Source organism: Pristiophorus japonicus, chromosome 17 (genome assembly GCF_044704955.1).
Source record: "Pristiophorus japonicus isolate sPriJap1 chromosome 17, sPriJap1.hap1, whole genome shotgun sequence".
Taxonomy (NCBI): Eukaryota; Metazoa; Chordata; class Chondrichthyes; family Pristiophoridae; genus Pristiophorus; species Pristiophorus japonicus.
Window position 1 is genome coordinate 89,491,785 of NC_091993.1, and position 144,179 is coordinate 89,635,963.

At 43.2% G+C, this 144,179-nt stretch overlaps 2 protein-coding genes across 4 annotated transcripts; both read right to left on the minus strand.

The window, feature by feature from the left end:
- Positions 1-6,550: 6,550 nt before the first annotated feature.
- On the minus strand, positions 6,551-27,162 carry LOC139228226 (uncharacterized). Its single transcript, XM_070859403.1, has 5 exons — positions 26,856-27,162; positions 24,162-24,787; positions 23,797-23,950; positions 12,309-12,426; positions 6,551-11,549 (listed from the first exon to the last, which is right to left on the minus strand). The coding sequence occupies exons 1-5, from the start codon at positions 27,129-27,131 to the stop codon at positions 11,290-11,292; spliced, it is 1,434 nt and encodes a 477-aa protein (XP_070715504.1). The 5' UTR covers positions 27,132-27,162; the 3' UTR covers positions 6,551-11,289.
- A 5,373-nt stretch (positions 27,163-32,535) lies between these two features.
- igfn1.1 (immunoglobulin like and fibronectin type III domain containing 1, tandem duplicate 1) lies at positions 32,536-107,351 on the minus strand. 3 transcript variants are annotated; one of them, XM_070858927.1, is made up of 25 exons: positions 107,249-107,351; positions 101,381-101,474; positions 99,383-99,475; positions 93,663-93,785; positions 92,418-92,557; positions 89,573-89,672; positions 87,505-87,546; positions 86,627-86,672; positions 78,054-78,231; positions 76,350-76,463; positions 74,772-74,940; positions 74,403-74,672; positions 66,058-67,950; positions 62,781-62,905; positions 58,683-58,824; positions 57,008-57,301; positions 52,511-52,810; positions 52,200-52,373; positions 51,167-51,295; positions 49,797-50,099; positions 46,201-46,289; positions 45,921-46,113; positions 43,946-44,245; positions 38,286-38,612; positions 32,536-34,843 (listed from the first exon to the last, which is right to left on the minus strand). In XM_070858927.1, the coding sequence occupies exons 3-25, from the start codon at positions 99,426-99,428 to the stop codon at positions 34,839-34,841; spliced, it is 5,502 nt and encodes a 1,833-aa protein (XP_070715028.1). In that variant the 5' UTR covers positions 99,429-99,475; positions 101,381-101,474; positions 107,249-107,351; the 3' UTR covers positions 32,536-34,838. The 3 variants fall into 3 exon arrangements, with proteins under 3 accessions (XP_070715028.1, XP_070715029.1, XP_070715030.1); XM_070858928.1 differs by lacking the exon at positions 107,249-107,351 and adding an exon at positions 107,166-107,232; XM_070858929.1 differs by lacking the exons at positions 101,381-101,474; positions 107,249-107,351 and adding an exon at positions 100,353-100,423.
- Positions 107,352-144,179: the final 36,828 nt, after the last annotated feature.

A 144,179-nucleotide genomic window follows, 5' to 3' on the forward strand; every position in this document is an offset into this window, starting at 1 on the left:
ACTTTCTGAACTCCAGTGAATACAAGCCCAGTTGATCCAGTCTTTCTTGATAGGTCAGTCCCACCATCCCGGGAATCAGTCTGGTGAATCTTCGCTGCACTCCCTCAAAAGCAAGAATGTCCTTCCTCAAGTTAGGAGACCAAAACTGTACACAATACTCCAGGTGTGGCCTCACCAAGGCCCTGTACAACTGTAGCAACACCTCCCTGCCTCTGTACTCAAATCCCCTCGCTATGAAGGCCAACATGCCTGCTGTACCTGCATGCCAACCTTCAATGACTGATGTACCATGACACCCAAGTCTCGTTGCACCTTCCCTTTTCCTAATCTGTCACCATTCAGATAATAGTCTGTCTCTCTGTTTTTACCACCAAATTGGATAACCTCACATTTATCCACATCATACTTCATCTGCCACTCATTTGCCCACTCACCTAACCTATCCAAGTCACTCTGCAGCCTCATAGCATCCTCCTCGCAGCTCACACAGCCACCCAACTTAGTGTCATCCGCAAATTTGGAGATACTACATTTAATCCCCTCATCTAAATCATTAATGTACAATGTAAACAGCTGGGGCCCCAGCACGGAACCTTGCGGTACCCCACTAGTCACTGCCTGCCATTCTGAAAAGTACCCATTTACTCCTACTCTTTGCTTCCTGTCTGACAACCAGTTCTCAATCCACGTCAGCACACTACCCCCAATCCCATGTGCTTTTAACTTTGCACATTAATCTCCTGTGTGGGACCTTGTCGAAAGCCTTCTGAAAGTCCAAATATACCACATCAACTGGTTCTCCTTTGTCCACTTTACTGGAAACATCCTCAAAAAATTCCAGAAGATTTGTCAAGCATGATCTCCCTTTCACAAATCCATGCTGACTTGGACCTATCATGTCACCATTTTCCAAATGCGCTGCTATGACATCCTTAATAATTGATTCCATCATTTTACCCACTACTGAGGTCAGGCTGACCGGTCTATAATTCCCTGCTTTCTCTCTCCCTCCCTTTTTAAAAAGTGGGGTTACATTGGCTACCCTCCACTCGATAGGAACTGATCCAGAGTCAATGGAATGTTGGAAAATGACTGTCAATGCATCCGCTATTTCCAAGGCCACCTCCTTAAGTACTCTGGGATGCAGTCCATCAGGCCCTGGGGATTTATCGGCCTTCAATCCCATCAATTTCCCCAACACAATTTCCCGACTAATAAAGATTTCCCTCAGTTCCTCCTCCTTACTAGACCCTCTGACCCCTTTTATATCCGGAAGGTTGTTTGTGTCCTCCTTAGTGAATACTGAACCAAAGTACTTGTTCAATTGGTCTGCCATTTCTTTGTTCCCCGTTATGACTTCCCCTGATTCTGACTGCAGAGGACCTACGTTTGTCTTTACTAACCTTTTTCTCTTTACATACCTATAGAAACTTTTGCAATCCGCCTTAATGTTCCCTGCAAGCTTCTTCTCGTACTTCATTTTCCCTGCCCTAATCAAACCCTTTGTCCTCCTCTGCTGAGTTCTAAATTTCTCCCAGTCCCCAGGTTCGCTGCTATTTCTGGCCAATTTGTATGCCACTTCCTTGGCTTTAATACTATCCCTGATTTCCCTAGATAGCCACGGTTGAGCCACCTTCCCTTTTTTATTTTTACGCCAGACAGGAATGTACAATTGTTCTAATTCATCCATGCAGTCTCTAAATGTCTGCCATTGCCCATCCACAGTCAACCCCTTAAGTATCATTCGCCAATCTATCTTAGCCAATTCACGCCTCATACCTTCAAAGTTACCCTTCTTTAAGTTCTGGACCATGGTCTCTGAATTAACTGTTTCATTCTCCATCCTAATGCAGAATTCCACCATATTATGGTCACTCTTCCCCAAGGGGCCTCGCACAATGAGATTGTTAATTAATCGTCTCTCATTACACAGCACCCAGTCTAAGCTGGCCTCCCCCCAAGTTGGTTCCTCGACATATTGGTCTAGAAAACCATCCCTTATGCACTCCAGGAAATCCTCCTCCACCGTATTGCTTCCAGTTTGGCTAGCCCAATCTATGTGCATATTAAAGTCACCCATTATAACTGCTGCACCTTTATTGCATGCACTCCTAATTTCCTGTTTGATGCCCTCCCCAACATCACTACTACTGTTTGGAGGTCTGTACACAACTCCCACTAACGTTTTTTGCCCTTTAGTGTTCTGCAGCTCTACCCATATAGATTCCACATCATCCAAGCTAATGTCTTTCCTAACTATTGCATTAATCTCCTCTTTAACCAGCAATACTACCCCACCTCCTTTTCCTTTTATTCTATCCTTCCTGAATGTTGAATACCCCTGGATGTTGAGTTCCCAGCCCTGATCATCCTGGAGCCACGTCTCCGTAATCCCAATCACATCATATTTGTTAACATCTATTTGCACAGTTAATTCATCCACCTTATTGCGGATACTCCTTGCATTAAGACACAAAGCCTTCAGGCTTGCTTTTTTAACACCCTTTGTCCTTTTAGAATTTTGCTGTACAGTGGCCCTTTTTGTTCTTTGCCTTGGGATTCTCTGCCCTCCACTTTTCCTCATCTCCTTTCTGTCTTTTGCTTTTGCCTCATTTTTGTCTCCCTCTGTCTCCTTGCATAGGTTCCCATCCCCCTGCAATATTAGTTCAACTCCTCCCCAACAGCACTAGCAAACACTCCCCCTAGGACATTGGTTCCGGTCCTGCCCAGGTGCAGACCGTCCGGTTTGTACTGGTCCCACCTCCCCCAGAACCGGTTCCAAGGCCCCAGGAATTTGAATCCCTCCCTGCTGCACCACTGCTCAAGCCACGTATTCATCTGCGCTATCCTGCGATTCCTACTCTGACTAGCACGTGGCACTGGTAGCAATCCCGAGATTACTACTTTTGAGGTCCTACTTTTTAATTTAGCTCCTAGCTCCTTAAATTCTTTTCGTAGGACCTCATCCCTTTTTTTACCTATGTCGTTGGTACCAATGTGCACCATGACAACTGGCTGTTCTCCCTCCCATTTCAGAATGTCCTGGACCCGCTCCGAGACATCCTTGACCCTTGCACCAGGGAGGCAACATACCATCCTGGAGTCTCGGTTGCGGCCGCAGAAACGCCTATCTATTCCCATCACCATCGAATCCTCTATCACTATCGCGCTCCCAATCTTTTTCCTGCCCTCCTGTGCAGCAGAGCCAGCCACGGTGCCATGAACTTGGCTGCTGCTGCCCTCCCCTGATGAGTCATCCCCCCCAACAGTACTCAAAGCAGTGTATCTGTTTTGCAGGGGGATGACCACAGGGGACCCCTGCACTATCTTTCTTGCACTGCTCTTCCTGCTGGTCTTCCATTCCCTATCTGGCTGTGGACCCTTCTCCTGCGGTAAGACCAACTCACTACACATGATACTCACGTCATTCTCAGCATCGTGGATGCTCCAGAGTGAATCCACCCTCAGCTCCAATTCCGCAACGCGGACCATCAAGAGCTCGAGGCGGATACACCTCCCACACACGTAGTGCCCAGGGACACCGGAAGTGTTCCCGGGTTCCCACATGGTACAGGAGGAGCATATCATGTGACCGAGCTCTCCTGCCATGTCTTAACCCTTAGATACCCTTAAATTGGTAGTAACAATGCTAAAGTTCACTTACTGATATAAAAACGAAAAAGAAAAGCTACTCACCAATCACCAGCCAATCACTTACCCCATTGGCTGTGACGTCACCTTTTGATTCCTTTCTACTTCTATTTTGCTTTCTCTCCCGCTGTAGCTGCACCGGTACGCCTTTTATCGGCCGCTCCCCTCTCACCAACTGCCACTGGCTCTCGATCTCCCGCTGGGCTTTTGATAGGTCGCTCCCCTCTCACCAACTGCCACTGGCTCTCGATCTCCCGCTGGGCTTGCAAACCAACAAACTGGCTTACTTTACATAGAATGCATGAAAGAACAGTATACTATTTGCTGGTGAGATGTATCTCTAGTTCCATAACAAGTAAAAAAATAAGCAACCTTGCCACCATTTTAGGCAAAAATTCGCTTACAAATTAACTGTCACTGAGCTGGTTGTAGATTGGGCAAGGGATGGTGGCGAGTGGTGTAGAATTTTCTCAATGTGCTCTAGGGACTTAGGGGCAGAGAATCTCCTTCTGGTCTGTTGCTAGCATTTGCTAGTTTTTGTGAAAACACAAAAAGCCAACTAAATACGATCAGTTGGCTTTTTGTGTTTTCAATTTTTCCCTGAATTCTCACCTTTTCCTCGGGTGTGCCTATCAGTGTTTCATTAATATTCATTCTCAGGATGTGGGCCTCACGGGAAAGGTCAGCGTTTATTGGCCATCCTTACATGCCCTTGAAGGTGGTGGTGAGCCTTCCTTTTGAACCGCTGCATCCGCGTGGTGATGGGGCTCCCACAATGCTATTGGGTAGGCACTTCCAGGATTTTGACTCAGCGCCAATAAAGGAACAGCAGCTTATGTCCAAGGCAGGATGGTATGGGAGTTGGAGGGACATTTGGAGGTGATGGCATTCCCATGCACCTACTGCCCTTGTCCTTCTAGATGGTGGAGGTCACGGGTTTTGGAGCCGCTGCTGAAAAAACCTTGGTGAGTTGTTGCAGTGCATCCTATAGTTAGGACACAGTGCAGCCACGGTATGCTGGCGGTGGAGGGAGTGGATGTTTAAACCAGTGGATGGGGTGCTGATCAAGCAGACTGCTTTTTCCTGGATAGTGTCAAGCTTCTTGAATGTTACTGAAGCTGCACTCATCCAAACAAGTGGAAAATATTCCATCATACTCCTGATCTGTGCCCTGTGGGTGGTCGAGAGGCTTTGGCAGTGACCAGACGAGCCACTGGCCACAGAATATCCAGCCTCTGACCTGCTCTAGTACCCATGGCATTTCGTGCTTTAGATATTTACATGTTTTTTATTTCTCTGTCTTTCATTTCTTTATTGCTGCTTTCCATTGCTTGACTGAGACGATTATTCACATCATTGAATAATCAGTCCCCCAATACCTCCTCTCTGAGTTTATTAGTTTTCCCTTTATTTCCTGATTCTATTAAAATGGTTATTTATCAGTTCTGCAGAAGGGCCCAAGCCAACATGCTGATCTGTGTTCTCTCCACAGATGTTGACTGATGCTACCTGCCCTGCTGTGTCTTATTAGAATTTTTTATTTTTGTTTCAGATTTCCAGCATTTGCAGGTTTTTACTTTCTGATCCAAGTTTCCCAATCATAATGCCAATGGTAACCCATTCATTTTAAATTGGTAACTGTCGACATTACAATGAGTAAACCTAGGCCATGATGTCCACATGCTCATCGATCTTCCATCTTATTTCTGGCACCTTACTTACTTGGAAGCACAAGAGATCGCAACCTCAAATTAGTCTCCCCAATCTTAATGTTTTGCTAAAAAAAATAGGAACAATATCTAATTTCTCCCCCAGTGGGTGATAGGATGCGGTATGTCCGGGAAAGGAGCTACCAATAGCTGAGGCCACATTTGGGCTGAATTTTGAAGAGAAAATATCAACTCCCTGAAAGAAACTCCCTTCTCGTCCCATCCTCTAATCTCACTTCCCATTACATTGTCCTGTTCCTACCATTACCTCACTCTCAACACTACCCCTACTTTAACCTCTTTAAACTACCCACTCAACCGTTTTATCTTCTCTTCTTACTCAACTTTCCCACACCAAATCACCATCTACTTTCCACCATTTCCACTGGTTTCCTCAAGGGTAGGCTTCGAAAGCCAGAGTACCACTCACCCTCAAGCTGTCTGCTTCTCCCCTCCCATTTTCTAAACTGTTTCTCTCAAAGGAGGTTTTGTTTGCTTTTGAAGTTCAATGTGTGTTTTTTTTAATTTAAAAAAAAATCAAATTAGAATGAGGAAAGACATTGGTCGGAATTTTCACAGGAAAGAACGGGTGAGGGTGGGGGGGGAAGTGAAAGTCTATAACCCGATCCCAACCCGCTCACTTTCACCTTTCACACAGGTGGGATGGTGGGGGATGGGGAGGCAGCTAACAACCTGCTGCTGGCAGGAGGCAGGTTGGCGATTTAAATATTATAACGAGATCTGAAGCCTCTACTTTAACCTGCTTTGCAGGTGTTACTGCAGGTGGCCGGGTATCCTGGGGCTCGGGATTCCCGGTAGCTTCACAAGGTGGCCTCAGCCTTGGGGTGAAATCCTTGTGGACCAGAGGAGCAGGAGTGCTTCCTCTGTGGATTTCTAAACTTCGGGGTTTACCGCCATTTTCCGGGCGGGTGGGAAACTGGAAAATCCAACCCATTGCCATCGTCTCTCTGGCACATGGATGCTAACAATTAGACTTGTTGTCTCACAGCATAAACAATTAGCACTTACCTTTCTTAACTGTCACCAAAATACAGATGGGAGAGGTATTTCATGAGTTTTGAATGAAACGCATGCCTGCATACCGAGTTTAATGTATAATGGAGAATATAATCATGAAATCACCAATGGTAGTTTGATTTGGAACTCAGGACTTTATTTCATTATCCAGTTCATACGCCCTCCTACCCCCATTACCTTCAAATAGTTATTACCAACTTTAAAACATACAAAAAAGCTGCAAACAATATATAATTTGTAAAGTGGATCTAAGACACACATCTCAACATTAGTTAAAACATTTTTCTACAACTGAATGCAGACCTGTCTGGCAAATTAACAAGCAAAGACGCAATACTCAGGCTTTCTACCCAATACTGTTACACCCAAGAGCAACACTCTAATACATAAAAACCACGTACTCAGTCCAACTGTGCACAGCAGCACACACTTATCCTTCGATCGGATATTGCAGCATTCTTAATAAAGCATGCAGCACTTACTTTGAGAAGCCTTGTAGCACCAGGCTCTTTGGCAGATTTATTTTTCTCACCTGCCTTCCTCTCACAGATGTCGTAAAACATAGGACAGTGCAATAATCTTTCCAAGGAGAGCACATACCCCTTCAAGTTGACTTCAATTATGGAAAATGTCGTGTTCCTTCCACTTAAAACTAAAAGTAGGCAAGCGAAGGCCACTCATTTGTATTTGAAGAACTGTTTAGTAAACTAAAAAAAAAGTTTTCCTTGATATTTCAGGGTTGTAAGATAATCTAAGCCCCGGCGAGCAGAGCGGCAAGTTCCAGCCACTGAATACTGGGTACCCAGCGGGGTACTCACGTCCAATTGGATTGGATTGATGACTCACATTGTATTCAGTTAGTCCCATCTGCGCAATTACCTGCCACATAAAGAGCGGTCTTTGTTATGGAAACAATCCAGAGCTGGATATGAAAGCAGTGAAAGAAATGGGTTGCCTCATGTGCCATTAGGCACGGAAGAGGAGAAAATCTTAAATATTCGATCCATTTTGTGTTTCGTAGAATGGTCAACATTTAAAATTCTGCAATTCTTTCATCGCCATTTTATTTCAAGAATGTAAACTGTATGGTCATAATTAACCAATATCCCCATTAATCTAAATAAATGGTGCAATTTCGATGTAATTCTAAGCTACTTATTCAGTGCTCAATTGTTTGTCCTACCTTGATGAATAACTCAGACATGTGGGTGATACAACTTTTAAGATACTGATACCTCTAAAGTTATAATGTATATTCTTCAACGTTGAATATATATTCCAGCGAGTAAAGGACACAATTTAGGGAAGTAAACCAACTTTGTATAGAGTCTAAAGCTGAACAGTTTGGTCACTACAGGCAAAAGGCTGATGCATAGGATGGAATTTAAAAAAAATGCTTTTCTCCTAAACAATGGAACTTATGCTAGTTTGTTGGGGCACAGTTGAACCTGGTGATAAAGAATTATTCTCTCTGACTCTGCTGTTCCTGTATCTTTTCTTTTAGCACTGTATTTAACATCACACCCAGAAATATAACTTTGTAATCTTGGACAACGTCCATTTGCATACTTTGTATTATGTGTAACATCCAGAAAAAACGGAGGAAAAGCTAGATCACACTATCATGGAACATTGTGAAAGAATTTGCATTTTACATGTAAATGCACCTTAATTACTGGCCTGAACTATTTTAAAATCCTTTTTGAACAGAAACACATTTGGATGCTGCAATAGGTAGGCAAATTAATTGTGTGCATACAGAACCACACTGAATTAATATTATTCATGACATATTCTAGATGCATGTAGAAAATAATAAAGTATAGTCACACCTTTTTCTCCATTTGTTTTACGTTCATTAACCTGAAGATCAAGTCAATAGACAGCGTACACAAAGTATGCCATGGCCAATCAGAGCTGGTCAACAGGCAACTGATGGGACAGGATCACAGGCACGTGATCATCACAGTATTACACCAACCAATCAAAATAGTACACCATCTAGAAGTATTGATCTAATAGATCAATAAATGAAGTTGCCAAAACAAATATTGCTCATTATTTAATTTTTTTTAAAGTGTAGAAATAATAATTCAGAGTTGATAGAAGAAACTGTCTACATTCGCAAAAATAAGAGCGCACAGCAATGGAGGTAGCCTTTTGACTTGGGTTGGAAATTGGTTGGGAGGTAGCCGACAGAGAGTGGGGATAAAGGGTATGGACTCGGATTTGCAAGATTTGACATGTGGTGTTCCTAGGATATGTTCTGGGGCCTCAACATTTTATCCTATTTATAATGACTTGGATGAAGAAATAAAGAGATGTTTATCCAAGTCTGAAGAAAGGATAGACAGTAAGTAGTGCAGTTGGGAGCAGGAAGTTGCAAAGGGACATAGACAGATTAAGTAAGTGGGCCAAACGGGTTCAATGTGGGCAGGTGTGAGATCATCTTTGCATGCAAGAAAGATACCACTGTATTTTCTAAATGGTGAGAAACTAGGAACTTTAGATGAGCAAAAAGATTTGGGGATCCAAATTCACAAATCATTAAAAGCTAGTAGACAGGTACAAAAAGCAATCAAAAACACTAATGGTGTATAGAGTTGTATAGAGCCCTGGTCAGACCCCATCTGGAGTACTGCTTTCAATTTTGTGCAATGCACCTCAAGAAGGATATATTGGCCTTGGAGGGGTTTCAGCCAGGGCTTAAGAGGGTTCAATTATGAGGACAGGTGGCATAAACTTGGCTTATATTCCCTTGAGTATAGAAGAATAAGGGGTGATCTGATTGAGGTGTTTAAAATGTAAAGGTGATTTAATAGTTTCTCGGAATCTACCCTATTTCCTCTGGTAGGAGAAACAAGAACAAACTGACATGATCATAAAATTAGAGTTAGGCCAATCAGGAGTAAAATTATGGAGCATTTTTTCAAAAGAAGGGTAGCAGAAATCTACAATTCCATTCTTCTAAAAAGCTGTGAACGTTGGGACAACTGGGGTGGGGTTGAGAAATTTGGGTCATTTGCCCTTCCCATTGGGCGCAAACGACTTTGCGACCGGGCACGGCACCACTAATGACTCCCGCTAAATTTGGTGGGAATGGCGGCGCTACGGTGTGGCGCTCCAATCTCCTGCGCCCGAAGATTTTGATGTCATTGCCGTGCACAGCATTCTAAACTGGGTGTTGCCCCCTGAAGCTGTATCGGGTGATGACAGCGACTGCTTCAGGGCACATGTACCGGGCAGCCGGCCGCTATAGGAGCGAAAGTTAAAGGGGAGGTGGCCGGTTGTTCCTAAAAAAAAGGTCCGATTTTCTTGTGCGCCCCTTTGCCACCTTGGACGCATAGTCCGTGCCACGATCGGTCAGCCCGGCACGCTGCTCGAGTGCCGGGCTGTTTGCACGCCACCCCCGCTCCCCGGTGGTCCTTTTTTTCCTGCAGCGTATGCAGCTTGGGCCCTTCCCTTTAATTCAGGGAAGAGCCCCTCCTAAGCGGCAGCGCTATGCGGCTCAGTGCCTAGCCCTGCTGAGCCTTGCACTCCGCTCCCGAGGTGACCGCCTCGCTACCGCCCCAGAAAGGAAGTGGAGCACTTGATTTAGCGCTCCACTTCCTTCTGGGAGCGGTAACCCCAAATTTTCACGAGAGGCAAGACTTCAGTGCCTGGTGAAAAGTCTCACGCCTCACGAGTGTCACCGCCCCCAAACCCAAATTTGTAGCCCTTGGTGCTTTCAAGACTGAGATCAATAGATTTTTGTTAGGTAAGGGATATGGAGCAACGGTGAGTAAATAAGAGTTGACGTATAGATAAGCCGTAATCTAATTGAATGACTCGAGGGCTGAAGACCTGTCCATAATATTCCCATGTTCTTCATGAAAATGTGTTCATTACAGTGGTGTTCATTTATGAGCCCCCACACCGCAACCTGAAATTTCAGCATCAACACTGAAGAAATTTGGATAAGTTTTCTTACTTTGTGTTATAATTTCATAGAAACATAGAAAATAGGTGCAGGAGTAGGCCATTCGGCCCTTCGAGCCTACACCACCATTCAATAAGATCATGGCTGATCATTCACCTCAGTACCCCTTTCCTGCTTTCTCTCCATACCCCTTGATCCCTTTAGCCGTAAAGGCCACATCTAACTCCCTCTTGAATATATCCAATGAACTGGCATCAACAACTCTCTGCGGTAGGGAATTCCACAGGTTAACAACTCTCTGAGTGAAGTTTCTCCTCATCTCAGTCCTAAATGGCTTACCACTTATCCTTAGACTATGTCCCCTGGTGCTGGACTTCCCCAACATCGGGAACATTCTTCCTGCATCTAACCTGTCCAGTCCCATCAGAATTTTACTTCAGCTCCCAAAGAACAAGAGTAGAATAAGAATATACATTGGAGATCACTCAGCGCAAACAGCTCCTTTGTGAATAGGAGCCTCTGCTTTTATCTATGGAGCAATTTATTGGCTTGTAAACTCAAATATGAATCACTTAAGTAATCCATAGCATGGTGTAGTTATTCTATTATTTCTGTACTGTCTAATTGTGTGTACTTTTTAAATTTCCATTTTGTAAAGTGTGCATTTGTTCCTCTCAAATGTAGCACTTATCAAATATTCTGATGAAAAATATATCAACATTTGGTCCATTTGCATTAGTAGAATGTCGTAACAGTTATGGCAATAATTCAGTCAAAACAAGTGAATTGTTTCAGAGTTGCATTAGCTCAGTAAGTTTTGAAAAGCTGAGCCTTACTATCTCACTTTAATTATTAGACTCTGAAAGCAGCGGTTGTTCCAAGGGTTTTCTTCTTAATTCTTTTCTTGGAACAGTTGGTGAGTCAAATGGATTCTACTCCTGAAACAACTTGCAGATTTCCAAGCCACTTTAACTATGCACATAGCATCCAGTTTACTCTCACAGTTGACAGATTATAATTACCAATATTATTAATTTGGATCTTAAAACCAGAGTCCGTAACATCAATAGTTTTTACTGTTACTCCGACTGAATCAACGGAGCTGATTTCAGCCAAACTCAGCACAATCACTGGATCCTTCAATATGCGATGAGGAAAGTTCACTTCCCGAATGTGTGGCCAAGCACAGTTCTCTGAAGTTTCACAGAAAGTTCTTACTTCTCCTGAGAGACCTATTCAAAAGAGAAGCAACATTGCTCAGAATTATTTTCAGCCACATAAGTGGCTCCCCACGTGAAAGTGCTAACTCACATTTTTTACCAAAATTTCTCAAATTAAATCTACTTCAAGTTATGCAACATGTTTTTTTGAACAAATTTTCATTACAATTAAAATTAATAATTCCCATTTTAAGTTAGTGGTAAGGATGGAAAGACTACAAAATATTGCTTTATTTTGATCCAAGCTCCCCCTAGCGACTGAAGGGTATAGCCGGTAAGGAGCCAAGCAATACACATCAAGAAGGTCCTAGATCTGTGTGGTGTTAGCTGATCTTGGGCAGGGTAATGGTTGGATTGCTATAATTGGCTTCAGCACCTTGGAGTTGTGTTGGGGGAAAAAAAAAGGAAAAAAAATTGGATTTTCATTCTTGATCACTATCCAACAACCCCTGTGGTTATTATGTGCATAGATGTTGGGTTCAACAAAAGGTTGGACTATCAAGCCTATTATGGTGAATAGCTAATCAATAATCAGCATAAAGGGCCAATCAATAGTCAGCGTAAAGGGCCACACATGAATACTGGGCATCTAGGTAAGGTACCAGAGGGAGAACGGATCCACAAACAACCCCTGAATGTACCTTTAGCAGAAGAGGAGAAAATTAGCAAAAATAATTTTTTTTTAAACTAACAAGACATCTTGAGACAAGTGTCACTGGATTATTTATGACCAGTAACACTCCCTTTACTTTCTGATGTGGCAATACTTACACTGCTCTACGGTGCTCTTGAGATTTGTTTCAATTTTTCCCAAGCTTTTTTGGAGAGTATGAAATGCTTGATCCAAGGCTATTAGCTGTTTACTTTGATTGGTCACATTACTTTCAACCTGAATTTCAAAACAAAAAAACACAATGTTAATGGTGCAATATTTATTCCAAACTTACATGCCATGATCAATATATGCATCTCATGCCAGTTTGTTCTTCTGACTCTCAGTTCAACTGTCCTTTTCAGTGGATGTGCTAATACATATTACATAGGCCATGACATTATATGTGTGGACCTACACAACTGAACAGAGAATATGTGGTAGGAAGGAGGGAAATTAATTAAGATTACAATCTCTCTACAGTTACAAATATTCAGCTCTTAAATCACATCTTATCCCCACTTGGACAAGTGTAAAGTCAGCTGGAAAAGCTGGTTGAAGAATGGAAATCCTAAAGAAAGCTTGGCCAACAGGTCACAGAGATGACAGGCACCATTTAACCCACTGCATTACCCAATTTGTCAACGTATTTACTGAGGCGTATGAAAGCATGGGCCTTATGCTAAACATCCGTAAGACAAATGTCCTCCACCAAGCTGTCCTCGCCGGACAGCACTGCCCCCCAGTCATCAAGATCCACAGCGCGGCCCTGGACACCGTGGACCATTTCCCATACCTCGGGAGCCTCTTATCAACAAGAGCAGACATTGACAACGAGACTTAACACCTCCTCCAGTGCGCCAGTGCAGCCTTTGGCTGCCTGAGGAAAAAGTGTTTGAAGACGAGGCCCTCAAATCTGCCAGCAAGCTCATGGTCTACAGGGCTGTAGTAATACCCGCCCTCCTGTATGGCTCAGAGACATGGGGAGGGGTTAAACTAATATGGCAGGGGGATGGAAACCTATGCAGGGAGATAGAGGGAAGTAGAATGGGGGCAGAAGCAAAAGATAGAAAGAAGAAAAGTAAAAGTGGAGGGCAGAGAAACCCAAGGCAAAAAGCAAAAAGGGCCACATTGCAGCAAAATCCTAAAGGGGCAAAGGGTGTTAAAAAGACAAGCCTGAAGGCTCTGTGTCTCAATGCGAGGACTATTTGGAATAAGGTGGACGAATTAATTGCGCAGATAGCAGTTAACGGATATGATGTAATTGGCATCACGGAGACATGGCTCCAGGGTGACCAAGGCTGGGAACTCAACATCCAGGGGCATTCAACATTTAGGAAGGATAGACAGAAAGGAAAAGGAGGTGGGGTGGCGTTGCTGGTTAAAGAGGAAATTAATGCAATAGTAAGGAAGGACATTAGCTTGGATGATGTGGAATCTGTATGGGTGGAGTTACGGAATACTAAAGGGCTGAAAACGCTAGTGGGAGTTGTGTACAGACCACCAAACAATAGTAATGAGGATGGGGACAGCATCAAACAAGAAATTAGGGATGCATGCAATAAGTTATCATGGGCGACTTTAATCTACATATTGACTGGGCTAACCAAACTGGCAGCAATGTGGTGGAGGAGGATTTCCTGGAGTGTATTAGGGATGGTTTTCTAGACCAATATGTCGAGGAACCAACTAGAGGGCTGGCCATCCTAGATTGGGTGATGTGTAATGAGAAAGGACTAATTAACAATCTTGTTGTGCGAGGCCCCTTGGGGAAGAGTGACCATAATTTGGTAGAATTCTTTATTAAGATGGAGAGTGACACAGTTAATTCAGAGACTAGGCTCCTGAACTTGGGGAAAGGTAACTTCGATGGTATGAGACGTGAATTGGCGAGAATAGACTGGCGAGCGATACTTAAAGGGTTGACGGTGGATAGGCAACGGCAAACATTTAAAGATCACATGGATGAACTTCAACAATTGTACATCCCTGTCTGGAGTAAAAATAAAACGGGGAAGGTGGCTCAACCATGGCTAACAAGGGAAATTAAGGATAGTGTTAAATTCAAGGAAGAGACATATAAATTGGCCAGAAAAAGCAGCAAACCTGAGGATTGGGAGAATTTTGTAGAGTAGGACAAAGGCTTTAATTAGGAGGGGGAAAATAGAGTATGAGAGGAAGCTTGCTGAGAACATAAAAACTGAAGAGAAAAAGATTAGTGAAAACAAACAAATTTATAATGGGGAACAAAGAAATGGCGGACCAGATAAAAAAATACTTTGGTTCTGTTTTCACGAAGGAAGATACAAATAACCTTCCAGAAATATTAGGGGACCGAGGGTCTAGTGAGAAAGAGGAATTGAAGGATATCCTTATAAGGCGGGAAATTGTGTTAGGGAAATTGATGGGATTAAAGGCCGATAAATCCCCAGGGCCTGATAGTCTGCATCCCAAAGTACTTAAGGAAGTGGCCATAGAAATAGTGGATGCATAGCTAATCATTTTCCAACAGTCTATCGACTCTGGATCAGTTCCTATGGACTGGAGGGTAGCTAATGTAACACAACTGTTTAAAAAAGGAAGGAGAGAGAAAATGAGTAATTATAGACCAGTTAGCCTGGCATCAGTAGTGGGGAAAATGTTGGAATCAACTATTAAAGATGAAATAGCAGCGCATTTGGAAAGCAGTGACAGGATCGGTCCAAGTCAGCATGGATTTATGAAAGGCTTGACAAATCTTCTAGAATTTTTTGAGGATCCAACTGGTAGAGTAGACAAGGGAGAACCAGTGGATGTGGTGTATTTGGACTTTCAAAAGGCTTTTGACAAGGTCCCACACAAGAGATTGGTGTGCAAAATCAAAACACGTGGTATTGGGGGTAATGTACTGACGTGGACAGAGAACTGGTTGGCAGACAGGAAGCAGAGAATCGGGATAAACGGGTCCTTTTCAGAATGGCAGGCAGTGACTAGTGGAATGCCGCAGGGCTCAGTGCTGGGACCCCAGCTCTTTACAATACAAATTAATGATTTGGATGAAGGAATTGAGTGTAATATCTCCAAGTTTGCAAATGACACTAAACTGGGTGGCAGTGTGAGCTGTGAGGAGGACACTAAAAGGCTGCAGGGTGACTTGGACAAGTTAGGGGAGTGGGCCAATGCATGGCAGATGCAGTCTAATGTGGATAAATGTGAGGTTATCCACTTTGGGGGCAAAAACACGAAGACAGAATATTATTTGAATGGTGGCAGATTAGGAAAGGGGGAGGTGCAATGAGACCTGGGTGTCATGGTTCATCAGTCATTAAAAGTTGGCATGCAGGTACAGCAGGCGGTGAAGAAGGCAAATGGTATGTTGGCCTTCATAGCTTTGAGTATAGGAGCAGGGAGGTCTTACTGCAGTTGTAAAGGGCCTTGGTGAGGCCTCACCTGGAATATTGTGTTCAGTTTTGGTCTCCTAATCTGAGGAAGGACGTTCTTGCTATTGAGGGAGTGCAGCGAAGGTTCACCAGACTTGATTCCCGGGATGGCGGGACTGACATATGAGGAGAGACTGCATCAACTGGGCCTTTATACACTGGAGTTTAGAAGGATGAGAGGGGATCTCATAGAAACTTATAAGATTAAGATGGGACTGGACAGGTTGGATGCGGGAAGAATGTTCCCGATGATGGGGAAGTCCAGAACCAGGGGACACAGTCTTTGGATAAGGAGTAGGCCATTTAGGACTGAGATGAGGAGAAACTTCTTCACTCAGTTGTTAACCTGTGGAACTCCCTACCACAGAGAGTTGTTGATGCCAGTTCATTGGATATATTCAAGAGGGAGTTAGATATGGCCCTTACAGCTAAAGGTATCAAGGCGTATGGAGAGAAAGTAGGAAAGGGGTACTGAGGGAATGATCAGCCAGGATCCTATTGAATGGTGGTGCAGGCTCGACGGGCCGAATAGCCTACTCCTGCACCTATTTTCTATGTTTCTATGTTACCATGTACAGGAGACACCTCAAATCGCTGGAGAAATACCATCAGCTCCGCAAGATCCTGCAAATCCCCTCGGAGGACAGACGCACCAACGTTAGTGTCCTTGACCAGGCCAACATCCCCAGCATTGAAGCACTGACCACACTTGATCAGCTCCGCTGGACAGGCCACATTGTTCACATGCCAGACACAAGACTCCCAAAGCAAGCGCTCTACGCGGAACTCCTTCATGGCAAACGAGCCAAAGGTGCGCAGAGGAAACGTTACAAGGACACCCTCAAAGCCTCCCTGATAAAGTGCAACATCCCCACTGACACCTGGGAGTCCCTGGCCAAAGACCGCCCTAAGTGGAGGAAATGAGTCTCATCGCCAAAAATCAAGCGCAGGCAGCGGAAATATCGTGCGTCAAACCTGTCCCACCCACCCTTTCCCTCAATGACTATCTGTCCCACCTGTGACAGGGACTGTGGTTCTTGTATTGGACTGTTCAGCCATCCAAGGACTCATTTTTAAGAGTGGAAGAAAGTCTTCCTCGATTCCGAGGGACTGCCTATGATGATGATGACCCACTTTGTTACTTGCCCATTGATACAGTCTTTATGCCCCCAATAGTGTACATGATCGCATTTGAGAGATATTTCAGTTACCTACAGCCATATAATAAGAATCAACAAGAGTATGAGCTGATGAAGGCTGTGTTACGTTTTGACTTGATCATCATCAGTAACATCAGAGTGTGTTGGACGTGTACAGTATTCAGGTATATTATGGAACATGTACAACATTTCAGGCAGTTCTCAGTTTGTCCTTTATGTTTTGCCATTCAGGTTTTAATGTTTGAACTTACTTTCTGCTACTGCTATTTAATTTTGGAGGGCAGGTTTTTAATATTCCACGGTCACTACCGAGATATTTCCATTTGGGTGATATTTTCCACTGCTCCTTCTACTTCTAAGTCTTCCCATTATCCCCATTGAGGTTAACATCAGAGTGCAGAAAATAAGTGCTACAAAAGTTTAAGCAAAATTACTTCAAACTTTTACTCACGAGAATGACACCTAGAGGGTTTTAGTACCCATGTACAATGAGCAAAGATCGCAAGTGTCCGAACATCCCGAGAGATCTTGTACCAGACTCATCTCATTTTGATGCCAAGTGAAGCCAACCATGGTTTAACTTGTACTATTCTTTGAAAGCTAAAGGAAAATGACAGCCAAGATTGTGGTTGGCTTGGGCCTGGATGGAAAACGTTCCACATGCCTGCACAAACATATTTGAATGCAATCATTAGTATAGTCAGTGGAGGAGCTTCAATACTGGCATGGAATCACTGAAATGTGCATGCAAAAGCCAAGATGTTTGTAGCATGATTTTTTTTATAGTCTGTACAAGACAGCAAAAATCCTCAAAAAGATTTTCAGTGAATTGTAAATGGGCAATTTGCGAACACAAATAAATAGTTTATTGTAATGTTTATATTATTTGGAGACAAAAAGCATCAGCTTTGCTTTGAAGTTATGCTCTTAAATTGCCCATCGTTTAACAATGTGCACTGCAGTCAATCATACTATTCGAACATTTACCAAACCCATATAATGCCAGATGATATTAACCAACTGATTTCATTCCAAGCACACTGCAGAGTGCCAGGTTTTACGGAATAGCAGATATTATAGTGAATGAAGAGGAACTTGGTCAAAGCTTCTAGTCTCATTTTAGTATTCACAGAACTCAATTACAACATCAAGAACATTTACAGTGCACGTTTTAAAAAACAAACACAGAATTCAGATCCTTAGATCAAGGACATCACTAAGCTTCCAATTGTCCATTCCTACCTGCTCATATCTTTTTTCGAAGTGAATAAAATATTTTGTATTTACAGGGATTTGCTGTGGACCCTGCTCTCTAACCATTTGGTGCGGCAGCAACATAGCAAAAAAGAATCCACCCCCGTCCCCACTTCCCTGACTCCAGCACATTTCTTCCCCAATATGCAGGTACATTGTACTTCTCTATTGTCTGTTAGCTTTCAGTTTGGGCAAAGATGCACTCTGACCTTGATGGAAAATACTCCACACATTCACACAGAAAATACTGCAAGTAGACCCTTGGATGAAGTATCTGCTCCATTAGCAAAGTTCTGAAACGTTCAAATGTCTTTATTTCAATATTTGCTAACTTGAGCTGATTTCACTCTTCAGAAAACATATGGCACATTTTAATTGTAATTTTATTCGTTCATGAGATGTGGGCGTCGCTGGCAAGGCCGGCATTTATTGCCCATCCCTAATTGCCCCCGAGAAGGTGGTGGTGGTAAGACACCTGAGTGGTTTGCTCGGCCATTTCAGAGGGCAGTTAAGAGTCAACCACATTGCTGTGGGTCTGGAGTCACGTATAGGCAAGACCAGGTAAGGACGGCAGGTTTCCTTCCCTAAAAGGACATTAGTGACCCAGATGAGTTTTTACGAGAATCCGATAGTTTCATGGTCACCATTTGGGACACTAACCTTTTATTCGAGTTTTAATTAATTAACATGAATATACATTTTTGAAAAATAAAAGCTGCAGTTCTTAAAAAGGCCATTGTATTTCGAAAAGGGAGTGACTTCCAAAGAGAATGAATATATCAATGCCACTAACAAGTAGCATGGCAAATCGCTTTTCCCTTTATCAGCCTGAATTCTTCACTGCAGTCTCCACAATACCAAAATTGGCTAAATACAGAAGTTATGTGAATTATAGTTAAAATGTCTTTTTTTTTTAAACTTTAAATGCTGAGGAAGACCTGCCATTGGTTAAGCATTTCTTATTGATACAATCCTCTTTTAAGTAAAATAAATTGTAAGACTCAATTCATCACAGCTTCAGGCACTTCCACAGAAGTGTTTTTGTAGGTTATTTACTATGTTATGTCAAAGGAGACTTAAACAGTTACTTCAAAAAAGGTTTAGTCCCTCCTAAGAAATCACTGAAATGGAAAAGCTGTCGGCACAGGTTATGGCAGTGTGTATATGGAAAAAATTATTTAATTTTATTAATTCTTTCTGGAGCTCCCTCGGTCATGTGATCATTTACAGAACTCCCCTCAGTTGAAACACCAGACTAAAAACTTCAAACACAAACCTAAATCCAGGAGCCATTTTGCTCAAAGCTACACATCGCTTTATTACAAGGAAACAACACGACAGGTCTGCAAATTTGACAAGCTAGTTTAAAAAAAGGAAGCAAAACCTCAATAAACTAGAATGGTGCAAAGTTCCGTCACGCAGAATGCGATATAATTGCCTCTAATATCAGCAAGTGCAGAGTGCTGCCTGCCCTTGAGGCACATTAGCCACTGACGTGGGAAGAACTCAGGAAGTGAATTTCCATTCCAGTGAGTTTCAAAACAGAAGAATGATCTTTTTAATCATGTTGATTAACCAAACCAGGAATTTCTCACGGCTAACACTTTTTGGAGATCAATGTGTATGTTATCCAAAAGTGACACATAATTAATTTGCAGTTTCATATGGTAGACTCCAAATAGATTTCAATTTAAAACAATATAATCAGAACCTTTATGGATTAACAACAAAAGAGATTAAGTATTCCCTAATTATTCTTTCAAATATTTCAGTTTTGTAAATTTTGAATAGATACAAGCTGAACATCCCAGATTAGTGGAATTGGCACAGAAACAATTCCAGAAAATAATTTTAAAAATAATTTCAAGAGAACTTGTGAAAAGATAATGGGCACGAAATTGGGCTCAATACTTCCAGGCGCGACGTGCGCTTTTCGGGGACCAAAATAACATCGGCTGCACCCGCACACACTTCTGCCGTGAAACGCAGCAGCCGCCATATTGGCGAATGCGTTTGCGCGCTCACAGCTAACGTCCCGCCGGAAGTTTGCAGAGCAGGCAGATTGGCGCCAGCGCTGTCATTTCAGAGCTCCATGCTTCAGCCGAAGCCCATAGCTGAATGCGCGTTATGCAGCATGAAGGACCCCCCACCTCCCACCCACCAGCACTATTTAAAGGGATCGACTACTTACAGGTTAGTTTCTGGTTGATTTCTTCTGCTTGTTGGTACAATTCTACAAGTGGTTGGTGCTTTCCACAGTTGTTTCAAGTTGCAAAAGTCTACAGGGAGTGGTCCGGCAGGTGCTAAAGTACTTTTTGCTGACTTCAAGGCTTCTGCACAAACCAGTTGCTCCCAAACATGGGTGGCAGAGTAGGGCTTCCTCTTGGCATTGAGCATGACTGGGAGAATGAGCAGAAGCCACGCAGAGCAGGACAAGCTGCTAATGGAATGAGGAGGAGGAGGAGGAGAAGGGCTCTCAGCAGGAGGCCATATCTGCAGAGGTTCTTTAGGGAGCAGATCTGTTGGGGAACAGACTGCAGGAGTGCTGCGATACCCTTGGAGCCCCTTTCCACACTGGTATCCAGAGCCATGATGGCAGCAGTCTGAGCTTCCACTACTGCACTCAGACATTGAGTGGATGCTGCTTGTGCTGCAATGGAAGGCGAGACATCAGCCATCAGATGCTGCATCTTGGCTGGATCCACAAGAGTGCTCTTGGAGTTGGCCACCACTTCCATGCTGGAAAGGATGGGCTCCAAGCTATGTGCAAAGCCCTGTGGAAAACTCCTCCATGCATCTTGATATTGTGTGCAGGCTTTCTGGCAGGCTTTGCAATGCACCAAGCATTTTGTTGTCTATGCCCATCAGCCTTCTTCTGTAGCCTGCCCCACCAACAAGCTCATCGGAGTCCTGTTCTGCAGAACCCATGTGTGACCTCACCTTCTGTTGAGCTGGCACCTGCGCTATCCTTACCCCCGCCCTGACTGCAGCACATAGGTGTTCTGTATCTCATCATGTGCAGATTCCACCTCTATTCTATCCTCCAAGATACGCGCAGTTTCAGTATCAGAGCTGGTGGCTGCGAGTGTTTAATAGAGTAACAGTGTGTCTTCCTTATCACTGTCTTCTTTGTGTTCCTGCGCTGCCTGGCCAGATTGCAATTTTTGGTTATCTGAAAGGTAAAAGGCACTAGGGCAAGGTTGTGGTGAGCGGAGAGGGTGGGGAAAGCAAGAGGTGCATGCTTACACCATCTGCAGCTTGCAAGTCAGAAAAGATTGTAGAATGAAGTGGGATGGGAATAGGAGGATTGCGTATGGGATACCATCATCTTCAATTGTTTCAGGGTTTCAGCCCTGCTGCTGGCCATAGAGCATGGTAGCATAGTGGTTATGTTACTGGACTAGTGATCCAGAGGCCTGAACTAATAATCCAGTGATATGAGTTCAAATCCCACCATGGCAAATTTAAATTCAGTTAATTAAATAAATCTGGAATTAAAAAGCTAGCATCAGTAATGGTGACCATGTAACTACCGGATTGTCAAACACAACTGGTTCACTAATGTACTTTAGGCAAGGAAATCTGCGTCCTTACCTGGTCTGGCCTATATATGACTCCAGACTCTCAGCAATGTGGTTGCTTCTTAACTGCCCCTCTGAAATGGCTTAGCAAGCCATTCAGTTAAGGGAAATTATGGATGGGTAATAAATGCTGGCCTTGCCAGTGATACCCACATCCCGTTAATGTGAATAAAGAAAAGAAATGGCCATTTCAATAATACACCATCAGCTCCATGGGGGTAAGGGCATGCAAGGGCACCTGTCCCCCTCCGGTTAGTTGCTGCTGCATCCTGTTGTGCGCCACCCTGACCTGCAAAAGAGATGTCAGTGTCGTGGAATCTGTTTGGGTGATTTGGCTGCAGTGGTTGAATAGCTGGTGCAGTGTGTTGAAAGTTGTGAGGCTTGCAGCAGTCTTAAGTTTGTGAGGGTGTGGTGGAGCATATGAATGCTAGGCATGAGTCCTAATTGATAGAGATTGCTGATGTGGGGTGGAGGTGATGAATTGAGCAGTGGTTGAGGCTAGTGGTGCAGTTGGTAGGATATGGCATTTGAAGATGCATTAATTGACCAAGGCCACTGAACCACTTGTGGCCAGCGACGCCCACATCCCGTTAATGTGAATAAAGAAAAGCAATGGTCATTCCAATAATGCACCATTAACCAGGTCCTCCTGGCCTTTACCTCCACGGCCTTTCACCATGTGTCTAGACGGCCTCCTGGCCCCCTGTGGATACAGGACATCTCCCCTTCTTTCCACCACTAAGACCTCCAGTGCAGCATCGGAAAACCTTGTTACTACAATCTTCACTGTTTCCCATGATAGATTCATTTTCTGCCATCTTCCAGCACCTACTCCAGACACAAAGCACCTCTCCTTTAAGAGGTGCAGGCTAGTTTTAAGCAGTTCAGACTAACTTTAAGAAGTGCTAGAGAGTTACTTTGGGTCTTCCTGCTGATGCATGCAGCCAATGAACAGTGTGATTAGCACTGGCTGCATGCAGAAATCATGTAAATGAGCAGACAGTCCGTAGATAGCATGCTGCCTGCATTTCAAACAACGGGTGTGTGTTAATCACACATCATGATCCAGCCGCCTGTTTTCGGGTTCCATTCAAATTAGATTTTAAATTGAAATATTGGGGGCTATCAGCTGGCGGAAAGTATTTGGGGAGTCAAGAGGTGAGTCACTCGCTGCAGAGTACCGAGCTTCTTTCCTGCTCTTGTAGCCACAATATTTATGTAGCTGGTGCAGTTATGCTTGCACAAGGCTGTAATGAGCTGTGGAGCAAAGTTGTCCTGGCGGAACACAAACTGAGTGCCGATGCCCAGGTTATTGGTAAGTGCTGCTTGATGGCATTGTCAATTACCCTTTCCATCATTTTGATGATGCTTATGAGTAGGCTGATGGGGCAGTAATTAGCTGGATTGGATTTGTCCAGCTTTTTGTGGACAGAACATCCAAGGCAATTTTACACTTTGTCGAGTAGATGCCAGTGTTGTAGCTGTATTAGAATAGCTTGGCTAGCAGCACAGCTAATTCTGCAGCACAAGACTTCAGCAATGTAGCCAGGATATTGTCAGTCCCCTTTGCCTTTGCTGTATCCAGTGCGCTCAGCCATTTCTTGATAACACATGAAGTGAATTGAATTGGCTAAAGATGGTAGGGACCTCAGGAGGAGGCTGAGATGTATCATCCACTCAGCTTTTCTGGCTGAAGATGGTTGCAAATGCTTCAGACTTGTCTTTTGCACTCATGTGCTGTGCTCCGCCATCACTGAGGAGGGGGATGTTCATGGGTGTTTGCGTCCTAAAATCAGCCAGGTTTTTGTTACCATGGCAATATGTCGCTTAAAAACAATTCATTAAGTGGTCTACTTAAAAATATTCCAATATCTGTTAAGTGGCTGTACAGACCTGTTTTTCTTGCCTGTTTTGACAATATAGAAGTAGAAATATTTCAAGAAGCAGGCCATGGAAAATCTAGATTACTCACTTTATATGATGCCACTTCGTTTTGGTGCAATACCAAAGTATTCAGCGTGGCTTGGATCAGACAACATTCAACTGGAGGTAAGGCAATCTGACGCAGTACTGAGATGAGCACTTTGACCAACCTGTTACGCGAGTGGCTCCTCAACAGTTTTTATTGTAGCTAACCAAATAAAAAAGGTGATTTATTGAAGCGGAATGATGTGAATGTTTTGAGCATTTTACCTTTGTGATGTGACTCTGCAGATTGGCTACCATTTTATCCATATTACTATTTCTGTTTTGCAGCTCACTGACATCATCAGCTACAGTGCTTCGAATAACATTCTCCAGTTCTTCCACAGAGACCTTCTCTGTTTGTAATCGATAGGCCAGTTCCCTGAAATGGATACAATAGGGAATATGGTATTATCCAGGTATTCTCCTTTTATGCAGAACACAGAAAATCTCAAATGAATCTGAGCTGGGACAAATCAGTAGGAATTTAAAGGCAGCTGTATTCCTTTTTAACATGCTATTTTACTTTTCAGTGAATTCAATCACAATTCCCCAATCCCCTGACAAAAACATGGTTATAAACATGGTTAAACCTGATATTTTCCAGCTTTTCTTTACTGGAGAGGTACTCTGCTTGTTGGGCTGATGCGGTTTCTTTAAGTCCCAGTAGTTCTTTGCCATGCTCCGCTACCTGTGTCTGTATAGCACCAACCATCAGAGTCGTCTGATTTAATTGTTTTGTTAATGTAATCATGCTATTGGAGAGGGAGGGAAGACTATGGTCCATGAACTCTTTGACCATGTTCATGTCCTCAGTACTTTGTTGAAGAGCTTGAAGGTCCTGTCTCTCTACTTCTAGGCTTGTAACTCGACTTGTTAAACTTGACAAAGAAGCAGAGACCGAATTCACACTTTCTTCCAGTTTTGAACTTGCAGACTTCATGTTTGCAACTTGCTGCTCAGTCCTTGCAAATTCAACTTCTCGAAGAACCTCAACCGAATCCTTCACATACTGCAAGTCGTTCTTTGTGAGCAGGTCCTTCTTGAGCTCGCTCAGGCTTTTACTCATCTCTGACTGAAGTGCAGCCAACTTATTATCCAGGTCAGATGACTGAATCTGTGCCACAGCTGCTGTTGCCTTGTTCATTTTAAGTTCAGAATTAGACTGAGCAACCTCGAGATTCAGCAACCTTTGTTCATATTCTTCTGTGATCAACAACTGAAATAAAAGCAAACAAATGTTTTTCAGATGAGGTAAATATTACGTGCTTGTTTTTTGTGTGTATTTATTCTCTATGAAGTTAGGCACAGGTGAGTAGAATTGTTTCTACTTTGCTCCCACCTGCATCTCCACTTCAGATCAACATTATACTGAATATTTCCTCAATTATTTTCTGTGCATTTCTCTAAAAACTCAATAGATCAGCTAAACAATTATAACTATTAATTTCCTGCTCTTTAATCCCTTACTTCATCTCCCCGCCCCCACCAGAGAATTACTTTAAAATTCAGACTCACTTCCAAGGAAGCTGCAGAGAAATAGAGCGGGAAAAGAAGACAACAACAACAACTTGTATTTATATAGCAGCTTTAACGTAGTGAAACATCCCAAGGCTCTTCACAGGAGTATTATGAGACAAAAGATTTGACACCGAGCCACATAAGGAGAAATAAGGGCAGGTGACCAAAAGCTTGATCAAAGAAGTAGGTTTTTAGGAGCATCTTGAAACAGGAAAGAGGTAGAAAGGCGGAGAAGTTTAGGCAGGGAGCTCCAGAGCTTAAGGCCTAGGCAACAGAAGGCACGGCCACCAATGATTGAGTGATTATAATCAGGGATGCTCAAGAGGACAGAATTAGAGGAGCGCAGACATCTCAGGGGGGGTTGTGGGGCTGAAGGAGATTACAGAGATAGGAAGGAGCGAGGCCATGGAGGGATTTGAAAACAAAGATGAGAATTTTGAAATCGAGGCGTTGTTTAACCGGGAGCCAATGTAGGTCAGGGGTGATGGGTGAGTGGGACTTGGTGCGAGTTAGGACATGCGCAGCCGAGTTTTGAATCACCTCTCCTTTACGTAGGGTAGAATGTGGGAGGCCAGCCAGGAGTGCGTTGGAATAGTCAAGTCTAGAGGTAACAAAGGCATGGATGAGGGCTTCAGCAGCGGATGAATTGATGCATGGGTGGAGACGTCCAGTCGGCATGAAAGGCGCTATATAAATGTAAGTTATTTTCTTCTTTAATCACTACCTGATATTACTGTATGTGTGTGTGTTAACTGCACTGGTGACTTCCATGATAGGGTACTCATCACTATTATGGGATGCAAACTACAGAAAAAAAAAATCAAGAAAATGTAACTGCCTGCATTGTTTATTCAAATTATTTCTAAGATGAAAAGATTAAATGTTTGGGCAATGTTCGAGGTATCTCCCATTGTTATCAGTAGAGTGGTTCAGGTACCCTTTTGAGAGGAGGCATCCGTATAGAATGTTTACATCAGACCACAGGGGTGTGTGGTTTGATCCAAATCGACAATGTGAATCAAACTTGTAGCCAAGTTTATGAAGAAAAATTGCAAAGTAAATACTTAAATAGAATAGAATGTTTTACCTCATCTTCAGTGATCCGAAATTTAAATCAGCTTTAAACTTATGTTTACCTCAACACTTGGCAAGATAAAGTTTTTAATAAATCTTCATGGGAGGAGGGGGGCATGGAGGAAAGAGAAACTAATATTTTTTGGGAGTTTGGCGATCAATTCAACCTGGAAGTTTGTTACACCACTAATACTGAAATGGTACTGTGAATTGAAGCCACTTTATGTATATATGACACAGGCTGGGTGAAAGTCACAGGTGTGAATTTTCCTCAAACTTTAAACCAATGAATGAAAGTCACACCATGTATAGCACTCAAGGGACACCAAGCTGGAACCGTTAGCATGTCTTACATGGATGGTTACATAAAAACACATGTTTTACAGTAATCAGATAAATCCAGCATGTTTTGGAAACGATTATTCGATATGAAAACTTGAAAAACTCAAAGTTTCAAAATCTGGACATCTTGGGACCAACGTCCGGGAAATTACAAATTTCTATGAAAATTGTGGTTATGATAAACGCACACTCCAGATTATAATCTCTTGTCACCCCTCCTCCCTCCCCAGTTGTAATCGGATTGTGTTGATGCTGCTGCGGATCGCAATGTGTTAAACTCCCGACCAGCCCAACATTGACAATGAATTGTAAAATGAAGGAGGGGACTATCTCCTGAGCTAGGTGCATACCTTCTGGTTCAGACCGTTCACTTGAGCCTGGATCGTTTCGAGCTGAGACAGTTTCTGCTGCAGGATTTGGATGGTTTCATCCAGGCTGCCGATGGTTTGGAGCTGCTGCTGAACGTACCAGCCGCCAAACCCGCAGCCGGCGGCAACCAGCAGGAGGAAAGTCCACAGGAGGGACACACTGGCTGGGGCTGGGGCAGATTCGGACGCTTCCTTGCTGTCAGCTCGGCTAGAGTTGTCCTCGCCCCGCTGACCGCCTTTTCCCTTCCGACTTCTCATTGTTGCAAACTTCTCCCCAAACTTTCCTCCCAACTTGCACCCTGGATCTGAAATTGACGTGATTGACAGGCGGCTCCAAGTCCCTGATAGGCTGCCCCCACAAGGAACGTCCAATCAAAGCCCAGACACCGTTTGATAGCTGACGGAGCCAATCACACGAGGACACCCGGCTTTAGAACAACATTGCTGCACCAATCACACGCCTGGACTGCAATTCTGCTGATCGCAAATGTCAGGGCGTCCTCCACATGGATTTTAACTTTTTATGAACTAATCTGAGCCCTGCTTGAAAACACAGTAGAAATCAACGGCTGTAGGTAAAATAAAATTTTGCCTGCTGAGGTTCACAACTTGTCGACAAAACAGCAATGACTATATTTCAAAAGTAATTAATTGCCTATAAAGTTCTTTCCGATCTCCAGAGGACGTGGCAGGCACTACAAAAACGCAAGCTTTTTGTTGCAACTTGATGTGCTTGCCAGGTATTGCTCATGAAAGGCAGTATTTTGATCCTTCATGCCTCTGTGAAGTGCCTGCGGATGTTTTTTTCTATGTTAAAGGTGTTACATAAATACTCAATTGTTAACTCGCTCTAGTTACCCCTCTCTGACATTATAATCTTGCTCTCGCTCTTCCTCTTCTGCCAGCCTTCTTCCTCTTCAGCTCCTTTCTCCTTTTATTCTCTTCTGTTTTTCTATCTTTCCTCCTCTGCTCTCTAATTTGTTTTTGCTCCTCTCTTCTTTGCCAGTTTTTGCTTCTTGAATATTTAACCATCAGAACCTTCAACAAGCAGCTGTCCCGCAGTGACACAATGGAGTGTCAGTCTAGATTATCATCTCAAGTCTTGTTTTGGGAGCTTCAATCCACGATCTCCTGATCCAAAGCCAAGCGTGCTGTCAATATGGCAGTCCCACCATCTACTTTAAATGGGTTGTCAATGCCCAGCCAATGTTAAAGAAACACCACTCATGGCACTGTTTCCCAGTGATTCCATAGCAGCAGTGTTAACATGGCTTCATACAGCACCTTCCTCACAAGTACACCAGGCAGACACTTCTGCTCAATAAACATAATCTTACTAATCTAGCTCTTTAACAAAACTTTGCTATTTTCTATCCAGAAAGACCAGGATTATTTGACTATTGTTTATTTTGTTCTTAATTTAAATTAGTAGACCATCCATGGCATTACTCACTAGTAGTTAGGACTTGGAGTACACTTTCTAATGTTTACTGTGACCTCATTGAAACCTAACCATGATAGTAGTTTATCCATTACTGTAATACAAATTTATCAAATCAACACATCACTTGACTGACTGAGATAAAACTATTATGCACCCTCCTGATACTGTAAGACATAGAAACATAGAAACATGGAAAATAGGTGCAGGAGTTGGCCATTCAGCCCTTCGAGCCTGCAACACCATTCAATAAGATCATGGCTGATCATTCACCTCAGTTCCCCTTTCCTGCTTTCTCTACATACCCCTTGATCCCTCTAGCCGTAAGGGCCATATCTAACTCCCTCTTGAAAATATCCAATGAACTGGCAGCAACAACTCTCTGCGGTAGGGAATTCCACAGGTTAACAGCTCTCTGAGTGAAGAAGTTTCTCCTCATCTCAGTCCTAAATGGCTTACCCCTTATCCTTAGACTGTGTCCTCTGGTTTTGGAGTTCCCCAACATCAGGAACATTCTTCCTGCATCTAACCTGTCCAAACCTGTCAGAATTTTATATGTTTCTATGAGATCCCCTCTCATCCTTCTGAACTCCAGTGAATACATGCCCAGTCGATCCAGTCTCTCCTCATATGTCAGTGCCGCCATCCCGGGAATCAGTCTGGTGAATCTTCGCTGCACTCCCTCAATAGCAAGAACATCCTTCCTCAGATTAGGAGACCAAAACTGAACACAATATTCCAGGTGAGGCCTCACCAAGGTCCTGTACAACTGCAGTAAGACCTCCCCGCTCCTATACTCAAATCCCCTAGCTATGAAAGCCAACATACCATTTGTCTTCTTCACCGCCTGCTGTACCTACATGCCAACTTTCAATGACTGATGTACCATGACACCCAGGTCTCGTTGCACCTCCCCTTTTCCTAATCTGCCACCATTCAGATAATATTCTGTCTTTGTGTTTTTGACACCAAAGTGAATAACCTCACATTTTCCACATTATACTGCATCTGCCATGCATTTGCCCACTCACCTAACCTGTCCAAGTCACCCTGAAGCCTCTTAGCATCCTCCTCACAGCTCACACTACCAGCCAGCTTAGTGTCATCTGCAAACTTGGATATATTACACTCAATTCCTTCATCTAAATCATTAATGTATATTGTAAAGAGCTGGGGTCCCAGCACTGAGCACTGCAGCACCCCACTAGTAACTGCCTGCCATTCTGAAAAGGACCCGTTTATCCTGACTTTCTGCTTCCTGTCTGTCAATCAGTTCTCTATCCAGGTCAATACATTAACCCCAGTACCATGCGCTTTAATTTTGCACACCAATCTTTTGTGTGTGACCTTGTCAAAACCTTTTGAAAGTCCAAAGAAACCACATCCACTGGTTTTCCCTTGTCCACTCTACTAGTTACATCCTCAAAAAATTACAGAAGGTTTGTCAAACATGATTTCTTTTTCATAAATCCATGCTGACTTGGACCGATCCTGTCACTGCTTTCCAAATGCGCTGCTATATCATCTTTAATAATTGATTCCAACATTTTCCCCACTACTGATATCAGGCTAACCATTCTATAATTCCCTGTTTTCTCTCTCGCTCCGTTTTTAAAAATTGGTGTTACATTAGCTACCCTCCAGTCCATAGGAACTGATCCAGAGTCGATAGACTGGTGGAAAATGATCACCAATGCATCCACTATTTCTAGGGCCACTTCCTTAAGTATTCTGGGATGCAGACTATCAGGCCCCAGGGATCTATCGGCCTTCAATCCCATCAATTTCCCTAACACAATTTCCCGCCTAATAAGGATTTCCTTCAGTTCCTCCTTCTGACTAGACCTTCGGTCCCCGAGCATTTCCAGAAGGTTATTTGTGTCTTCCTTCGTGAAGATAGAACCAAAGTATTTCTTCAACAGGTCTGCCATTTCTTTCTTCCCATTATAAATTCACCCGAATCTGACTGAAAGGGACCTATGTTTGTCTTCACTAATCTTTTTCTCTTCACATTTCTATAGAAGCTTTTACAGTCAGTTTTTATGTTCCGGCAAGCTTCCTCTCATATTCTATTTTCCCCCTCGTAATTAAACCCTTTGTCCTCCTCTGCTGAATTCTAAATTTCTCCTAGTCCTCAGGTTTGCTGCTTTTTCTGGCCAATTTATATGCCTCTTCCTTGGATTTAACACTATCCTTAATTTGCCTTGTTAGCTACGGTTGAGCCACCTTCCCCGTTTTATTTTTACTCCATACAGGGATGTACAATTGTTGAAGTTCACCCATGTGATCTTTAAATGTTTTCCATTGCCTATCCACCATCAACCCTTTAAGTATCATTTGCCAGTCTATTCCAGCCAACTCACGTCTCATACCATCGAAGTTACCTTTCCTTAAGTTCAGGACCCTAGTCTCTGAATTAACTGTGTCACTCTCCAACTTAATAAAGAATTCTACCATATTGTGGTCACTCTTCCCCAAGGGGCCTCGCACAACAAGATTGCTAATTAGTCCTTTCTCATTACACATCACCAAGTCTAGGATGGCCAGCCCTCTAGTTGGTTCCTTGACATATTGGTCTTGAAAACCATCTCTAATACACTCCAGAAATCCTCCTCCACCGTATTGCTATCAGCTTGGTTAGCCCAATCTATATGTAGATTAAAGTTGCCCATGATAACTGCTGTACCTTTATTGCACGCATCCCTAATTTCTTGTTTGATGCTGTCCCCAACCTCACTACTACTGCTTGGTGGTCTGTACACAACTCCCATTAGCGTTTTCTGCCCTTTGGTATTCCGCAGCTCCACCCATACAGATTCCACATCATCCAAGCTAATGTCCTTCTTTACTATTGTGTTAATTTCTTCTTTAACCAGCAATGCTACCCATCTCATTTTCCTTTCTGTCTATCCTTGCTGAATGTTGAATACCCCTGGATGTTGAGTTCCCAGCCTTGGCCACCCTGGAGCCATATTATATCATATTCATTAATTGCTGCCTGTGCAGTTAATTCGTCCACCTTATTATGAATACTCCTCGCATTGAGGCACAGAGCCTTCAGGCTTGTCTTTTTAACACACTTTGCCCCTTTAGAATTTTGCTGTAATGTGGCCCTTTTTGATTTTTGCCTTGGGTTTCTCTGCCCTCCACTTTTACTTTTCTTATTTCTATCTTTTGCTTCTGCCCCCATTCTACTTTCCTCTGTCTCCCTGCATAGGTTCCCATCCCCCTGCCATATTAGTTTAACCCTCCCCAACAGCACTAGCAAACACTCCCCCTCGGACATTGGTTCTGGTCCTGCCCAGGTGCAGACCGTCCTGTTTGTACTGGTCCCACCTCCCCCAGAACCAGTTCCAATGTCCCAGGAATTTGAATCCCTCCCTTCTGCACTGCTCCTCAAGCCACGTATTCATCTGAGCTATCCTGCGATTCCTACTCTGACTAACATGTGGCACTGGTAGCAATCCTGAGATTACTACCTTTGAGGTCCTACTTTTTAATTTAACTCCTAGCTCCCTAAATACACCTTGTAGGACCTCATCCTGTTTTTTTTTTACCTGTATTGTTGGTACCTTTATGCACCATGACAGCTGGCTGTTCACCCTCCCCTCCAAAATGTTCTGCAACTGCTCCAAGACATAGGTTTCACAGATGCAAGTGTAATGCTATTTACCTACCATTTTATAAGACTTGCTTAAGATGCAAACAATTTTGTCCTTCCCCCAAATCCTTTTAATTTCAACTATTTATCTATAATATTATTTAAATTTTTCACAAGTAACAAACCTGTTTTCTGTCACATTTTGGCCATCACACTTTAGATGTCAGACTTTAATGATTCTTTTGGATCACTGTGAAGTAATTTGTGGGAGATTCTCTATTATAAAATAATTATCATTTTGGCCTTATCCCCTCCAACCCAAGGTCGATTTGCACTATTTCCAACATAACAACAGATATTCCACTTGAAAAAGACATTGATAATTTTCTCCAGTTTTGTCCTCAGTTTCTAAGGTTCTTTGAAACTCTAGATGTGCCACAGCATTTAACACACTCTAGATACATGTTATCTTATATTTATATATAACGTCCCATTATTACAACATTTGTAGCAAAATATTGAAGTAACAAAAGAAAGTAAGCAGGTTACCTGTATCATCTTATTCTATTTAGTGTTTAGGAACTGTAAAATCTTTCACCACAATGAAAACACTGTATCAGTCATAGACATCAACATTGCAACTTTTAATGTTTTATTTATGCAGTTCAGCAAAGACAAATTAAGAACGTTAACAAAGCTTTAGTTTTTGTATTGCAGCAGCAGCATTTAAATACTTTGGTGAACATTATGCTTCCAGCAATCTTGATCTGTCCTGGAAGATCTACTTTTGTGCAATTTGCACATCACAAACCAGCTGATAACAATTTCTAAGTATATTTCTCTTTAATCTGAATAAATGTTAACCAGTCTATTTTTATTTGCACTTTCATTCTTTTCTCATACATGAAGACAATATTATTTTTTTAATATAGCGTGCTACAGTCCAAAAAAGGGAATTACTATCTTTTAGGGCTTATGGGTTTTAAGTATTTTGAACAACTTCATTAAACTACCATATACAAGAATTAAAAAGCAAGTGATAACCAGTTAACTAAAAATAATAGAGATTAATTTCAACTTCAATATATATTTCTCAAAGTAAGCTGATATTTTGGCTGTTTATAGTTTATCATCCAGTCCTTATAGTCACTGCATTGAGATTAAAGTAGCATCACAAAATACTTTTAAAGTCGAAAACAACACATTATTGTTGTCTTCCTACATATATATCTCAAATCCTACAGTCTTTTTACAATATACTTCCAGTTATTGTAACGTCAAGCATTGCATTATTTATCCATTAAATGTGTATCAGGTGACTGCGATACTAAAAGTAATTTATTTCATAGTACAGGTATCTATAAATGCTTGGTGGACAAGGAGCTATAGTACAAGGAGAGAGGAAGGGAGGCTTCTGAATGATAGCTATAAAATATAATTTTTTATCCTAAAGTAACATATTGTAAGTGAACTTGGAAGATCAGCTTTTTGGGTAAAATTAACATGTATCCCACAGCTACCCACTCATTATTTTGTTTCAATTCAAGAGCTTATTTTACAATATTTTTTGTTTAGTTTTAATGAGAGGATACCATACACATGGAGTACTGGTCAGAGTTGTATGAGGCAGTTTTCAAGTCTCACACGTTTGGACTCCACCTCAACAATTCTCAAAGTGAGAAAATAACTCTGGTTGAAACCACTGTAAATTTCCTGTGCTTGAGAAATAGTGCAAATTCATAACGTCAGATTTTAAAATTTGAAGCTTTTCACTACAGTTAGCATTCAAAAGAAGCATCTTAAGTCAATGTCCAATTTTAACAGACAAAACATATGTTTTCACACTGGGTTGCATGGATCATCGGGTCAGTGAGGGATCCTAAAGAGTTTGTGACCATCAGATTTCTGACTGGGGCGAGATATTTCACATGTGATACATGGGACAGTCTGTATTTGTATGGCATTGTTCTGTGTTTATTAACTTCCCCATACATTTTGTTGTTTTTCTATGAGTAGGTGGCAATGTATTTTGTGGGTACCTGGAAATCAATTAATATTAGCAGGAGCTCCCCCACATAGAGAAGTTTGAAAATTATTGCTTTAGAACATTACTCTCCATACATTTCTTATGGTGTTTTATTTCATATACCATACTCATGTTTACATAATTATAAAATGTTCTTGATTAATTATATATTAAACTCAAAATCCTTCAAAAGAATAATCTTTTACAATTTCTATTATTCAACATTGACGAGAAACAGAGATCTGGGTGATATATTTAAGTTACATGTTCTGATTATTGTGCAATAGCATAATATTAAGTGTCACAGTGACCTAATTTATGGCTAGTTTGTGACCAGAAGTTAACAAATTACTGGCTTTATAACTGTGTATGAAATAGAGCAGACTGTGTCATTCAACATAGCAAAATATCAAACAGTACTATCCAGTGTAGCCCTGCACATATTTCGGGTTTGAAGAAACACAATATACCATGCAACTGGCACTGCACAGCTTCAAGGAACCACGAGTGACTACCGGAAGAAGTTGGTATGCCATCTTAACTCAACTGACAATAAAACCTGGTTTATTAGGAATATGGAATATCTAGTATTAAAAAAAAATCAGTGTCTGATCATTAATCAATACAAATACCGCACACAACAAAGTGCAAAGCATAGTTTTATAATTGGAAGTAAATCACATTTTACAATCCTTCCCGTAGAGTATATTTTTATTTCTGCATATTTCATTATCATTTCTTCAGATGTATTCATTCATTCCACGGACAGCTCACTAGTTATCAAACTGTACTGTCAGTCAGAAATGGGAGTTTAATGATTTGAGGTTATGATTTAATCTAAATTGTTCCTTCCGCTTGGTCTGCTTATCTAACAACAATGTTCTTTGCGAAGTTGCTTCATTCTGTTGAACGAAGAAAAATGAAGCAATCACTTTATGTGGGGTCTCTTTGATTATTATTCATTATATCACATGCATCAGTATACTAAAATACTATTATATGAGATTTTCGATCAAAACGCATATTTTCTTTGCTTAATTAATACAAAGGTATATACATGTATGAAAGGAAAAGGCAGGCAAAACACTGAGAAAATTATTGATCAGTTTCTTCAAGCTATATTGAAACAAAGTTGAACCACGCAATTTTATGGTGCAAGCTGGTTAGCATTATGTACAGTTTAAGCTAAAATGGTGGTGTTTGGTATGAGGTTTATTGCATTGAACTGGCTCCACAGGGGAATATTTGATGTGCCTGGAGTTGGTGGGGTAGATCTTGACTTTGTGTGACACTCCTGTGAAGCACCTTGGGACATTTTACTATGTTGAAGGCGCTATATAAATACAAGTTATTGTTATTGTTGATAGTGTAAAATGGGTGAAGGCAAGTCGGCAGCCCATTTCTCCACATTTTGAATTTGATTCAAGTCAATTGAAATAAAAATTGGGAGAGATGTAAAACAGGTTGCTGACTCTCTATCACCCTTTGCACACTATTGCACAAAAGTCAAGATCTACCCCAGTCAGTCAGGCCTGAACCATGATAAATGACTGTTCCCGTGCTGGTCAATGAAAATTTGACAATGGGAATAACTGGGCAATGCTACACCAATAATGGTTTCAGTAAGAACTAGAAATCCACCATGGAAAGTATGAGGGAGAAAATATATATTTTATAATCACATATCTGAGACAAGGAATGAAAGACTTGTGTAACATAGATGACTGGAAAGAAGAGGTTTTGGGGAGGGAAGAACAAACAAAGTTACTTGCATCTTAAGCAAAGTTGCAAAGGAGCAGGTAAATGGTATTAGAAATAGGCCCCAAGTTTCCACATGATTTGCTCCTGATTTTTAGGAGCAACTGGTGTAGAACGGAATATCTTAGAAATCAGAATTCTCATCATTTAGTTTGCTCCAGTTCTAGTCAGTTAGAACAGTTTCACTTTGGAACATAATTTTTTTTTCAAAAGGAGGCGTGTCCAGCCACTTACGCCTGTTTTCAAAGTTTCGTCAGTGAAAACTTACTCCAAACTAACTTAGAATGGAATAAGTGAAGATTTTTGTACGCTCGAAAAAACCTTGTCTACACTTTAGAAAATCAGGCGTAGGTTACAAATCAGGCGTAGGGAATGGGGGGGGGGGGTTTAAAGGGAAGTTTACAAACATTAAACACTTCAGTTTTATAAATAATCAATAATAAATGATAAATACATCAATAAATCAACCAATAAATCAATCAAAAAAAATTAATAAGAAATAAAAAAAATGTAAATTTATAAATAAAACATTTTCTACTTACCGACTGCAGCACCGGGAGCCCTCCAACAGCATGCTGGGATGCCCCCCCCCCCCCCCCCAGTGTGTCTCTGTCAGTGTCTCTATCTCTCTGTCTGTCTGTGTGTGTCTCTCATTCTCTGTCTGTCAGTGTCTGTGTTTCTGACAGCGAGGGGAGGGGGAGGAGGGGGGTAGAGGGAGAGAGGGGGGGGAGCAGAGGGAGAGAAGGGGGAGGGATGGGGGAGAAGGGGGAGGGATGGGGGAGGGATGGGGGAGAAGGGGGAGGGGGGGAGAAGGGGGAGGGGGGGAGAAGGGGGAGGGGGGAGAAGGGGATAAAGGGGAGATGGGGGGAAGGAGATGGGGGGGAAAGGAGATGGGGGGAAAGGAGATGGGAGGGAGGAGATGGGGGGAGGAGATGGGGGGGAAAGGGGAGAAGGGGAGAGGGGGGAGAAGGGGATAAAGGGGAGATGGGGGGAAGGAGATGGGGGGGAAAGGAGATGGGGGAAAGGAGATGGGATGGAGGAGATGGGGGGGAGGAGATGGGGGGGAAGGAGATTGGGGGGGGAAGGAGATTGGGGGGGGAAAGGAGATTGGGGGGGGAAAGGAGAAGGGGGGGAAAGGAGAAGGGGGAGGGAGGCTGAACGGGCCGGGCCCGAAACTTCGGGCAGGGCCCGTACCCAGCACCAGATTTACAGGTAGGTGGTGTTGGGTCGGGTCGGGGGGAGCATGGGTCGGGGGGGGTGGTGGGAGTGAGGTCGGTTCGGTTCGGGTCAGGGGGAGGAAGGGAGAGGGAGGTCAGGTCGGGGGGAGGGAGGTCAGGTCGGATCCAGTCCGGAGGCGGGGGGTGGGGGGGGGGAGCGGGAGTCGGGGTCGGTGTCGGGTCCGGTCTAGAGGCGGGGATGGGGCGGGGCGGGGGGGGGTGGGAGCAGGAGTCGGGTCAGGTCCAGTCCGGGGGGTCGGGTCGGGTCTGGGGGGGGGGGGGAAGCGGGAGTCAGGTCAGTGTCGGGTCCGGTCCGGAGGCGGGGGCGGAGCGGGGGGGTGGGGGGAGCAGGAGTCGGGTCAGGTCCAGTCCGGGGGGTCGGGTCGGGAAGCGGGAGTCAGGTCAGTGTCGGGTCCGGTCCGGGGGCGGGAGGGGGAGGGGGGGGGAAGCGGGAGCCAGGTCGGTGTCGGGTCCGGTCCGGAGGCAGGAAGCGTGAGTCGAGTCGGGTCGGGAGGAAGCAGGTGCTGGTTGTGGGAGGAGTCTTATTCACGCAGCCCCAGTGAGGCCATTCAGCCAGGGCTAGGGGCTGCGTGCTTCGGCCCCTCCCACACAGTTTTGGGCGCCTGGAGCTACTGCACATGCGCGCCCACTGTAGCGCGCATGTGCAGAGGTCCCGGCACTGTTTTCAGCGCAGGGACCTGGCTCTGTCTCCTACAGCTCCTGCTGCACTGCGCCAAGAGCCAGAGGGCTTGCAGGGAGCTGGAGAATCTGGAGGGTTTTTTTTAGGCGCACTTTGTAGCACGAAAAACGGGCGTCCAGGTCGGGACTGCGCCGTTCTAGGCGCGGCTCGAAACTTGCGCCCAATGTAGCTGTGAGGCTAATATCTTTCAGTATCAGCGTGCAATATTATTACCTTAAATCAATCATGGGATACATTACTCTATTACAGTGATAAGCAAACTGCTATTGTGAGTAGGATTCAGTAACATCTTGGTAAACATCAAAAGACGCACTAGTGAGCAACAGCACGGACAATCTATTAGTATAATTGAAGTTTTACAGTTTTCAATTATCTTCAAAATATTTTCACAAATCCTTCTGTCAACTGGAATGAAGATGCAAATAGGTTGTAGGTCTCTTTGCCATGCTTAACGCAAAATGAGTTGGACTGTTCGATTTCTCTTAATGTATCGAGTCCCCATCCCCTTGCCCCCAGCCCTGGATTTCCTTCAACTATAGGGTCAGGATTCAATCATTAGCCAAAATTAGCATATGAACCTATTACCTGATAATATAGGCATTTTTTATCATCAATACTCCCAGGCTGTCCTTATATAAAGAATAAAAATCCTGAAATGCCTGTAATTACCTCTAACTGTTAATCTGGTAGAGCATGCAGCTCTTCCAACCGAATTCTCTGCAATGGCCGTGTATTCTCCAGTTTCTTTTGGGCTTGCGTCAAAAATGCAAAGGGAACAAACCCCACAGACATTTGTTGACCAGAAGTTTGCATCATCCATGATATTTATGTTATTTTTGCACCAAGATACTTTAGGTGGAGGGGACCCTTTGACAGCGCAGGTCATGTTGATGTCAGATCCACTGGGTGCAATATGACTCTTTAACTTCACACTGAATTCAGGGGCTCTCGTATTGTTCAGAGCCTTGTAGTTTGGCAATTTTAAAGTAATTGGATCTGTAAAAAGAAATGGAAATAAATTAATTGCTATCAAAAGCAAGTCCTTGCACTATTTCAGATCTGCAACATCAACACTTTTGGACCACATCAAAAGAGAAACAGTTTCTCTCAAGTCTAGCTACTTTGATAAGGCAAGTGTTGCCAGTTTTCATGGAACAGCACAAAGCTGGAGCTCACAGCTGAAAAAGTGTTCGAAAAATCTGATGTGATGCAAAAGAACATGTGTTAGTCAGTCGTAGGGTAACATTGACAATGTGTGCAGAGAATGAAGGCCTCCATCCTGCAGGGCAAAGCATAGTTGACGGAGACCATTATAGGGAACCAAATGCCTGAATATTTAAACAAAATATGTGGATATTATTGCCAAATTGTAATACCTTTTTACATAATTTACTAGCTGCACATCTATGAAGGTTCGTAGGATGAAAATGAGATGCTTGAGAAACCTGGCTGTGAGTCTTGCCCTGGTTTACCCATTTTAATAGCAACTGTTATGGTACTAATTGATTCAGTTTTCCAGTTAGTGAGTTTCTTCAAAAGGATTTTTTTAGCCTCACTGGCAGCAGTCTGGTCAACGAGGACTTGCCTGCAATAATGTTTATTTTATACCTCTAACTCGCCAAGTAAAGGCAAAGGGTGTTAACCCAGGCCCAGATAGTTGGCACAGCATTTAGAAGGACTTATTTATAGATCCATGGTGCTAGAACCAAAACATTTTGTGCTGTTTCGTAAAGTTGACTCATTCATTTAAAAAACAGAAATAAAACGGAAACCACACAATGCAAGTTTTAAACATTTTGTGCATATTTTTCTCATTTATTTTGCATTGAAAATTATATCTAGATTATAATTTCTTAATTAGTTCTGGCCTTCTTTCCACTTGTAATGATTTATTTAAACATTCAAACATTGTGATTTTGCATTTTCAGTGAGGGGGAATGAACTGTGCAGTTGAACAGGCACCAGGGTTTGTCAGCAGCTTACTGCTCATTGGTTTGAAGTGCCCCTGAGCCGAGTACCACTCAGCTGATCAGGTGCCAGTGAGCACAGCCCAACTTGGCAATGACCCCCACTGGGTTCAAGTGAATAGAATTGTGACAGCAGCAATGAGTGTGTATGAACACTCAAATATTAGATCTTCTGAGATCAAACAAATAGAACTCGCAACAGCAATGAGTGTGAATGAACATTAAAATGTTAGATTGGCCTCACGGTCTCTGTGATGGCATCCACGCAGCATACGTCATTGTAAGCCTTGTAAAAGGCCCGGCATGGGCTGTGCATGTGCAAAAGCCCGCAACTTGCAATCTGTCAAGATTCACCTTAACATCATCCGCCTGCGACCCAAAAACATTTGCCCAATTACTGCCCTTAAACCTGATAAAAGCAGGCATAGAGCCTGAATTTAGCAGCGTACGGTTTAATATAAATGCTAAATTAAAATTTAAAAACATACACCAACACTTGACATTAGTTTATGCAAATTTTGGCCCGGATTAAAATGTTTTAAATTATTTTTCAAAAAGTTACATTTTTATTTTAATTTTTTGTGGGGAATCCCCATAAGCACAATAGAAATTCTCCTTTGTGATTGGAGGACCTGGTTCACATGATCTAAAGGGACGCTTCCGACCACCTGCGTTCCTGGGATCTTGGGCCTTTACACAGGCGTGTGCCTGCAGGCCCAGGACCCGAAGACTCAGAAGTCCGGGAGCCAGCAGATAGGTTTGTATTTTTATTCGGGTTGGAGGCATACTCTGCAGGTATGCCTCCGACCGCAAGTTTTGGCCCTATTTCTTTCATTGTCTTCAGCAAGCTGATTCAGATGCCCTGTCTGAATTATACTCTACATCTCCTTGCCATATTGTCCTGTAACTTGAATCCCTTGAAAGCTATGTTTAGTTCAATAGTAGCATTTGTACTGTAAATATTATATTAAGATTCCGTCTGTGACGGTATAATCAGAATTCCTGAAATTTGGCGCAAGGTTTTTTCAGGACTAAACAAGTAACAGCAGGTTTGAGTTCTAATTCTGCCCTGATTCTATGTTGGACAGATTGGGAAGTTTTAATGTTTACAGCCAGGTTAGGTTCATACCTAAGAATGAAAGGTCTGGAGCGGGATTTTCGGTTCTGCTCATTTCGGAGCGGTAATGGCGGCGAGGCGGTAAAGTTTGCACCTGGGAACAGTTTGCGCCTCAGTCAGCAAAATTCATTAGCTGGGCCCAGAGTGTGGGAATGAGCACTCAGGGAGCACACCTCTCTTATGCTAGCTGAGCAAGCGAAAATCCCAAGCTAAACAGCTGGCTTCGGAGCGCTCTAAGAATGGTCTGGAGGGGGAAAAGTGACTGAAAATGAAACTTTAAAAACATTCCCAATAAATAGCTCACGCCACCACAACATAAATCGCAAAAAAGTAAAATAAAAAGCAATCACACTTACCTGAGGTCGACATTACTTACCTAACTGCTCCCACTACAGCTTGAAATGCCCGCTTTCAGCAGGGCGCTCTACGGAGCACTACAGATCGGTTGGCAGCCAAAAATCGAGTCGGTGTCACAACCAGGGGCATTGCACACCAGCTCGCCTCTTCCAGGCAGTAATGCTGTGCACTCCGTCGAAACTGGCACCGAAAGTCCCTGAGGGGCACTGGAAGCTGGCCACCCGCCTGGAAGTCTTTACTGCCGCCATTGCCGCCCCTCTGGGGTGCTAACAGGAGTGGCAGAAGACCGAAAATCCAGCCCATTAATTTTAATATTAAAATGGAACTAAGTATGAACTAGATTTATTCTACATGGAGCTGATCCCAATGCACAAAACTCCTGTCAAACTTGGTGTCAATTAAGCAGCCTCACTTAGGGCCCAAGTTTCGGCCTCAGTTGCTCCTGATTTTTTGGAGCAACTGGTGTAGAACGGAGTATCTTAGAAATTCAAATTCTCAGCATTTAGTTTGCTCCAGTTCTAGTCAGTTAGAACAGTTTCACTTTGGAACAGAATTTTTTTTCCAAAAGGGGGCATGTCCGGCCACTTACGCCTGTTTTCAAAGTTTCGGCAGTGAAAACTTACTCCAAACTAACTTAGAATGGAGTAAGTGAAGATTTTTGTACTCTCCAAAAAACCTTGTCTACACTTTAGAAAATCAGGCGTAGGTTACAAATCAGGCATAGGGAATGGGGGTGGGGGGGTGGTTTAAAGGGAAGTTTACAAACATTAAACACTTCAGTTTTACAAATAAAGAGCTATCATCAATAATAAATGATAAAAACATCAATAAATCAACCAATAAATCAATAAAAAAAATTGATAAGAAATATATATTTTTTTAAATCAGTAAATAAAACATTTTCTACTTACCGACTGCAGCACCGGGAGCCCTCCAACAGCGTGCTGGGATGCCCCACCCCCCCAGTGTGTCTCTGTCAGTGTCTCTATCTCTCTGTCTGTCTGTCTGTGTGTGTCTCTCACTCTCTGTCTGTCAGTGTCTGTGTTTCTGAGGCGAGGGGAGGGGGAGGAGGGGCGGCAGGGGGAGGGAGGCAGAGGGGGAGGGGGGGAGAAGGGGAGTGGGGGGGAGAAGGGGAAGGGGGGGAGGAGGAGAAGGGGAAGGGGTGAAGGAGGAGAAGGGGAAGGGGGGAGGAGGAGAAGGGGAAGAGGGGGAGGAGGAGAAGGGGAAGGGGGGAGGAGGAGAAGGGGAAGGGGGCAGGAGAGGAGAAGGGGAAGAGGGAGGAGAAGGGGAAGGGGGGAGGAGAGGAGAAAGGGGGGGAGAGGAGAAGGGGAAAGAGGGGGGGAGAAGGAGAAGGGGGAAAGGAGAAGGGGGGGAAGGAAAAGGAGAGGGGGGGAAGGAGAGGGGGGAAAGGAGAAGGGGGGAAAAGGAGAGGGGGAAAAGGAGAAGGGGGAAAAGGAGAAGGGGGAAAAGGAGAAGGGGGGGAAGGAGAAGGGGAAAGAAGAAGGAAGGGGAGAAAGGAAGGGGGGGAGAAAGGAAGGGAGGGAGAAGGGAGGGGGGAAAGGAGAAGGGGGGGAAAGGAGAAGGGGTGAAAGGAGAAGGGGGGAAAGGAGAAGGGGGAAGGAGAAGGGGGGGTTGGAGAAGGGGGAGGGAGGCTGAACGGGCCGGGCCCAGCCGGGCCCAAGACTTCGGGCAGGGCCCGTCCCCAGCACCAGATTTACAGGTAGGTGGCGTTGGGTCTGGTCGGGTCCGGGGTCGGGAGCGCATGTCAGTTCGGGGGTAGCACAGGTCGGGGTCGGGTCCGGTCGGTCCTGGGGTGGGGGGGGCGGTCGGGAGCACGGGTCGGGTCAGGGGGGGAGGAGGGAGGTCGGGTTGGTTCGGGTCGGGAGGGAGCGCGGGTCGGGTCGGTTCGGGTCGGGGGGGAGCGAGGGAGGGCAGAGGGAGGTCGGGTCGGGTCGGTTCGTGTCGGGAGCGGGGGGAGGGAAATCAGGTTGGGTCGGGTCCGGTCCGGGTGGGGGGGTGGTCGGGAACGCAGGTCGTGGGGGGAGGGGGTGGGAGGGAGAGGGCGGTCAGGTCGGGTGGGGGGGGGGGGGAGCGCAGGTCGGGTCCTGTCCAGGGGCTCGGGTCGGGTCCGGTCCGGGGGCGGGGAAGCGGGAGTCGGGTCGGTGTCGGGGTCGGGTCCAGTCCGGGGGCGGGGGGGAAGCGGGAGTCGAGTCGGGTCGGGAGGAAGCAGGAGCTGGGCGTGGGAGGCAGCCCCAGTGAGGCCATTCGGCCAGGGCTAGGGGCTGCGTGCTTCGGGCCCCTCCCACAGTTTTGGGTGCCTGGAGCTACTGCGCATGCGCGCCCACTGTAGCACGCATGTGCAGAGGTCCCGGCACTGTTTTCAGCTCAGGGATCTATCTCCGCCCTCTACAGCTTGTGCTGCGCCGCGCCCAACTCCAGAGGACCAGCAGGGAGCCAGAGAATAGGTAAATTTTTTTTAGGCGCACTTTGTGGCGCGAAAAATGGGCGTCCAGGTCGGGGCTGCGCCGTTCTAGGCGCGGCCCGAAACTTCGGCCCTTAGAGTCGAGTGCGACAGAACCATGGGAAGTGGAATAATCACAACAGAGTTTTGGAAAGGGATATATGCATTTCAGAGGCTTACTTTAGATATATTGTTGAGCAGTTTGATACTGCTCTTCTCCGCTTTCATATGAGATCTGTTTAATATTATTGTTGGATAAAGTATGGAAATAAGTTTTTAAACGCTGTCATCTATCTTTTCATGTGCACAACAATTTGGTTAAAAAAAGTGCATGTAATTTTGAGGACCTGAAATTCAAGGGTGGCTTCTTTACCTTAAGTGTTCTTCCAGTTATCAATACTTAAAAATGGTTACAAAGACTACATACCTCTTTGCTTTGAAATGCACCATGGCTCTCGTGTATCAGAAGATTCACTGTAGCCCATATCATTTTTTGCCAGAACCCTGAAGTAGTATTTACACCCCGGAACAACATTTATGACTGTGAACTTGTTGTTAAAGATGTTATTGCCCACTGTGTGCCATTTCACTCTGCTCGAATCTCTTTTCATGACAACATAATGTAAATGATTATCGTGAGGTTCATCTCTGGATGGTTCCCAAGAAACTGTCACTGTGTTCGGGACATTTTCATTCAGTGTTACTGGACCTGGAGACTTGGGGATGGCTGCAAAATAAGGGATGCCAGAGTGTTACAGATAGCATAAAATACTTTTAATCAATTTTACAATAACATTTGGAAGGGTCATGATAATTACCTTCTGCAACACAAACTGCAAATTATTCAGATTTACTTGCAAATGTAGGCCTCGTGATTCACTTGAACAAGAAGGTTATCATTTAATTGTGTATTATGCCTCAATGTATTCTTACAATTCAGATGAGATTGCATAATGTTGTTTCAAATTAGGACTACACAATAATTCCTTGCTACAACTTTAGCACGGACCTGCAACTTAATTAAGTTTGTTTTCTAATAATCAATATCATCACTTCCTGCTAATATTCACATTGAGCCTCCTTAAGATTAATTCTAATTTGAAATAAAACAATCTTAAGAAATATGACAAAGACATCTGACAAAAATACTATGAAGAAAAAAATGACGTGTAGGAGTAATTTGCTCTCAATATATGGTAACAGCATACTTTGAAAATAGTTTTATTTTGTAGAGCAAATCTTCCTGCCTTACAGCAAATCTATAACATCACAATCTCTCCATAATCAGGAAGTTGACTATTTTCTTCTTGAAAAATTCCACAACTTCTACATTCATGGTATATGCCATTGATTATGATTCATAACAGCAAGTATTTGATCATCACAATATAATTTAGATAATCAACTGCCATCATCACAAAACAGATTATCTAGTCATTTGTTCAATTGTTGTTTGTGAAACATTGCTGAGTGCAAATTAACTGCAAATTAACCTACAAAACAGTGGCTCTGAAGTGCTTTTGGATGACCTAAGAATGGGATAAGACACTCATCATCATCATAGGCGGTCCCTCGAACGAGGATGACTTGCTTCCACATGAGTTCACAGATGTTTCAATGAAGGACCCGATGTTCCAGTCCTGAACTCCAATTGAGGGGATGGAAGATGCCTGTGCTTGAATTTTTTTAACGTGTGGTGAGCGTTGCACACCAGTCACCACACGGGTTTGACAGAGCTAGGCCTTTATCCAGTGGCAAGGGTTAACCAGGGTGACTGGAGACCTGTTCGGGCGGAGGAGTGATGAGGGATCATGGCTGAGATTTGGTGTGTGATCGTGACGGAGGCTTGGCAAATGTTTGGTGTGGAGGTGCCCGCACCCTCATTCACCATACCTCCGCCACGATCTCTCGCCGCTCCTCCACCACAAACATTTGCCGCACCTCCGCCACGATCACTCGTCGCAAGTCCGCCACGATCTTCCCGCTCCTCTGCTGTACCAGGCCCCGCCGATGTTCCTGCCCACGCTCCAAATGGTGCCATGGGTCCTGATGATGTCACCCACCTCGAAACCGTTGCACATTTGTGTCGGCTCGCGCTGAAGCTGCAGTGGCTCGTTCCAGCTCTTTTTATAGTCCCAACTTGCGGAGATGTTCTGTAACTCAATGGTGACAATGTCTTACCCCACTGCTGTTTGTGAAACCTTGCTATGTGTAACTTGGCTGCCACATTTCCCCATATTCCAACAGTGAATACACTTCAAAAGTACTCATTAGCTGTCAAGCGCTATGGAACATCCTGAGATTGTGAAAGGTGTTCTATAAATGCAAGTTCTTTTCTTTATATAAATGCAATTTTTTTCATTTTTATAACTACATTTAAGATTCAAAGTGCACTTAATTACCTGTAGCTCTTATCTCAAAGCTAAATGTTTCTTGTCCATAAAAATTCTTCAGTGTTATAGAATAAATTCCAGAGTCAGATCTCTGGGCAATTGGAATAAAAAGCTGAGTGCCATCCCCAGTACTGGTTACTGTCGCCTGCTTCAACAGCGGTAATCCATCTTTTAGCCAAATCACTTCAGGAGGAGGTGATGCCTAAAAATGTACATAAGAAAACCCAAGCTTTAAACTTGTAAGTTATATTTTAAACACAAACATAGATAAACCAATTTATAAACTCACTTGAAATGGCATTTGGACTCGAATTGAATTTCCTTCTTTGATGATCATATAACTTTTTACAGTTCCATCCAATATAAACTTGGGGCACACTGAAATGTAAGAAAGAAATAAAAGCATAACTTTCTAGAAAACAGAGGTAAATATAAATCTGTAGAATTTAAAATACATCATTGGTGTAGCTCTACAATAATAGACAGTCAGGGATGAAGTCCAGATGTGCAGGTGACCTTTGCTGGCTTCGGTTCTGTGTGTACGTGACTGGGTTAGATAATAGTATATATAGAAGGCTAAGACCAAAATGGCATCTTATACACATCTATTGTCCTGGCCATCGTTTATCCCTCAACCAAACCACACAAACCACTCTGCTCATTTATCACATTGCTGTGTGTGGGACAATACTGTGCACGAATTGATTAGCACATTTGTCTACATAACAACAGTGACTACACTTCAAAAGTACTTAATTGGCTGGGATGTCTGAGGATGTGAAAGCAGCTGGGAGAGAAGTAGAAGACACATTGGGAGATAGCGACCACAACATAATTAGTTTCAGTGTAAAAATAGAAAAGGACAATTAAGAGTCAATGATAAAGATGCTGGACTGAAAAAAGAAATGTTTCAATGAGATAAGAAAGAATCGAGTGAAAATTAATTGGGGCAAAATGTTAGCAAAACAGATCAATAGATCTGCAGTTGGAAATCTTCAAAAATAAAATGGATAGAGCTAATGTTCCCTTTAATTTTTTGTTGGGTGTGCGGCCCCTTTAAGGGCCAAATTTCCACGCATGCGCCGTTTTCTCCCATTGTAAACCCGACTAGCGACCTGCGCGGAATGTCTAGATCACTGCACGGTGGCGCAGCTTAACAGGAACATTGGGTTGAGATGAAAATAAATGAATTCCTATAAGGCAGAAAGGGAGTGCATCAAAGAATGGCATTCCACAGATCAATTGAAGAATTAAAAGTAAAGAAAGACTGCAGTGGTTCAAGAAGGCGGCTCACCACCACCTTCTCAAGGGAAATTTGGGATGGGAAATAAATGTTGGTCTTGTCAGCAATGCCCGCATCCAATGATTACATTTTTTTAAAACCTTGCATTTGTATAGCGCCTTTCACAACCTTAGGATGACCTAAAACGCTTTACAGCCAATGAAGTACTTTTTGAAGTGTAGTCACTGTTGTAATGTAGGAAACGGAGCAGCCAATTTGCACACAGCAAGCTCCCACAACCAACAATGTGATAATGACCAGATAATTTGTTTAAGTGATGATGATTGAGGGATAAACATTGACCAGGACACCGGGGATAACTCTCCTGCTCTTCTTCGAATAGTGCCACGGGATATTTTATGTCCACCTGAGAGAGCAGATGGGACCTCGGTTTAATGTCTGATCCAAAAGCTGGCACTTCCAACAGTGCAGCAGAGCTCCGTCAGCACTGCACTGGAATGTCACCCGAGATTTTTGTGCTCAAGTCTCTGGAGTGGGACTTGAACCGACAATCTTCTGACTCAGAGGCAAAGATGCTATCCACTGAGTCACGGCTGACACTCTAGCAACCTTAAAAGGGAGGCATATAATAAAATCAAGGCTAACAATAGTACAAATAATCAGGAGGAAAATAAACAGTGTAATGGGGATGTGCAAAGGGAGATTAGAATTACTAAAGGGAATATGCAGAAATTCTTGAAGATAAACACAAGGAAATAGTAAGTGCTTTTATAAACTTACGATGAGTTAAAGTGGAGGTAGAACAGCTTATGAGACTCTAATTATAAAGCATTACGGCATGGTGGAGAAATTAAATAAATATTTAGAATTTGTTACTTACTAATGATGGTGCAAGTGAAAATATAGAAGAAGTTATGGAACAATTGTTAGAGATAACTATAAATGAATTGGTTCTGAAAAAATTAGCAAAACTCAGGGAAGATAATTCACTGGGCCCTGATGGCACGCACCCTAGGCTTGTGAAATAAATCAGAGTGGGGATAGGAGAAGCCTTGGCCGCTCATAAACATAAAGTTATGGAGAGAGAGCTGGGCAATGGGATTAGTTTTGGATTGGTCTGGTAAAAGAATTTGCAGCGACATGATGGGCCAAATTACTCCTTTCTGTGCTGCAAACAGTTCCGTGGGCAGATACCCCCAAGATGCTCGGCTGTCTCAGGCCATTATTCTGGTCAGCACCTTTACATAGGTGAGGCCAGCTCCCCAAATGTTGCTGGGGAGTTTCACCAAACTGGAACCTGAAAGTTACAGCAACAGGCCCCTGGAGCCTGCCACAAGAGAGGAAGCGTCTCCAAGCTGCCTAAAATGCTGTGTGTTGATTTGGAGCAAAGCTGCTCCTGGGGTCTGTGCAGGACAATGCCTCGAGAGTGACTACACAGGCTCAAATCCAAGGAAAAGACTGAGTTCTCCTCCACTGACCTTTAAACATTGAATGCCACAACCCAACAGACAGCGCCTGTGTCCATTGTTCAATGAGCCCACATTCAATTTAAGTTAATTTGCATGTGACACATCCTCATAAGCATGAGCACATTTCCATCCCCATCTACCACAGGTCAACTGGAAAACCATCGGAATGGATCTGGAAAGCCTGGGCCACTGAACCATTTATATAAACAAAAAAAGTAAGAATTTAGCAGATTAATTGGCAGAGTGAGGTACTTTAATTTCTTCCAGGACCTGGGTTTTAATGTAACTCAGATAAGATTAAAAGTCTCTAAGGGGCTAGAAATTGTTTTTTTGGTGGTAGCGGTATTTTTTCAGCATTTTTCACCAAAAATACTGCTAATCACACCGCCATTTTTCAAAGGGCTAAAATTGGCAAAAAAATGCGCCCAGCGATAAAAATCAGCATTGCACGAGGATTCGCGACGGAAACCGTGGTCCTCGCCAACTTCAGTCCAAGGCCGATTACCGCTAGCAGGGCCCCTGGGAGGGAGGAAAGCACCCCAAAAAATAGCAAAAATAAAAAAATTAAAAATCACAAAACATTTACAGGACCCTTAATTAAGTAATCGCTGCAAAAAGAAATAAAAATAAAAATCTTAACTTACCTTTTTTACAGGTCTTCATACATACCACCGTTTTTGGGGCTGAAACGCAGGCTTTTCTCGGGTGCTTTTTTTCACCCAGAATACGGGTGTGGCAAATGGTCAATTTAAAGCGAGAGCACTTTTTTTCGTCTTGCATGCTGGCGGTCCGCTTTTCAGCACCATTTCAAAATCACCGGCGCAAGACTTTGATCAATTTACCTGATCACCTTTTTCCGCTAAAAACAGCGAAATAGCGCCGAAAAAACAGGTGCAAGGCTGGCCAATTCCTAACCCTCTGTCTTATGAATTTGACCAGTATCGGTCTACTTCCAGGTGTCCATAGGTCCATGTATCACTGTGTATGCAGAGGTGAAACATTCTAATCCTCAGCATTTTCTTATCTTGCCTTAGCATACAGAACATATTCATCTGAAGAATGATTCTATTAATCCTTCCTTTATGTTCAGGACCAATGAACTATTATAGTTTCTGGTACATCTTTCCTGAGTCTACCGATACAATAATAAGGTTATCCCATAAATACAATTACCTGGTGGGGGCATGGCAAGGACATAATTGTCTAATTCTATGGGTTCCCCCATTCCACCATCATTGATTGCTCTCACACGTAGAAAATGCATTTCCATTTTTTTTAAGCCTTTCACAGTATATGAACTCATTCCCACAGTGACATCATTGCATCTAATCCAAGTTGTACTTCCAGAAGATTTCATTTCAATTATGTATCCTTTAGGAACGTTATTGCCCTCGCATATTGGTGGAGTCCATGCTAGAGATATGGTTGAGTAGGTTGAGTCTGTTACTCTGAGGTCTCTTACATTTCCAGGTGGCTCTGCAAGCAGAAGGTAGCATAGAATTATCAAGATTCTTAGTTTGAGGTTGACTTAAAAATAATTGCTGAAGTCAAAAAAATGTTTGAAATATACGCAGCTTCCGTTGTCACCCTACATTTCTCAAAATTACGCAATGATTTTCAAAAGGGTTGCAAATACATAAGATTAATTGCTTTACTTTTAAATATTGAGTCATTTTTAATCATTGGAACTTGTACGTATGCCATTTTTGGCCAAAGAGATATATTTACAAAATGGGGCTAGAATAATCTAAGCCCTGGAGGCACCATTAGAGGTTCGATTCTTAAATCGAGGCTCTGTCCTCAGTTATGCTGCCATGCGGAAGGATTGAATGGAGGCACTGCATTTTCCCTCAAGAGTAGAGGGAAGGAGAGATGCACAATGCAGCTCTTACACACCTACTGGATGCTGAGAGTGTGATTTTGGCAGAAGGCTGGCAGCAGGACATCTTTGGTAGGATATAACAATGACAAGGTGACATCACAAAAACATTTTCTCCAATCATCTTGAGTGCAAAAGGAACTATAAACATTTTGAATAAAATTAATTTGACCAGTGGAGAACAAGGCCTGTCTATTAGTGAGAAATGAAACATGACTTCACTCATAAAACTACCAACACTCATACCATTGTTGTCACTTGTAACTGATTAGCTTCACTTGAACATTGTGTATTTAAATGAACGAGTCTTTATTAGGTTTTACCATTGCAGCATTGCTAAAAAAAAATGGAATTTCTAAACACAGACATGGTTACACACAGTCTGCACATCAACTGGCCCATACAATTGAACCCCTTTTCTTTGTATATGGATGCATTATCTTAATACACTGACAATCATTTTTTATTTAAAAATTATTTAAAAACATGCTACAAATCAAAAGTAGGGCGATAGTTGCATGCAGACTTAAACTAAGACATTAATTTTATGTTATATTCTTTATTATTTTCTCATTATTGTACATTTGTCTTTACTTCTTGCATTGTTGCATATTATTGTTACGAGCTATTATCCTTATCTGTAAAGTACACTGTGAGTACATACTTATGGGTTCCCGAGCAAACACTGCTTCAGATTCACAGCTGGGCTCTCCTGGACCAGAGGAGTTCACTGCAATCACTCGGAATTCATATTCCAGCCCTGCGATAACATCTGTGACCGTACACTTCTTAGCTACGTAAAATGGGTTAAATCATTTTAGAAATCACAGCAACTGCTTAGGAGGTCTTCTTGCCCTACATTCAGTTAACGTTTAGCTCAACGAATGAACTGGATGTACTATTAAAACGGTTGTTGGTTCTTAATTTGTAACCTTTCAGACTTAAATATTCAGATAAGTGTTCTTTATTTGTCTGTATGCCAACATCGACAGCATGAATGGAGCGCTGTGAACATTGTGTATTTAAATGAACCAGTCTTTATTAGGTTCTACCATTGCAGCATTGCTAAATAAAATGAAATTTCTAAACACAGACATGGTTGTACACAGACATGGTTATCCTGCACATCAACTGGACCATACAATTGAACCCTTTTTCTTTGTATATGTGGATGCATTATCTTAATACACTGACAATCATTTTTTATTTCAAAATTATTTTAAAAACATGCTACAAATCAAAAGTGGGGCGATAATTGCATGCAAACTTAAACTAAGACACTAATTTTGTTCTAGTAAAATAACACCTGCAAATGTGAACATTTTACTCTTCAAAAGTGATATTTAGAGGAAGGGACTTTAAATATCAGTAATTTCTAATAATCCTTTAACAGCTTAGCTGCAGACACCAGTTTCATTCCTACTGAACAGTTTGGAGTATCAGGTGTAATTCCAGTTATCTTATTGAATTGGCTATATTACGTGCAAGATAAAGCCTAGGTAAACTTTTTGATTTAGGTTTTTAGGAGTACTAATGCCATTTTCTTTTTTTTAAAATGATGACCTGCTATGTGAAATTAGATTTTAAATATTAGTATTTATGTACCGTGCATTTAAATTATTAATCATTTTAAGGTAAATTCTGCTAACAGTTTAAGAGTTTGCTATTGCATCCAAGTGGCTGAGTGTTGATATTACCTGTGATTGGAGTGTCATTGACAGTATTCCAGGTGTTGCTACCTTTCTTGCGCTTTTCTACAATATATCCAATTATTTTGGAACTGCCAGTGTTATGCGGTGGAGTCCAGGCCAATGTAATAGATTTGCTGCTTGCATTCAGAATGTTTGGTTTAGCTAGAGCTCCAGGAACAGCTGGAAAAAAAATATTTGCACTAAACATTATATTTGGTAGGTATTTTGCATGAAAACGATTTGAATTGTCCTACTGCTTTATATATCAATGTAACCATACTATGGCTGGGATTTTGTTCAACGATACAAGAACCTACCTTTTCTACCAGCTGTGACTGTATCCGATACCAATGCCTCACTTACGCCTTCTGAATTCACAGCCCAAACTTTGAATTTGTAATTCTTTCCGTGCTCCACTTTGTCAAAACAGAATGTTGTTGTTGACTTGTCCACTTCATCAACTTTGGTCCACGTATTTCTTCCAACTTGTTGTCTTTCAACTATGTAACGTTCTATAGGTTTTCCACCATCGTCTTTGGGTGGTTTCCATTTAAAGGAAATATGACTTTCAGAACTTTCTAGAACTTCTACAGGCCCCTGAGGTACCTGTGGTTTATCTGAAATAGATCACCAATAAAATCTTACACTGATTTATTTCAATTCAAGATAAATACGAATAACTCTGGCATAACAAATAACATCCGATAGTTAAAGGTTCAGTAGTTTGTGAATGTTTCTAAATTTCAAAGACTTTTTGTAATGCTGAATTATATAATAACATAAGTAGAACTTTTTAATAAAACTTATCTGGAATTCTTGTTGATTCAACACACCAAGGACAAAAAAAATACACATAATGGCCCTGAAATGCCATGGGCCCCAATTGTGTCATTTGTACCAAGGACCATGATAAAGAAAGGGAAGATAGACTTTGAAAGTAATCTAGCACGAAATATAAAAACAGATAACAAGAATTTCTATCGTATATAAAAAGGAAAAGCGTGGCTAGAGTAAATGTTGGTCCCTTAGAGGACAAGACCGGGGAATTAGTAATGGGGAACATGGAGATGGCAGAAACTCTGAACAAATATTTTGTATCAGTTTTTATCGTAAAGGACACTAATAGTATTCCAACAGTGGATAGTCAAGGGATTATAGTGGGGGACGAAATTAACACAATCACAATCACTAAGGAGGTGGTACTCAATAAGATTATGGGCCCAAGTTTCCACACGATAAAAAACGGGCTCCCCTCCGAGCTGGGCGCCCGTTTTTCGCGCCTAAAACGGCACCTAAAAAAAACCTCGCAATTCTGGAGCATTCTGCAGCTCCTTGTCTACCTGGCGCGGCACCCAGGGGGGCGGAGCCTACACTCACGCCGATTTTGTAAGTGGGAGGGGGCGGGTACTATTTAAATTAGTTTTTTTCCTGCCGGCAACGCTGCGCGTGCGCGTTGAAGCATTCGCGCACACGCAGTGTGAAAAAAACATTGGCACTCGGCCATTTTTGTAGTTCTTTGTAGCTGTTTAATTTTTGAACATTTTTTAATACAAGCACATTGCCATCAGCACATCAGCACTTGCAGCCTTCTCACTGTCTCCTTCCCCCCTCCCCCGCAGGAACGAACGGCTGTTTCCTTCTCCCCCCCCCCGCGGGAACGAACGCCTGCAGCATTCTCGATGCCTGAAGCACTTTCACACAGGTAGGAAGATGGTTTATTTAATCTTTTCTTTGCTTATAAATGTTTATTCAGGTTGGATTTATTTGTATAATATTTGTAGAAGTATAAATAAGAATTTATTGTAGAATTTAATGAGTTCCCCACCCCCCCCACCTCGTTCTGGACGCCAAATTTGTAACCTGCGCCTGATTTTTTAATGTGTAGAACAGGTTTTTTCAGTTCTACAAAAATCTTCACTTGCTCCATTCTAACTTAGTTTGGAGTACGTTTTCACTGTGGAAACTTTGAAATCAGGCGTCAGTGGCCGGACACGCCCCCTTTTGAAGAAAAAATTCTGTTCCAAAGTAGAACTGTTCTACTTGACTAGAACTGCAGAAAAAAAAATATGGAGAATTGCGATTTCTAAGATAGTCCATTCTCCACCAGTTGCTCCTAAAAATCAGGCGCAAATCATGTGGAAACTTGGGCCCAATGGGACTAAAGGCGGACTAGTCCCCTGGACCTGATGACTTGCATCCGAGAGTCTTAAGAGAAGTAATGGCAGGGATATTGGATGCATTGGTTGTAATTTACCAAAATTCCATGGATTCTGGGGAGATCCCAGCAGATTGGAAAACTGCAAATGTAACACCCCTACTTAAAAAAGGAGACAGACAAAAAGCAGGAAACTATAGACCAGTTAGCCTAACATCTGTGGTTGGGAAAATGTTGGATTCCATTATTAAAGAAGCAGCAGCAGGACATTTGGAAAAGCAAAATTCGGTCAGGCAGAGTCAGCATGGATTTATGAAGGGGAAGTCATGTTTGACAAATTTGATAGAATTCTTTGAGGATGTAGTGAACAGGGTGGATAAAGGGGAACCAGCGGATGTGGTGTATTTGGACTTCCAGAAGGCATTTGACAAGGTGCCACATAAAAGGTTACTGCACAAGATAAAAGTTCACGGGGTTGGGGGTACTATATTAGCATGGATAGAGGATTGGTTAACGAACAGAAAGGATAAATGGTTCATTCTCGGGTTGGCAATCAGTAACCAGTGGGGTGTCGCAGGGATCAGTGCTGGGACACCAACTATTTACAATCTGCATTAACGACTTGAAGGAAGGGACTGAGTATAACGTAGCCAAGTTTGCTGATGATACAAAGATGGGAGGAAAAGCAATGTGTGAGGAGGACACTCAAAATCTGCAAAAGGACATAGACAGGCTAAGTTAGTGGGCAAAAATTTGACAGATGGAGTATAATGTTGGAAAGTGTGAGGTCATGCATTTTGGCAGAAAAAAAATCATAGAGCAAGTTATTATTTAAATGGAGAAAGATTGCAAAGTGCTGCAGTACAGCAGGACTTTGGGGTGCTTGTGCATGAAACACAAAAGGTTAGTATGTAAGTACAGCACGTGATCAGGAAGGCCAATGGAATATTGGCCTTTATTGTAAAGGGGATGGAGTATAAAAGCAGGGAAGTCTTGCTACAGTTGCACAGGATATTGGTGAGGCTACACCTGGAATACTGCGTGCAGTTTTGGTTTCCATATTTACGAAAGGATATACTTGCTTTGGAGGCAGTTCAGAGAAGGTTTACAAGGTTAATTCCAGAGATGAGGGGGTTAACTTATGAGGGAAGGTTGAGTAGATTGGGCCTCTACTCATTGGAATTCTGAAGAATGAGAGGTGATCTTATCGAAATGTATAAAATTATGAAGGGGCTTGACAAGGTGGATGCAGAGAGGATGTTTCCACTGATAGGGGAAACGAGAACTAGAGGGCATAATCTTCGAATAAGGGGCCTCCCATTTAAAACAGAGATGAGGAGAAATTTCTTCTCTCAGAGGGTTGTGGATCTGTGGAATTCGCTGCCTCAGATAGCTGTGGAAGCTGGGACATTGAATAAATTTAAGACAGAAATAGAAAGTTTCTTAAACGATAAGGGAATAAGGGGTTATGGGCAGGGAAGTGGATCTGAATCCATGATCAGATCAGCCATGATCGTATTAAATGGCGGAGCAGGCTTGAGGGGCCATATGGTCCAATCCGGCTTCTATTTCTTAGGTTCTTATGTTCTTATGTCACAGCAACTGATGCCATCCAGCACTGACCCTGTTGAATTATTCAGGGGGAGGACATCTTGTTTGCATAGGTTGGTGGGTACCTGCACCATGATGCACCTTGAGCATCCACTTGCCCCAAGCTACTGAGAGATCTAGCATCTGCTGCCAGGTCCAGCGAAGGTGTCAGGAGTTCCCTGCTCACCCCGTGCCCCTCCTCCCCCCCGCTCCCACCACCCACAAAAAATATGAAAATCAGCCTCGAGTGATCCTCTTTGTAAAGAGGCTACAATAACTTTAAAAAAACATTCACCCATTGTTAAGTCTTTGGGACCCAGGTTGCTTCCCTGGCTTGTAGCTCCATACAGATTATTACTTGCACGTCCGAAGAGACCTGTCTGCCTCTTATCACTGAGCATTCACTAGGTCCTTGTGAGAGCAAGGACGTGGGGACATGGGAACAGCATCGGGAATCCCCTCACCTCCTCAGAGATGGGTTCCCTTGGAAGGGTTGACTGGAAGTTCCAGTAGGGTTGTAGAATTTTGGCCTCTATAATCCATTCATAAAAATGCGGCCTTTTCATTTCAAGTGGTTTGTTCTGTGCACCTCAAACCTCTGCGAAACAAAAAGATGCATTGTTTCTCGAGATGGGAGGTATCAAAACATAGCAGAACAAGTTGAGGCACCAATACATGAAACCATGGGCACGGGTTTGACCCCCAACTCCATTCAGTTTCCAATCTCAGCCATGCTGAATGAAGACTAGCTTTTTCCACCCTTGGGTGAAAGAACCATTGAATGGGAAGTCTCCACTGACCCATTGTTGTTTCCTTCCTACCAGCCAGACAGCCAGCCAACACAGAGCCGCTAGGAGGGAACTAGTCAGAGAAAACTTATGGGAAGAAAGGATAACACATCATCATCATCACATCATCATAAAAGGCTGTATATAACCTAAATAAAGTGATTGTATGAATAGAGGTGTTATTAAGCCAAACACAATCTTGAATAATATATAAATCTAACTTGTGTGTAAAAATGGAATGATAACATGTCAAAGCAAAGTGCGAGAAATGGATACATTACCAGTGACAGCCAGGCTAATGTTTGCGCTTGCTATACCACTTTCATTCTTCAATTTAATTGTCAACTTTCCACTGTCCTTTCTATTACAGTTGGAGATTGATAATCGTGTAAAATTTCCACTGTTGTCGATGCTGATTCTGTTGTCTTCAAACAGTTCGTCCCCATCCTTGTACCAAGACACCTTTATTGGCGGCTTTCCTGAGACTGGCACTTTCACTGTTGCAGTATGACCAGCCTTAACAAGCAGTTTCTTTCCCAGTTGATCAAGTACATCCTGACCAAACTCTGGAGGATCTGATGTTGAACAGTAGCACTAATGAGCACTAAAGACCATAGATTACAATCATCTAATAATTACAAATTCAATTTCACTAAAATGTTGCAGCTTATGCACATTATGATGCGTTTCTCTGAGCAGTGCCCATTGCTACCATTTATTATGTGTATTTATGTGGAAAAGCATAAGTGCCATGCACTAATTAACCACTAGATGAATGAACTTACTGATGGTATCTGGAGGAGATTGCATTGTGTTGTTAATAGAACTTGTATTAGCACTCTATAGGACCAACATATAGTTTATTTATGCTATTTGTTTTTTAATTCATATGGCATGAAGCACTTCAAAATGTCCTAAGAGACACATTAACATGCCATATAAATGCAAGTTCTTTCTGGAATGTACACTTGGGCTGTGTCTAATTAGTAAAAATGGCAAATGTTATGTTTAAGCATGGTTTAAATTTGACAGCTGTCAGTTTACATAGAATTTATAGTACAGAGCCAGGCTACTAGGTCCCACTGGTCCATGCCAGTATTTATATACATGAATCTCCTCACACTCTAATTACCTCTTCCAATACTGCTCCCATGATTAAAACTGAGTTAATAGATTGGCAATGCAAAATGAAATAGTCTACCTCCAAAATATAAAACCATATGAAGTACACTGATTGGGTATCTGTAAATTATATCTTACTAAAGAATGGGATAATAATGTTCCTATACCTGAGCAAACTGAATTGATGAGCAATACTATACTTTATCTGTCATTCAGGCAACACTAATGCAACAGGCTCAATTGTTCTAAGGCATCAACACACATGAAATTATTTGTTTCAAGCTTCAATGAAAAATTAAAGAGCGCTTCACCGAATTGATCAATAATAACAAGCTGTCAATTTGTTCTTAGCCACTTGGCAAGACCAAGCTAATAACTACAGTGCTGGCTAATCTCCAGGCAATATATTTAAGCAATACATGCAAGCTTTAAATCGCTGATTGAATGCTCAATGGAAACATAAAGGCTATTTGATTTTCTTTTCCGAATGCTAAGATTTTAGGAAGCAGCTTGGAAAAAAGGAAAATCAGGAGCATGAAATGTGCATTCAGCAGGTATTATGAATGCATTGCTGACCCATGAGTCACGCTGTAAAGCAATTTATGTTGTGCTAAGATTTGTACAGCCTGCAAATTGAATATTCTACATTACTGGTGTTGATTATTTCATATGGAGGGAAATTAAAGATACTGAGGGGAAAAATTTCTGTTAAAGGGATAGGGTACATCAAATTTTCCTTTCTCCTACTGTTGTGGCTACTGTTGGTTTACTGTGGATTTGAATTGAATTGGGTGCCATAAAAGCTAATGATAATTTCATAACATTGCGATTTACCTTCAACAAACAGAGAGGCTTCAGTTTTCCCTCCATCAGCTTCAAATGTGTACATCCCTGAATCTTCCTCCTGGACACTTTGTAAGGTCAATGTTTGTACTGCTCCCTCCTTAGTAATTATTTTTCCATCTCCTGAAGTAATCTATAGTCACATAAATATAGACCAGTTTTCTTCCAAAAACAAGAACAAAGGAACTTCGGTGTGCCTGCATCCCCTCATTATAAATTGCTATAGTATAATGCACAAAATTCTCCTGAACTAAATCTCAATGTAACTGCTTACCAAGTCCCATTTTTCACACATCCACAGTCTCTCTCTCTTTCTCTCAGCTATCAATCATGACACTCCCACCAGCAAAGGTATGAAAATAGTAAGGTATCACTAAGGCTCTTAAATTGCACTATCAGCATCAGCTTAATAATTCTTAATGCATTCACTGTCACTGGGTCAAAATCCTGGAACTCTCCCCTAACAACATTGTGTGAGTACCTTCACCATATGGACTGCAGTGATTCAAGAAGATGGCCCAACACCTTCTCATGGGCAACTAGGGATGGGCAATAAATGCCAGCCTTGCCAGCGATGCCCAGATCCTGAAGGATGTTAAAAAAATCATCTGAAACTCCTTGCTGCACTGTTTTAGTGAAGGCATTAACATTTGTTTTAAATAACCTATAATTACATAGTTTGAACAGCACAGAAACAGGCCATTCAACCCAAGCGGTATATGCCATTGCTTATGCTCCATTCGAACCATCTCCCACCCTACTTCATCTAACTCTATCAGCATACCCTTATATTCCTTTCTTCCTCTATGCTATAAATGGGCCAACTATTCTATTAAATAGTAGGAAGAAGAGTTCCAGGTAATACCACTGGCCTAGAAATTAAGGCATAATTAGGAAATGAGTGGTGCGGCTGAACTTACACTAATATCCTACAGCATAATTTCAGAGCTTATATTTCTACCCTTTATACACAACAACATACTCCAACAACAGCGTCAAAGCATTGATACATGCAGCATTGAGATGGGGCTTGCTTCCTTCAGTGGCAAGAGGTTTATGGTTTAAATGATCCACATTCTTGCTGCCAGAAACAGCAAAGCCTTCCAGGTGCTTCTGACTCAAACTGCAGGTGGCAGCAAATATAAACAGATGCTGGTGGCAGTGTTAAGGTCAGGTTTTCTCATTTGAGATCTCAACAAGTGTAATCTGACCTCTTGACTTGTCTGTGGAAGTCAGATTGCACTTTTGGCTTACTGGCCTGTGTGGAACTCCCACTGATATTGGGGAAGGTCCCAGCCAAACTTCATGGACATTGAATCTGTAATGTAATTGGCACAACTGAAACTTGGGCTTTGTTCTCTGGGCTTCTGATATCATCTCGATACCTTGTATTACTGCCTTATTTGTTGTAAGACCTCACAACGGCCCTGATTACAGTCTGCTAATTCAGCAGAGCCCAATGATCGAATCTTGCTGGTTTGCATTTTTTTTCATTATTTGTTCATGGGATGTAGGCGGTATGGCAAGGCCAGCATTTATTGCCCATCCCTAATTGCCCTTGAGAACGTGGTGGTGAGCTGCCATTTCAGAGGGCAGCTAAGAGTCAACCATATTGTGGGTCTGGAGTCATGTATAGGCTAGACCAGGTAAGGGCAGCAGATTTCCTTCCCCAAAGGACAATAGTGAACCAGATGAGATTTTACAACAATCCAGTAGCTGCAAGGTCACCATTATTGATACTAGCTTTTTAAAAAATATTCCAGACTTTTTAATTAACTGAATTTAAATTCCCCAGGGGCCATGGTGGGATTTGAAATCATGTCTTAGGACAATTGGTCCTGACCTCTGGATTACTAGGCCCGTATCATAACCACTATGCTACTGTATGAACTGGTCCCATTCAAAACAGTGTATTTAACCACAGAGAGATTAGTGACACCCTGGTAACCAATAGAGTGAAATCACACCATGAGTCTTTATCATAAAGAACATTATTTTGTCTGCTGTTTTAACAAAGATTCTTTTTGAAGGTATTGACTCAACAAGCAAAGGGATTTCTCACTAATGTGTTTGTATGTTTTTGTTAAACCAGCTTTGAAAAATATTTCTCCAGGGTGATTTTCATGATTCATTTTAAGTCAGTTTTACTTTGGTTTGCATTGCTTTAAGAACGATCTAAATTTCATGTGTAAAAAACACACAAATATGCACTTTATAGACTAATCTCATTTGCATAATGGCCCTGAAGTCCCGGCCTCACCGGTTCCGAATGGAATACATGCGGACCCGGCAAGATTTCTCTTGACAGATCTTCCGCATCCCCGGGAGAAGGACATCCGCGCTATTTGCCCATCTCTTGCCCAGCAAATGTCCTTCAAACTCTTACACCTGGCAAAAGCAGGCGCATAGTCTACTTTTACCAGCGTAAGAATTTTAAAACGTATAAAAATTACATTTAAATACACATTTTTACAGTAAAAACCCTGTCCACTAAGGTAAGTTTATTTTAAACCCTATTAAAACATTTTAAAAAATCCAAAAAGTATGTTTTTCTCTAAAACTTTAATTTCAATTCATTTTAAATATGTGAGGTGTTTTTTTTATTTATTATGTTGTGTTTGGGTGTTTTAGGGGGTTATTCTCATTGATAGTAATGGGAGTACCCATTATTATCAATGAGAATACTGCAGTGATTGGTTGTCCAGGCCCATGTGACTCCAGCTTCTCCATCCGTATCTAGAAGGCATGGACGTGCTGCAAAGCGTGTGGAAAGGCGGCCTCCGACCGGAATCCAAGGTACTTCCGAAGGAAGCCTCCAACCGGAATTTCAGCATCATTAATTTACAGTTGCAGGTGCAAACTCAGATTGGCTTAGGGATGACAGCACTGGCAGAAGAGAAAAAAATTAAAGGGCTGGGGATAATTAAAGGGCAGCGTCACAATACTAGAGCTGGGTGGAGGCTAAAGCTCAAATGCTTCTGGTGAGACTTAAAATTCATCTAAATCCACCAGTAGCTTTTACCAAGGCTAAAGAGGCAGGGAATTAAGAAGTCGCAGGCCAAGATGAAGGGAGATGGAATCCTAGATGCGGACATGAGTCTGGAGCCAAGCGACAGCACACACTAGCACCCAGTCCTCTCTTTGATGGTTGCTGAAGTCCAGACGAGATATTACGGGAGAAACTCGTGAGGAAGGTTGCCCTCTGTGTCACTCCATGGCAACATTCCAGAGGTCAGACTTAGCACTGCAGCATACCTGTAAGAAGGTGCAGCCAAGTTTCAGGCCACAGTTGACCATTACTGCCCCTTCACATGTGCCAGCTTTATGCTGCAGGGGGTGTAGCTCGGCATCTGCTGCTCTGGTAAGCCAGACCCTGAGAAAGCAGATTCCCATAGTCATTCTTCGGATGTTCAGGGCCTGCACAAGTTGTTGGTGGCATTTTGGGAGGTGTAGTTGCACAGGCAATGCTGGCTCCTGGTTACTTTGGCGTGACTTCTTGCATTCAGTAACATGTGAAGCATGACATGCTGTGGTTGGAGTGCTTTGGAAGTGCCTTCCAGCAGAGAGATTAGGCAGGCATTCATAACTCATAGTTATGCCCACAGGTGTCTGCTGGTACAGTCTTTATGGAGGGGCTGCCCCAGTGCAACATCTGCTGAAGCGAGGTATGTTATCGCTCTCTGCAGATGTGGGAGTGCGGAGGCCTGTGGGAAGGCACGGAGCACCTCATGGGCAGCCTGGTCTACCTGCCATCCCTCCATAGCTCCTCCTCTTCCTCTGAACACATCAGCATGGAGGATGCCTATTGGCCAATCTTCCATACTAATACAAGGAGCAAGGACAATAAAAATGACATCTGGCAAAACAACAACTGGAACCCTTTTTTTATCCCCTCCCTAGGAAACTGGATGGCCCTGAAAACTTACACCAGTGACAGGGGCTGAGCCCCGTCCGGATCCTGACTCCGACCAATCACGCCATTTGTCCAGGGGTCAGGCCAAAATCGGCCCCTGTTTATTTCTATTCGAGACAACAGCTGTACATTTACTTGTCCATTTTAAAACATTTCAGTAGAAAAAACTGAGCTACCTTTTTACCATTCTTAAACCAGGTGCCTTCTGACTTTTCATTCACCATCACGCAGCAAAGTTCCGCTGCCTCACCCTTTCGAGCACTCACATCTGAAAGACCGCTTTGGAAACGTCGAGTTGGCTCTGTGGTAATGCACAAGAAAATGTGATATACCTGTGAAATGTTTGGTGTGAATTAGAAATTAGTCTGTACAACAGGTCACATGTTGAATGTGAAAGCATATTTTAGCATTGCAGTTGGTTAGCTTATTATATAAATCATGCCTGAGTTCCAGTCACATTGTCTGTGCAAGTTGAAAACATCCATGTCTTTTGGCAATAACTGGCGGTCAAAATTGTCCCTTTTTGCGATGCCCGTTAGTGCCTCCAGGGGGCGCAAATGGGGCCCAAAATACTTTTCGTTGGAGGGGGGGCGGTTCTGGGGGGGGTTACTACCGGCTCTTGCAAAATTGCACAGGAGTTAGCGGAGGAGCTGCCACAACAGTGCCGTGCCCTGTGGGTAGTACCCCGGGCTGCAGCACAACCGGCGATGACATCACCGCCATGCGCAGCAATCCCCTACCACCACCCGCCGACCCCTTTCCGCCCCGCACAACATTTTGCTTGCAAGCAGGTGTCAGTGCCAGCCTCGTGGGTTGCGAATCAGGCCGACATCCACTCGCAGGGCGGGAAGCTAAAGGGGAGGTCGTGAGTGGTCTTGGTGGTATTTCCAACTCATTAGTCGGCCTGCATTTTTGCCCTCTTGCGTGGTCCGGACCACCATCGTGCAGCCACGCTGCCCTAGTGATCTAGTGGAGGCCATCAGGGGCCGCGCAGAGTACGCAGTGGCCCTCCCTTTTAAGCGAAGTTGAAATGTGTCTGTGCTACGCGGAGCATCTACGTAGCGCTGCCAATCGTGCCCCGTTAGCATCGCTCGACCCATCGATTGTGCTCCACTTCCTCTGAGGGGTGGTAAGGCCTCTTCCTTAGTCGGGGCGGGAATTCTGCAAGGTGGTTATCTGTAACTTATCAGCCCAAGCCTGAATGTTGTCCAGGTCCTGCTGCATGTGGGCATGGACTGCTTCATTATCTAAGGCGTTGCGAATGGAACACTGCGCAATCATCAGCGAACATCCCCACTTCTGACCGTATAATGGAGGGAAGGTGATTAATGAAGCAGCTGAAGATGGTTGGGCCTGGGCCACTTCCCTGAGGAATTCCTGCAGCGATGTCCTGGGGCTGAAGCGATTGGCTTCCAACAATCACAACCATCTTCCTTTGTGCTAGGTAGGACTCCAGTCAGTGGAGCATTTTTCCCCTGATTCCCATTGACTTAATTTTACTAGGGCTCCTTGGTGCCAGACTCGGTCAAATGCTGCCTTGATGTCAAGGGCTGTCATTCTCACCTCACCAATGGAATTCAGCTCTTTTGTCCTGGTTTGGACCAAGGCTGTATTGAGGTCTGGAGCTGAGTGGTACTGAGAGAACCCAAACTGAGCATCAGTGAGCAGGTTATTGGTGAGTCATCATCATCATCATCATAGGCAGTCCCTCAGAATCAAGGAAGACTTGCTTCCACTATTAAAATGAGTCCTTAGGTGGCTGGACAGTCCAATATGAGAACCACAGCCCCTGTCACAGGTGGGACAGTGTGGTAGTACTGTCGACAACACCTTCCATCACTTTGCTGATGATTGAGAGTAGACTGATGGGGCAGTAATTGGGTGGATTGGATTTGTCCTGCTTCTTGTAGACAGGACATACCTGGGCAGTTTTCCACATTGTTGGCTAGAGGCTTGGCTAGTTCCAGAAGACAAATCTTCAGCATGACAGCCGGGATATTGTCAGGGCCCATAGTCTTTGCTGTATCCAGTGCGCTCAGTCATTTCTTGATATCACGAAGAGTGAATCAAATTGTCTGAAGACTGGCTATGGTGATGCTGGGGATCTCAGGAGAAGGACGAGATGGATCACCCACTCGGCACTTCTGGCTGAAGATTGTTCCTTTATTCTATGCCCCAGATATTTTGATCTTTTTTTCCCCTGTACCTAACACTAACATGGCTGACCTCCATAAATTACATGCAACTATAAAAGTTTAATCTCAAACATCATGCAAAATTGTTAATATCAAAAGCATTTGTATGACCTAGAGTTTCTTCTAGGTTGTGCAATTCGACCCAAATCAATTCGACCCAATTCAAACCAGCGCAAAAGATCGCGGAATTTCAAACACAAATTACGACCAGCTCAAATCGAGTTTCCATGATCCAATGCGTCAGTTTAAGAAACAGCGTGCGAGAATCTGGCTCAGGACCACAAAATTGGACACGCCCCCAGTTCCAGTTACTCACCTTTGGGTGTCCCGACTAATTATAGCCATTTGCGGGCTTTACAGGAGGCTCTTAAAATGAAGCACTTTTGGGGGGTATGTTTTAAAAGGTATTTGTGAGGCCACACCTGGAATACTGCGTGCAGTTTTGGTTTCCATATTTACAAAAGGATATACTTGCTTTGGAGGCAGTTCAGAGAAGGTTCACTAGGTTGATTCTGGGGATGAGGGGGTTGACTTATGAGGAAAGGTTGAGGAGGTTGGGCCTCTACTCATTGGAATTCAGAAGAATGAGAGATAATCTTATCGAAACGTATAAGATTATGAGGGGGCTTGACAAGGTGGATGCAGAGAGGATGTTTCCACTGATGGAGGAGACTAGAACTAGAATAAGGGGCCGCCCATTTAAAACTGAGATGAGGAGGAATTTCTTCTCTCAGAGGGTTGTAAATCTGTGGAATTCGCTGCCTCAGAGAGCTGTGGAAGCTGGGACATTGAATAAATTTAAGACAGAAATAAACAGTTTCTTAAACGATAAGGGGATAAGGGTCAGCCATGGTCTTATTGAATGGTGGAGCAGGCTCGAGGGACCGTATGGCCTACTCCTGTTCCTATTTCTTATGTTCTTATGTAAATGACCGAGTAGAAATTGAAGAGAAAAAAATCACGTCTCCAAACAAGCACAATTTCTGGCTGAATTTGTGCTCACATCGCCAATTGCGCCGAAGCGGAAACTCCAGGCCTATTTTTCTAATTTGCAGAAATGATCCATTTAGTAGGATAAAGGTCCTAAAAGCTCATTTGTTAAGAACCACACTTTAACCAAAGGTAAAAAAAGGTTCGAGACAACATTCTTCTAAAACTATAATTTCAGCTATAGGATGCATCCCTTTCATCGTGCTTTATAATCACAGAAATGTAACATTTGACTCATTTCTTGAAAGATTTGTTCCATCTCTTTTACCTTTGTTCCTGAGGTTCCCGTCTGCTGTAAGTTCGCTGATGTCACTTTCAGAAAGTTTTCCTTTTCTCCTTCTCGCACTACCGCTCTGTTGTCTGCGAGATGAATCTTGTTTTCCTCCAGCCATGGATTCATTTTGGATTGACATTTGATCTTCCCCCAGTAAACCTTTCTGGTTGCCCAGTGTTAATGCACATCCACCTTTTGCAGATCCATCACTTCCACTCATGTTAGATAGACCTCCACCCATACTTAAGCCATCAATGTCATTAAGGCCGAGTTTACCTTTATCACCTGTTCCAGCCCCGGTGGAGTCACCATGCCCAGTCAAACCATCCTTGTCTCGATTGGAACCATCTGCTAAGTTGTTTTGCATTCCTCTCGATCCTGATGTGTCCAATCCATTTCGACCACCTTTTCCACTGCTATCCAAACCTGCAAGGTTATTTAGTCCACTGCCATCCATTCCATCTCTACCATCTTTACCCATTCCATCTAACCTGCCCTTGCCATCTTTACCCATTCCATCCATTCCGTCTCTACCATCTTTTCCCATTCCATCCAACCTGCCTTTGCCATCGTTTCCCATTCCATCTAACCTGCCCTTGCCATCTTTTCCCATTCCATCCATTCCGTCTCTACCATCTTTTCCCATTCCATCCAGTCTGCCCTTGCCATCTTTTCCCATTCCATCCAATTGGCCCTTGCCATCTTTACCCATTCCATCTAGTCCGCCCTTGCCATCTTTTCCCATTCCATCCAATCGGCCTTTGCCATCTTTACCCATTCCATCCAGTCCGCCCTTGCCATCTTTTCCCATTCCATCCAATCGGCCTTTGCCATCTTTACCCATTCCATCCAGTCCACCCTTGCCATCTTTTCCCATTCCATCCAATCGGCCTTTGCCATCTTTACCCATTCCATCCAGTCCGCCCTTGCCATCTTTTCCCATTCCATCCAATTGGCCCTTGCCATCTTTACCCATTCCATCTAGTCCGCACTTGCCATCTTTTCCCATTCCATCCAATCGGCCTTTGCCATCTTTACCCATTCCATCCAGTCCGCCCTTGCCATCTTTTCCCATTCCATCCAATCGGCCTTTGCCATCTTTACCCATTCCATCCAGTCCGCCCTTGCCATCTTTTCCCATTCCATCCAATTGGCCCTTGCCATCCTTACCCATTCCATCCAGTCCGCCCTTGCCATCTTTTCCCATTCCATCCAATCGGCCTTTGCCATCTTTACCCATTCCATCCAGTCCGCCCTTGCCATCTTTTCCCATTCCATCCAATAGGCCCTTGCCATCTTTACCCATTCCATCCAGTCCGCCCTTGCCATCTTTTCCCATTCCATCCAATTGGCCCTTGCCATCTTTACCCATTCCATCCAGTCCGCCCTTGCCATCTTTTCCCATTCCATCCAATCGGCCTTTGCCATCTTTACCCATTCCATCCAGTCTGCCCTTGCCATCTTTTCCCATTCCATCCAATAGGCCCTTTCCATCTTTACCCATTCCATCCAATCCAACAAAACCATCTTTTCCAACACCATTTAAGCTACCACTGCCATCTTTCCCCATTCTGTCATATCCACCACGGCCATTTTTAGTAGCGCCATCCAATCCATCTCTTGAGGAATTCAGCAAGCCTCCTCTACCAAACTTAGTGCTGTCATCTTCTGATGAGAAGTCTTTCTTTCCCTTTAGATCATCTTTAGTCATTGAATCTTTATCATGGAGTGAGCTGTCCATGGTGCCTTTCAAGCCTTCTTTCTTTGTGTCATCCAACCCTTGTTTCAAATTAACATCGAAAGAGTCCTCTTGACTATGTTCAGAATCCTTAGGCATTTTTTTACATCTTAAAGGTAGTGAGGTACTGTCTAGACTTTCGAGACTTTCTAAAATCAGAATTAGTTTACATTATTAGTTAAAGTAATAATTTTGAAATCATCATTAAAGAACATAAAAGAAAGAGAGAAACATTAGAATCAGAAGATAATACAAATTATTTGAATAGCAATAACTATTTTTAAGGAATTTGAGAGTAAATGTGTAAAAGATTAGATTTAAACATTGCATAGGCTTAAAAATGAACTCAAACATTTTGAAAGTTTTATGTTATAAATATCAAAGAAAGTTAACACAAACCGGTTCAGATTTCAGGATGTTTCACCAGACCCCTCTGTCTATCTCAAACACATACACACACGCTCTTCAGAGTTGTTGATGATATTCATAATTTTCACAACATACTCTTGATGTCAGCAGCTTAAAACCTGTCTTCCGCCCATTGTCTATCTATCTGAAGCCCCATCCACTTGTTCCAGAATTGCTCCTACCTTTCCCTCTATCACCCTTTTCCACCTCCCTCTCTCATGTAATAAGAGACAGGGTGCAATGGTGGGCTGGCTACCCTATTCTTAATGCCAGTGATAGCAATTTATTCCTTCCTGACATCACCTGCTTCTATGACAGTGGAAGGGTCGAGAACCAGAGGACACAGATGTAAGGCGAAGAACCAAAGGCGACATGACGAAAATCTTTTTTACGCAGCTAGTGGTTAAGATCTGGAATGCAGTGCCTGAAAGGATGGTGGGGGCAGATTCAATTGAGGCTTTCAAAAGGGAATTGGATAAGTACCCGAAGAACATTTTTTTCCAGGGCTACGGGGAAGGGCAGGGGAATGGGACTAGCTGAAGTGATCTTGTAGAGAGCCGGCACAGGCTCGATGGGCCGAATGGCCTCCTTCTGTGCTTTAACCATTCTATGATTCTATGATTCTAGATTAAGGTATAGAAGCAGGTGGAGTGGCAGGGGGCAGAGGGAGCTTGAAACAGGGAACCACCCAAAGTTTCCATGTAGGTGATGAAGGAGCTTTCATGCCTCTCCTGGCCCTTGCAGGTTATCTCTTTCACTGACTGAAAGCCACCACTGCTCTCCGCTCAGGCCTCAGGTTATGATAGCAAATCGAGCCCCAATTAAGTCATCGGAGGCCGATCTGCATATATAAAGAGGACCCCGCCAGTTTGGGGTCCTTGCCACCTGCAATTTAAAATGATAGTTATCCGGATCAGGACGGGCGAGATAGATTGGCTGAAATAGATTGGGAAATTAGAATAAAAGATAAGCAATGGCAAACATTTAAGGAAATAATTCATAATTCTCAATGAATATACATTCCCTTGAGGGATTAAAAACTCCACAGGAAAAATTGTACAACCATGGCTAGCTAGAGAAGTTAAGGATGGTATTGGATTGAAAGAAGAGGCTCACAATGTTGCCAAAAAGTGTAGTAAGCCTGAGGTTTGGGAGGGTTGTAGAAATGTGCAACGGATGAGCAAGAAATTGATAGAGAGAAAATAGAATATGAGAGTAAACTAGCAAGAAATATAATAACAAATTGTAAGAGCATCTACATGGATGTGAAAAGAAAGAGATTAGTGAAAATGAATGTGGGTCCCTTAGAGGCAGAGACAGAAGAAATTATAACGGAGAATAAGGAAATGGCAGAGATGTTAAACAAATATTTTGTACCTGTCTTCACAGTAGAAGACACAAAAACATAATGGAAATAGTGGGGAAACAAAGGTAAAATGAGTGAGAAACAAAGTCATTAATATTAGTAAAGTAATTATACTGGAAAAATTAAGGGGACTAAAAGCTGATAAATTCCTTGATCCTAAGGGCCTACATCCTAGGGTTTTAAAAGAGGTGGCTACAGAGATAGTGGATGCATTACTTTGATCTTCTAGAATTCACTACATTTTAGAATGGTCCATGTAGATTTGAAGGCAGCAAATTTAACCCCGTTGTTCAAAAAAGGAGGGAGAGAGAAAACAGAGAACTATACGCCAGTTAGTCTGACAACAGTAGCAGGGAAAATACTATTAGGGACATGGTGACAGGGAACTTAGAAAATCATAATATGATTAAGCAGAGACAACACGGTTTTATGAAAGGGATATCGTGTTTGACAAGTCTATTAGAGTTTTGAGGGTGTAGCTAGCAGGGTAGGTGTAGGGGAACCACTAGATAGAAACATTGAAACATAGAAAATAGGTGCAGGAGTAGGCCATTCGGCCCTTCGAGCCTGCACCACCATTCAATAAGATCATGGCTGATCATCACCTCAGTACCCCTTTCCTGCTTTCTCTCCATATCCCTTGATCCCTTTAGCCGTAAGGGCCCTATCTAACTCCCTCTTGGATATATCTAACGATCTGGCGTCAACAACTCTCTGCAGTAGAGAAGTCCACAGATTAACAACTCTCTGAGTGAAGAAGTTTCTCCTCATCTCGCTCCTAAATGGCTTACTCCTTATCCTTAGACTGTGTCTCCTGGTTCTGGACTTTCCCAACATCGGGAACATTCTTCCTGCATCTAACCTGTCCAGTCTGGTCAGAATTTTATATGTTTCTGTGAGATCCCCTCTCATCCTTCTAAACTCCAGTGAATACAGGCCCAGTCGATCCAGTCTCTCCTCATATGTCAGTCCTGCCATCCCGGGAATCAGTCTTGTGAACCTTCTCTGCACTCTCTCAATAGCAAGAACATCCTTACTCAGATTAGGAGACCAAAACTGAACACAATATTCCAGGTGAGGCCTCATCAAGACCCTGTACAACTGCAGTAAGACCTCCCTGCTCCTATACTCAAATATAGTATATTTGAATTTTCAGAAAGCTTTCGATAAGGTGCACTACAAGAGGTTGTTACACAAGATTAAGGCTTATGGAATTGGGAGTAATCTATTAGCATGGATTGAGGATTGATTAACAGACAAGAAAGAGAGAGTTTCAGGTTGGGACGCTGCAAAGATCAGTGCTTGGGCCTCAGTTATTTACAATCTATATCAGTGACTTAGATGAGGGGATCGAGTATAATATATCCAAGTTTGCTGATGATACAAAGCTAGTTGGGAAAGTAAGCTGTGAGGAGGCGCAAAGAGGCTGCAAAGGGATATAGACAGGTTAAGTGAGTGGGCAAGAACATGGAAGATGGAATATAATGTGGAGATATATAAAATTATCCACTTTGGTAGGAAGACTAGAAAACCAGAATGTTTTTTAACAGGTGAGTGACAAGTAAATATTGGTATTCAGATGGATTTGGGTGTCCTTGTTCACAAATCATAGAACATTAATATGCAGGTACAGCAAGCAATGAGAAAGGCAAATGATATGTTGGCTTTTATTGCAAAGGGGTTGGAGTATGAGTAAGGAAGTCTTTCTACAACTATACAAGGCCTTGGTGAGACCACACCTGGATTACTGTGTGCAGATTTGGTCTCCTTACCTAAGGAAAGTTATACTTGCCTTGGAAGCGGTGCAACAAAGATTAACTGGACTGATTTCTGGGATGAGAGGGCTATACTATGAGGAGAGATTGAATAGATTGGGCCTATATTCATTGGAATATAGAAGAATGAGAGGTGATCTCATTGAAATGTGTAACATTTTTAGGGGGCTTGACAGAGTAGACGCTGAGAGTCTGTTTCCCCTAGTTTTAGAGTCTAGAACTAGTGGTCATAATCTCAGGATGAGAAGGCAGCCATTTAGGACTGAGATGTAGAGAAATCTCTTTATTCAGAGGGATATAAATCTTTGAAATTCTCTACCCCAGAGGGCTGTGAATGCTCAGTCGTTGAGTATATTCAAGAATGAGAGCGATAAATTTTGGCATTAATGGAATCAAGGGATATGGTGATAGGGTGGTAAAGTGGAGCTGAGGTAGAAGATCAGCCATGATCTTACTGAATGGCCGAGCAAGCTCGAGGGGCTATACAGCCTATTGCTGCTCTTGTTTCTTATGTCTTATGTTTTTAAAGGAGTGGGCATGTCCTCCATTCCATTTTAACTGCCTCCTCTTTCCGGCCTGGCTTCCGCTAGGCAGGGAGAGTTAAAATCAACCCCAGTCTATCTGAAATGTGAGATTCAGTCAGATAATATTGCTTCTTTGCAGATCATTTTTGTTAAGTTTAGCTGGTCATTTGGCTGATAGAATTATAATATTAATGCATCGCTTTTGTAACTCTCTCTTCAAAATCTCATGCTTTCCAAACTTTGGTGCATTCTTTCTGAAGATAAAAGTGCTCTTAAGGTATTTTTTAGCACAGACTTAAAGAAGTTAAAGCAAGTTGTGAGGAGAACACAAAGAATCTGCAAAGGGATATAGACAGGCTAACTGAATGGGCAAACATTTGGCAGATGGAGTATAATGAGGGAAAGTATGAGGTTATCTACTTTGGCAGGATAAATAAAATAGCAAATTATTATTTTAATGGAGAGAGATGACAAAATGCTGCCATACAGAGGGACCTGGGGGTCCTTGTGCATAAACACAAAAAGTTAGTATACCGATATAGCAAATAATCAGGCCGGCAAATGGAAAGTTGGCCTTTATTACAAGGGGAGTGGAGTATAAAAGCAAGGAAGTCCTGCTACAATGTGCAATGTATTGGTGAGACCACAGCTAGAGTACTGTGTACAGTTTTGGTCTCCTTATTTAAAGAGGGATATACTTCCATTGGAGGCAGTTCAGAGAAAGTTCACTAGATTGATTCCTGAGATGAAGGGGTTGACTTATGAAGAAGGGTTGAGCAGATTGGGCCTATCATCATGCTTGACAAATCTTCTGGAATTTTTTGAGGATGTTTCCAGTAAAGTGGACAAAGGAGAACCAGTTGATGTGGTATATTTGGACTTCCAGAAGGCTTTCGACAAGGTCCCACACAAGAGATTAATATGCAAAGTTAAAGCACATGGGATTGGGGGTAGTGTGCTGACGTGGATTGAGAACTGGTTGTCAGATAGGAAGCAAAGAGTAGGAGTAAATGGGTACTTTTCAGAATGGCAGGCAGTGACTAGTGGGGTACCGCAAGGTTCTGTGCTGGGGCCCCAGCTGTTTACATTGTACATTAATGATTTAGATGAGGGGATTAAATGTAGTATCTCCAAATTTGCGGATGACACTAAGTTGGGTGGCAGTGTGAGCTGCGAGGATGCTATGAGGCTGCAGAGTGACTTGGATAGGTTAGGTGAGTGGGCAAATGAATGGCAGATGAAGTATAATGTGGATAAATGTGAGGTTATCCACTTTGGTGGTAAAAACAGAGAGACAGACTATTATCTGAATGGTGACAGATTAGGAAAAGGGAAGGTGCAACGAGACCTGGGTGTCATGGTACATCAGTCATTGAAGGTTGGCATGCAGGTACAGCAGGCAGTTAAGAAAGCAAATGGCATGTTGGCCTTCATAGCGAAGGGATTTGAGTACAGGGGCAGGGAGGTGTTGCTACAGTTGTACAGGGCCTTGGTGAGGCCACACCTGGAGTATTGTGTACAGTTTTGGTCTCCTAACTTGAGGAAGGACATTCTTGCTATTGAGGGAGTGCAGTGAAGATTCACCAGACTGATTCCCGGGATGGTGGGACTGACCTATCAAGAAAGACTGGATCAACTGGGCTTGTATTCACTGGAGTTCAGAAGAATGAAAGGGGACCTCATAGAAACGTTTAAAATTCTGACGGGTTTAGACAGGTTAGATGCAGGAAGAATGTTCCCAATGTTGGGGAAGTCCAGAACCAGGGGTCACAGTCGAAGGATAAGGGGTAAGCCATTTAGGACCGAGATGAGGAGAAACTTCTTCACCCAGAGAGTGGTGAACCTGTGGAATTCTCTACCACAGAAAGTAGTTGAGGCCAATTCACTAAATATATTCAAAAGGGAGTTAGATGAAGTCCTTACTACTCGGGGGATCAAGGGGTATGGCGGAAAGCAGGAAGGGGGTACTGAAGTTTCATGTTCAGCCGTGAACTCATTGAATGGCGGTGCAGGCTAGAAGGGCTGAATGGCCTGCTCCTGCACCTATTTTCTATGTTTCTATGTTTCTATCACTGGAGTTTAGAAGAATGGGAGGTGATCTTATTGAAACATATAAGATAATGAGGGGTTCAGAAAGGTAGAAGCAGAGAGGATGTCTCCACTCATGAGGAATCATAGTTTAAGAATAAGGGGTCGCTCATTTAGAACTGAGATGAGGAGGGATTTTTATTCTCAGAGGGTTGTAAATTTGTGAAATTTTCTGCTCAACAGAGCTGTGGAGACTGGGTCATTGAATATATTTAAGGTGGAGATAGACAGATTTTTGAATAATAAGGGAGTGAAGGGATATGGGGAGCGGACAGGGAAGTGGAGCTGAGCCCAATATCAGATCAGCCATGATCTTATTAAATGGTGGAGCAGGCTCGAGGGAACAGTGGCCTACTCCTGCTCCTATTTCTTATGTTCTTATGTTCTTGTCAGTTTTTGGAATTTATAGAGAGTATGATCTTATAAAACATGAGACTTACTTTCTACTATAAGGTATGCATTAGAGGATCCAGCTCCTGCTGAAATAGTGTACACTCCTTTATCCACAGGATGGACATCCTTTACAATCATGCAATGTGTCAAACCATCTGGTGAGACCTTAATTTGATATTTGTCACTGTTGTTCAGTGATATCTTTTTGAATTCCCACTCTACCGGGAGGGGTAACGAAATGGTGCATTCAAAGACAGCATCTTCTGACTCCTTGCATTTGACTTCTTGTAATCTCCGTTTAAATTCAATAGGGATAACTGCAATAAAAAAACAAGCAGTGCCATGAACAATTAGAATGAAGGCATTTATCAGAATATATAGGGATTGGTTGTGTAATAGGAAATAATGGCACTTACGACTGATGTCTACTTCTGTTGCAAAAACAGTTGCATCTTCAACATTTACCTTGTACAATCCAACATCATCAAGCTGGAGATCTTTGATGCAGAAGGTATATCTTTTGCCTAATTGTTTAAGATGATGCTTATTGTTCTCGTCCAGCGAAAGCGGGACCAGTTTTTCATCCTTTAATTGACATCATAAACAACATATTGCTGAATAATTATATATATATAGAAAGCAAAATCAATCACATTTTTTGGCTGCAAATTTGCTTTGACTACTTTGATCACAACTAAATATGCTGTGTATTCTTCTATCCTTACAGAAGAGAAACCACTGTCCAATTCGGTCATTTTCCATCTCGTCCATTGCATGTCTAATTCTATCAATTTGTGGAAGTCAAAAAAAAGCAGAAATAAAAGAATAGAAAGTGACACACAGCTGATACAGGAGAACTGAACATGTATACCCCCACATATTACACTATAAACTATGTGAGCAGACACATCTTTCGCTACTCTTGGTAATTGGAAGGGGGCAGACAGATTGAAGGTAAGGAAGATTACCTCCAACAAAAGTACCAGATATATCACTACTGTCACAAAACATACAGGGCCGAAATTGTCCCTTTCCTTAAGGCTTCCTAACACCGGAAATCGGAGGCCACGCTGCAGAGTGCAATGGTCGGCGACTTTTCGTGTAATGGTTGCCATTATCAAAATTCCGCTCCTGCGGTATCACAGCGTTGATCTGCTTCCCCCCCACACTGCTCCGCTGCTGCCAATCTGTGCTAAGTACATCATCACAGTGTGCACCACTGAAGTTCCCCCCGATGGCGAAATTCCCCGTGAACATCTTCCTCCCGCTGGGCGATGCCAAGACCTGCTTTTTTCCGACGATGCAGTGAGGCTGTGACCTTCTGCAATGGCGGTGCGGCTCCCATTAAAGGGGAGGACGCACTGCCATTGCCACCGTATTGTTTTTTTGTCGGCCAACTGCCATGTCGGGCTGACAATTATGGCCACGGGTTTGGTTGGGCCACCAACGGTCAGCCTTACATCCCCGCTGGCCCTGTCAAAACCTTCCCTGGAGGCCCAGTGGACTGAATTTTAGAAATCACGCAGGCTCTGTCCTTTAAGTGGAGGGGAGAACCATGGTGGCATGGCTCCGTGATGATGTCATCAGCGTTACACTGATGACTGACAGCGGCGGCCACTCCACACCACCCCAACTTCTGCCCCGCTAATGTACTCACCACCCCACTTCCGCCCCCATTATGAGCGACTTCCGGTGTGCCTGAAAAAAAAAAGCCAAAGAGCGGAATTTCGCTCAAGAGGCCATCTCAACCACCACGGCAGTAAAAATAGTAGAAATGGGGTGCGTGCGCCCCGTTTCGGGTGGAGGGAAATTTCGGCTCCACAATAACGCTGTAACCAAATTATTGACACAATTGTGTTACATGACAAGGTAACACCTTATCATTTGAATTCTTGGTGTAAAATAGTGTGTTTGGTGCCACAGGTAAATACAGATTGAATGTTCTTGACTGCATTGAATATTATTGTTGCAAATTCATTAAGGCTAATAATCACCTTGTATAGATAAATTTTTAGACTTGGATGTTTGAGTTCCATATCAAATCCAAAGCTAGCTGATCCACTTGACTTTACTTCAACACGTTTCAGATTACTAATTGATTCCACGTACTAGAAGTTGGATATAAGAGATAAGAAAAAAATGAGAGAGTGCACTGATCAATAATAAATTCATCAGCTAATGCTGTCTCAGCACCTGGTTCAACAAATTAGAAAAGACCTTTCTTTTCAATCATTGAAGCTGTAAATAAGTGCATATTCTTCTGAATTGCCCTGTTATTATAGGCAATTGTATAATACACACTTTCTGTTTAACCTAAAGATATGTGTCCATTTCAGAGTAAACCAAAAATGAAAGTCAAATTGTTAAGTCCCAGTACAGCACAACAGTGTGAATGCAAGTCAGAGGAACCCATGATCAAATTGTACACTCCTCTGGTCAAACTCCATCTTAGTATGCCGTCCAGTTCTGGTTACTAAGAATCAAGTGAGACATTCAAGCCCTAGAGTTGATGCAGAGATGAGCTACAGGCCGGTCACTAGTCTTAGAGGTCTGAGTGATGAAAAACTTTGGATTCTTCACCCTTGAAAGGAGATATCTGAGGGATGACCTTATAGGGGTATGCAAAATTGTAAATGGTGTGGAAAAGGTAAATCAGGAAAAACTGTGAGAGTAGGACCTTGGTCAAAAGTTTAAACTAGTAAAAGGCAAAATTTAACGCTGATATAGGAAGTGTTTCTTCACAAAAAGAATGATCAGTACACAAATGCACTCCCAGATAAATTAGTGAGGGACAAACTTAGGCATGATTTAAGAACCAACTGGATGCTGCAATGGGGGACTAAAGAGTTATTCTGGATGAATGTGCAAAGAGGAGCCAAGTGGCCTTCCTCATCCCCAAGTCTCTTGTGACAGTGCTCTGATGTTATGCATTGGCGGTGCCAGAGCAAAATAGATGCAAATATTCCTCAAAGTGGAGATAGCCTATATCTTTCAACAGCCATTGTCATTTTATACTCTGGTTCACAGTGGCATGACCAGTGTCCTGGGAAACAGGTTGTCCAGCTGCCCTTCCTTAGCTACAGGTGACAGAACAGCAGATTTCCCACTTGCACTCTCTCGGTGCAGACTCTTGCTCAGCAGGAGTGGCTATTGAGAAATCCCACATATGCAGCACACAATTTTTCACCCATAGATGGAAAATTATGGGCTGTGCAAACACAATTTCACAGTATGTGCACCAGGTGGGTTAGACTTTGTACAAGTGAAAAATCTACATTATATGGTTCAGAGGGTAGCGCAGGAGAGAAAAGTGTGGAAACACTTTGAGACTGATATATATATCTGTGTGTATATAGATAACTCTCTGCAAGTAATGATACAACCAGAAGGTTCCTGGTGGCTCAATACTAAAGTAATCACTGATGTTATTCGATTATGGATGCAGATCAGTGGGGGTACGTCAATTGTGTCTTTTTGACTGAAAAAGCTGAGAAAATTGCCTGGTAATAAAAGTCAATTCATTGTGGCACCACTAACATGGAATTTCTGTAACCATAGTTATGGGACAACATTAATCTATAATATAGTTTAAGTTGTGTCATATTTTGTTTAACCACAAATACAAGTTCATATCGGGGAACGATCTAAACTAAACCAATATATAGAATTGGCTACCAGCTGTGACAAAGATGCATTACCGCTGCTTGCTTTTCCTCTGCTTCTATTTTCATCTGCTTCAGCTTCGTCAACATGCCTCGAAAATCAGTGAGACCATATTCCATGGCAATCCTTTCGTAGTCTTTCTTGTCAGCATGCATTAAAATTTCCCAGATCTTTGAATTCGTAATTTTTTCTTCTTTCTTTGCAGAGGGAGCACTGTAGGGTGTGTCAATGTAAGATGGAATGACTTAATAAATTCATTTTAATTATAAATACAAAACTGAAAGACACATAAAATACTAACATTTAATGTTATTGAACAAGTCAGCAAACAACAGCTGTTTGAGTCCTCTGTCAATGCCCTTAAGTTTAAAGATATCCACTAAAAGTGAATGTAATAATTAATCTTTGACAGCAAGAGAATGTGACGATTAATAAGATATGATGGATAAGATGATTTCATTTAGTTCCCTGCTTATAGTCAATCATATCTTGCATAAAGATTTGGGCCTTGATTTTACCTGTTTTTGGGTGATTTTGAGGTGGAAAAAAGGAATAATCATCATCATAGGCAGTCGCTCGAAATTGAGGAAGACTTGCTTCCATTCTTAAAAATTAATCCTTAGGTGACTGAACAGTCCAATACAAGAACCACAGTCCCTGTCACAGGTGGGACAGATAGTCATTGAGGGAAAGGGTGGGTGGGACAGGTTTGCCGCACGATCTTTCCGCTGCCTGCGCTTGATTTCTGCATGCTCTCGGCGTTGAGACGCAAGGTGCTCGGCGCCCTCACGGATGCACTTCCTCCACTTAGGGCGGTCTTTGGCCAGGGACTCCCAGATGTCAGTGGGGATGTTGCATTTTTCAGGGTGTCCCTGTAACGTTTCCTCTGCCCACCTTTGACTCATTTGCCATGAAGGAATTCTGAGTAGAGCGTTTGCTTTGGGATTCTCATCTCTGGCATGCGAACGATGTGGCCTGCCCAGCGGAGCTGATCAAGTGTGGTCAGTGCTTCAATGATGGAGATGTTGGCCTGGTCGAGGACGCTAATGTTGGTGCGTCTGTCCTCCCAGGGGATTTGTAGGATCTTGCAGAGGCATCGTTGGTGGTATTTCTCCAGCGACTTGAGGTGTCTACTGCACGTGGTCCATGTCTCTGAGCCATACAGGAGGACAGGTATTACTACAGCCCTGTAGACCATGAGCTTGATGGCAGTTTTGAAGGCCTGGTCTTCGAACACTCTTTTCCTCAGGTGGCCGAAGGCCGCACTGGTGCACTGGAGGCGGTGTTGAATCTTGTCGTCAATGTCTGCTCTTGTTAATAAGAGGCTCCCTAGTTATGGGAAATGGTCTACGTTGTCCAGGGCCACGTCTTGGATCTTGACGACTGGGGGGCAGTGCTGTGCGGCGAGGACAGACTGGTGGAGGACCTTTGTCTTACGGATGTTTAGTGTAAGGCCCATGCTTTCGTTCGCCTCAGTAAATACGTCGACTATGTCCTGGAGTTCAGACTCTGTATGTGCACAGACGCAGGCATCGTTCGCGTACGGTAGCTCGACGACAGAGGTTGAGATGGTCTTGGACCTGGCCTGTAAAATGGGGCGGTGTGACCACAATCTCATCCCAAAAACAATGATCCTCAATAAAAAGCTGCCAGTCTTAAAACATATCTCGCTGAGCCATACATAAATGTTCCAGGTGGGTGTGGTAAAACTCTATCTGCAATTTTCCCCAAATTGTGTCTTTAACCTGACTATGAGAAACACCAGCACTGCATAAGTGATGCTATGAGCAGATCAGTAGTATCCCTTAGGCCACCTTTGCTGAAAATATTCCAGCTTCCTATAAGTTTCCTAGTCAGCAATTTTTGTTGATTTGATCGCTGAAGAGTTCTGCCATTTTAAGTGAGTATGAGAGAAATTTGAATTTTGGACTGGGCAAATGTATTTCCCAACGGGAATCCCTCTCTTCCCATGTCATGAAGAGGAAGAGGACAAGAAAATGGAAGAGGCTAGAGTGAGGAAACTTCGAGTGAGGCATCACAGAATACATTTATTTCCAACACATTGGTAGCCATTCCACAAGGTTTTGTTGACTGAGAAGGTCTTGCCTGAGAAGACTCTACCTCGCCCTGGAGGTTTTTGAGGAGCTCTGCTTGCTGCGGCCCACTTTAACGAGGAGCATTATTTGTAGCAGTGAAAGTGACCACTGTGTGAATTATTTTACCACTGGCTTTTCGCAGGCAATCTTGAGTGACCTTTGGTCACATTAGTCAGGCAGCAGCTGGCCATTGTATAAAGAAGCTCAAAAAGTGTTCTATTCTGATGGGCCTCGCAGATTATTAGCTTCTCAATGGAACCTGAAAAACAAAGAGAATGATCGATCCAATTCTCTAGACTGGCAGGGCTTCAAGAGAAAAACTCCATATGACAATCCTCTCAATTTTATTAATAGTAAAAGGTTTCATTCTATTAACTTCCAGCTAGCATGTGATGCCAGTCTTCTTTTTCTTCACATTAATGTCCATGTCCTTGGAGCTATAATGGCATTGTTATCATATGACAATCCACTATATCACCCGTCATTACTGAAAACAATGTATTAGGATGGTTGGTTGGTGATCAGGCATATCCCCCGCAGTCATGGCTAATATTTCCAGTACAGCATCTTCAGACAGAGGGATGAACAAATATAACATGGCCCAAAGGACTATTAGTATGTGATAGAGCAAACCATTGCAATCCTGAAGTCTCATTTTAGGTACCAGGATAAGATGGATGGAATCCTGCATATAGCCCAGCAAGATTGTCCAGAATTTTAGTGATTTGTTGCAGGCTTCATCATGTTGCTATGCAGAAAAGATTACTACTTCCTGCCTAGCCTTTGGCCTTGCATTCGTCACAATACTTCTGCAGGCATTGATTTGCTTAACTCTTCCTTCACCTCCATCCGCAGCAAAACTTTTACGCTCTTCCATCTTGGTCGCTCCCCCACTTTTACTTACTCAAGTCAAAGAGGCACAGACTTATCTGAATGCCACCAGTCTGGTGCTCGCTCACTGCCACCAAGGCAGGCAATAAGTTATGTCCAGGGGAAGAAGCTTTGTGGCTCTGGTTGGCTTGCCACGGGCGCAGGACATAATCGATTGTACACATGTGGCCATCAGGGTACCCCCACATCACCCAGGAGTGTTTCTCAATGGCAAAGGCTTCCAGTCCCTCAATGTGCAGCTGGTCTGCAACCATAGGAAGATCACCATGCATGTGTGCGCCAAATTTGCTGGCAGCTTTCATGACACTTGCGTGCTGCGCCAGTCCACCCTCCCTCAGTTCTTCACACTGTCATACACACTTACCGGCTGGCTGCTTGGAGACAACGGCTAGCCACTAAAGATGTGGCTCATGACACCCTTGAAGAGGCCAAGCAATGAGGCTAAGGAGCATTATAATGAAAGCCACATGCCCACCAGATGCGCCATAGAGCTAACAATAGACATGCTCAAGATACGCTTCTGATGCCTTGACGGATGTGGAGGAGACTTTCAGTACGCACCAGCCAGGGTCTCCAGAATCGTCGTTGTATGCTGCGCGTTGCACAACATAGCGCAGCATTGAGGATTAGAGCTTCATGAGGAGGAAGAGGAGGACCAACAGCTAGAAGTCGAGGAGGAGGAAGAGCAGGAAGAACCTGAGATCCAGATGGCAGCAGCAGCAGAGCACATTGAGTCCAGGATGACCTCATCATGGCCAGTTTTATTTAACTTCCTGCAATGCATCCATATGGCTATCACATGCTGTGCCAGGTTCACATCCCCAACAACACCATGAAGCATCCCTGCAATGACCAAGCCATTCCTTTCACACAAACCCCCATTGCTGGAGGCTATGTAATGTCTCTCTCCAACTCACAAAGCAATTACCAAGGTAGCAAACAAAAATGGGCATGACCGGAAAGTGGTGAAAATAAATACATTCATAGGTGTGATAACAGTAACGGAACCTTAACTATAACACGTCTTTATACACACTTGTGCATACCCTTGAGGATTGTGGCTTTTTTCTTTTACACATTCTTCTATGAGGTGCAAACCTTGTGGCTTCAGCAGAGCTAGAGGCAGGCTGCTCACTTCCCTGCTATGACTGCTTAGAAACTTTTGGCGGATGTCCTCCGGGTTTTGGAGTCTGTGAGGGCCCTGGCGAAGATTGCTCCTCCTGCGACTGTGCAGGGGTAGACTCGACCATCGCGATCCGATGCAACATGTGGGACTCTGACTGAGGGGAAGGCAATGGGGGAGAAGTGGGAGTGCATGAGAGGAGCCCAACTTCCATATCCCCTCTCACCATCATCCCTCCCATGGACCACCCGCACTTTCCCGCTAGCAAGGAGCTGGAGAGCACCTTGCTGCACAGCAGTGGGGCCATGAGGGCCCAAGTCTATGTTTAGATCCATCCAAGAGAGGAGGTCTATGAGCCTAGCATGTTCTCTGCTCCATGCAGGTGGCCAATCTTACCGTGGAGGAGCACATCATCGCCATCGCCTGCGACATGGTGGTACTCAGGTTGGAGATGGACTCCTCCATTCTCTGTATGTTTGCAGACATCGTGGCTACAAAACCTGCCAGAGCCTCCTGCATTTATAGCTGCCACTCCAGGATCATCCTCTTTATCGATGGCCCCGAAGCTCAGCATCTACATGCAACTCAGCAGAGCTTGAAGCGTCCTGCGCCCTCAGGCGAGGAGTCTCCACTGATGTTCCTGTCAACACCATCAGCTCTTGCTCACTTGTGAAATGTGAGAATACTACTCTCTCTCATAGGACCCACCGAGGTGTGTGTATCTGCGTTGGTGCTGGGTGCGCTTGGGTCTGGTGACAGTGCAACCTCAGAGGCTGGAGGCTCCTCTGAGGAGTCGTCTTCCTTCTTGGCTGGACAGTGGTGGGGGCTCTTGATGGACCTGTGGGAGAGTAAAGAGATGCTTTAGAAATGTAATATCAAGAATGGGTAACAATACAATTATGAACATGATGAACATTCACTGGCTGCTGACATCAGGTACCATATGAGTGATTGCTGTATACCATGTGGCTGTACGAGATGTAATTCTGTCACCAGGTTGCTGAGAGGTACCCCTCTCTCTGTCTCCCACCGCCAGCAGCTCTGCAACTCTTGAGACCTCCAGGGCAACCTTCTCCACTGCAGTCAAATTACTGAAGACTGGAGGGCCACCTCCGGTTCTCTGCTGCTCACTGTTGTTCTGGGCTCTCTTCTCCTGCAAGGAAGGAAAGAAGAGAAGTTTAAGTGAGCGTGATGGAATGAGTATAAGGGACGGATGGGTTATATCTGTAGAGGGTGACTGTGAGGGAGTGGGGTGCCAATGCCAAATGGCCTCTTTTTGTGGTGTTACTTGCTATGATTGCATTAGGATGAGGGTGAGTGTCAGAAGTAGTTATTCAGATATGGATGTGAGTATGTACATAGAGAGAGAGAGGGATGGATGCACCTGAAAGGCATGTTGGTTTGAGGAATGATGTGCAGGAGCAGGCTTGAGAAGGCCTGGGGATGTGGTGACAGGTACATTAGGATGAAAATGAGTGTGGCTTTGCACTCACTTTTCCTGATCTCATCAGATCATTGAATCTCTTCCTGCACTGTACCCATGCCCTCCTTACTATATCCCTGCTGCTGACCTCCTCAGCAATTTCGAGCCATGCACTTTTGGTCTCTTCTACCCATCAGCAGGGAAGAGGACCACCCTGCATGCTCTGAGTCCCTCCGCCAGAATATGTAGCGAGGCATCCAAAAAGTAGGGTGAAACCCTCTGTTTTTGGGAACTCATTTTTATAACTTACAGCAATAACTCAATCATCTTCAATTCTCCCTTCACACTCCTACCTCAACCTTCAAATGCGATGCAGTGAAGATTGCTTTAAATATCCCGCTGGAAATGAGTCATCAATGACATCATCAGACCCATACCATTTAATAGGGCCTGAAACCATGCATGATGAGTTTAACAGGGGCCATTAACTACAGGTCGCAGTGGAGGACCACAGTTCACAACTTCGGGCTCCCGACCTGCTACGCCATCCGTTCCCATGCAACCCTCTCAAAGGTAACAATCCTGGCCAATAATCTATAATAATAATAGTCAGTTATTGTCTGTCCTGGGTTTTGTCTGTCCTGGGGCAGGGGCGGGGCCGGGGGCTGTGAGCATGTGGTCCGGACTGAGTGACAGTTGCACCAATGGGCGATCAGGGTCCGTCCAGCCTCGCAACCAATCAGGGTGGGGAGCGATGGTCTGCTCCAATGAGGAGATGGCAGTGGATGCGGCAATGCCAATGGGTGCAGGCACGACGGGGGGGGCATGGGGCCTCCCCGGGTGGTGCTGGAGAGCTGAAAGGAACACATGGCGGGAATGGCGGGTGAGATAGAGAAAGAGAAAGAGAGAGCGAGGGGGAGAGAGAGAGGGAGAGGGAGGGGGAGAGAGAAAGAGAGAGGGAGGGGGAGAGGGAGAGGGAGGGGGAGAGAGGGAGAGTGAGCGGGAGAGAGAGAGAGGGAAAGGGAGGGGAGAAAGAGAGAGAGCGAGAGGGAGAGAGAGAGAGGGAGAGGGAAGGGGAGAGAGAGGGGGAGAGGGAGGGGGGAGAGAGAGAGAGGGAGCGGGAGGGGGAGCAAGAGAGGGAGGGAGGGGGAGGGAGAGAGAGCAAGGGCGGGAGAGAGGGAGGAAGAGGGTGGGAGGTAGAGAGGGAGGGTGTGAGAGAGAGAGAGAGAGAGAGAGGCAGAGAGGGAGGGGGAGAGAGAGAGAGGGAGCGGGAGGGGGAGCAAGAGAGGGAGGGAGGGGGAGGGAGAGAGAGCAAGGGCGGGAGAGAGGGAGGAAGAGGGTGGGAGGTAGAGAGGGAGGGTGTGAGAGAGAGAGAGAGAGAGAGAGGCAGAGAGGGAGGGGGAGAGAGAGAGAGAGGGGAGGAAAAGAGGGAGGGAGGGAGCGTTGATTCTATAGATGAAGAAGATGACAACAGTCTAAACAAGTACTGTTGCAATAAAGATACTAATTTGACTGTAAATATTTTGCGGGTTTCTGCTAGTTCACAATAATCCCAGGTCACTGTCTGTCTGCTAATTGTAACAGTATTGTTACAGTCACCACAATGCTGCCATGGACTGCACTACACCAGTAAGCATTAAATGGTATTCCTTTAGGAGTTTTAAAAAAATCATTAGGACTTCTGGTCGAAAGGATGGATTTGGCACATGAGTATATTCTGATTGATAAAGAGAGCAGCAATACTGCCACTTTGCAACATGCATTTTTTCCTAGTTAAAAAAATCAACACAAAAACTTCCTGCAGACAGAGATACACAAACTTCATTTTCAAACAGAATTTTTGCTCCTTAACACAAAGGAATCTAGGACAGCAGACCCAATGTCACAAATAAAATATGCAAATGCCTTATTTGCTGTTAAGCTGACAGCTGTATTTAAATATTACAATGTAAACAGGGATGTCCTGCCCATTTCCCAGTATTTGTTTGTGTGTACAGGATGCCCGTGAACTGTATCCAGGGTCGCTAGCCAGTAGTTGACTTGTCTTGCTTCATTTTTGATTTTCATAAACCTTTGTGACAATTGTTCAGCATCTTTGGTCTCTGCCACCAGTACCACTCCTGCCAGCAGTGCCCTTTGAAGGAAGATGAGGAGGAGCAACAGAGGAAGGCAAACAGGCTGCACTGCACCAGAGGTGCTCTGTGTCTGTTCATTGGTATTTGCACATCTGCAGCTGCAGACAGAGGTACACAAACTTCATTTTCAAACAGAATTTTTGCTCCTTAACCCAAAGGAAGCTAGGACAGCAGACCTAATGTCACAAGTAAAATATGCAAATGCCTTATTAACTGTTAAGCTGAATTCTTCCTTGGAAACAGCCAATTACAGTATGCCATGCACTTCAGTGGCTCTGCATGCAATAAATCATGCCAGCATAGCCTGCTTAGACATACGCACCAAGATGTTGCTAACTACATCTGGCTGGCTGAGCTACAGGGTCAACAGAGAGCCAAGTACAGAGCTATGCCATCTGTTGCTAGGACACCTGCAGCCAATGGTAGTAGCCTTACTTCTTTCCAGGCATGCTGCAAAACTGACCTTTGTGCCATGGACTGGCAAACAGGGCTCTCTACTCAATTCCTTCATTAGAACAGTGACTGTATGCCAAAAAGGTACCTGATTGGCTGTAAAGGACTTTTGGGACATCCTGAGGTCATGAATGGCTCTATATAAATGCAAGTCTTTCTGCCTTCATGTAGGGAATATGAGGCACCTCAAACTTAATACAAGATAATAATTTGGTACAGCCCATCATATTAAAACCAAAGTAGATTATAAACATTATGTTAACTGAAAGGATACACTACAATCTTGGAATCACTTCACAGCATCTATTATTTTTCCAGTACATACTGTGAACTTCATTCAATTTTGACACTTTTTTTCCTCTCAGTTGCTCTCAGTGCAATTTCCAATTGCTGCCACAGTTCAGTCATGCAACATGTTTAACCACTTGTGTTTCAGAATCTAATATTATTTTTAATGACTAGAAAATTATATTCTTAAAATGCTTACCATTTTTTCAGCATCTTCCGAAAATCCGTAGGGTCTGTATTTTTATCTAAAGAGAATAGAACACAAAGGCTGTAATGTGTTTAATAGTGGGGTTTTAAATTATTGGGTACTATATATCTATATGTTCATATACACAGGGCTAACATTACCAGCTTTCCCCTGACTAAACTTGTCACCTCAGCATATCTTTCTTCATCTAGTAAAAAAGTATAGCTCTACTCCCACTTTACTCTCATCATCATCATAGGCAGTCCCTCAAAATCGAGGAAGACTTGCTTCCACTCTAAAAGTGAGTTCTCAGGTGACTGTACAGTCCAATACAGCAATTACAGTCTCTGTCACAGGTGGGACAGACAGTCGTTGAAGGAAAGGGTGAGTGGGGTGTCTGGTTTGCCGTACGCTCCTTCCGCTGCCTGCGTTTGTTTTCTGCATGCTCTCGGCGACGAGGCTTGAGATGCTCAGCGCCCTCCCAGATGCTCTTCCTTCACTTAAGGCGGTCTTTGGACTCCTATATGGCTCAGAGACATGGACCATATACAGTAGACACCTCAAATCACTGGAGAAATACCACCAATGCTGTCTCCCCATTACTCTATCACCGTAAACAGTGCTATTCCAGAATTAGCCAACAGGAGGTCTATTTACAGGAGATGAAATATATAAATAGTAATTTTTCTTCCCCTCATATAGTGTTATATAAATGCAAGTTCTTTCTTTCTTTCTTTCTTATTTGTTTTATTGGCTAACCAATTTTCTGGAAAACTTCCTATGTACTATCAGTGATCTGGGCCTCCTATAGTTTCTACTCTGCACAATAAAGAATGTTAGTTTGCAACCTATAGAGAAATTCTTCCATTTCATTATGTATATATGCTCACCTTGTACTTCTCCAGGTCTTTTAAGTTTCTTCTTGAAGCCAACTAATTAAGAAAATATGTTAGTTTCAAACAGAGAGAAGATAAATACAATAATTGAAATACAGAAATAGTAAGGCAAAGGAAACAAAAATAGTTTTGTATCCTGCAATCATATCATACACAGCAACATAAATAAATGAACAATATAAAATTAGTGCTGTCTGCAGATGCTGTGGGAGGACAATTACAAAAATATATCACTGGGAAGTTTTTCTGATTTTGTTGGGCTAAAGTGGTAATATTTATTGAAGTAACAGCCTCTGGAATTGGACAATAGGTTATCAGAGAGTGACATTTGCTTTAGTGAAAATGTTGTTGTGGGCACAAAGCAGTAATCCAGTCTCACATTCATTCTCACTTTTTTACTAACATTGTTTAAGACAGGGTTTCCTTCCTCAAATACAGGATATGCCATGACCAGCAGTACAAAATAACTTCACCTGTGGCCCTCATATGTCTCAACATGCAAAAACATCATGGTTCCAGCCTAAAAGTCAGGCTCAGGTAGACAAAATCAGGATACATTTTTTAACTATCTGTAGTGCCACAAATTCGCATTGACTAGTATTTTCATTTATGTATGTATTTTGCTTCAAATGAGTTAAGTGCATTGCCGTGGTTTCTACAAATTCAAATCTTTCTGTGCTTTCTTCATATTGATCAATCAAATGTACTGATGCCATATTGAATTTCAGTAGTATTTTCCTTAAGCCTTAAATTATGTACTACTAAAATATAAAAAGGCCTGAATTGCAAATGAAATGCAACAAAAATACAAATTAATTATGTACTAGGCTTTATCCCCAGCTGTTATAATTGCAAAAAATAATCCGTGAAGATTCCAGCTGTTCCTGGAATATTTAAAATTTCGGGAATGAATCTATGACGTTGCGACTGGGGCGCAGGACTGAAATTGACTTGCAATACAGGTCATAGTTATCGGGTATGGCGAGGTTGACCATGACTCACTTCCAACTTTGTCATTCATGAGTTATTGGATTAGCTTCACAATTGGAAATATGTATCGTATCTGACTGCTGGCTCTGATACACCCACATTTTTTGATAACGGTTTCCTTAATATGTTTGTTTATATTCATCCTCAACAACAACAAAGCTTTTATTTATATAGCGCCTTTAACGTAGCAAAATGTCCCAAGGCATTTCACAGCAGTGTTATGACAAAACAGATAAATTTGACACTGAGCCACATAAGAAGATATTACAGCAGATGACCAAAAGCTTGGTTAAAGAGGTAGGTTTTAAGGAGCATCTTAAAGGAGCAAAGAGAGGTAGAGAGGCAGAGCGGTTTAGGGAGTGAGTTCCAGTGCTTAGGGCCCAGGCAGCTGACGGTTGAGCAGGTATTATCAGGGATGCTCAAGAGGGCAGAATTTGAGGAGCGCAGCCATCTCGTGGAGTCGTGAGGCTGAAATAGATTACAGAGATTGGAAGGGGAGAGGCCATGGAGAGATTTGTAAACAAGGATGAGAATTTTGAAATGGAGGCATTGTTTAACTGGGAGCCAATGATGGTCAGTGAGTACAGGGGTGATGGGTGATCGTGACTTGGTGCAAGTTAGGACAGGGGCTGCCAAGTTTTGGATCACCTCAAGTTTACGTAGTGTAGAATGTGGATGTGGATGTCATCGTCGCTGGAAAGGCCGGCATTTATTTCCCATCCCTAGTTACAACTGAATGGCTTGCTAGGCCACTTCAGAGGGCAATTAAGAATCAACCACATTGGTGTATGACTGGAGTCACAAACAGGCCAAACCAGGTAAGGACAGCGAGTTTCCTTCCCTAAGGCAATTAGTGAACCAGTTGGGTAATATTTCTTGTCATGTTCCACATTTCACTCATATAACAATTTTTCATGCTATGCTGGTTGTCATAAGACATTTCTAGGCAGTAAATGTGCTGAATGTATTGAACAGAACAATGCTTAAAATATTGAAGATTACTTATGTGTATTTTAAATATTCCTTTGAGGTGGTAACTTGTAAACATTGGGGGTATGTGATAGATTCTTACCTTCTATAATATTAAGATTTGCAATACATTTGGCCTCTCCGTATTCATTAGAAACGGTGCACTTATAGGAACCAGCATCATCTGGAATCAGTTGCTTTATCTTAAATAATAATACATATAAATTAATACATCTTCTGTCTTAAAACCAAAAACATTTTACATACATCATATTCCCTATTAAAATGGTCTCAGTGTAAACTAGAACAGTGGCTCTCAACCCATAGTTTGTAACTCATGAGCGAGGGTAATACAGATGGTAAAACCACCGTTGTAGATTGCATATTATCTTTCATATGAAAGTTATAAATAGGTAGTTGTTGCCAGAGAGTAAGGACCACGTACTTCTCAACAAATATTCAACATTATTGGTTTAATGCTGCATTATTTACAATTTACATATATGACCAAAAAAATGAGGCAAAAGAAAATTCAATATTGTATGTTGAGCATACTATGACACAAACATTACTTACTACGAATGTTAGGCAAATTAAATTCAATCCAATGATTTTGAATCAAGAAATCTAGCTTTTTCAACAGAAGTTCTTTACAAAATACACAACATTATCCGATTTTTATTTGAATGCAATTTTGTTTTAAGAAATGTTCAATACATCTTTATAATTCTGCTCTATTATTCAAGATAATCAATTGAAATAAATAATATTGTAGCTGTTGCAGAGGATATTTTCTGTTGTTGTTTAACAGGGGCAGCAGCAAAGGCAGGTTAGAAGTGTCAGAAAACCAGGATATAAGCTGAAATTACCAGTTTGTTCTTGTTCTATGTATTCTATCCTCACCCAGAAAAGGGAGGATGAAATTGTTTTAAAAAAGTCTTTGGAAAATCTGCTGTTTCCTGTTATAACATGTTAAGACTTTGTTAATGAGCTTCATTTTTATGATAGGGAAATTTCAAACAAGCAGGTAGGAACTAACTCACCTGCTGAATTGCATTTAATTCAGTGATGGAGCAGTTAAACTCTGGCAGATAGCTTTTCAACATGGATTTGTCTGCAATTTGTGCATTAACTGGTGCTGCGCCATTATTGCTGGGAGAAGGTTGCAGACAATATAGGCTTCAGCAGAGATGGAGCATATCATCCCACAAACTATCATTGAGCATTTAAACAGTCTATTGCAATAGGCAACTGCTTCATCACCGCGGAAAATAGAATTTTGATTTAATTTGTTAAGTTGTTGAGTATATTCAAGGCTGAGATAGATAGATTTTTGGACTCTGGGAGAATCAAGGAATATGGAGATCAGGCGGGAAAGTGGAGTTGAGGACAATGAGGACAATGATTATTGAATGATGAAGCAGGTTCGGGGGGGCCGCATGGTCTACTCCTGCTTATATTTCTTATGTTCTTATGTCTCTGTTAATTTTGGTTTAAGTTACAGTTTTATTGGTTGTGCCCCTTTAAGAAGGGGGCATGTACTTCCTCTAAATGGTGATGGTAATTGCTATCAATTAAGTTTTAACCAAAAGAGTTGCAATAGGCTAACTGACACTTAATCAACTGTGCAGCACTTGGCCCGAGAGCCACTTCAAGCAGAAAATAGTAAATCTTTGAAAAACTCCAGTGTTCTGTTCAGCTGTGTATTTTATTCTCCATCATAGAAAATCAAAACATTTAAGATTTGAGATTTTGAAATAAATAATAATTGGAAGGCCGCGAGCATACTGGTGGACACTGCGTGCTCCATCTCTAGGGACACCCTGGCTCGGATGTAACCGCGGAAGAGAGGCAGGCAGTCGGGCTGAACGACCCCCTCGACCGCCCGCTGCCTGGACCGGGTGATGGCCCCCTTGGCCGTGCCCAGGTGCAGTTCTACGAGGAGACCTTCCGATCTGCCCGCTTCCCTCCGCACAGGGTGCCCAAAGATCAGGAGTGTGGGACGGAAGTGCAAACAGAATTTGAGGAGCAGCCCCTTCAGATATTGGAAGAGGGGCTGCAACATCGCACACTCAACATACACATGGAACACAGACTCCTCTAGGCCGCAGAAATTACAGGCTGCCTGGGAGTCCGTGAACTGACTTAAAAACTTAGTGCACGGGACTGCTCTGTGCAACACCCTCCAGGTCAGGTCCCCAATAAATAGAGGGAGGACTCGCACGTAGAGAGCACTCCATTGGATGGCAAGATGGTGCGCCATGGCATGTCCGGTCGGCAGACAAGGATGGCAACGTAGCGAGTGTGCAAGAGCAGGCCGTACTGCAATCCTCTCTGCGCAGAACTGGAAGGGACGGAGGGGATTTCCTGGAGGAGGCTCAAGTTATGAGACGCCAGCTCCCAAGGAAGGTTTCAGGGCTTGGCCGAAGGTTTCTACAACCTCATAATGAAAGAACCAAATGAAACATCTTAAAACAATACCGTTAATCAGAACCAAAAAAAGGTAACTATAGGATGAACTACTTTTAATCTAAAGTACTTGCAACCATATGTGTTTCCCATCCTTAGTTTATGACAACTTTTTTTTTCCTATTGCTCCTTTGTACCCAAAATACAGACACTGTTTGGGATTGAATGAGCTTTGCTGTCAAAAGTGATGTGTTTGTAAGCCAGAACTAGCTTCCATAGTTGATTATTTTACTGACTGATTGGGACTCACAGCAGGGCTATACACAGCCTGTTGAAAGATCAACTATAATAGAAATTAATGCTGGCTAATGGATGCCCAATGCGAGGGACTACTTTTGGACATCAGCATTCTAGGCTGACTGAAATGCTTACTCTTTGTTTTCTATTGAAGTACTCTTCAGGAAGGGTCACACTGGGAAAATAGACGCTGATAATAAACCGTGATGTTGAACGTGCCAAACAGTAAGTACTATTCATACCTGCAAAATATATTCATCCATAATCATGTCATAGTAGATCTTATATCTGTTACCGTTGCTGAGAACTTCCTCTTTAAAAGTCCAGACCACGGTAGGCTTTGGATTTCCTCGTACAACAGTTTTAAAATTAGCATTTTTACCTTTGAAAGAAGTATTAACATTCAAATGTTAATTAAACCCATTTCAAAACAACAAAAAAACGATTATTAAAGTTTCATTACAGTGTATAAATAATGAATTATTCAGCCCCTTCAATGCCAGGCTGGTTTCAATAGAAAACATTCATATATCAAATGTAAAAACAAGCCAGCTTGTTGGTTTACAATTAACTCTGTCTGCTTTACATTACGCCTTCTGAAAGATAGGAGATCGAATGTGGTGGTGCATCTGAGATCACAGTATCCAGTACATACAACAAGAGGTCCCATAGTTATGGTGCCGGGTCACACTATTCTCTAGCTAGACATTGTAAGAGCCACAAGGTTAGCTATGGGAGTGACAGACGTCCTGATCATTTTGCAATCTAGGTTTAACAATGCACTGGTGTTATAGAATAATAAATCTTACAGTACAGAAGGAGGCCATTCAGCCCAATGTGTCTGAGCCGGCTCTTTGAAAAATCTGTCAAATTAATCCCATTCCTCCGCTCTTTCCATATAGCCCTGTAAATTTTTCTATTTCAAGTATATATCTAATTCCCTTTTGAAAGTTACTATTGAGTCTGTTTCCACCACCCTTGCTGGCAATGCATTCCACATCATAGCAACTTGCCACAAAAAAAAGTGTCACCGCATCTCCCCTCTGGGTCTTGCTAAAATTATCTTAAATCTGTTTCCTCAGGTTACCAACCCACCCCTGCCAGTGGAAGCAGTTTCTCCTTATTTACTCTTGCAAAACCCTTCACAACTTTGAACACCTCTATTAAATCTCCCCTTCACTTTCTCTGCTCGAGGGGGAAAAATCCCAACTTCACTCGTCTCGTCTTACTCTAGCATCAAGTGAAGGTGGTGTGTGATTACCTTCTCAGAAAAGTCTCACTCTACTCCTCTCTGGTGTCAGGTAATGCCCAGAAAATCAGATTTATACTCCATTTAGCTTTGTAATGATCTCCAAATCACTTTGCACCACCGCTAAACTGGAGTGTGAATGTACTCTAAGGTAACTAGAGATTTGAGGCAGGATTTTCTGCAGGCTACTAATGAATACAAGTACAATTGAGACAAAAGATGCCTTTTATTTTCTTACCCTCTTGGATGGTCAGCGGGATTGGTCTGCGTTCAAAATCAGGTCCGCTACATCCTTGCGGTATATTTTCTGTGAACTCTATTATTGTGACTCCTGGAATTGAAGATTTCTTTCTTTTCCCATCTAGAGCATTTTAATAAAAGCAAAAATAGCTTTGCTACAAAGGAAGATAAAATGCAACCCTGCAGTTTTTGTCTCAATAAAGAACTTTCAGTCATGTTTTTCTCCATTTGCAATTGTTTCCTTAGGACAGTGATTCTCAAATTATCAGGGACCCCTTGTAAATATTGATGCATAGAAACATAGAAACATAGAAAATAGGTGCAGGAGTAGGCCGTTCGGCCCTTCGAGCCTGTACCACCATTCAATAATATCATGGCTGATCATTCGTCAGTACCCCTGTCCTGCTTTCTCTCCATATCCCTTGATCTCTTTAGCCGTAAGGGCCATATCTAACTCCCTCTTGAATATATCCAATGAACTGGCATCAACAACTCTCTGCGGGAGGGAATTCCACAGGTTAACAACTCTCTGAGTGAAGAAGTTTCTCCTCATCTCAGTCCTAAATGGCCAGTCCCTTATCTTCAGACTATGTCCCCTGGTTCTGAACTTCCCCAACATCGGGAACATTCTTCCCGCATCAAACCTGTCCAGTCCCGTCAGAATGTTATATGTTTCTATGAGATCCCCTCTCATCCTTCTGAACTCCAGTGAATAAAGGCCCAGTTGATCCAGTCTCTCCTCATATGTCAGTCCAGCCATCCCGGGAATCAATCTGGTGAACCTTCGCTGCACTCCTTCAATAGCAAGAACGTCCTTCGTCAGATTAGGAGACCAAAACTCAACACAATATTCCAGGTGAGGCCTCACCAAGGCCCTGTACAACTGCAGTAAGACCTCCCTGCTCCTATACTCAAATCCCCTAGCTATGAAGGCCAAAATACCATTTGCCTTCTTTACCGCCTGCTGTACCTGCATGCCAACTTTCAATGACTGATGAATCATGACACCCAGGTCTCGTTGCACCTCCCCTTTTCCTAATCTGCCGTCATTCAGATAATATTCTGCCTTCGTGTTTTTGCCCCCAAAATGGATAACCTCACATTTATCCACATTATACTGCATCTGCCATGCATTTGTCCACTCACCTAACCTGTCCAAGTCACCCTGCAGCCTCTTAGCATCCTCCTCACAGCTCACACCACCACCCAGTTTAGTATCATCTGCAAACTTGGAGATATTACACTCAATTCCTTCATCTAAATCGTTAATGTATATTGTAAAGAGCTGGGGTCCCAGCACTGACCCCTTCGGCACTCCACTAGTCACTGCCTGCCATTCTGAAAAGGACCCGTTTATCCCAACTCTCTGCTTCCTGTCTACCAACCAGTTCTCTACCCATGTTAGTACATTACCCCCAATAGCATGTGCTTTGATTTTGCACACCAATCTCTTGTGCGGGACCTTGTCAAAAGCCTTTTGAATGTCCAAATACACCACATCCACTGGTTCTCCCTTGTCCACTCTGCTCGTTACATCATCAAAAACAACAGAAGATTCGTCAAGCATCATTTCCCCTTCATAAATCCATGCTGACTTGGACCGATCCTGTCACTGCTTTCCAAATGTGCTGCTAATTCATCCTTAATGATTGATTCCAAAATTTTCCCCACTACTGATGTCAGGCTAACCGGTCTATAATTCCCCGTTTTCTCTCTCCCTCCTTTTTTAAAAAGTGGTGTTACATTAGCCACCCTCCAGTCCATAGGAACTGATCCAGAGTAGATAGACTATTGGAAAATGATCACCAATGCATCCACTATTTCTAGTGCCACTTCCTTAATTACTCTGGGATGCAGACTATCAGGCCCCGGGGATTTATCAGCCTTCAATCCCATCAATTTCCCGCCTAATAAGGATATCCTTTAGTTCCTCCTTCTCACTGTCCCTGAGTCTATTCGGAAGGTTATTTGTGTCTTCCTTCGTGAAGACAGAACCGAAGTATTTGTTCAATTGGTCTGCCATTTCTTTGTTCCCCATTATAAATTCACCCAAATCCAACTGCAAGGGACCTACATTTGTCTTCACTAATCTTTTTCTCTTTACATATTCATAGAAGCTTTTGCAGTCAGTTTTTATGTTCCCTATAAGCTTCCTCTCGTACTCTATTTTCCCCTTCTTAATTAAACTCTGTTGAATTCTAAATTTTTCCCAGTCCTCAGGTTTATTACTTTTTCTAGCCAATTTATATGCCTCTTCCTTGGTTTTAACACTATCCTTAATTTCCCTTGTTAGCCACGGTTGAGCCACCTTCCCCATTTTATTTTTTACTCCAGACAGGGATGTACAATTGCTGAAGTTCATCCATGTGATCTTTAAATGTTTACCATTGCTTATCCACCGTCAACCCTTTAAGTATCCTTTGCCAGTCTATTCTAGACAATTCATAACTCATACCGTCGAAGTTACCTTTCCTTAAGTTCAGGACCCTAGTTTTCGAATTAACTGTGTCACCCTCCATCTTAATAAAGAAATCTACCATATTATGGTCACTCTTCCCCATGGGGCCTCGCACAACAAGATTGCTAATTAGTCCCTTCTCATTACACATCACCCAGTCTAGGATGGCCAGCTCTCTAGTTGGTTCCTCGACATATTGGTCTAGAAAACCATCCCTAATACACTCCAGGAAATCCTTCTCCACCGCATTGCTACCAGTTTGGTTAGCCCAATCAATATGTAGATTAAAGTTGATCATGATAACTGCTGTATCTTTATTACACACATCCCTTATTTCTTATTTGATGCTGTCCCCAACCTCACTACTATTGTTTGGTGGTCTGTACACAACTCCCACTAATGTTTTCTGCCCTTTGGTATTCTGCAGCTCCACCCATACCGATTCCGCATCATCCAGGCTAATGTCCCTCCTTACTATTGTATTAATTTCCTCTTTAACCAGCAATGCCACCTCACCTCCTTTTCCTCTCTGTCCATCCTTCCTAAATGTTGAATACCCCTGGATGTTGAGTTCCCAGCCTTGATCACCCTGGAGCTATGTCTCTGTGATGCTAATTACATCATATCCGTTAACTGCTATCTGCGCAGTTAATTCGTCCACCTTATTCCAAATACTCCTCGCATTGAGGCACAGAGCCTTCAGGCTTGTCATTTTAATACACTTTGTCCCTTTAGAATTTGGCTGTAATGTGGCCCTTTTTTTGTTTTTTGCCTTGGGTTTCTCTGCCCTCCACTTTTACTATTCTCCTTTCTATCTTTTGCTTCTGCCTCCATTTTATTTCCCTCTGTCTCCCTGCATAGGTTCCCATCCCCCTGCCATGTTAGTTTAACTCCTCCCCAACAGCACTAACAAACATTCCCCCAGGATATTGGTTCCGGTCCTGCCCAGGTGCAGACCGTCCGGTTTGTACTGGTCCTACCTCCCCCAGAACCGGTTCCATGTCCCAGGAATTTGAATCCCTCCCTCTTGCACCACTCTCAAGCCACATATTCATCTGAGCTATCCTGTGATTCCTACTCTGACTAGCACGTGGCACTGGTAGCTTACTACTTTTGAGGTCCTACTTTTTAATTTAGCTCCTAGCTCCCTAAATTTGTCTCATAGGACCTCATCCCGTTTTTTACCTATATTGTTGGTACCTATATGCACCACGACAACTGGCTGTTCACCCTCCCTTTTCAAAATGTCCTGCACCCACTCCAAGATATCCTTGACCCTTGCACCATGGAGACATCATACCATCCTGGAGTCTCAATTGCGGCCGCAGAAACGCCTATCTATTCCCCTTACAATCGAATCCCCTATCACTATAGCTCTCCCATTCTTTTTCCTGCCCTCCTGTGCAGCAGAGCCACCCACAGTGCCATGAACTTGGCTGTTGCTGCCTTCCCCTGGTGAATCATCCCCCTAAAACAGTACGCAAAGCGGTGTATCTGTTTTGTAGGGGGATGACCGCAGGGGACCCCTGCACTACCTTCCTTCCACTGCTCTTCCTGTTGGTCACCCATCCCCTTCGGTAATCCCTGTCCTAATTTCCAAATAGCGCTGTCAGCTGTCCAAAGGCAAATGGTCTTAATTGAAGGGACCATTTTCATTATAGCAACTGGAGTAAAGTGCTAGTAAATCAACAAAACAAAAATTTTCCGACTTTGTGAATTCACTAGAATTCTGTCTTGGACCTACAGTGTCTGGTGAGCCCTGAGGACATTGAAACACTAACAGTGGAGTTAGTTCAGAAAAGAGCCATGATACTGACCCCCACAGTCAGAGGACTCACTTATGAGAAGAGACTGGTGAAACTTGAGAGGTTCAGTCTTGAAAGGAGATGACTTCATGTTCAAAAAATAGTGAATGGAGTGGAAAAGATAGAAAGATAAAATATCTTCAAGTGAAACCACGAAGACACAGCTTCCGTTAGCAAAAGGGAAATTTTGGAATGATGCCTAAAGCTCTGCATATAGAGAGTGCTAATCGCATGGAATGGACTTCCAGGTAGGGTAATGGAGACAAAAACCATGGGAACATTTAATAAACAATTGGATGCCAAGATGGGGAATAAGAGTTTTACAGGGAAGATCTACTACGAGGGGCTAAATTTTTTTAAAAATTTGTATTTGATCTATTGACATGCAAATTACTGACGCTGGCCCCAAAGTAAGTTTCCCACAAAAATCTCATGGTTTTAGTGGCAAGAAGTTCGGCTTTTCCAAAGTTCAGTTGAGGTCAGTATCAGTTAATAGGGAATCCGTAATGTGAGTTGCTGTGACATCAACAAGCTGTCTAAGCAGCCAATCACAATACAGAATTCTCACAGACTGGGAAGTGAAGGAGCTCCTTTTATTTTAACTGTAACATTTTTTATAGAGAGCCAAACAAAGATTGGGGCTCTCACATGGGGAAAAGGTAAGCCTGAAACAAAGATGAACAATTTTTTAACACATTTTTAATTTTCTTAATTTTAATTTTTATTAAAATGGATAAATTTGACACTCCACAAAATTAAAATTAATTTTTCAAGGCCATAACCTTTGTTTAGCAGGCAATATTCTGTTAAAAGCCCAGTTACAGCTGATCTAAAAGGGTCTAACTTTTAATGGGGCATTTAACAGTGGTATTACTATGGAAGAATCCAAGTTTTCAACAGTTTCACTGATTTCACTGATTGCTGGCTATGGGTGGTGAGTCATAGCGCAGCCAGTGTCGGAGCAGTGACTGACTGCAACTTCAGGATTTCCGCTACGCTAAATTCTGAAGTTGTAGTCAGTCTCAAAGGGGGAACGATGGCGAACGCTGTTCACCTGCTATTATTACCCGCCGCAAATTCTAGGCCAATGTTTTCCCATTTAACAGTCTATGAAAGAAAGTCAGATGATAAAGGTTGAGTTATACTAGCACGTGTGCTGATGCAAAGTGGTTTCAGGTGACAATGTCTGTAAAGGTGGCAGCATAACTTTGTAATCAGATCAGCCACTTGACTTCTGACAGGCACAAAGTGAGAAATTGGAGAATGTCTCCAGTATGTAGTCTCACAGTTTGGTGTTCAATATAACTCCAACCTGCTGCAAAATTCCATTTTAAAAATGCCTAAGAGGGGCATCGTACTTCTTGGCAACTTTATAAACTTATTCTTCAATCTGTTTAACATTAAGAGAAAGCAGATATTACTGCCCATGTTCTCAAAAATGTAAAAAGGACTTGCCTGGTCTGGAGCTTTTTACTGGCTGATTGATCACTTTTTTATCCATGTTTTGATTCTCACTCTCCACTTGTTCAAAAGATTATGATGTCAAAGCTGTTAATTGTAAGAAAGTAATATAGATTAATATTGTACTTTTCATCTTATGAATCTGATTCTGATGTAACCTTGAAGTATCATTCACTGAGAATAACTTAAAATGGGTCACTGTGTTTGTATTGAAGATATAATTGTTTTTATAATTGCACACACATTTATTATATAATTGTATAGAGATCTAAAATTTGTAATCACACGCATGTGATAGTGAACGGTAGCATAAGTGTTATGTCACTGGATTAGTAATCTAGAGGCCTGGACTAATGATCTGGAGACCAGAATTCAAATTCCACCAAGGCAGCTGGGGATTTAAATTCATTAAAACAATTTTGGAATAAAAAGCTAGCATCAGTAATGGTGATCATATCACTACCGGATTGTTGTTAAAAACTCATCTGGTTCACTAATGTCCTGTAGAGAAGGACATCTGCCATCCTTACCCAGTTTGACCTATATGTGACTGTAAACCCACAGCAATGTGGTTGAATCTTAACTGACCTCTGAAATGGCCGAGCAAGTCACTCAGTTGTCAAGATGGCGGCTTGCCACCACCTACCTGAGGGCAATTAGGGATGGGTAATAAATGTTGGCCTTGCTGGCGACGCCAACATCCCAGTGTAATGTATTTGCTTCATGGGTTCTTTGTTTAGGAATTCATAGCAACACACTGCTATTAAGAACTAGTTGGTTTATTAGCAAAGGTTTAACAACCACACTACACATTACCAGTTCATCCACTAGGCTCATAACCACCTGCCTCATCGTGGATCCCCTGAACCCAACTGGCTGGGGTTTTATTGAGTCTTGTGAACATCACGTGACTGGCTAAGCCATTCACAACTCAACAGCTCCACAAACCTGTGAGCATACTCACACGTGCATACATTACACCCATGAACGAATAAAAAATGTGAAACATATGTGATCTCCCTTGTGGACTCCTCAACGATGCCTGTAACATGAATGGGGAGTAAGTGAGAGCAGTTTTTCAGTTTGACTAATCCTCCTCATAAATTCAGTGCATCCACTATCATCACACTTGGTGTTTGAGAGCACATTGCACATCTACCCCAATCATTGCTGTACAAGCAAAGCCACTGACTCAGTGACTTATTAGATATTTTAGCTTGAGGGACTTTCTCTTTTTTTTGTAAATTTTCTCCATTTCCTAATTATCCCAGGCCATGTGCTGGAGTCAGTTGTTCATAGGTCTGTTCCCATACCAGTCTCGGCAGACGTCTTCTGAGTTGGTGCCAGTAACATTAGTGTTTAATGCAATATAGATATATAACCATGGGGATCTTAACATTAACTAATAATATTTTATGAGTAAGATCACCACCCAGAGGGCTGGTGTTTCAAACACAAGAAAAATCAAACCCAGAATACACATATACACACAATTACACTGAAATGTAAGCAGCAGTGTGTGTGGTGCCCTGGGATTATTTAAACAGTCCTTCAACTTGTTTTAGGAGCATTGTGCCCATAGACTAAACAAGTAACAGTGAGATTTTAAGCATTCCTTTGCTCATGTTAAATGTCATAACTCACCCACACCTCCATACATCCGGGGCCTTGGTGAAGCAAGTCACGAGTGAAATATTTTCTATTTATCCCACAAAAGACCTGTTGAATTCTGTCCATTAATGTACCAAAGTCTCAAGGTTACCTGGAACTCAGCAATGCACCATGACAACTGAGCATGTCTGACCAAGGTACTGAGAGGTTTTGGCTAACCATATGCCTCTGTAAAAGGGAGTGGCAATGTTACATTTCATTTAACTAATACGGAAAATGCTGGCATTTTGACATTTATTAGTACATTTGTGATGTAAACATAAGGGCCCAAAAATTCCTGTAACTGGTCAACAAACTCTGCCCGCCATTAGTTAGACTTACCCTTGCCCACTTAACAGCGACGATATTTTGCCCTGGAAGTTGCTGGAAGTATGGGATGGAGAAGGTGCCACGCCCTCTAAAGAACATCTGGGATCTGCGTAAACAAGAAAGCAACTGTGTATCTCCTAAACTAATCAGATTGCAGGATTGTGAAATTAACAGCACAAGGACTGAGAAGGAAGTGTAAATTAGAGTGGATGAATACAATGTCAAATCAAGTTCAGAAAGATAAATAAAGAGAAGGAAATGGATTAAGAGAGAGAGAGAAAAAAAGGTATCGAAAGAGAAAATAAATTCAATCTCCATATACAAAGCACTGGTTAGACCACATCTGGAGTACTGTGTTCAGTTCTGGGTACAATACCTCAGGAGGGATATATTGGCCTTGGAGGAAGTGCAGCATAGATTTACCAGAATGCTACCTGGACACCAAGGGTTAATTACGAGGAGAGATTACACAAACTAGGGTTTTATTTCCTGGAATTTAGAAGGCTAAGGGGTGATTTGATCAAAGTTTTCAAGATATTAAGGGGAACTGATAGGGTAGATAGATAAATTATTTCTGCTGCTTAAGGATTCTAGGACTGGGGGTATAGAGAGCTAGAGCTAGGTGAAGTTAGGAAGGGTGGTAGAAGTTTGGAACTCTCTTCCGCAAACTGCAATTGATGCTACGTTAATTGTTAATTTAAATCTGAGATTGATAGATTTTTGTTAACCAAAGGTATTAAGGGATCTGGGCCAAATGGAGTCACAACTCAGCCATGATCTCATTGAAGGGCGGAACAGACTCGAGGGGCTAAATGGTCTACTCCTGTTCCTATGTTCCAATAATAACCAAAACCTTTTAGCGTCCCAAGACGGGAATGGAGCACGAAGGGAAGCATCGCATACCCCTCATAGGGCGCTAACCCTGATTCCTGGGGTGTTATTGCAGGAGCGCGACTGAAGTTCTGGCGCTAGGAAACCGGCATCCCAGCGTCTAAAGGGGAGGTCAGCTGGACCACCTGAAAAGTTAAAGAAAAGCCAAGGCAGCTAAAGCCCAGTGTCCAGCATGTAGGAGAGATGCATTAATGAGAAAAAATATCATTTTAATTGCCCACCTGCTCCCCCTTGGAAATATCACCCTGGCAGCTTCTCCGTGATGCTTGCTTTCCCCGTCAGAAGTAGCGGCAGGCGCTAAGTAGGCGAAAGCAATCAAGGTCACAACCGCTGCGGTTGCACTCTCGGTGATGTCACCAAGTGGGCAGCGCTAGCGAGTGCAGTGCTCACTGTCGGTGCTGCCACTAAACCTCCACTGAAGCAGGCGCTGACAGCACGACGCGTGGGCGGGAAGTGCTTAGCGTCCCCCGTTAGCGCCCCTCTGGGGCACTACCTGGTGGCGCTAACAAACCAAATTTCTCCCGTTAAACGTCAGCACAGAAGGAGATCACTCTGCTCACTTTCCAGCTCCACATCAGACCGATCTAATCCAATCCTATTTGCCTGCTCCTTCCTCAGAACATTTTCTTAAGTGTTTATCTAATTTGCTCTTAAATGCTATGACAAATTTAAACCATTGAAAATGGACTTAAATTAAAAAAGCACTACTGATAAAAATGAAAGACATGAGCATCTACTTCATTCAACTTAACCTGCCTATATCCATTTGCAGCCTCTTTACGTCCTCCTCACAGCTTACTGTCCCACCTACCTTTGTATCGTCAGCAAACTTGGATACATTACACTCAGTCCCCTCATCTATGTCATTGATATAGCTTGTAAATAGCTGAGGCCTAAGCACTGATCCTTGCAGCATTCCACTTGTCACACCCTGCAATCATGAAAATGACCTGGTTATTCCTACTCTCTGTTTCCTCTCTGTTAATCAATCCTCAATCCTTGTTATTAGGTTACCACCAATCCCATGAGTCCTAATCTCATGTAACAACCTCTTGTGTGGCACCTTATCGAAGGCCTTATGAAAATCCAAATATACTACATCCACTGATTCCCCGTTACCTACCCTGTTAGTTACACTCGCAAAAAACTCTAATAGATTTGTCAACATTACTTCCCTTTCATAAAATTGTGTTGACTCTGCCTAATCATATTGTGATTTTCCAACTGTCCTTTTTACCATGTTCTTAATAATAGTGTCTAGCATTTTCCCGACTACGGATGCTCCGCGTAGCACTGACTCATTTCAATGTCCCTCCCCTTCGCTTAAAGGGAAGGGCTGCTGCGCATTCTGCATAGCCTCTGATGGCCTCCACTTGGCCACTCGGACAATGTGGTATCAGTGCTGCAGCCCAGCACCCAAAATGGAGTGCTGGGCTACACGATGGTTGCCCGGACCATACAAGGAGAAACGAATTAGAGCCGATCGGTTAGCTATCAAAACCAGCAAGATAGCAGCGCAGGGCGCTCGCGACCTCCCCTTTAATTTCCGCCCCGTGAGCGGATGCCGGCCCAGTTCACGACCCACAAGGTTGGCATTGACACTCACTCACTCCAGCCTTGTGAGGCACTATCTTCCGCGGGACGCTAAGGGGTCGCTGTACACAGTAGCGATGATATCATCATTGGTTGCTGTGACAGTGCCTCTGCTAGCTCCCGGGCAATTTCCCGGGAGCCAGTAGCGCCCTCCTCCCCCCTCCCCATGGGCGAAAAGTGTTTCGTGCCCTGTTAGCACCCACCAGAGGCATGAACGGGCGGCGCAAAAAAGGACGATTTCGACCCCAAAATATTTGTTTAACATCTCTGCCATTTCCTTATTCCCCATTATATTTTCTCCTGTCGCTGCCTCTAAGGGACCCACGTTTACTTTCGCTAATCTCTTCATTTTTACATACTTGTAAAAGCTCTTATATCTCTGTTCAAACAACAGGACAGCAAAACACAATAACCTTTCCCTAAAACTTCAGTGGAGCTAAGAACAACCTTTCCACATTATATTTTTAAAGAAAATTTACTAACTAAATTGATTTAATTTTATTATTTTGATTTGCAAGTAAGGAATTAAAATATATTGAAATGTGCCAAGAAAATATGAATCTGTTAAAAGATATTTTTATTATTATATTTGAGTTCTGTGGGATGGTGACAATTAATTAAAATCTAAATGGTATTTTGTAATTATATGTTAGTGAGAATTTCAGCACACTCATGAAGCATCTTGAGTAATAAAGCTGTTGATAAATTGCTCTACTACTTAGTAAATAACTCTCATGCACAGGGTCTAGCTGTTTTCAGTAAAAATAATCACAGTAGGCTAAATTGAATAGAATCTTATGACACAGAAGGAGGCCATTGAGCCCATCATGCTCGTGTCGAATACAAGCACGCCAAATGAAAAACAATCTACATAATAAGAAAATAACTTCAAAATCCAGGTATTGAATTAGCATATTTAACGATTAACAATTTGAGGTCCTGCAAACTAATGACATACATTACCCAAACCATTTAATGAACTGTTGATTCTATGCATGTCCATGACTAAAATAATTGAATGATTTTGACCTACGCTTCAACTGAGGCTGGGTCATTGAATATATTTAAGATGGTGATAGAGAGATCTTTGAACAATAAGGGAGTCAAGGGTTATGGGGAGCGGGCAGGGAAGTGGAGTTGAGGCCAGGATCAGATCAGCCATGATCTTATTGAATGGCGGAGCAGGCTCGAGGGACCAAATGGCCTACTCCTGCTCCTATTTCTTATGTTTTTATTTCTGCATTCCAAAAACATTCAGCAGCATGGGGCCACTAAATATTTTGAGCTGTGAATCTTGTTGGAAATTTTTGCTGGGACAGTGTAGGAATCTTTTGATGTAATGCAAGTAATAAAACTGCAGACATGCTGATCATATCGATCTGTCTATCTGTCTATCTATATATCACTGTTAAAGTGCTGTAGCAGTATAATATATGAAGCTATTTATACACCAGATGCTCTTTGACCAAGCCAGTCATTCTGGCACTCTGTGCCAATATGACATTAGTGGAGACCCATAGCCCAGGCAGTCACACAGAGGTGTAAATTCAGAGACATATACAGATAGCGATTGCTTGCCATCTGAAACGTCTTTGTTTAAGGTCAGTGCTGTGATTGATATATGAAGATTAAGATGTGCTCTTATTTTGGAATCTGTGGCAAATACTATTTATATTCATTTTAGTATAAAGTAATACAGTAACCTGGTACCAGAACCCAGACAATGTTCAGATATTTACTCACTCACCTGACTTTAGCTCGATTATAGAGGCATGTCATTACAACAGTGACTACACTCCAAAAAGTACTTCATTGGCTGTAAAGCACTTTGAGACATCCGGTGGTCGTGAAAGGCACTATATAAATGCAAGTCTTTCTTTCAATCACAGTATGTACAATAAAATCAGGGTGAGATGTAAATCAACTTTTATCCACTAGATGGCGGCAAACAGATACAAATCTCCAGCAGAACATCCTCACATTTCAATCACGGTCCAGTATTATTATTACTTATATAATTTGTTTTTTTGTTTTACTTCACTTTTGTAAATGGATTACTTAAAGAGGAATAGTAAGAGAGCCCACTCTACTAGTATATACACACTAGTATATTTATTTTAAACCCAAATTTCTTAATTGAAATTTCTACAATGTCCTGCTTTTAACTGTGCAGTCATTTTCTTTTGAAGCTGTAGCTATCCATTTCTCAATCCTCAACATTCCAAATATTAATCAGTTAATTATTTATTCCCTAACTGGAGTCAACTCTGTATAAGGATGATTTAAGCTGTTGCCTGTCGTTTTATTGCAAATATAAAATGATATTGTGTCTTGAGATTAATTTTTTGCATAATCAAGGTGCAGCAGTAATGGCAAAGGTGTTTAACGAGTGTGGAGAGCTAATCAGGTGGCTAATTTTCTTTAATTTTACGAAAGAACAAATGGGAGTGTCCACTTTTTTGTACCATTTTAAAAAGGCTTGGAAGTTCTTAGGAGCTTCATCGAGGCATCTTCTAGAATGCAGCTCTACAGTGGAGTGGGGTTATATTGCAGCGGGTCAGGCTTCGAAACAATATTTATTTTAAACCCAAGTCCCCTGAAGAGGGTCTCACAATGAGGGTCTCACTGAGCCTGCGTATCAGGTGCTGGACTAGACACTGTGATTAAAATGCTTTCATTTGTGATAAACCCATTTTCAGTTGCATTAATAAACTGCACCAAGCTTCCACTCTTAAATATATCAAGGAATATATTTTAAAGCCATGTTTAAAAAATGATGTTTTAAAATGCTGCCCGATTGCGCTGGTTCATGGCAGATATTGCGTTCCTCGATATGCAAATGAGTTCTCAAAACTAGTGCAATTTTGGGTGCAATTTGCGCCCGGATCTCCAATTGCACACAAAGCGGAAACTCGAACCCATAATTTTTATTTGTTGACCATCAATGTTACCAATCGCTTACAAATCATATTTTGTGTAAATAAATTGGTTGAGCAACAGCAACTTGCCTTCTGATTTTTCTCTGTACCCTTTCGGTCTCATGTTCGATTCTATCATTTTGCACAGTTAAAACATTTTAAATTTAGGTTACAATAATTAACTGTTCTTCTCTTATTTCTCATATCTCAGAAAATCAAACTGTACCCACAACAACAATAAGATCAATATAACAGCTGTGGAGTAAAACCCATCACCCGAAACTATCATTGTTAAAGGATGCCACTGAAAAGAACTTTCCACGATCTACATTGGAACTGACAAACAAATACCACATGAAATTATTACAATCTACCAAACTACTTGCTAAACTCACAATGTTATTTTACTTCACTCTGCCACAGGTAGCGCTTGAAAGACACAAATGCTTTCATTACACATTAATACTTTTGTACGTACTTTTCCCATTTGAAGTGCACAGCTCGGTTCTTAATGGACGAATGTGCTTTATCCCTGAGGGTTTCGCTCTTCAGTGCCCAGTAAATACTAACGTTTCATGGACCTTGCCAATAAATCTGTCAGAGATATGAAGCCAGCTTTATCAAATTACCTCCAGCTATTGGTGGCTAGTGACTATTTTCTATTTGTCACAACCTCGACCTATCAAGAAAGACTGGATCAACTGGGCTTGTATTCACTGGAGTTCAGAAGAATGAGAGGGGACCTCATAGAAACATATAAAATTCTGACGGGGTTAGACAGGTTAGATGCAGGAAGAATGTTCCCAATGTTGGGGAAGTCCAGAACCAGGGGTCACAGTCTAAGGATAAGGGGTAAGCCATTTAGGACCGAGTTGCGGAGGAACTTCTTCACCCAGAGAGTGGTGAACCTGTGGAATTCTCTACCACAGAAAGTTGTTGAGGCCAATTCACTAAATATATTCAAAAAGGAGTTAGATGAGGTCCTTACTGCTAGGGGGATCAAGGGGTATGGCGAGAAAGCAGGAATGGGGTACTGAAGTTGAATGTTCAGCCATGAACTCATTGAATGGCGGTGCAGGCTAGAAGGGCCGAATGGCCTACTCCTGCACCTATTTTCTATGTTTCTATGTTTCTATGACACTCTCAGACTAAAGGTATACTGCAGCTGCTGATCTGAGCGTGGTGGTGCGCAGTGACCAGACCGAGCCCCAAGAGATTGGCTCCAAGGGTCTGTGACGCATACATATCAATCAATATACATGCACAGAGCTCCAATCCCATCCAAATCATTTTTCATGTTGTAGATTGACACAGATTGAATGAGTTGGAAAGAAAACCTTTGCACAATTTTAGGCTGGATTTCTAACATGGGGACCAGAATTAAAAGAATGATTCAAATCTTTGTGAACTCTACTTAAAAACTCTACTTTTTAATCAATATAGGCCCAGAAATTGCGGTCGGAGGCTTCCCGCGGGCGGATGCCTCCGACCTGTAAAACTTCTACAAATATACCTGGTGATCCCGGAGGAGCATGGGGGTCCGGTGGGGAGGCCTTCTCTTCCCGCGCTGCGAAGTGCGCTCCCATCCTTCAGGTTCCCACGCAGAAGGTACAGTCACGTGTGACTGCTCAACCAATCAGGTACAGTATTCCACAGCTCTCTCATTAATATCTCCGTATCTATGAGTTCTCATTGCTATTAATGAGAAAAAAAACAAACACACTAAACATCATAATAAAAAATAAAAAAACATACCTCACATAATTAAAATTAATTGAAATTAAAGTTAATAAATGACTTAGAAAAAATATATATTTTCCCGATTTTTAAAAAAGTTTTGTAATTAGGATTAAAAATCAACTTACCTTAGTGGGCAGGGTTTTTTAACAATAAAATGTGTTTTTTAAAAATGTAATTTAATTATATTTATGTATGTTTTAAAACTCTTACATCTGTAAAAGTAGGCTATGGGTATGATATAGGTAAATCCCACAACCTTGCCCTTGCAAATGTCCTCGTTTCCGATGTGGGTTGGATCTGTCAAGCTCCAGCTTGACAGATCGGAAAAACCCGTTTTCAGCGCATGCGCATTGTGCGCTGAAAACAGACTTTTGCGATGATTCCCAGGTCCGTAACCATTCCGTACGGACCCAGGGAGGCCGGGATTTCCAGGCCATAGAGTTATCAGAGGGATTCTTTCATGTAAAGTTATGTTATTGGAAGAAGCATGGGTGAATTTAAGCTGTGGAAATTTGTTGTTATTCAGTTCTTCTAGATTAACAACGTTGTCAATTGACAGAAATCTCACAAAAATAACTTCCTCATAATTCTCAAAACTGTAGTACAGTTAGGGGATATTAATGGAAGCATAGTAAGATATGCTTTATTATCATATAATAGAAGTCTTTATTTTCCCATTTAAAATCTAAACAAAAATATTTTTCCCACTTCTTATTCTTCTTGTTGGCAATTGCTAATTTAAAGTTAAGCACGTGCCCCCTTCTTGCAGGGACACAACCAATAAAAACTGCAACATAAGCAAGATGAAAAGGAAATTTAACAAATTAAATTAAAGTACTATTCTCTGGGGTGATGATGCACTCCAGTCCATCCGGTGCCCACCGGTCACGAAATTTCCCACTTCTCGGTATTTACTGAATCAAGTGAAAATACAATAAACCTGTGTATGTAGATTTATATATAAGTGCACCTAATGCACTTCAGACATCAAACATGAAAGTGTCAAGAGTATTTAAAAGGGAAAGGAGACCAGTCATTTTCTGATAGTTTAGGTGAGTTTTACACAAGATGGGATAGAAACTGTACACAGGCATAAACGAGTCACAGCGAGGCCTAATTTTAGGACCCCAATTCCTGTGTCCCATTTTGGTTATGTTGCAGTTTTAATTGGTTGTGTCCCTTTAAGAAGGGGGCACGTGCTTAACTTTAAATTAGCAATTGCCAGCAAGAAGAGTGAGAAGTGGGAAAACTATTTTTGTTTAGATTTAAAATGGGAAAATAAAGACTTCTAGTATATGATAATAAAGCATATCTTACTATGCTTCCATTAATACCTCTTAACTGTATTATAGTTCTGAGAATTATGAGGAAGTTATTTTTGTGAGATTTCTGTCAATTGGTAACTTTGTTAATCTAGAAGAACTGAATAACAACAAATTTCCAAAGCTTAAATTCACCCATGCTTCTCCCGAAATTGGGTCAGGCTGTTTTTCAGCCACCCTGGCATCCTCCTCCAGCTAACATCTGTTTTAGATCCCCTCAAAGAAATTACCCCATTCAGGATTCTCGAACGGTCATTGCGTCAACAAATAAAGGTTAGTATTTTGTAAACAATATTATTTTACAAACCTTCCTGTGGTGTCAGGAGCAGCAGGAATGCTTCCCTCACTTATGATTGGCTCCTCCCCCTGCTGCCCCCCCCCCCCACCCCCTGCCCACCCCACCCCATTGACCGCTCCCGGGACTTACCTCTGGGTCGCTGCCGGTGCATACACTGTCTAAGGGATAAGAACATAAGAACAAAGGAAATAGGAGCAGGAGTAGGCCATATGACCCCTCAAGCCTGCTCCGCCATTTAATACGATCATGGCTGATCCGAGCATGGACTCAGGTCCACTTCCCTGCCTGCTCTCCATAACCCCTTATTCCCTTATCACTTAAGAAACTGTCTATTTCTGTCTCAAATTTATTCAATGTCCCAGCTTCCACAACTCTGAGGCAGCGAATTCCACAGATCCACAACCCTCTGAGAGAAGAAATTTCTCCTCATCTCAGTTTTAAATGGGCAGCCCCTTATTCAAAAATTATGCCCTATAATTCTAGTCTCCTCGATCAGTGGAAACATCCTTTCTGCATCCACCTTGTCAAGCCCCCTCATAATCTTATACGTTTCTGGTGCAAGGGTCAAGGATGGGCGGAGCGGGTGCAGGACATTTTGAAAAGGGAGGTGAACAGCCAGTTGTCGTGGTGCATATAGGTACCAACAATATATGTAAAAAATCGTATGAGGTCCGACAAGGCGAATTTAGGGAGCTAGGAGCTAAATTAAAATGTAGTACCTCAAAAGTAGTAATCTCAGGATTGCTACCAGTGCCACGTGCTAGTCAGAGTAGGAATCGCAGGATAGCTCAGATGAATACGTGGCTTGAGGAGTGGTGCAGAAGGCAGCGACTCAAATTCCTGGTACAAACCGGACGGTCGACACCTGGGCAGGACTGGAACCAATGTCCTAGGGGGAGTATTTGCTCGTGCTGTTGGGGAAGAGTTAAACTAATATGGCAGGGGAATGGGAACCTATGCAGGGAGACAGAGCGAAATAAAATGGAGGCAGAAACAAAAGATAGAAAGGAGAATAGTAAAAGTGGTGGGCAGAGAAACCCAAGGCAAAAAACAAAACGGGCCACAGTACAGCAAAATTCTAAAGGGGCAAAATGTGTTAAAAAGATAAGCCTGAAGGCTCCGTGCCTCAATGCGAGGAATATTCGGAATAAGGTGGACGAATTAACTGCGCAGATAGCAGTTAACGGATATGATGAAATTGGCATCAAGGAGACATGGCTCCAGGGTGACCAAGGCTGGGAACTCAACATCCAGGGGTATTCAACATTTAGGAAGGATAGACAGAAAGGAAAAGGAGGCGGGGTGGCGTTGCTGGTTAAAGAGGAAATTAATGCAATAGTAAGAAGGGATATTAGCTTGGATGATGTGGAATGGTATCGGTGGAGCTGCGGAATACCAAAGGGCAGAAAACGCTAGTGGGAGTTGTGTACAGACCAGTAAACAGTAGTAGTGAGGTTGGGGATCACATCAAACAAGAAATAAGGGATGTGTGCAATAAAGATACAGCAGTTATCATGGGTGACTTTAATCTACATATTAATTGGGCTAACCAAACTGGTAGCAATGTGGTGGAGGAGGATTTCCTGGTGTTTATTAGGGATGGTTTTCTTGATCAATATGTTGAGGAACCAACTAGAGAACTGGTCATGCTAGACTGGGTGATGCGTAATGAGAGAGGACTAATTAGCAATCTTGTTGTGCGAGGCCCCTTGGGGAAGAGTGACCATAATATGGTAGAATTCTTTATTAAGATGGAGAGTGACACAGTTAATTCAGAAACTAGGGTCCTGAACTTAAGGAAAGGTAACTTCGACGGTATGAGGCGTGAATTGGCTAAAATAGACTGGCAAATGATACTTAAAGGGTTGACGGTGGATAAGAAATGGCAAACATTTAAAGATCACATGGATGAACTTCAACAATTATACATCCCTGTCTGGAGTAAAAATAAAATGGGGAAGGTGGCTCAACCACGGCTAACAAGGGAAATTAAGAATAGTGTTAAATCCAAGGAAGAGGCATATAAATTGGCCAGAAAAAGGAGCAAACCTGAGGACTGGGAGAAATTTAGAATTTAGCAGAGGAGGACAAAGGGTTTAATTAAGAGGGGGGAAATAGAGTACGAGAGGAAGCTTGCCGGGAACATAAAAACTGACTGCAAAAGCTTCTATAGATATGTGAAGAGAAAAAGATTAATGAAAACAAACGTAGGCCACTTGCAGTCAGATTCAGGTGAATTTATAATGGGGAACAAAGAAATTGCAGACCAATTGAACAAATACTTTGGTTCTGTCTTCACGAAGGAAGACACAAATAACCTTCCGGATATACTAGGGGACAGTGGGTCTAGTGAGAAGGAGGAACTGAAGGATAGCCTTATTGGGCAGGAAATTGTGTTAGGGAAATTGATGGGATTGAAGGCCGATAAATCCCCGGGGCCTGATAGTCTGCATCCCAGAGTACTTAAGGAAGTGGCCCTAGAAATAGTGGATGCATTGGTGATTATTTTCCACCAGTCTATCGACTCTGGATCAGTTCCTAGGGACTGGAGGGTAGCTAATGTAACACCACTTTTTTAAAAAGGAGGGAGAGAGAAAACGGGTAATTATAGACCGGTTAGCCTGACATCAGTATTGGGGAAAATGTTGGAATCAATCATGAAGGATGAAATAATAGTGCATTTGAAAAGCAGTGACAGGATCGGTCCAAGTCAGCATGGATTTATGAAAGGGAAGTCATGCTTGACGAATCTTCTGTTGTTTTTGAGGATGTAACGAGCAGAGTGGACAAGGGAGAACCAGTGGATGTGGTATATTTGGACTTTCAAAAATCTTATGGCAAGGTCCCACACAAGAGATTGGTATGAAAAATCAAAGCACATGGTATTGGGGGTAATGTACTGATGTGGATAGAGAACTGGTTGGCAGATAGGAAGCAGAGAGTCGGGATAAACGGGTCCTTTTCAGAATGGCAGGCAGTGACTAGTGGAGTGCCGCAGGGCTCAATGCTGGGACCCCAGCTCTTTGCAATATACATTAATGATTTAGATGAAGGAATTGAGTGTATATATCCAAGTTTGCAGATGACACTAAGCTGGGAGGCGGTGTGAGCTGTGAGGAGGACGCTAAAAGGTTGCATAGTGACTTGGACAGGTTAGGTGAGTGGGCAAACGCATAGCAGATGCAATATAATGTGGATAAATGTGAGATTATCCATTTTGGTGGCAAAAACACGAAGGCAAAATATTATCTGAATGGTGGCAGATTAGGAAAAGTGGAGGTGCAATGAGACCTGGGTGTCGTGGTACATCAGTCACTGAAAGTTGGCATGCAGGTACAGTAGGCAGTGAAGAAGGCAAATGGTATGTTGGCCTTCATAGCTAGGGGTTTTGAGTATAGGAGCAGGGAGGTCTTACCTCAGTTGTACAGGGCCTTGGTGAGGCCACACCTGGAATATTGTGTTCAGTTTTGTTCTCCTAATCTGAGGAAGGACGTTCTTGCTATTGAGGGAGTGCAGCGAAGGTTCACCCGACTGGTTCCCAGAATCACAGGATGATGTGCCTGTATTCTCTGGAATTTAGAAGGATGAGAGGGGATCTCATAGAAACATATAAAATTCTGACCAGACTGGACAGATTAGATGCGGACAGAATGTGGCCGATGTTGGGGAAGTCCAGAACTAGGGGACATAGTCTAAGGATAAGGGGTAAGCCATTTAGGGCTGAGTTGAGGAAAAACTTCTTCACTCAGAGAGTTGTTAACCTGTGGAATTCCCTACCGCAGAGAGTTGTTCATTGGATATATTCAAGAGGGAGTTAGATATGACCCTTACGGCTAAAGGGATCAAGGGGTATGGAGAGAAAGCGGGAAAGGGTTACTGAGGGAATGATCAGCCATGACCTTATTGAATGGTGGTGCTGGCTCGAAGGGCCGAATGGCCTACTCCTGTACCTATTTTCTATGTTTCTATGTTTCTATGCTTCGATAAGATCACCTCACATTCTTCTGAATTCCAATGAGTAGAGGCCCAACCTACTCAACCTTTCCTCATAAGTCAACCCCCTCATCTCTGTAATCAGCCTAGTGAACCTTCTCTGAATTGCCTCCAAAGCAAGTATATCCTTTCGGAAATATGGAAACCAAAACTGCACGCAATATTCCAGGTGTGGCCTCACCAATACCCTGTACAACTGTAGCAAGACTTCTCTGCTTTTATACTCCATCCCCTTTTCAATAAAGGCCAATATTCCATTGGCCTTCCTGATCACTTGCTGTACTTGCATACTAACCTTTTGTGTTTCATGCATGAGTACCCCCAGGTCCCGCTGTACTGCAGCACTTTGCAATCATTCTCCATTTAAATAATAACTTGCTCCTTGATTTTTTTCTGCCAAAGTGCATGACCTCACACTTTCCAACATTATACTCCATCTGCCAAATTGTTGCCCACTCACTTAGCCTGTCTATGTCCTTTTGCAAATTGTGTGTGTCCTCCCAACATTTATGCTAGCACATGCAGAGTGCTACACTGGATTCTGGAAGAAACTGGAAGGCCCATTGTGTATACCTACTATAATCTGATCGTATGTCTACTGGTTCATTGCCTATCCAGGCAATAGGTAGGTGTAAATAGCAGCTGCTGTGATATTATCACACACTTTGGATTAAGAGGTATTGAATTGGCTCCTGGTGCTAGACGGAAACTAGCCCAATGCTACTTCATCACAAGACCGCTTCTCTGAATGAATTTGGTGGAGTCAACAAAGTTGACAATAGCAACGACTTGTATTTATATAGCGCCTTTAATGTCCCAAGGCGCTTCACAGGTGCGTTATGAAACAAAATTTGACACTGAGCCACATAAGGGGAGATTAGGGCAGATAAGGTAGGTTTTACGAAGTGCCTTAAAGGAGGAAAGAGAGGTAGAGAGGCGGAAAGGGTTAGGGAGGGAATTCCAGAGCTTAGGGCCTTGGCAGCTGAAGACACAGCCACCAATGGTGGAGCGATTTAAAATCGGGGTTGCTCAAGGGACCAGAATTGGAGGCGCGCAGCTATCGCGGAGGGTTGTTGGGCTGGAGGAGATTGCAAAGATTGTCTGCGTGAATAGGCGCATGCAGTGCGCGCCCTGCCCACTGTGTGCCGGTTTTCAGGCACAATAACATCTCTAAGCCACAAATACTTTTATTTACTGAAAATGATCGGTGAAAACTTTCCAGAAAGCACTTTGAGTGAGCATCCTCAGGTGTCCGGAATCTGTAATTACACAGCAACAGGAGCAAAGGCTTTTTTCCATTTAAAATGTGAATCTGGTAATTTATAATTGAAATATTTGGCACACCAGAAAATAAGCTATTGTGGACCGAAGTGCGTATAGAAGCGAAAATGTTAATAAAATATAAATATTCAATCTCTACTGCCTTCAACATCAAAAACCATTCCATCCTTCTGCTCAGACCTTTTACAAAGTTAGCATTAAATCATCTTCAACAGCTTCTCTTCCCATGTCCATACAGCCAGCTCCAGTGTGTCATAGGTTTCAATCTTTAGTTCTCTCTTATTTATTTACCTTCTGTAATATACTCTTACGACATCACTAAGAAGCACATACACACAAGATGGCTCTTAACAGAAACTGTCATCATGTGACCTTGCCACATGATCCTTTATTATTTACATCAGTAGTTGCATTACCACAGTAGTCCACTACGTGGAGCTCTCTAGTATACATTTTTTATTGCATCTTGACAAGATCAGCTGAAAAAATGATGCCAACCTCCATATGCGGACACCCAGATCTCCCTCACTGCCTCCTCTGTTGATCCAATGAAAAGTTAGACTGATAGGATGAACGTTTCATTTCTCTAACAGGTGAAAATGAAATGGGTTTGGACTGTCCCACTGTACTTCTTAGCTGCTTTCCCATTTTCTTTGTTTTAAGCGATATTAGGAAATGTCTTGAATACACAATCACATCACTTCTGTGCACCGATTCTGATGGTGCTCACGCTGCAAATGCAAGAAATAATTAAAAATCAGGTTTCATTTTATGGTCTAGTGGAAAACCAAGGCAACTGAAGCAGCGGTTTCAAACTTATGTTTTTTTCAGTGGGAGTCCAGCGTTTAACTGTTTTGAGCTACCAGGTGACTAAAATCAGGATCCATCAGATAAAAGCAGTGATTCAAATAAAGATTCGCAGGCACAAGAATGAAGAAATTACACGCACAAACTTATGCTCAGTATTAAAATAGGTATAATTACGATGTGATTGCTATTTAAGCCAAAGTTATTTTGAGACAATAGTAAGTCTGGAGGCTGATCTTCGACTGGCACAGCAGTCAGGAGTACTGCCCACTGAGATTAAGGTCTTTACACACGACCTATGAGGAATTTATTATCAGTTTTCCGGTAATTGAATTCGTTTAGTACAAAATAAGACAATAATACAAGTGTGAATAGCAATGTCTGGATTTACTGCACTGTAGAAGTGCTTACTAGAAATGAAAGTACAGCTGAATTACTTTATGCGTATTTTTGACTGGTTTTCTACATCAATTGCTGTGAGCTTGAATGCTTTCACTTTATTTGTATCATCTCAACGATTTAAAATCACATGCATTCGCTTCAGAATTCTGCTGAGACAATAATCTACAGAAATTAAGGACATTTCCAGTGATCTGGAATGCAGTGCCTGAAACGGGGCTGAAAGCAGCTTCATCGGAACATTCAAAAGACAATTGGATAAATACTTGAAGGGAAAAACAGATACAGGCTAAGGGTAAAGAGCAGGGGAGTGGGATTAATTGGATCGCTCTACCAAAGAGCCGGCACAGTCACGATGGGCTGAATGGCCTCTTTCTGTGTTGTATCATTCTATGATTCTATGAAATATTTATAATAACTGGTGATTCACATGAGCCTTAACCAATATAGCGAGCAATGCACTTCCCAGGCTGAAAGAACACAGATACATTGCCCGCCATATTGGACCTTTAGGTGCCTGTTTTGCACCTGTAAAATGGGTGCAGTGTGATTAGTTCTAGCCCTCGAAGTTCTGTTAGAAATCCTGACTCCAGCGTTAAGAAGAGCTATTCTTTTTAAAAATTTGTTTCTGGGATGTAGGCGTTGCTGGCAAGGTCGGCATTTATTGCCCATCCCTAATTTCCCTTGAACAACTGAGTGGCTTTCTGGGGCATTTCAGAGGGCAGTTGAGAGACAACCACATTGATGTGGGTCTGGAGTCACACATCGGCCAGACCGGGGATAAGGACAGCAGATGGGGAGCGGGCAGGGAAGTGGAGCTGAGCCCAAGATCAGATCGGCCATGATCTTATTAAATGGCAGATCAGGCTCAAGGGGTCAAACTGTCTACACCTGCTCCTATTTCTTATGTTCTTATTTCCTTCCCTGAAGGACATTAGTGAACCAGCTGGGTTTTTACGACAACCTGGTAGTTTCATGGTCAACATTACTGATACTAGCTTTTCTAAAATTTAATTCCAGATTTACTTAATTGAATTTAAATTCCCCCAGCTGTAGTGGTGTGATTTGAACTCATCCCTGAATCATTAGTCCAGGTTTCTGGATTACTAGTCCAGTAACACAACCACTATGCTACCATTACAACAGTGACTCCACTTCAAAAGTATTGGTTGTGAGATGCTTTGAGATGTCCTGAAGTCATGAAAGGCGCTATATAAATTCAAGTTCTTTCTTCTTTCTTATGCTACTGTAAATGAATCCTAAACAACATTTGTAAATTGAAAAATAGTCACAATTGCATCATCCATGATTTGGGGAGGGAGGAGAGGGGTGCATGAAACATGCCTCTGTGTGCACCCAGTTAAACCAGCAGGTGATATGTCCTTACTATACATTATAAATGCACACGAGGCCCATACTTGAGAGAAGGTCACTCTGTGACCAGTTACCTTTATTACCAAGACCTCAAGTGATGAAGGTGGGTGGAGCTTCCCCTTTTACACCTGAAAGTCCAGGTGGGAGTGTCTCCCACAAGTGCACCCCTTGTGGTCAATGTTCTCAAAGTGTACAACTTAGGTCAGCTTATACATGGGTTACAATGATAGTTGAATACATGACAAACAGGTGATGCAAGTTCAGGTGTAACAGGGATTTGGCTCCCTCTGCAGTGTCCAAATAATTTGCCTTTGCACCAATGCCTAATGAGCACATCATCGTGGCTTCATGAATTATCATAGCGGCCATATCTGTGGTCTCTCTAAATGTGTTTGCCAATTCAATGCTGAATTATTGACAGATTTGTGTTTTAGACTGACTACTTTTAAGAAATGAGTTAAGACTGTCTAAGTTCATTTAGCAGCGCTGAGCTAAATCCAACCCATAATGCGCAGGACTCGAGGAGGTTAGTTGCTAGGCACTGCAGTGATAGCAATAAGCAGCACCAGCTGGTCCTCTCCTTGTCCCTTTAAAGGTGGAGAGTTGGGACATCGTGTCCCAAAACACACCCCGCCTGTTCATACTAACAATCCCAGGGGAAAGGCCAAGGCCCAGAGTGTGGAAAAGAGGAGGAGAGAAGGGGAGGTAGATCAAGGAGTAGGAACTGAGGGACTGCAAGCTTCAGTTTTAGAACCTGTACACTTCAGGAGGGGTAGAGTGAGTTCAGTAGTGCATATTCATAAATCTTTGAAGGTGGCAGGGCAAGTTGATAAGGCAGTTAAGAAAGCATATGGGATAATTGGCTTTATAAATAGAGGCATTGAGTACAAAAACAAGGAAGTCATATTAAACCTTTGAATAAAAAAACCTTGACGCACAGAAAAAGGCCATTTAGCTCGTTATACCTGTGTCAGCCCTTTTAATGTATTCAAGTTTGCTGACGATACAAAACTAGGTGGGAAAGTAAGTTGTGAGGAGAACACAGAGAACCTGCAAAGGGATATAGGCAGGTTAAGTGAGTAATGGAGTAAAATGTGGGGAAATAGGGTTAGGGTTAGGGTTAGGGTTAGGGTTATGAGGTTATTCACTTTGTTTGACCTCCAGTACCTTGCCAAGTGGTAATCCTGAACTTGCGAGCCTATACAGCAACCTTCCAGCATTTCTTTCATGTGGAGCAGCACAGCCACGACCCTGGCTGATTCTGTTTGGCAAAGCTGAGGCCAATGGTAGCACACGAACAAGAAATTGCATTTAAGTAGCTCCTCAACCTTTGGGGTTGTTCTCCTTAGAGCAGAAAAGGTTGAGAGGAGATTTGATAGAGGTGTTCGAAATCATAAGGGGTCTAGGCCAAGTAGATAGAGAGAAATTGACAGAAGGGTCGAGAACCAGAGGACACAGATTTAAGGCGATTGGCAAAAGAACCAAAGATGACATGAGGAAAAACATTGTAACGCAGCAAGTGGTTAGGATCTGAATGTGCTGCTTGAAAGGACTATAGGGAAAGGGCGAGGGAGTGGGACTAGCTGAAGTGCTCTTGCTAAGAGCCAGCACAGGCTCGACGGACCGAATGGCCTCCTTCTGTGCTGTAACCATTCTATGATTCATTTAAGACTCTTAAAGCCCTCTGAAGTTGAAGATGAATTCCAGCAGTTTAATGTTTGTTGCAGCACAATTGTTTATAATGGGCCTGAAATTCCTACCTCCCCGGATCCGTCCGGAGTGTGTACGGACGCAGGAAGGCATCGCAAAAGCCGCTTTTCAGCGCGCAATGTTTATGCGCCGAAAATGGGTTTTTCCGATCTGCCAAGTTCTGGCTTGACAGATCGCACGCATCTCAGCAGCAAGGATATTTGCAAGGGCAACATTGCAGTATTTACTCATCTCTTGTCCAGTGAATGTCCTTAAAATCTTGCGCCTGGTAAAAGCAGGCACATAGCCTACTTTTACTAGCACAAGGGTTTTAAAACATATAAAAAACATATAAAAATAAAATTTTAAAACACATTTTTATGTTAAAAACCCTGTCCACTAAAGGTAAGTTTCTTTTAAACCCTAATTACAAAACTTTTTTAAAAATTGGAGAAATATATTTTTTTTATAACATATTTATTAACTTTAATTTCAATTAATTTTAATTATGTGAGGTGTGTTTTTTTATTTTTTATGTTGTTTAGTGCGTTTGGTTTTTTTTCTTATTAATAGCAATGAGAATTCGTAGATAGGGAGTTCTCATTGCTATTAATTAGAATACTGTATCTGATTGGTTGTGCAGTCGAAGCGCAGGAAGTGAAGGTCTCCTCACCGGAATTGCAGGCACCTCCGGGATCACCAGGTAATTTTGTTAAAATTCTCGGGTCGGAAGCCTCCGACCCGAATTTCAGGCCTATAATGTTTTTTTTGAAGCAGTTATTTATTAATAGTGTCACCGTGACTCAATTGATAGCACTCTTGCCTGTGAGTCAGAAAGTTATGGCTTGCAGCTCCAGTACAAAATTGACCACACAATTTAAGTTGACACTTCACTGCAGTATTGAAGTAATACTTCAGCTGAGAAGTTACACCAAGGCATGTGCAGGTGGACATAAGGGGCCCAAGTTTCGGGCCGCGCCTAAAACGGCGCAGCCTGGACCTGGATGCCCATTTTTCGCGCCACAAAGTGCGCCTAAGAAAAATACTTACCTATTCTCCGGCTCCCTGCAGGTCCTCTGGAGCTGGGCGCAGCGCAGCACGAGCTGTAGGGGCGGAGCCAGGTCCCTGCGCTGAAAACAGTGCCGGGACCTCTGCACATGCGTGCTACAGTGGGCGCACATGTGCAGTAGCTCCAGGCGCCCAAAACTGTGTGGGAGGGGCCCGAAGCACGCAGCCCCTAGCCCTGGCCGAATGGCCCCACTGGGTCTGCGTGAATAAGGCTCCTCCCACCCGACCGGACCCGACCCGACCCCCGCTCTCCCCACCCCCCCCCCCCGGCGACCCGACCTCTGCTACCCCCCCCGACCCGACCCGACCTCCACACCCGCCCCCCCCGCGACTCTCTCTCCCAACCCCCCCCCCCGACCTCCGTGACTCTTCCCCCCCCCCCCGGACCTCCGCGACTCCCCCCCCCCGGACCTCCGCGACTCTTTCCCCCCCCCCCCCCCCGAAGTCTTGGGCCCGGCCATTCAGCCTCCTTCTCTCCTTTCTCTCCCTTCCTTCCCTCCCTCCCCTCCCTTCCTTCCCTCCCTCCCCTCTCCCTCTCCCTCCCTCCCTCCCTCCTCTCTCCCTCCCTCCCTCCCTCCATCCATCCATCCCTCCATCCCTCCTCTCTCCCTCAATCCTCTCTCCCTTCTCCCACTCCCCTTCTCCCCCACCCACCCCCCTTCTCCCCCTCCCCCTCCCACCCCCCTTTTCCCCCTCCCCCTCCCACCCCCCTTCTCCCCTCCCCCTCCCATCCCCCTCCCACCCCCTAAACTGAGGCCTCCTCTGCCCTCTCAAGTGGATGTAAAAGACCCCATGGCACTATTTCAAAGAAGAGCAGGGGAGTTATCCCTGGTGTCATGGCCACTATTTATCCCTCAATCAACATAACAAAAGACAGATTATCTGGTCGTTATCACATTGGTGTTTGTGAGAGCTTGCTGTGTGCAAATTGGCTGCCGTGTTTCCCACATTACAACAGTGACTACACTCCAAAAGTATTTCATTGGCTGTAAAGCACTTTGAGACGTCCGGTGGTCATGAAAGGCGCTATATAAATTCAAGTCTTTCTTTATCCAGCAGTCATATTCTCCCTTAATCCCCTAACTTTCAATCAAGTGGCACAAAATGAATAACAACTTTACCATTAGGCCTTTGTTCTATACACATATAATTAAATAAAATATTCTTCAGCAGACAACTGTTGTGGAGTGGTTGGGATATTAAAGTTTAATATTTAATCATTTCCTGTGTTGGAGATGATGAAGTTAGCGATGTACAACTATTTAGTATTTTCTTTGTCTGATAACACCTCCGTGAAGCACCTTGGGAAGTTTGTCTACTTTAAAAGCGCTATATAAATGCAAATTGTTCTTGTTTAGTTTACTCTTTATTTCAACATGCTAAGATATGTTAATAATACAGAAGGATATAAAGGAAACAGAAATATATGAAAAAAAGAAAGAAAACAGACATGCATTTGTATAGCTAACGTTTCAGGTTGATGACCTTTTGTCAGAACTGAAAAAGCTATGAAGCACTGTGGAACATTTTTCCAGTTCTGATGAAAGGTCACAACTGATACGTTAGCTCTGTTTTTCTCTCCACAGATGCTGCCTGACCTGCTGAGTATTTCCAGCATTTTCTGTTTCTATTTCAGATTTCCAGCATCCTCAGTATTTTGATTTTGCATTTATATAGTGCCTTTTACAACCTTGGAATGTCCCAAAGTGCTTCACAACCAATGAAGTACTTTTGCAGTGTAGTCACTGTTGTAATGTAGGAAACTCAGCAGCCAATTTGTCCACAACAAGGTCCCATAAACAGCAATTAGATAAATGCGCAGATAATCCACTTAAGATGTAGGTTGAGGGACACTGTGAGAACTCCCCTGCTCTTCTTCAAATATTGCCTTGGGATCTTTGACATACACACGAGAGGGAAGATGGAGCTTTGGTTTAATGCCTCATGTGAAAGATAGCACCTCTAACAGTGCAGCGCTACCTCAGTACTCCACTGAACTGCCAGCCTAGATTTTCTCTCTGGAGTGGGGCATGCACCCATGCCCTTCTGACTCAGGCGAGACCACTGAACCAAGACTGATACTATATACAATATGTTATAGACAAGTTAAAAACTTGATCATTTGGTCTGAAATTAAAAAAAAGGAAACAAGTCTTGCTAAAAACCAGGATACTGGAAAACTATCTTTCCCGATGCTTTACAATAGCAATTGCTGAAACAAAATGCTAACTCTCTACAGTGAGCCTTGGTTCTACCTTGAGTTTGCAAAACTTGTTTTCATCTTCCCAGCCATGTTGCAAAGAGTATCTGATGTCACACTGGAATGGAGTTCATTATCTCATTTTTCCAGCTGTTTACAGCGTGCGGATGACATTTTAAAGTGATGAAAAATGATATGCAGTCAGGGAATAAGCACGACACCTTATTAAACCCGAGTATGTAATGTGATCCTGGCTACGACACACCACTACTTATTTAGTGATTACAGTACTATTTTCCAGCTTATAACAGAGCTCACTTCACAAGCCCCTGTGGGTTGCAGTTTCTTCAGAGACTGGCTTTGCATGAAAGCATCAAGTGATGCATATCATGTGAGGTGGTGACACGCTGCAATTCTATAGGGACAAGGTTGTTGATATGTTAATCTTCTGGATCAGGATATCCCCTTTGATCATTTCCTATCAATCTTAGACCACTAAATATAGCGAACTATAATTCATTTCACTTGTCAAGGTAGTCATACAAAAAACTCTTAGCTAACTGAAGTTCTTCCTTCAAGCTGTAGTGAATACTGGGGAATCAATACATGATATAACAATTGCATGTTAGGAGAGGGGGCAATTTTAACTTGACCCTCCTGTCGGGTGTGATGCTGGTTTCACATCCCGCCCGATTTCACATTCCATCGAAGTCAACGGAGAGTAACATTGGGTGGAGTGTAACGGTGTTCCACACGGTCCCATCAGTTTCCCGATGGGGGTTTGGTTAAAATTGCCCCCCCCCCCACCCCCCGCTAAATGCATCTATAGGAAATCCACCATCCACACCAATTTCTTTCACTTTACTCTCTATGTAGCACTGTGGCACATTTTTCTACAGGCACTATAGAAATTCACGTTGTTATTGCCGTTTACTACCTATACACAGGAATGACTAGGTCAGACCACTGGAAATGGTTGATTTTTTTTTGCTTTTCAGAAAAATGGTAATGTAAGTGTAATAATGTAACCTTGTGTGTCTTCTTACTTTTGAATGAAACTCCAACCATTGAAATGGATGGCGTATCAAAGCAAGAAAACAGTGAGACATGCACAAAACAAGGTTACACTGTTTCAGAGAGAAACAGTAGCTGTTATTGGAAATCGGTGAGGCACAGCAGGTGCACTGACCTTGCGTTTAATCAGTTATAATATTGGGAAAATCAGGAACAATGTGATCTCTCTTCATTATGCAAGTAGGATCACCTCTGCTGAATCGCTCGTCTCGTTCTCTTGCTATTAGTATCCTCACTGTCTACCACTTAGTGAATTTATTTAACAACACTGCTTTATCTTGCTGTTTTAGCTACTTTACAATTTTTAATGTATTTTCCATTGGAAGTACAAGTGCTTGCACACACACATACATACAATAGGTTCCAGACCTGGTTCTGGAGCCCAATAGCACCAGAAACTCTAAAATCGCTCATACTGTGACATGTGAAGATTTCACTGTCCATCTTGTCAGTAACAGTCAGCATATTAAGGCTATTTCATCATGGAGAGGGGAAAAAAATCAGCAGATAGCTTCTCCCTTGGAGAGGACAGTCCTATCTTCAGCCTCTGGTATCTAACAAGGAATCATTCTGACCCCTCCCCTTCCCCAGGTCAAAGTAGTTGGAGATATTCAGCTGATGTAACTACCAGTGAGGCCCAAACAGGAATTTATATTTTTGGAGGGAAAACCAAATAAATTCAGCCCAGCACAATAATAGCTGCTCTACTTGGGAAAGTGGGTGAGGGTGCGGGAAAATATCTTGCTGCAGCTTTGCACAAAACACAGAATTTTACTTTCAACAACCATCATCATCATCAGCATAGGCAGTCCTTCGGAATCGAGGAAAACTTGCTTCCAATCTTAACATGAGTTCTGAGGTGGCAGTACAATCCAATGCGAGAACCACAGTCTCTGTCACAGGTGGGGCAGATAGTTGTTTAGGGAAGGGGAGGGTGGGACTGGCTTGCCGCACGCTCGTTGCACTGCCTGCACTTGATTTCTGCATGCTCTCAGCGACGAGACTCGAGGTGCTCAGTGCCCTCCCAAATTAGAGCGGTCTTTAGCCAGGGTCTCCCAGGTGTCAGTGGGGATGTTGCACTTTATCAGGGAGGCTTTGAGGGTGTCCTTGTAACATTTCCGCTGCCCACCTTTGGCTCATTTGCCGTGAATGAGTTCCGAATAGAGCACTTGCTTTGGAAGTTTTGTGTCTGGCATGCGAACTATGTGGCCTGCCAAGCGGGGCTGATCAAGTGTGGTCAGTGCTTCGATGCTGGGGATGTTGGTCTGGTCGAGGACGCTAACGTTGGTGCATCTGTCCTCTCAGGGTATTTGTAGGATCTTGCGGAGACATTGTTAGTGCTATTTCTCCAGCGACTTCGGGTGTCTACTGTACATGGTCCATGTTTCTGAGCCATACAGGATGGCAGGTATTATTGCAGTCCTGTAGACCTTGAATTTGGTGACAGTTTTGAGGGCCTGGTCTTCAAATACTCTTTTCCTCAGGCGGCCGAAGGCTACACTGGCGCACTGGAGGCGGTGTTGGATCTCGTCGTCGATGCCTGCTCTTGTTGATAAGAGATAACGTGGACCACTTCCCGAGATATGGGAAGTGGTCCACGTTGTCCAGGGCCGTGCCGTGGATCTTGATAACTGGGGGACAGTGCTGTGCAGTAAGGACAGGCTGGTGGAGGACCTTTGTCTTGCTGATGTTTAGCGTAAGGCCCATGCTTTCATACGCCTCAGTAAATACATACTTCGAACAACAATGTGGTTTTAAACCACTAGTATGATGGATGGGTGGGTGGGTGGATAGATGTCAGTCAAAGCTTTTGTGAACAGTTAATTAATTTCCTTTTGTATTTTGCCTGAAGATTATAATATGTATAAAGATTATGTTTTCTTAATCTGATTGACTGCTTATTAACTGGTATCTATTCTTAGTTGGAAAACATTTAGCAACAGAATGTGCAATATACAACTAACTCACACAGGATACACATGGAGGGTAATTTTTCTCCATTTTGTCTTACTTTGGTAGCAGATAGCTTATAAGATGCTATTGTTTCTTCATGTGATCATTGAATGTAACGCTATCAATATTGGGTCAAAATTGACCAAAGTGATCATATTCTGAGATTCCATGGGCTAGAAATTGGTAGCAATCTGTTTGGGGTGATAACTTTTCAGGGACTGCAAAAGTATCACAGGCGAAAAGGATTTGCAGATGACGGAAACTTCCGTTTTAGTGTTCCAAAAGGGAAGTGGAGTGCTAAATCAAGCATGACCACTTCCCTTAGAGTGCTAAAGGAAATGAGAGGGGCAGTGTCTGCAGAGCACTGCACAATGTTCAGTGCAGCGCTGCTGTCTGTACAGGCTCATGCCCTCGTATAAAAGGAAGGGTTAATGCTGAGGTGACTGAGTTTTCATGCTGTCTGCATTCGGCCACTGCACCTGTACTATGTGCATAGCAGCCCCAAGCACTCTAAGAGAGTGCTGAGCTGAGCAATCGTGAGGGCAAAAGAATACAGGAGGCATCAGAATGGGGAGATAAATACATTTTTCCCTACCTGACCACCACTGCCTTCAATTAGCGTTCCCCAAGCAGCCAGCCAAGGTGATACCGCCTCTTGTAGCTGCGGTTGTTGATGCCCAGCAATGGTGCAGGGGGCGGGAGCGAATATTGCACTCGAAGCAGTAACGGGGCACTGTGCACCGAATGACATCATGATCTCTGGAGTGCAAGAGAGCGAGGTGGCGCAAAACCGCCAAGAAACTTCACGGACGTTGGTGATTTCACCACGCCTGGTTGGTAACCCCTCACCGCCCCCCACAGGCGCTAACGGGAGGCGCAAACCAGGCCAATTTCTTCCCCCATTTGTTTTCCGATGTAACTCCAAAAATGAGCAGCCTCGATAATGATCACTTGGGCGAGATACCAAAGTGTGCCAGGTGCCTGTGAGCCATTGCAATCACACATAACACATGATGGACATTGGACCCTAGACTGAATCTGGCCCCCAAACAGCCATTCCATCAGTGATGCGCTGCTACTTCAGGATTTTGGCAGCCTGTCACTGAAACACTCTGGCCCTGCAGATGAGCAGGAATTGATCCACCAGTTCAGATATAATTACCAGATCATGGGACGCCACATGTCATAACTTCACTCACATGTACCCGTGGTGCTGCAGTTCCTTACAATTGAAAATAACATTTAAGAGGTTTCAGATGAATGATTAGAAAACCTGACGGGTGAATTTGAGAGAAAGCAATTATGAGGACAATAAGTTTCCTCTTTCTCACATTTGGAAATACCCAGCCCCCCTTTTAAACCTTCTTTAATTTTTAATGCACTATCTGATCCATTGCATTGAGCAATGAATTATAATTAAAACTTTCTTGCTATTTTACTTATTCTGAAACACCATTCGTCTGTGTGCAAAATGATTTGTTTGAATAATCACTCAAGTGTTACATTTCACTTGTTTCCTGATAAAAAATAAGACTAGCTGCAAAAGATATGTTATAATGGCAACTATTATTCTAACAGTGTGTTACAAGCAGTGGATATGAAGAAGTTTAACAGGATTGTTAATTATGGGTCCAGTTATGTTATGCCATCACTTTTGCACTGCTGTGACACATTTCCTAGGAGTGTGTTTCCTGAAAACATTCAACATTTATCAGCAGTGAGATTCCTGGCTGCTGAACTGTGATTCTCAACCATGGGCATCCTGCACTCTGTAATTACCAATTTCAGATGGACAGAGCACTATAATTGCTCAGTATTATTGTAAGTTGGAACTATAGACCTACTACTACTACTAGGCAGTCCCTCGTAACGAGGATGATGCTCTTCACACTAAAAAAAGATGGGCTCACAGGTGTTACAATGAGTAACATCTTAACTGCGGAGCTGCGGAAGGACTCACTCTAGAGCGTGCGCGATGCTGAGAATGTTGTGGATAGTTGTGTGAGTTGGTCACACCGCAGGGTTAGGACAGATAGTGAATGGGTGACCAAGAGACAAGGCAAGAGCAGGAAGGTAGTGCAGGAGTCCCCTGCAGTCATCTCCCTCCAAAACAAATATACCGTTTTGGATACTGTTAGGGGAGATGACTTACAAGGGGAAGGCACCAGCAGCCAGGTTCATGGTACCATGGGTGGCTCTGCTGCACAGAAGGGCAGGAAAAAGAGTGGGAGAGCTATAGTGATAGGAGACTCTATTGTAAGGGGAATAGATAGGAGTTTCTGTGGCCGCAACCGAGACTCCCTGGTGCAAGGGTCAAGGATGTCTCAGAGCGGCTGTAGAGCATTCTGGAAAGGGAGGGTGAACAGCCAGTTGTCGTGGTACATGTAGGTACCAACGATATAGGTAGGAAGTGGGAAGAGGTCCTACAAGCTGAATTTAGGGAGCTAGGAGTTAAATTAAAAAGTAGGACGTCAAAGGTAGTAATCTCTGGATTGCTACCAGTGCCACGTGCTAATCAGAATAGAGGGAGCAGGATAGTTAGAATAAATACGTGGCTTGAGCAGTGGTGCAAGAGGGAGGGATTCAAATTCCTGGCACATTGAAACCAGTTCTGGGGGAAATGGGACCTGTACAAAAGGGACGGTCTGCACTTGGGCAGGATTGGAACTGATGTCCTCGGGGTAACATTTGGTAATGCAGTTCGGGAGTGTTTAAACTAACATGGCAGGGGGATGGGAACCTATGCAGCGAGACAGGGCGCAGTAATATGGAGTCAGAAACAGATGGTAGAAAGGTAAAAAGCAATAGTGGAAGGCCGAGTAAACAAAGGCAAGAAACAAAAAGGGCCACACTACATCATAATTCTAAAAGGACAAAGGGTGTTAAAAAAACAAGCCTGAAGGCTTTGTGTCTTAATACAAGAAGTATCTGTAATAAGGTGGATGAATTAACTGTGCAAATAGATGTTAACAAATATGATGTGATTGGGATTACAGAGACGTGGCTCCAGGATGATCAGGGCTGGGAACTCAACATGCAAGGGTATTCAACATTCAGGAAGGATAGAATAAAAGGAAAAGGAGGTGGGGTAGCATTGCTGGTTAAAGAGGAGATTAATGCAATAGTTAGGAAGGACATTAGCTTGGATGATGTGGAATCTATATGGGTAGAGCTGCAGAACACCAAAGAGCAAAAAACGTTAGTGGGAGTTGTGTACAGACCACCAAACAGTAGTAGTGATGTTGGGGAGGGCATCAAACAGGAAATTAGGGGTGCATGCAATAAAGGTGCAGCAGTTATCATGGGTGACTTTAATATGCATATAGATTTGGGCTAACCAAACTGGAAGCAATGCGGTGGAGGAGGATTTCCTGGAGTGCGTAAAGGATGGTTTTCTAGACCAATATGTCGAGGAACCAACTAGGGGGGAAGCCATCTTAGACTGGGTGTTGTGTAATGAGAGAGGTTTAATTAGCAATCTCGTTGTGCGAGGCCCCTTGGGGAAGAGTGACCATAATATGGTGGAATTCTACATTAGGATGGAGAATGAAACAGTTAATTCAGAGACCATGATCCAGAAGTTGAAGAGTAACTTTGAAGGTATGAGGCGTGAATTGGCTAGGATAGATTGGCAAATGATACTTAAGGGGTTGACTGTGGATGGGCAATGGCAGACATTTAAAGATCGCATAGATCAATTGTACATCCCTGTCTGGCGTAAAAATAAAAAAGGGAAGGTGGCTCAACCGTGGCTGTCAAGGGAAGTCAGGGATAGCATTAAAGCCAAGGAAGTGGCATACAAATTGGCCAGAAATAGCAGCGAACCCGGGGACTGGGAGAAATTTAGAACTCAGAAGAGGAGGACAAAGGGTTTGATTAGGGCAGGGAAAATAGAGTACGAGAGGAAGCTTGCAGGGAACATTAAAACGGACTGCAAAAGCTTCTATAGATATGTAAAGAGAAAAAGGTTAGTAAAGACAAACGTAGGTCCCCTGCAGTCAGAATCAGGGGAAGTCATAACGGAGAACAAAGAAATGGCAGACCAATTGAACAAGTACTTTGGTTCGGTATTCACTAAGGAGGACACAAACAACCTTCCGGATATAAAAGGGGTCAGAGGGTCTAGTAAGGAGGAACTGAAGGAAATCCTTATCAGTTGGGAAATTATGTGGGGAAATTGATGTTATTGAAGGCCGATAAATCCCCAGGGCCTGATGGTCTGCATCCCAGAGTACTTCAGGAGGTGGATTTGGAAATAGCGGATGCATTGACAGTCATTTTCCAACATTCCATAGACTCTGGATCAGTTCCTATGGAGTGGAGGGAAGCCAATGTAACCCTACATTTTAAAAAAGGAGGGAGAGAGAAAACAAGGAATTATAGACCGGTCAGCCTGACATCGGTAGTGGGTAAAATGATGGAATCAATTATTAAGGATTTCATAACAGCACATTTGGAAAGAGGTGACATGATAGGTCCAAGTCAGCATGGATTTGTGAAAGGGAAATCAGGCTTGACAAATCTTCTGGAATTTTTTGAGGATGTTTCCAGTAGAATGGACAAGGGAGAACCAGTTGATGTGGTGTATTTGGACTTTCAGAAGGCTTTCGACAAGGTCCCGCACAAGAGATTAATGTGCAAAGTTAAAGCACATGGGATTAGGGGTAGTGTGCTGACTTGGATTGAGAACTGGTTGTCAGACAGGAAGCAAAGAGTAGGAGTAAATGGGTACTTTTCAGAATGGCAGGCAGTGACTAGTGGGGTACTGCAAGGTTCTGTGCTGGGGCCCCAGCTGTTTACATTGTACATTAATGATTTAGACGAGGGGATTAAATGTAGTATCTCCAAATTTGCGGATGACACTAAGTTGGGTGGCAGTGTGAGCTGTGAGGAGGATGCTATGAGGCTGCAGAGTGACTTGGATAGGTTAGGTGAGTGGGCAAATGCATAGCAGATGAAGTATAATGTGGATAAATGTGAGGTTATCCACTTTGGTGGTAAAAACAGAGAGACAGACTATTATCTGAATGGTGACAGATTAGGAAAAGGGGAGATGCAACGAGACCTGGGTGTCATCGTACATCAGTCATTGAAGGTTGGCATGCGGGTATAGCAGGCGGTTTAAGAAAGCAAATGGCATGTTGGCCTTCATAGCGAGGGGATTTGAGTACAGGGGCAGGGAGGTGTTACTACAGTTGTACAGGGCCTTGGTGAGGCCACACCTGGAGTATTGTGTACAGTTTTGGTCCCCTAACTTGAGGAAGGATATTCTTGCTATTGAGGGAGTGCAGCGAAGGTACACCAGACTGATTCCCGGGATGGCGGGACTGACCTATCAACTGGGCTTGTATTCACTGGAGTTCAGAAGAATGAGAGAGGATCTCATAGAAACGTTTAAAATTCTGACGGGTTTAGACAGTTTAGATGCAGGAAGAATGTTCCCAATGTTGGGGAAGTCCAGAACCAGGGGTCACAGTCGAAGGATAAGGGGTAAACCATTTAGGACCGAGATGAGGAGAAACTTCTTCACCCAGAGAGTGGTGAACCTGTGGAATTCTCTACCACAGAAAGTTGTTGAGGCCAATTCACTAAATATATTCAAAAAGGAGTTAGATGTAGTCCTTACTACTAGGGGGATCAAGGGGTATGGCAAGAAAGCAGGAATGGGGTACTGAAATTGCATGTTCAGTCATGAACTCATTGAATGGCGGTGCAGGCTCGAAGGGCCGAATGGCCTACTCCTGCACCTATTTTCTATGTTTCTATGTTTCTATGTTTAAAGGGTGGAAGATGCCTGTGCGTGAATTTTTTTAACATGTGGTGACCGTTGCACATCAGCCACCACATGGGCTTGACAGAGCCAGGTCTTGGTCCAGTGGCAAGGATTGACCAAAATGACTGGAGACCAAGCTCTGTTGTGCCTCCCCTGGGCCCCAACCCCATTGCTGTTATATGCTGCGCTGTTCCTGGGTCACGGCCCCTCCGCTGTTGTATACTGTGCCGTTCCTGGGTCACGGCCCCTCCGCTGTTATATACTGTGCTGTTCCTGGGTCACGGCCTCTCCGCTATTGTATACTGTGCTGTTCCTGGGTCACGGCCTCTCCGCTATTGTATACTGTGCTGTTCCTGGGTCACGGCCCCTCCGCTGTTGTATACTGTGCCATTCCTGGATCACGGCCCCTCCGCTGTTGTATACTGTGCTGTTCCTGGGTCACGGCCCCTCCGCTGTTGTATACTGTGCCATTCCTGGGTCACGGCCCCTCCGCTGTTGTATACTGTGCCATTCCTGGGTCACAGCCCCTCCGCTGTTGTATACTGTGCGATAAACCTAACACAAGTGTTAAGTAAAAGGTCACCACTGCTGCCAACGAACTGGAAGCAGTCTACGCATGCGCACTGCCGGTTCGTCACGGGAGCGGGTTCATTAACATTTTTTTAAAAAGCCATGAAGGGAGTTGGGTTGTTGAGAACGCAAGGAAAATGTGTAAACAAGTTGGGAAGGGAGCAGGCTGGTGGGAAAAGCCAAGAAGCCACAGCACTTCTCAGATCCTCCCTCTGTTGTGGTGAAAGCTATTTTAAAAATTTGGGACCTGACAATTATGTGCAGAATGCTTTTGCACAGCTTCCGGTTCATTGGCAGGCCTCATAAGAAAATAAGAAATAGGAGCAGGAGTAGGCCATATGGCCCCTCGAGCCTGCTCCACCATTCATTAAGATTATGGCTGATTATCGACCTGAATTCCACTTTGCGCCCGATCTCTATGTCCCTTGATTCCCCTTGACTCCAAAAATCTACCTGTCAGCCTTGAATATATTCAGAGACTCAGCATCCACAGCCCTCTGGGGCAGAGAATTCCAAAGATTCACAACCCTTTGAGTGAAGAAATTCCTCCAATCCTGAGACTGTGCCCCCAAGTTCTAGACACTCCATCCAGGGGAAACATCCTCTCCGCATCTACCCTGTCAATCCCCTTCAGAATTTTATATGTTTCAAAGAGATCATCTCTCATTCTTCTAAACTCCGGAGAGTATAGGCCCATCTACACAATCTGTCATTATAAGACAGCCCTCTCATCCCTGGAATCCCAGGACTCACTCCGTAAATAAAATATATTTAGTATTCTAAATTCACCTTGCTGTTAAACTGTTGCACTCGGAATATGTGCCAAAGATATAAACACACCTCCTAAACCCAATAAAGCTCAAATTATAATCACTGTATCTACATGAAATAATTTATTGTACACAACAATGAAAACAATAAGAAATAAATGAAAACTTCATAATGGTAAATATTCTGGATGCCCAATAGCTCGCAGTGAATGATTAATCTCTTGGCACTATAAGATTTATTCAGGATCAGAAACCTGCTCCACTATCATAAGTATAGAGTTAACATTCCGAGTTAGAAAGTATATATATCATCTAAAATCTAAATTGCAGAAACAACATTAAATTCAAGCTCCAGCTATAAATTAGCTTGTCAGCTAAAGATTACTGAATGTGAGTTAATGCTTAGTAGCAAATATTTAAAGGCCAAGTTAGCAGTGAACAGACCAGAGGTCAACTGTGAGCAATGCCACTGGAGATCTCCCAGCATTTACAAAACATTGGATTAATGCTGAATTCCACCCCATTTCTGTTCATTCGTTTTTCTCTGAGTGTGGACGTCTAACATCAGGTGAACAGTCTCTGCGATTAATTATTAGGTCCAACTGCGTGAAGGATCTGAATTAACATGACATTTCGACCAGATGTGTTAATTCAGCTGCTACATACTATCAGGCCCAGAGTCCATGGCATGCAAGAGCTGGAATTTTCTGTTGCAATGCTCCTGGTGCATACTGGCTGCACATATTGGGAAATGATATACCTCTTCCCACCCCTGTGATCTCTCTGACTTCTGATTTTAATGGTCAGTAAATCACAGGCTGTGAGTATGGAAATGGAAAATCTTGGATAATGTTTGATCAGCACCACCATTTAAACAAAGCACTCAACAGAAAAAAGAAATGAAGTAAACAGATGTTTTAAAAACGAAGCCTGTTTTCTTACCTAGATTTTTAGTTCCGTAGTCTCCGTGTGGGAAGTACCTAGAACCATGCTAAATAAGTTAAACATATGTATCTGAAGCCAAAAAAAAACAAAAAATGGTTGTTATGGACTTTCTTTTGATTAGCAGCGATGACATATCAGTGGTAGAGTTAAATTTTAAGCATGGATCGTGTAAGAATTGGTAAAAAGAAGTATCACTGAGGACATCTGAGGTCTGGACGTATCACGTAAGCAGTTATACATAAATCTAAGGCAAAATTTTCCCCACTGCTGTTTTTTGGCGTATTGGAAGAGTTACGCCCGTTTTTTTCGGGCCTGACGACTCCCCCAAAAAACTTTAAAGTTTCCCCATTCTAATTTTTGAAAATGGCTTTGGGGGGTGGAGCCTAATGTCTGCATCGAAAAAAAGAGGCTTCCCCCTTCTGCAGATACGCAAAAAAATAATGACGTTTTCTACGTGACTGGTATGGGCGCGCATGCCCAGTACATCTCCCGGTCTGTATTCAGTCGTTTTTAATGAGCCAGTTGTGTATGAGAACTTTTATTCTGAGTGGAAAAAATTGGAGCTGCAATTTGCAACGCTGCTCAAAGATCAAGGGCTCGAATGTCCACGTTTTTTGCCTGCTTAACGCCCATCCGTTATAATCTACCAAAATTCTCTGGACTCTGGGGAGGTACAAGCGGATTGGAAAGCAGCTAATGTAACGCCTCTGTTTAAAAAAGGGGGCAGACAAAAGCCAGATAACTATAGGCCGGTTAGTTTAACATCTGTAGTGGGGAAAATGCTTGAAGCTATCATTAAGGAAGAAATAGCAGGACATCTAGATAGGAATAGTGCAATCAAGCAGACGCAACATGGATTCATGAAGGGGAAATCATGTTTAACTAATTTATTGCAATTCTTTGAGGATATAATGATTATGGTGGATAGAGGTGTACCGATGGATGTGGTGTATTTAGATTTCCAAAAGGCATTCGATAAGGTGCCACACAAAAGGTTACTGCAGAAGATAAAGGTACGCGGAGTCAGGGGAAATGTATTAGCATGGATAGAGAATTGGCTGGCGAACAGAAAGCAGAGAGTCAGGATAAATGGGTCCTTTTCGGGTTGGAAATCGGTGGTTAGTGGTGTGCCACAGGATCGGTGCTGGGACCACAACTGTTTACAATATACATAGATGACCTGGAAGAGGGGACAGAGTGTAGTGTAACAAAATTTGCAGATGACACAAAGATTAGTGGGAAAGCGGGTTGTGTAGAGGACACAGAGAGGCTGCAAAGAGATTTGGATAGGTTAAGCGAATGGGCTAAGGTTTGGCAGATGGAATACAATGTTGGAAAATGTGAGGTCATCCACCTTGGAAAAAAAACAGTAAAAGGGAATATTATTTGAATGGGGAGAAATTACAACATGCTGAAGTGCAGAGGAATCTGGGGGCCCTTGTGCATGAATCCCAAAAAGTTAGTTTGCAGGTGTAGCAGGTAATCAGGAAGACAAGTGGAATGTTGGCCTTCATTGCGAGAGGGATGGAGTACAAAAGCAAGGAAGTCCTGCTGCAACTGTATAGGGTATTAGTGAGGCCGCACCTGGAGTACTGCGTGCAGTTTTGGTCACCTTACTTAAGGAAGGATATACTAGCTTTGGAGGGGGTACAGAGACGATTCACTAGGCTGATTCTGGAGATGAGAGGGTTACCTTATGATGATAGATTGAGCAGACTGGGTCTTTACAAGTTGGAGTTCAGAAGGATGAGGGGTGATCTTATGGAAACATTTTAAATAATGAAAGGGATAGACAAGATCGAGGTAGAGAGGTTGTTTCCACTGGTCGGGGAGACTAGAACTAGGGGGCACAGCCTCAAAATACAGGGGAGCCAATTTAAAACCGAGTTGAGAAGGAATTTCTTCTCCCAGAGGGTTGTGAATCTGTGGAATTCTCTGCCCAAAGAAGCAGTTGAGGCTAGCTCATTGAATGTTTTCAAATCACAAATAGATAGATTTTTAACCAATAAGTAAATGAAGGGTTACGGGGAGCGGGCGGGTAAGTGGAGCTGAGTCCACGGCCAGATCAGCCATGATCTTGTTGAATGGCGGAGCAGGCTCGAGGGGCTAGATGGCTTACTCCTGTTCCTAATTCTTATGTTCTTATGTTTTTAACGGCCATTTAACTGCTGAAATGACGTAAAACGCCCAGATATCGCCCATTTTGGCACAAAATGGAAACTGACGGGCTTTTTCAGGAGACTTATCGGCGAGCGTTATTTTCCCAATGGGCTTAACGTCAAGAAAAAATATTACCACCCGCCCACTTTTTTTGGGCTGAATCAGCAGGATGGGCGAATTCAACGCACATATTATTGCTCAGCGTTAATTTCCTCACGGAATTAATACCGAGATTCAATAATAACGCCCAGTGACTGTTTTTTGTTGTAAAGAGCATAATTACCCAAACTAGCAGCCATGGAGATCGCCCACCATCAATTTCATCACCTCACACACATATCGGCCAGAATATCGCTCTCTCAAAAAATCGCCCACAAAAAGTGGAACTAACCGGGATGGACGCCAGCGGTGTGGTTACCATTTGTTAAATCCCACTCTTATGTGAAGAGCTGATATCGGAAGGATTTGCCTGAAAGAGCGCTGATGTGAGTGACAATGCTGACACACTGCTGTGTGTGTGCTGCTTAGACATCAATGGTGCCCATCAACTTAGTGCCAGTTAAAGTTTACGTTGATTGATGTTAAGTTGTATTTAATCCTTTCACGGTAAGGAATCACCAGTGTGTAACGGTCCAGCTATCTGAGACTATGCGCAACAAGGTTATGTTCAATAACAAAAGTTTAATATCAACATTGGTCTGAAATCATAAGTAACACAGTCAATAACACCCAACCTTCGCCCTCATCCCACTTTTTCCACCATTGACATAAATCACATGGTCAACATGTCCAGCAACACAGAATACAAAGGCAAAGCAGGAAGGTGGTCCCTAGCCCCCATACATTGCAACAAATTGCACACACCCAGATGGAGATATAACACAGCCATCACCTGCGCACATGCACCTCACTTTCCTTCTTTCTTCTCCCCACCTCTATCCCCCTCCTCGTTCCACGGCGCCTGGCCGAGGAGCTCCTCAGGTGGTGCCTCATTGGGGGGGATGAAGGCAGAAGCGTTGGTTGGATGGGTACAGGAGCGGAGGGTGCCGAGGGGGCAACATTCTCTGATGCAGAAGCAGGATCTTGGTCCTTGCTCTCATCTGTCGTTCGCAGTGATGGTGCGGAACCTGGGGGTGGACTGCCGCACTCCGGGACCACTGGGAGGGCTGTGGCAGCAGTGTTCCTGGCTATCACATCCAGGGACTCTGCCATGCGCGGAATGTACTCGGACTTGGTGGACAGGTGTCGGAATATGCCCCCCAAAGCTTCGATGAGCTAGTCACCAATGTCTACAGTCCTCCTGGACAACTGAACCATCTCTCCGCTGTCATGTCGCGCTCATGGAACAGATCGGCCACGTCCACGAGGCCTCTGCGGGGTTGGCGCCATCCTGGGGACAAAAGGGATGCACTGTGGCGAGGTGCTTGGGACCAGTACCTCCAGAGTAGAGGCGGGAATGACCAGAGGATCACATATGGCCTTGGGGTGGAATGGGTTCTGGAGCATGGTGACGCAGGTTCTTCAAAGTCCGCGTTCTCATCTGTCGAGAACAACCCCAGCAGATTGACAGGCGACAATCACAGCTCCTCAGCACCAGATGTAGTAGGATCGTCCGCCGACTCCTGCCCCACGCCCCCACCTTCTCGCCTCTGTGGCCTTGCCTGGGGCCGCGCTGCTGGCTGTGCTGCAAGACACAAATTAGGTTATTAGGGGAGAAGGGGGTGTTAGGGTCACAAGGTGAGTCCAGCGCTACACACAGCATATGCACGACAAAAGCACCACCGCTCTCAAAATCTTCACAGACATCACATTTCATGACCATCAACACATTGTGGATTGCAATGATTTTCATTAGGCCAGTATTATTTTTATGACACTTTTAGAAATCATCTATCATCTATGATTGGTCAGATATGAGTTGGTGTGTCATCTATTGACTTTACATCACGCAACGGTGTAAGCTTTACTCACGTGGCATCACTTCAGGGTCTGCAGATGCGTCCGTGGCTGTCCGGGGCTGCTTTCCTATGAAAGCGAGCACTTGCTCCTCCATCTCTGTAATGTCGCTGGGGACTGGTGGCCCCCCACCGATTCGCCTCTGCATGGACCTCATCGTCGATAGCTTCTTCTGTAAAAGGTGACAGGAAGACATGGCGTGATATCATTGCTAGGTACTGTCACAGAGACTGATACAACACATAACCGACAGATATAATAATTATTATTATGATTATTATCATTCTTTACCTAAAGACGTACACCGTGACCGCAGGCTTTGAGTAAAACATTCCCGGTAAAAGTGCAAAACCTCACATCTGCTGATAGTCACTGATAGAGTATTCAAACAGGCTCATTTAGACAGACTGTGAAAATTCACAGACCCCCAAGTCAAGGCTGCTACATGCAGTTCGGCATGTTGCATTAACTCATCAATCAACTTGACATTTTCGGACCTTGGGTAGCGAGCCAATTAAAACATTAAAATAATATTGATTGAGCCAATAAGGTCAAAGAAGGCGAGTTCTTTTCTGTAAATTGAACCTAGTATAAAATACAGCCATTTTAACCATGTGTCTCAGTAAGACAAAGAAACTGGCAATCAGCCAGCAGTTTGTTGCTTTCTGCCAAGATTAAAAAGTTAAAACTACCATCGGAGTTCGTATTTCATTGGAAATTAAGAGATCTAACTATTTTGGTGTCATGAACAGGATCGCTGAGGAAAGAAACTGAATTTTGGACATCGGACCTACATATTGAGGTAAGGACTCCTCTTTTAAAAAAAAGTCCTCAGTCAAAAGTCTATATTCGCCTCTCCTTCTACGCGATTCCGAAAGCCTCCGGTTTGCGAACCCTCCGGTTGGTAGTCAGCTCGAGGTCCCATAGACGTCTAAACTTCGGCGGTGTGTTAGTTAATTAATCACCGACCTAGTGATCGGCTAGCAGGCCTACGACTCGAGACCCCAGTAAAGAACTCAGTAAAGAAATGGCAGCAGGAGATAAGGGCAAAGAATTGCCTACAACTGTTAAAGGTGGGCAGGCACCACCTCAAGTTTCGCTAGATTTAATTCTCGAACAGTTGAAAGAATACATAGAGCAACAATTCAACTTATCTAAAACCTGTATTAAGATCGAACAAAAGTACGGAACCTCCAAAGGACAATGGTCCTTGGACGAGATTAAAAGGGTCTGGGGAAAAACGACCCGTATGAAAAATAAAGAGCAAACTAGATGGTCCCTAGCGGTTATGGGCCAGATCCGAAACTGGAATGAAATTATAATGCGTTCCGAACATGATCGAGAACTGACCAGTACAAAGGATCAATTGCAAGCAGTTTGTGCACAGCTGCGACAGAAAAAGCTTGAACTTGAAAAGCTGGAAGCGGAAGTTAAAGATCTTAAAGGTGAAATTAAAGAATGGAAAAAATCATTAGGTCAAGAGACAGTAATAGGAAAAGGAAAATGTATTGATCAATTCCCAGGGTACCTATGTTTGGATAAATTAAAAGCGCAAGCCCGAAGACATAACCGAGGAATAGATACAGTTTCTGAATCCTCCGACAATACAGTGTCGGAGGATGATGAAGAATTAGGGGTGCGCTTTGCCCCGTTTAAAAAAAGACGAGTTGTAGTCAAATCAGAAGAGACTGCGGATGAGGGCGGAACCAAAAAAACAAAGAGAAGGGTGTACGAAGAATACTTAGTTCATGATCCGGCAGACCCAGAGAAAATTGATAAATGGTCCAAAGAATTGCCCAATCCAAAGAAAGGGGGAGTAAAAACGTGGGACCAATTGGATCGCTTAAGAAATATATATCAACTTCATCCCTGGGACGGAGTGCAAATTTTGACCATAATGGTGCCAAAAACACAGGGAAGAAAATTGCACGACAAGGTAGGAGAAGCTTTGGGGCAGAATGAGCAAGAATTAGACGCAGGATGGGAGGCGATTAAACACTGGCTGCAAGCCTTCAGCCCAGCTAAGACAGACTGGGGAAAAATTGCAGCCTGCCAACAGAAAGGAACAGAGGAGGTCCTGGAGTATGACGAGCGGTTTAGATGCACGTGGCTAGAACATTCGGGTATGAATAATACGGATGAGGAAATGGATGAACAAGCGTTTGGACCCCTGAAAACAGCTTTCGTGGCAGGTCTAAAGCCAGAACTGTCCAAAATGCTTAAGGTAGTGTTACCGGACTGGGAAGGTAGAGGAACTACCTTTGCAGCATTGGTGGATCGATGTAACCAATTAGATCGGGATATGGGAGCTAAAGTCCAAGCTGTACAGGCTATGGGATGGAAATCCCAGGATTCCGATAAACAGTCATTAGGAAAATTACCTGGAAAATGTCATTATTGTGGGAAAGAAGGTCACTGGGCCAAGACGTGCAGGGCAAAACAGCAAGGTCGTGGCTGGGGAAGAGGACGCAGCCAGGGATACAATTCAGCCAACAAGCCAGGCTTGTCACAAGATAACGACCTCATAGAAGTATTTAAGCGACTGACAATACAACAACAGAAGGAGTTACTTGGGATAGCAAAAAACGATTAGAGCCCGCCCTGGCCCCCCTCCTCGCACTAATAAAACAAAGGGGAGAAGGGCTATATATAACTGTGAGGGTGGGCGATAAGGATGTGGACTGTCTTTTAGACACAGGGGCGGAATTAATATGCTTACCCCTACAATATGGAGACTTTTTGCCGTTGGATGGAAGGGCACGTACAGCCTATGGAGTTGGGGGCCATAAAATGGAAATTAAAAGGATGACACCGGTACTTATAGGGCTGGGTCCACATGAACTAACCACGCCGGTCTGGATAGGCCCAGTAGATCAATCCCTTTTGGGAATGGACGTTCTAATCCAAATAGATTCATCGTTGCATTTCGAGGATGGTCGGGTGACATGGTCAATTAGAACTTTGAAGAAAGAAGAATTGAAGGAACACCCGATATGGGCTAAAGATTGTGGCCTACTCCAGATGGAGCATGTGTCATTTAAAGGGACCAAGCCTCCATGCACTAAACAGTATCCCATCAGTCCAACTGCCATCGCGGGAATCTTACCGGTTATTCAGCAATTGGAGAAACAAGGGGTGCTTATTAAAACGCATAGCTCCTCCAATAGCCCCGTGTGGCCGGTACAGAAATCTAATGAGACTTGGCGTTTGACTGTCGATTATAGGAAAGCTAACCAGTGTATTGATCAAAAATCTCCTTTGGTCGCAGATCCCTCCACTATTTTTAATGCCCTCAAACCGGAACATAAATATTTCTCGGTTATAGATATGGCCAACGGATTTTGATCGGTGCCTCTGGCACCGGAGGTTCGACAGTGGTTTGCTTTCACTGTCCAAGGACAACAGTATACTTGGACCCGGTTACCGCAGGGTTTCCACAACAGCCCTACAGTATTCCACATGGCTTTACAAAGCCATTTGCGAGAACTACCTCCCCTGTCATCCACAGTCATCCAATATGTAGACGATATCCTGCTAGCTTCAAACACGGAAGAACTGCATGAACAAGATTTACGAGCTTTGCTGGACCACCTTCGGCTGAAAGGACATAAAGCCAGTATCGACAAAGCACAAATATCCCAAGAAGAGGTTGTATACCTGGGACAAAAGATTTCACAAGGAAAGAGAGAACTTACCCAGGATAGAACTGCAACCATTCGGGCTGCTAAAAAAACCCACCACTATTCAGGAACTAAGGTCTTTTTTGGGATTGTGTATCTTTAACAGAAATTGGATTGACTCCTTCACACAGCTTGCTCAGCCACTGAATGATATTTTAAAGGGGAAACGTGCCTCTAAAGAAGCCAGAACAGCAAGAGGCCTTCCTGAGTTTGAAAAAGGTTTTGTGTTCAGCACTGGCTTTGGGAATCCCCGACAGTGGTAAGCCATTTACCTTGTTTGTTCATGAGAAAGAAGGATATATGACAGCTATACTGAGACAAGAACATGGGGATCGGCAAAGACCTATTGGCTATTATTCGGCAAAACTGGATGCGGTAGCCCTCGGATGGGGAAGTTGCCTAAGGGCCATGGAAGCTACATGTCGAGCGGTAATGATCACTGCGGGTCTAGTCCTCGACCAAAAGCTGATTGTCAAGTGTCCCCACACCGTACACGTTTTGCTGTCTATGAATAGAATGTCTCAGGTGACAGCAGCAAGATGGACCCGCTGGACAGCAGTTTTGGAAGCTCCTAATCTCCATATCGTCCGGGCCAGCCCGGTTAATCCCGCAACTATGCTCCCGATGTCAGAATTGAGGGAGCAAGAGGGAGGAGAATGTGAAGAGCATGACTGCGTGGAGATTTTAAAAGAAACAGAAGAAGCAGCCTTAGCAGCAGAGGAGCCTCTGCACAACCCAGACCTCATCCTGTTTACAGATGGTTCCTCCTTTGTTGACAATGGTACCAGAAAAGCAGGATGGGCAGTTACAACCTTATATGAGGTAGTGCCAAAAGGACGTTTACCCTCAGGAACGTCAGCACAACAGGCCGAGTTACGGGCCCTGTCAGAAGCATGTCGAATAGCAGAAGGACAGACAGCTAATGTCTACACAGATTTGCGTTCTGCTTTTGGAGTCGCTCACGACTTTGGTCTGTTATGGCGGAAAAGAGGATTCCTCACTGCTGCTGGTACACCTATCCGAAATGGAAAAGAAGTCCGAGACTTACTGGAGGCCATACAATTACCTCAGGAAGTGTCCATCCTGAAGTGTAAGGCCCATACCAAGGAAAATACCACAGAAGCACAGGGAAATGCCCTAGCCGACCAGGCAGCTAAAGATGCCGCCTCACAGGGCGTTCCTCCAGAAGAACCAACACAGATGTGCAGATTGAAAGCACTCAGGACTCTGACATGAGACCTGCAAACAATGCAAGGTGAGTGCTCCCGAGAGGAAAAATGGACATGGATTGAGGCAGGAATTAAGCTATGTGAAGATGGTGTCTGGAGACAAAGAGTTACCGACAAGCCAGTCGCGCCACAAGCGCTTATGCCTTTTTTAGCCCAACAGATCCACTCGTGGGGACACTTGGCCTCACAACAGATGACCGCACGGTTCCAGAAAAGCTGGTGGGGTCGGGGATTCAAAAAACATGCCCAGCTGGTAACAGACCGCTGTGTGGTCTGCCAGAAAAATAATTCTGGACCCATCACGGTAATGCCCCAACTGAGGCCCCCTGCCCCTGTCTGACCATTCCAGCATCTGCAGGTTGATTATATATCTCTTCCTTCATGCCAAGGATACACTAACATTCTTGTCATGGTTGACAGATTCTCTAGATGGGTAGAAGCTGTCCCAACTAAAAGAGCCACAGCCAATCACACTGCAAAGGTCTTGTGTAAGGATTACATTCCCCGATGGGGAGTCCCGAGTAGCATTGGCTCAGATCAGGGAACACACTTCACAGGTGCTGTCTGCCAAGAGGTCTGTAGGTTACTGAACATTACGTGGGATTTACAATGTCCTTATCATCCACAATCATCAGGACAAGTAGAGCGAATGAATCGAACTCTGAAACAACGGCTTGCCAAATATCACCAAGAAGGAACACCATGGCCCCAGGCACTACCAATAGTGCTATGTAGCATTAGGGCAACCCCGAACAGAACTACAGGTCTAAGCCCATTTGAAATTATAACAGGAAGACCCATGTCGCTGCCAGGAACTATCGATTTACGGAAAGCTGATGTTCACTTAATGAGTGACACTTTGTTATCATACTGTCAGAACCTAACCAGTGCTATTAGTTCTGTTTCCCGACAGTAATCGGCAGCTTGGGGTAATTCACCTGAAGGAGGACACGACATCATCCCAGGAGTCTGGGTGTATGTGAAAAAGTTGCATAAAGAACCTTTGGGTGCCAAGTGGGAGGGACCTTATCAAGTGTTATTGACCACCCAGGCAGCTGTTAAAGTTCAAGGAAAGAAAGCCTGGATCCACGCTTCACAAGTTAAACGAGCACCCGTAACTGAAGCTGA

What these genes read in the sequence shown, in the direction of transcription:
- LOC139228226 (XM_070859403.1), bottom strand. Translation starts at nt 27,131, where the DNA reads ATGAGAAGTCGGAAGGGAAAAGGCGGTCAGCGGGGCGAGGACAACTCT. An exon ending in TGAACGGTCTGAACCAGAAG is followed by an intron (nt 24,788 to 26,855) that starts GTATGCACCTAG and finishes CTTTTATTTCAG; the next exon opens with TTGTTGATCACAGAAGAATA. An exon ending in GAAAAGCTGGAAAATATCAG is followed by an intron (nt 23,951 to 24,161) that starts GTTTAACCATGT and finishes TATCCATTTCAG; the next exon opens with GGAACTGGCCTATCGATTAC.
- igfn1.1 (XM_070858927.1), bottom strand. Translation starts at nt 99,428, where the DNA reads ATGGATAAAAAAGTGATCAATCAGCCAGTAAAAAGCTCCAGACCAG. An exon ending in CATTAGCCTGGCTGTCACTG is followed by an intron (nt 52,811 to 57,007) that starts GTAATGTATCCA and finishes GATCTATTTCAG; the next exon opens with ATAAACCACAGGTACCTCAG. An exon ending in CTTTGAGATAAGAGCTACAG is followed by an intron (nt 44,246 to 45,920) that starts GTAATTAAGTGC and finishes CTTATTTTGCAG; the next exon opens with CCATCCCCAAGTCTCCAGGT.